The sequence below is a fragment of the Periplaneta americana genome, chromosome 15 (genome assembly GCF_040183065.1).
Source record: "Periplaneta americana isolate PAMFEO1 chromosome 15, P.americana_PAMFEO1_priV1, whole genome shotgun sequence".
Lineage (NCBI taxonomy): Eukaryota > Metazoa > Arthropoda > Insecta > Blattodea > Blattidae > Periplaneta > Periplaneta americana.
In genome coordinates, this window is record NC_091131.1 from 170388844 (window position 1) to 170506314 (window position 117471).

Genomic DNA, 117471 nt, shown 5'->3' on the forward strand with positions numbered 1-117471 from the left:
GTCATAATAATAGTAGTATTAATAATAACAATAGTAGTAGCAGTTGTGTAGTAGTATTAGTAGTAGCAGTAATAGTAGTTGTTATAATAGTACTAGTACTAATAGTAACAGTAGCAGTAGCAGTGGTGTAGTAGTATTTGTAGTAGTAGTGATAGTAGTAGTACTGATAGTAAGAGTAGCAGTAGCAGTTTTGTACTAGTATTAGTAGTAGCAGTAATAGTAGTATTAATAATAGTAGTAGTACTAATAGTAAGAGTAGCAGCAGTGGTGTAATAGTATTATTAGTAGCAGTACTAGGTGCAGTAACAGCAGCAGTAGCAGTGATTTAGTATTAGTAGTAGCAGTAATAATATTAGTAATAATAGTAGTAGTACTAATAGTAACAGTAGCAGTGGTGTTGTAGTATTAGCAGTAGCAGTACCAGTATTAGTAATAATATTAGTAGTAATATTAGTAACAGTAGTTGTAGCGGTTGTGTAGTAGCATTAGTAGTAGCAGTAAAAGTAGTATTAATAATAGTAGTACTACTAATAGTAACATTAGCAGTAGCAGTGGTGTAGTAGTATTACTAGTCGCAGTACTAGTAGAAGCAGTGATCCTAGTAGTACTAATAGTAACAATAGCAGTAGCAATGGGAGTAGTAGTAATAGTAGTAGCAGTAATAGTAGTAGTAATAATAGTACTGGTACTAATAGTAACATTAGTAGTAGCAGTGCTGTAGTAGAATTAGTAGTAACTGTACTAGTATTAGGTATAATAGTAGTATTACTAATAGTAACAGCAGCAGTAGCAGTGGTGTTGTAGTATTAGTAGTAGTAGAACTAGTAGTAGTAATAATATTAATAGTACTATTATTAACAGCAGTAGTAGCAATGGTGTAGTAGCATTAGTAGTAGCAGTAATATTAGTAGTAATAATAGTAGGAATATTAATAGTTACAGTAGCAGTGTTGTAGTAGTATTATTAGTAGCAGTACTAGTAGTAGTAATAATATTATTAGTAATTAACAGTAACAGTAGCATTAGCAGTGATATATTACTATTAGTATTAGCAGCACTAGTAGTAGTAGTAATAGTAGTAGGACTAATAGTAACATTAGTAGTAGCAGTGGTGCAGTAGTATGAATAGTATCAGTAATAGGAGTAGTACTAATAGTAACAGTAGCAGTAGCAGTAGTGTTGTAGTATTAGTAGTAGTGATAATAGTAGTAGTACTAATAATAACAGTAGTAGTAGCAGTGGAGTATTAGTATTACTAGTGGCAGTACTAGTAATAGTAATAATAATAGTAGTACTAATGGTAACATTAGCAGTAGCAGTCGTGTAGTAGTATTAGTAGTAGCAGTACTAGTATTAGTAATAATGTAGAAGTATTAATAGTAACAGTAGCAGTAGCAGAAGTGTAGCAGTACTAGTATTAGTGTTAATAGTAGTAGTACTATTAGTAACAGTAGCAGTAGCTGTGGTGTAGTAATGTTAGTAGTTGGAGTACTAGTAGTAGTAATAATTGTAGTAGTGCTAATAGTTACAATGGTAGTAGCAGTGGTGTAGTAGCTTTAATTGTAGCATTACTATTAATAATGATAATAGTAGTAGTACTAATAGTAACAGTAGCAGTAGCAGTGGTGTAGTAGTATTAGTAGTAGCGGTACTACTAGTAGTGATAATAGGAGTAGTACTGATAGTAACAGTAGCAGTAGCAGTGGTGTAGTAGTAGTGATCGTAGTAGTAGTACTAATAGTAACATCATCAGTAGCAGTGCTAGTAGTAATGATAATAGTAGTAGTATTAATCGTAACAGTAGCAGTAGCGGTGGTTTTGTTGTATAATTAGTAGCAGTACTAGTAGTAGTAATAATATTAATAGTAGTAATAGTAACAGTAGTAGTAGCAGTGTTGTAGTAGTATTAGTAGTAGCAGTACTGGTAGTATTAATATTAGTTGTAGTACTATTAGGAACAGTACCAGTAGTTGTGTTGTAGTAGTATTAGTAGTAGCAGTACTGGTAGTAGTAATAATAGAAGAAGTATTAATAGTAATAATAGCAGTATCAGATGTGTAGCAGTACTAGTGATAGTGATAATAGCAGTTGTACTAAAATTAACAGTAGCATTAGCAGTGGTGCAGTATTATTAGAAGTAGCAGTACTAGTAGTAGTAATAATTGCAAGTAGTATTAATAGTAACAGTAGTAATAGGAGTAGTAGCAGTAGCAGTAGCAGTGGTGTAGCAGTAGTAGTAGTAGTAGCAGTACTAGTAGTCGTTATAATAGTAGTAGTACTTCTAGTGACATTAGCAGTAGCGGTTTTGTAGTAGTATTAGTACTGGCATTGCTAGTAGTAGTAATAAGAGTAGTATTACTAATAGTAACAGTAGTAGTAGCAGTAGTAGTAGTAGTAGTAGCTGTAGCACTTTTGTAGCAGTAGTAGTAGTAGCAGTACTAATAGTTGTAATAATTGCAGTGGTACTAATAGGAACAGTAGCAGTAGCAGTGGTTAGTAGTATTAGGAGTAGCAGTACTAGTATTAGTCATAATAGTAGTTGTACTAGTAGTAACAGTAACAGAAGCACTGATGAAGTAGTATTAGTAGTAGCAGTGTTATTAGTAATAACATGGTAACAGTAACAATAGCAGTGGTGTAGTAATATTGGTAGTAGCAGTACTAGTAGTAGTAAAAATAGTAGTAGTACTAATAGTAACAGTAACAGTTGCAGTGTTGTAGTATTATTAGTGGTAGCAGTACTGTGTATGTATGTATGTATGTATGTATGTATGTATGTATGTATGTGTGTATGTATGTATGTATGTATGTATGTATGTATATATGTATGGATGTATGTATTTATTTACACTGCAAGTGGGCATGCACCCGTTGACAGTGTTAAACGCAATATAAATAATACACAATAAAGAAATATTAAGCAACACAGAATAAATTTACAATACAGAATATAAATATACTGTACACAATAGGCCTACAATTTTATACACAATACAATAAGAATACACAATATAATTTCACAAAATAATAATAAAACATAAATAATATTCCGAATTTTACATTACAAGCTTCATCATTATGAATAGGCCCTACATAAGTTTCAATAATCTTTCACTTTATTCTCAACTCACTCACTGTGATGGCACTATGACGCATTTCACTGACACTTGAGCGCACATTTCACTGACACTCTGTGACACATTTCATTGACACTATAGAACACATTTCATTGACGCTATAAATTATCACTGATCGGAACTATTCACTGCACTGTAAAACTATAACTTCACTGACTCACCTCGCTTCACTGATACAACAGTTCAAGTAAGTCAATTAATAACACCCTTATGCATACTGTACTTATAAACAGAACTACATTTAAACTAAACTTTTCTAGTCTAAGACCCTCTTACACGCCATTTTTAAATAATTTAGAATTCAAACCAAGGAAGTAACTCGTCAGGCTAAATAAATACATGTCACCTTAAAAATTTAAATGTTAAATGTCGCCTTAATTTTAATTTGCACTTTATACACAACTTTTTAAATTATTCTTGAATCTCCTTAAGGAAGGACAGCCCTGAAAGACCGCTGCAGGTAGGTCATTCCAATCATTTATAGTTCTATTTATAAATGAGAATTTACCTACATCCGTTTTCTGCTTCCTACATTTGATTTTAAAATCATGATCGTTCCTACCATAGTACGTTGGCTTTTCTAACCGAGCGGTTATGTCTACCCATGCTTTTGACCTAGATGTGCTCTATACAATGATGTTATTCTAATTTTCCTACGTCTGTTTTCCAAAGTTTCCCATTTAGGTTCTTTTATCGTATCGTTTCCATCTTCTCTTTTACCTTTAACAAATTTAGCTGCCCTTTACTGGATTCTTTCTAAGGAATTTATCTGATATATTCTATAGGGATCCCAACATGTAGTTCCGTATTCCATTAACGGTCGCACTAACGTTAGATATGCTATTTCCCTTGATTTGGGGCTAGCCTTTCTCAAGATTCTCATAATAAAGTGAAGTGCCCTCCATGCTTTACCCGTAACATTATCAACATGCTCTCCCCAAGAAAGTTTGAAGTTTAAATACACTCCTAGGTATTTATAACATTGTACTTGCGGAATTACAACACCACTGAATTCGTAATTAAGACTAGTTTCCTCTCGGGTTTTACAATATGTTATAGATTTACTTTTAGAACCATTTATTTTCATCCTATGCATTAACGCCCAGTTATAAATTTTATTCAAGTCTGTTTGAATAGCATCTACATCTGAATTATTTCTAATCTTTCTATAGATAATGCAGTCATCTGCAAATAGCCTCACATTTGATGTAATATTCTGGCATAGGTCATTTACGTATATTATAAAGAGTAATGGACCCAGAATGCTGCCCTGTGGCACCCCTGAACTTATATTTCCAATTTCCGATATTTCATGACCTACTCTAACTCTCTGGGTTGTACCTTTTAAGAATTCTTGGATCCATAGCACCACTCTTTTATCTATTCCTAGCCTACTTAAGTTATCTATTAATATGTCATGTGGCACCAAATCAAATGCTTTCGAAAAATCAATCACAACTGCATCGATTCTTCCGCCTCTATTTACCTCTTCAGCTAGATCTTGAACCAGCGACGTAATTTGACTATCACATGAGAAGCCTTCCCTAAAATCATGCTGGCGGTTGCAAAACCTGTGTTTCGCATTAAGAACATGACGAATATAATCCGATATCAAATGCTCCATGACTTTACATACGACAGATGTAAGGCTAATCGGTCTGTAGTTTCTGACATCTAATTTATTTTCGCCTTTATGTATGGGTACCACTATAGCTGATTTCCAGTCACATGGAATAGCTGCATTGTTTATGGAAACATGAAATATACGCATTAAGTATGGAATTATGGCCTCGGAACCTAATTTAAGAATCTCTGCAGCAATACTATCTGGTCCTCTAGACTTCCGACTTTTTAATTTCGTTAGTCTCTGTCTAACCCCTTTGGAAGTTATTTTGAATGTCGAATTTGGTTCACATTTACGGTCTGTGACACAACCACTCCTATCAGCGGGATTATTATTATTATTATTATTATTATTATTATTATTATTATTAAAAACCGAAATGAAATAGGAATTTAATAAGTCGGCCTTTTCATTGTCATCAGTTATACTTTCTCCGTTTTGATTTCGTAAAAGCACTACTCCTTCATTTTTTCCTTTTCTCCTGCGTACATAATTATAAAACTGTCTCCAATTGTTACTGTCATCTTCTTTTAAAATGGTTTTTAGAAAATTTTCCTGAGCTATCCTTTTTTCACACTCAAGTTTCTTAATTAATTCGACATATTTTTCCCAATGCTCATGGCTTCGTTTACGTTTGCTAAATGCGCGCCTTGTCTTTTTCTTTAAGTAGCGAATGTAATTAGTGTAATATTCAGGGTCCGGATTTTTCTTAATTATATTAGAAGATACATATTTTACTAATGCCTCGAAAATTATACTCTTAAATTTATGCCATACATTTTCCATATTTCCTTCAGTCCTTAGAAAGTCATCATGCTTTTGTCGTAGAAACGTTTGTAATTCATCGACATCGGTTTTGTTGAAGGTCCAGACAGACACTGGACTTGACCTCGGATTTACAGTGTTTTCCCAGAAGATTTCTAATAAGACGCTATTGTGGTCACTTATTTTATGAAGACTTTCAGAGTTGACAAAGAGAGAGACAGGTCTTAATAGGTAAACATCTAAGAGGGCATTGTCACGCGTCGGACCATTTACTACCTGCGTGAAATCTTTACGTCAGATCAATTCATTAACAAGGGTCTGTGCATCTGAATTCGTACCTGAAATCACGTTCCAGTTAATTTTCGGGAGGTTTAGATCCCCAGCAATTACTACGTTTCGGTCTTCTGATACTGTATTAAGATATTCATTTAGTTTGTGCAAAGTTAAATTGTTTAATTCACTGGGTGGTCTGTAACATGCTATTACATCTAAGCTTTCCCGCCCATTTCTTATCTGAACATTCAATATTTCAACTTCCTCATGTATCCACAGAAGGTTGCTACTTATTTCTATCTTAGTACAAACGAAAACTCCCCTCCCTTTTCACTCCTACCTTTTCTGAAGACTCTATAATCCGACCTAAAAATTTCCGAGTCATTTTTGTATTCCCTAAGCCATGATTCCGTCCCAATTATTACATCTGGATTATAAACACCGACCAAGTTCAAAAACGGAATAAGTTTATTTCTAATACTTCGGCAATTATCCTGCAGAAGTCTTAGTAGGCCTGTCCTTACTTGAAAATTCTGAATCTCCGTTGCACCTCGTCTCCGCCGACCGCTGATGGATCTTCGATCGCACCGCCCACTGGCAGTCCCTCGACCCCTCCGACCACTGGTAGACTTTCACCCACGCTGACCACCGGTAATCCCACGCCCCCGCCGTCAGCTGATGGTCCATCGGTCCCGCTGCCCGCTGTTGGGTCCACGATCCCGCCGCCCCAAGTTGTAGTAAATACCAGCGTGAAGAGGAAGCCCAGGACTGCAGCCACCCTCCGATTTAGGTGGATTCCGTAGTAATAATAATAGTAGTAGTAGTAATAGTAACAGTAGCGTGGTGTACTAGTATTAGCAGTAGCTGTACTCGCAATAATATTAATAGTAATACTATTAATAGTAACAGAAGTAGTATCAGTGATGTGGTAGTATTAGAATTAGCAGTACCAGTAGTAGTAATAATAGTAATAGTAGCAGTAGCAGTGGTGTAGTAGTATTAGTAGTAGTAGTGATAATAGTAGTAGTACTAATAGTAAGAGTAGCAGTAGCAGTGGTGTAGTAGTATTAGTAGTAGCAGTACTAGTAGTAGTAATAATAGTAGTAGTACTAATAGTAACAATAGCAGTAACAGTGGTGTAGTAGTATTAGTAGTAGCAGTACTAGTAGTAGTAATAATAGTAGTAGTACTAATAGTAACAATAGCAGTAACAGTGGTGTAGTAGTATTAGTAGTAGCAGTACTAGTAGTAGTGATAATAGTAGTAGTACTAATAGTAACAACAGCAGTAACCGTATTGTAGTAGTATTATTAGTAGCAGTACTAGTAGCAGTGATAATAGTAGTAGTACTAATAGTAAGAGTAGTAATAGCAGTGGTGTTGTAGAATAAGTACTAGCATTACTAGTAGTAGTGATAATAGTAGTAGAACTAATAGTAAAAGTAGCAGTAGTTGTGGTGTTGTAGTATTAGTAGTAGCAGTACTAGTAGTAGTGATAATAGTAGTAGTACTTGAAGCAAGTAAAGCGGTCGGTTTGGAAGTAAATCCCGAAAAGACAAAGTATATGATTATGTCTCGTGACCAGAATATTGTAAGAAATGGAAATATAAAAATTGGAGATTTATCCTTCGAAGAGGTGGAAAAATTCAAATATCTTGGAGCAAGAGTAACAAATATAAATGGCACTCGGGAGGAAATTAAACGCAGAATAAAAATGGGAATTGCGTGTTATTATTCGGTTGAGAAGTTTTATCATCTAGTCTCCTGTCAAAAAATCTGAAAGTCAGAATTTATAAAACAGTTATATTACCGGTTGTTTTGTATGGTTGTGAAACTTGGACTCTCACTCTGAGAGGGGAACATAGGTTACGGGTGTTTGAGAATAAGGTGCTTAGGAAAATATTTGGGGCTAGACGGGATGAAGTTACAGGAGAATGGAGAAAGTTACACAACACAGAACTACACTCATTGTATTCTTCACCTAACATAATTAGGAACTTAAAATCCAGACGTTTGAGATGTGCAGGGAATGTAGCACGTATGGGCGAATCCAGAAGTGCATATAGAATATTACTTGGGAGACCGGAGGGAAAAAGACCATTAGGGAGGCCGAGACGTAGATGGGAGGATAATATTAAAATTGATTTGCGGTGGTGGGGTGTGATGATAGAGACTGGATTAATCTTGCACAGAATAGGGACCGATGGCTGGCTTATGTGAGGGCGGCAATTAACCATCGGGTTCCTTAAAAGCCATTTGTAAGTAAGTTGTAAGTAAGTAATATTAGTAACTGTAGTAGTAGCAGTGGTATAGTAGCATTAGTAGTAGCAGTATTAGTAGTAGTAATAATAGTAGGAGTACTAATAGTAACACTAGCAGTAGCAGTGGTGCAGTAGTATTAGTAGTAGCAGTACTAGTAGCAGTTATAATAGGAGTATTACTTAATAGTAACAGTAGCAGTAGCAGTGATTTAGTAGTATTAGTAGTAGCAGTATTAGTAGTAGTAATAATAGTAGTAGTAATAATAGCAACAGTAGTAGTGGCAGTTGTCTAGTAGCAGTAATAGTTGCAGTACTAGTAGTAGTGATAATAGTAGTAGTACTAATAGTAACAAAATAGCAGTAGCAGTGGTGTAGTAGTATTAGTAGTAGTAGTGATAATAGTAGTACTACTAATAGTAACAGTAGCAGTAGCAGTAATGTAGTAGTATTAGTAGTAATAGTACTAGTAATAATAATAGTAGTAGTACTAATAATAACAGTAGTAGTAGCAGTGGTGTATTAGTACTAGTAGTAGCAGTACTAGTAGTAGTAATAATAGTAGAAGTACTAATAGTAACAGTAGCAGTAGCTGTGGTGTAGCAATCTTAGTAGTATCAGTACTAGGAGTAGCAATAATAGTAGTAGTACTAATAGTAACAGTAGCAGTAGCAGTGGTGTAGTAGTATTAGTAGTAAAAGTGCTATTAGTGGTAATAATAGTACCAGTATTAAGAGCAAAAGTAGCAGTAGCAGTGCTGTAGTAGTATTAGCAGTAGCAGTGCTAGTAGTAGTGATAATATTAGTAGTATTAATATTAACATTAGTAGTAGCAGTGGTGTAGTAATATTCGTAGTAGCATTATTAGTAGTAGTAGTAATAGTAGTAGTACTAATAGTAACCGTAATAGTAGCAGAGGTATAGTAGTATTAATTGTAGCAGAACTAGTAATAGTGGTAATACTAGTAGTACTAATAGTAACATTAGCAGTAGCAGTGGTGTAGTAGTATTAACAGTAGTACTGATAATAGTAGTAATGCAAATAGTAACAGTAGCAGTAGCAGTCTTGTAATTGTATTAGTAGTAGCAGTATGAGTAGTAGTAATTATAGTAGCATTAATAGCAGTAACAGTAGCAGTAGCAGTGGTGTAGTAGTATTAGTAGTAGTAGTGCTAGTAGTAGTGATATTATTAGTAGTATTAATAGTAAAAGTAGTAGTAGCAGCGGTGTAGTTAGTATTAGTAGAAGCAGTACTAGTATTAGTAATAATAGTAGTAGTACTAATAGAAACAGTAGCAGTAGCAGTGGCGTAGTAGTATTAGTAGTAGTAGTAATAATAGGACCAGTATTAGTAGCAGTAATAATAATAGTAGTAGCAGCAGTAGAAGAGGTGTGTAAGTAGTAGTAGCAGCAGTAATAGTAGTAGTAATAATATTAACAGTACCAGTAGCAGTGTGGTAGTATTATTAGTAGTAGCAGTACTGTTAGTAGTAATAATAGTAGTACTACTAATAGTAACAGTAGTAATAGCAGTAATAATAGTAGCAGTGGCACTGGTGTAGCAGCAGTACTAGTAGTAGTAATAATAGTAATAGTACTAATAGTGTCAGTAGGTGTAGCAGTGGTGTAGTGGTATTAGTAGTGGCAGTATTTTAATAGCAATAATGGTAGTAGTACTAACAGTTACAGTATCAGTGGTGTAATAGTATTTGTAGTAGCAGTACTAGTAGTAGCACTAATAGTAACAGTAGCAGTGGCAGTGGTGTAATAGTAATAGTATTAGCAGTACTAGTAGTGGTAATAACAGTAGTAGTAATAACAGTAGCAGTAGTGGTAGTAGCAGTAGGAGTAGTAATAGCATTAGCAGTGGTGTAGCAGTATTAGTAGCAGTAGTAGTAGTATTAGTAATTGCATTAGCGTTGGTGTAGCAGTAGTAGTAGTAGTAATAATAGCAATGGTACTAATATGAACAGTAGCAGTGGCGGTGATATAGTAGGATTAGTAGTAGCAATACTAGTAGTAGTAATAATAGTATAATTACTAATAGTAACAGTAACAGTAGCAGTGGTGTGGTAGTATTAGTAGTGGCAGTACTAGTAGCAGTAATAATTGTAGTAGTACTAATAGTAATAGTAGCAGTAGCAGTGGTGTAGTAGTATTAGTAGTAGCAGTACTAGTAGTAGTAATAATAATAGTAGTACAATTAGTAACAGTAGAAGTAGCAGTGGTGTGATAGTATTAGTAGTATCAGTACTAGTAGTAGTAATAATAGTACTAGCACTAATATTAACAATAGTAATAGCTGTAGTAGTAATACTATTAGTAGTAGCAGTAATAGTATTAGTAATATTAATATTAGTACTAATAGTAGCAGTAACAGTAGCAGTGGTGTAGTATTATTAGTAGTAGCAACAATAGTAATAGTAATATTAGTAGTATTATTAATAACAGTAGCAGCAGCAGGGGCGTAGTAGTATTAGTAGTAGCAGTACTAGTAGTAGTAATAATAGTAGTAGTACTAATAGTAACAATAGCAGTAGCAGTGGTGTTTTAGTATTAGTAGTAGCAGTAATAGTAGAAGTAATATTAGTTTTAGTATTAATAGTAACAGTAGTAGTAACAGTAGTAATATTAGCACTAGCAGTGATGTAGTAGTATTAATAGTAGCACTACTAGTAGTACTAATATTAACAATAACAGTAGCATTAGTGTAGTATTATTGTTAGTAGCGGTAATAATAGTAGTAGTAGAAATAGTTACAGTAGCAGTAGCAGTGGTGTAGTAGTATTAGTTGTAGCAGTACTAGTAGTAGCAATAATGGCAGTAGTACTTATAGAATAGTAGCAGTGGCAGTGGTATAGTAGTATTAGTAGTAGCAGTACTAGTATTAGTGATAATAGTAGTAGTTGTAATAGTAAAAGTAGCAGGAGCAGTTTTGTAGTAGTATTAGTAGTAGCATGACTAGTAGTAGTGGTAATATTATTAGTACTAATAGTAACAGTAACAGTAACAGTGGTGTAGTAGTATTAGTAGTAGCAGTACTCTTAGTAGTAATAATAGTGGTAGTATTAATAGTAACAGTAGCAGGAGCAGTTGTTTAGTAGTATTAGTATTAGCAGTACTAGTAGTAGTAGGAATAATAGGAGTAGTACTAATAGTTACAGTAGCAATAGCAGTGGTGTTGTAGTATTAGTAGTAGCAGTACTAGTAGTAGTACTAATAGTAACATTAACAGTATCATTGGTGTAGTAGTATTAGTTGTAGCAGTACTAGTAGTATTAATAATAGTAGTAGTACTAATAGTAACAGTAGCAGTAACAGTTTTGTTGTAATATTAGTAGTAGCAGTACTGTTAGTAGTAATATTATTGTCATTAATAATGGAAACAGTAGTAATTGCAGTAGTAGTAGTATTAGTATTAGTAGGAATGGTATAGCGGTAGTAGTAGTAGCAGTACTGGTATTATTAATAGTAGTAGTAGTACTTATAGTGACAGTAGCATTAGCAGTGGTGTAGTAGTATTTGTAGTAGGATTACTAGTAATAGTAATAATAGTAGTACTAATAGTAGCAGTAGCAGTAGCATTGGTAGTAGTATTAGTAGTAGCAGTACTAGTAGTAGTGATAATAGTATTTGTACTAATAGTAACAGTAGCAGTTGCAGTGGTGTAGTAGTATTAGTTGAAGCGGTATTATTAGTAATACTATTTGTTAGAATAGCAGTAGCAGTGGTGTAGTAGTATTAGTAGTAGTTATAATAGTAGTAGTGCTAATAGTAACAGTAGCAGTGGTGTAGTAGTTTTAGTAGTAGCGTTACTAGTAGTAGTGATAATAGTAATAGTACTAATAGTAACAGTAGCAGTAGCAGTGGTGTAGTATTAGTTGTAGCGGTAATATTAGTAGTACTAATAGTTACAATAACAGTAGCAGTGGTGTAGTAGTATTAGTTGTAGTGATAATAGTAGTAGTACTAACAGTAGCATTAGCAGTGGTGTAGTAGTGTTATTAGTAGCAGTACTAGTAGTAGAGAGAATAGTAATAGAACTAATAGTAACAGTAGTGTTAGTAGCAGTAGCAGTGTTGTAGCAGTAGTAGTTGCATTACCAGTAGTAGTAATAATAGTGATTGTAGCAGTTATAGTAGTAGTAGTAGCAGTAGCAGTGGCGGCTTTTTCCAGTTAAATTAGGTGAAAACCAATAGAATTGTAGGTAATGTCCTGGAATCGATGGATGGCTGTGACGTCATTGATGATGTTGCGAACGTCTTTGTAAGCTATACATTGGCCATATTGGAATAATGAAAGATATTCGTAATTTTCTTAAATTTATTGAAATTAACAACATAGGCTATTATATATACAAATTTGCAACATTTTCGGAGGTTACTCCCCCTTAACACTGCTACACAATGCATGCCACAAGTCTACATGATATAAAAATGTAATTCAGCATTTTATATAGCACATCAAATTAAACGTGCATACAAGAAATGGAGAAATATTACTTTCCCATAACAAAATTCTAAATCAGAATCAATTTCATGAACTGTATTTGTATTTTAAATCAACGTCAGAACATCTGCTTGCAATATATAGTGAAATCCTGCAGCTATACATAAGTCAAAGCAATATTATGTTGTATAGGAAACTTAAGGCAATACATCAGTCAACTTTTGGCCGAAAATGAAAAATTATGTTTTTTAGTTTTTTAGTATTTTATTATGAAAAAATTTTCTATTTTAATATTGTGTCATCCACTGGAAAATTTTAGGACAATAGGATGATGGTGGTTGTTGTTTAGTCAACTGTCCAGATAGGACTGAACAACAAATCAGTTTGTTTATATTGGTCTTGTGAGACATATATTAAATTTATTTTATTAAATCTAATATTAAGAGAAATTTGAAACCATTCATCGCGTCGTGCATATTGACGAAGTATAAATTTAGCGATTAAAAATTTATTCAAAACTAATATCTAAGGAATGGTACATTATACAGCAATGAGGATAATAATTAAATATTATTATTATTATTATTATTATTATTATTATTATTATTATTATTAAGTCTTCTGCATCTTCCTATCAAACCAACCTCAGCTCCACAGTTTTAAAGTACTCCCGCTGAGAGACAGAGACGGAGAGATTAGTTGTGACAACGTCGCGCTCGCATGTTACTGGCTTTCGCGAAACGTCAGGAGGTTTGAGAGTGCGACTTGTAGATCGTAGATATATTTTATTAACTGGAAGTTGAGCCTGGTTACGATGTATTTCATTCTGTAATACATTAGCCTATATATTATAAGTACTAGTATAAAAAGTGAATGTTATTAAATAATTTATTGTGAAATATACTTACGTTTACATACAAGCTATAAAAGTTGTCCGCGCAATATGGGTTAAACAGGCCTTGTGTTCAAAAGTGGACTCGTGTATATATCCAGTAATCAATTTTAGATTTTTTGTAATATGTCTTTTTGTAATGAAGCATGTTGCATATTATATATAAGTGGGAACAGTATTTTAGTAACCTATGAAGGATATGTAGCTATACTTATGGGAATGCTGCTGGTGATGCATTGACTTCTAAGTACCCTGACAACTGTTTCAGTGGGAGTGACCAGGAGTCTGTATGTTACGCGCATGAATATTATGTGGTTTGTAAAGCTGGACTATTTCCTTAGAGGCTGTATGGGGGGTTTCGGACATGGATCAGATTTTCATTAAGTATGCAATTATCCTTTTAAAATTGTTTTGTGATATAATATTCTTCAGCTAAATTTATCAATCCATTATCTAAACATCGTTTCAAAATTGTGAATGTTTCAAACATGTGACTTAATTCGTGTCCTGTGTCTATTAAATGTGCAGGACATGTAGATTTTCTTCTATTGTGTTTCAAATCAGCTAAGTGTTCACCATATCTGATTTCAAAATTTCTTTTAGTTTGGCCAATAATATTTCTGTTTGCAAGTGTGACATTCTAAGCTGTAAATACATTATTATGTAATTTATTAGGTGTACGAAGCCCATTATTTGAAATATTGTTCAGTTTCTTTTCGGGTTTGTGTGCTATTGATATATATTCTTTCTTGAAAAATTAGCTAATTTATTTTATATATATTCTTTGTAGATAATGCAAAATGTTTTCTTTTAGCATTGTTATTAATATCATTAACATTTTTAATGTACTTACGTTTTTTTGTTTTACACTTCTCTCTCTTTTATGTATTAATTCCTTAATTAGGCTTCTATTGTAACCATTTTCGTTAGGTATTTGAATTATTTTATTGTATTCTTTGTTGTAGTTGTTCTTGCTTAAGGGCGTTTGTATTAATCTATTAATAAAAAATTTGAAATTATTTACTTTTTGTGTGAATTTTTGTGTTCTGAAGTTATTGGAATGCTGTGGTTAGTGCTTCCGGATTTTCTATAAATATTAAAGCCAGATTGTTTTTCTGTTTTATTGTAGTAATGTCTAAAAAGTGAATAGTGTTGTTGACTTCTATTTCTTGCAAGAATTTTAAGCTATTATGTAGCTTATTGAATGACTGTAGTATTTGTTCATTTGTTTTTTCATTCTCATAAATTATGAATGTATAGTCTACATATCTGCTATAGCATTTGATGTTATGTGATTGCAAAATATTGCTTATGTGGTTGTCTTGTATGTATTGAATAAATATCTCATCTAATAGGCCTGACAATGGATTCCCATCGCGAGTCGCCTGTGTTGCTTATATATTCTGTTATTGAACTGAAAATAATTTTGTTTAGTTACAGTGTGTTATTATCTGTTCAATTTTGGATCTGTGTAGCTTGGGGGCGGTATGGTTATTGATGTGGGTCCTCCATCAACCAATCGATGCGATGGATGATGCCCCCGCTCGCATCAGCCTGCTGGTCCGCGGCTGTCAGCACTCGTCCTTCGAGTATCGCGAATAGGGTAGGCAGATTTATTATGGTTTTAAGTAGTGGGCGCCAGCCCACCCTATCTCGACGGTCGGTGTTGCGTGAGACCCACTCAGGGTAGCCGAGGTACAATTGTGGTGTAGTATGATGTCGGGAATAATACCAAGCCAGCTACTTATATAAAAGGCAGTGTAAACTCCAAAACTATAAGTTTATTGTCGTATTCACTTGATAAACCCTAGAGTATGTATTCCCGGCTGACTTGTAATTCAATCGTTGGTCGCACTTCTGTATCGACTCTATGGCAGCTATGAATAAGCTCTATCCGATACTATAAATTCAATACTCTGTCCAGTACACTATGATCGAAGCTCCTACACGTTGACGAGTAGTCTCGCCGATGACAAAGTTCTATCAATCGAGTCTTCGCCGGAAGAAAGGCTATTCAGTTGGGCCGCCGACACCAAAAAGCTCAGTGTGTGGGGCCGTCGACACGAAAAAAGATGTCGTGCCGTCGACACGAAAAGAAGTCTCCGTATGTAGGGCCGTCGACACGAAACGAAGTAGTGCTCTCCGCGCCCCGTCACCCTTATTTATAAAAACCTATCCTACGCTAAAACTAACTATCCTATTGGCTAACGACTACGTCACTTAACCGGCCTAAAATCTATTCTCTATTGGTCCAAAGTGACCTCATAAGCTGAACCAAGATCTCTTCTCATTGGGCGCGAAATGCGTCATCTCTAAATTTAGACTTCGGACTTCCCACAACATCAAATTAGTTAGTAGATCTTTCGAGAAACCCCGTTCTTTTGGAAAATCTCGAGCTTTGCACTAGCTTTCCCACGGGTCCAGTCCAAGTCTCGGATTCTACGCTTGAAAGAGTATCTATGCAAAACCCCGCACAAGGTAGCCATAAATCTGTCCGATTCTGACAAGTGACGAAAGGAAGCGAAACACCTGCGTGGGAAGCTAATTCTAACCAAGTCGCCAGAACATCCCCGCGAATACATGTAACAAAAACATGGAGATATCACTTCGCTATTAAATCGGTCTCTCCCTCTCCTAATTACTGCTTCAAGCTCTAATTAATTTGTGGACCTAAGTAATATATTTTCAATTATATTAATGGTTACATTTATTAAAATATTAGTACATAAATTTTCAATGTCAAGTGATAACATTTTAGTGTTCTTAGTCACTTTTAAATTGTTGAGTTTATTAACTAATTGATTAGTATTTGTTGTTGTGTATAGGTGTTGTAATTTCAATGTGAATCTTACGTACTGTTGTAAAAATTTACATATTTTGTAACTTAGAGAGTTGATTCTATTTACTATTGGTCTCATTGTAGTAGATTTTTATGAGTTCTCGGCAGTGTTTTCAAGGAAGAATTTTGGGAGTTTGATTTATATATTTAAAAATAGAATTAGGTGCGATAATTTCAGGAATGGATTTTAAAGTGTTATTGATTTCTTTCGGTTTGGTAATAATAACAGCAATAGTAATAATAATTCAATATGAAAACCTAACTTAGAAAAATAATATTGTAGGTGGAGGGAGCATCTTAAATAAAATAATATTTATATTTAAAAACCGAATAAAAAAGTGAAGTAAATATATCTTGCCAACCTAATTAAGTATATGTAAACTTAATTATTTACATGTGTATTATTATTATTATTATTATTATTATTATTATTATTATTATTATTATTATTATTATTATTAATTGCAATAATTGTATTGTAAGAGTAATGTGTTACCATTTCCACCGGGCGTTTACCCATCTGCAGTGTGAATAAATACCATCTACCTACATGCAAATCAGCGTGATATGTGTGATAACGATGCTAAGTAACCTGTTTCAAAACGGAGTATTCAATCCTCATGGCGATTAACCAGCGTGTTGACCAGGGTAACGATGTTGAGAATCCAGCTTTAAGACAGGGCAACGAACTCTCGTGGCATATATGAGATCTGAGAGCGGCTTTGAGTTCTTTTAAAGTCCGAAGCTCCAGGATGTATTCAAATATGGACAGAACATGGCAATATCACCAAAGCAAGTTTCCACTGGAGTCCCCAGGGAACAAAAGTACAAGAAGAGGAAGACCTAGAGTGCCAATACACTCAGAAATGAAGCCGAAGAGTAAGGAAGGAGATGGAGGCACAGGCAAGAAACAGAATTCACTGCCGATCTTTCAGCAAGGCAAGCTGCTTCCAGAGGAGTGACAGCACTGATGCTGCTAGTTTCGCTGGTCATTATCGGAACTTACAAGCAACTTTGACTGCTTCTGAAGTCCGAAGCTTCAGGGTCTATTACTTACTTTACAAATTAATTAATCTATTTTTCAATTATTTTTTCTACTGTTTTATTTATTTTGTTCCAGAAGTTTTAAATAGTCATTTGGGCTGTATTAACCGGCCACAAAGAATCAGCAGCAGCTGATGACACCCGTTCCATGACAGCTCACTTCATACGTAAGCTGCTATGGACTTAATGCAGCTTCTCGCTATACCCTCTCCTTGTTAGGAATAGGCGTTTGGTTTTCATTGAGGCTTTTGTTTTCTTATAATAACCCGAAGCCAATATAATATGCCACTTTTAATAAGAGAATTGAATTAACGATATTTAACATTCTAACAGGGGAAATTAAAATATTACCACAGGTTATAAAATACAGTATCCATAAGCCGATTAAAATATGTATATAATTATGTAATCAAATATATTAAATGCATAATGTGTCATGCATCTAAGTGATATTATATTGTACAGGAAATCAGCATTATAATGCTCGCCCAAGTGCTGCATGTATTGCATGTACTTGGAGTAACGTGTTTTATGTTGTGACTGTGGAGGTGGTTGGTAATCAAGAAAAGTAGCAATGCTTCGTTTTCTGTAGTTCGTAATGGCCATACATCGGATTGGCCCTAAATTTTTAAGTTTTAGTGCTTATATAGCTTGCAAACGTATGTAAAATAAGTTCTTATTGTTTTAAAATAGATACAATAACATTTATGAAAATACATAGTAAGGGATATAAGTAAAACAATTTCACCTGTTTAAAAATAGAGAGATGGCAGTATTGGTGATGCTTGAGAAATATTGGCTTTAAGCATAGCCTGACCCACACTACGTGGCAACGTCGCACAGCACGTTAGTTGCCGTCCAATCATGCTACATAGCTGTTAAATGCCAAAAATATAGGCTTTGAGCATAACCTGGCCCACACTACGTGGCAACGTCGCACAGCACGGTAGTTGCCGTCCTATCCTGCTACATAGCTGTTCAATGCGACAAATAGAGGCTTTAGGCATAACCTGACACAAACTACGTGGCAACGTCGCACAGCACGTTAGTTGCCGTCCTATCCTACTGCATAGCTGTAAAATTCGATAAATATAGGCTTTAAGCATAACCTTGCCCACACTACGTGGCAACGACGCACAGCACGTTAGTTCCGACCTACCCTGCTGCAAAGCTGTTAAATGCGAGAAATATAGGCTTTAAACATAGCCTGGCCCACATTACGTGGCAACGTCGCACAGCACGTTAGTTGACGTCCGATCCTGCTACTTAGCTGTTAAATGGGAGAAATATTGGAATTAAGCATAACCTGACCAACACTACGTGGCAACGTCGTACATCACGATAGTTGCCGTTCTGTTCTGCTGCATAGGTGTTAAATGCGAGAAATATAGGCTTTAAGCATAACCTGGCCCACACTACGTGGCAACGTCGCACTGCGCGTTACTTGCCGACCTTTCCTGCTGCATATCTATTAAATGCGAGAAATATAGGCTTTAAACATAACCTGGCCCACACTATGTGGCAACGTCGCACAGCACCTTAGTTGCCGTTCTGTTCTGCTGCATAGCTGTTAATTGCGAGAAATATAGGCTTTAAGCATAACCTGGCCCACACTACGTGGCAAAGTCGCACAGCACGTTAGTTTCCGTTCTATCCTACAAAATAGCTGTTAAATGCGAGAAATATAGGCTTTAAGCATAACCTGGCCCAAACTACGTGGCAACGTCGCACAGCACGTCAGTTGCCGTCCTATCCTGCTGCATGGCTGTTAAATGCGAGAAATATAGGCTTTAATCATAACCTGGCCCACAATACTTGGCAACGTCGCACAGCACGTTAGTTGCCGTCCTATCCTGCTACTTAGCTGTTAAATGCGAGACATATAGGCTTTAGGCATAACCTTGCGCACACTATGTGGCAACGTCGCACAGCACGTTAGTTGCCGTCCTATCCTGCTACTTAGCTGTTAAATGCGAGAAATATAGGCTTTAGGCATAAGCTTGCGCACACTATGTGGCAACGTCGCACAGCACGTTAGTTGCCGTCCTATCCTGCTACTTAGCTGTTAAATGCGAGAAATATAGGCTTTAATCATAACCTGGCCCACACTACGTGGCAACGTCGCACAGCACGTTAGTTGCCGTCCTATCCTGCTGCATAGCTGTTAATTGCGAGAAATATATGGCGCTGGCCTTTCTGTCCGAGATCGATGCCAGCCCATGTCGATGGTATTTAATTGTGCTTAAATGCGACAGGCTGAAGTCACTAGACTTACTGACATGTTAAAGAACTCGTGTGGAACATAATTCTGTCACATCGGCGACGCTGATATAACCTCAGCAGTTGCGAGCGTCGTTAAATAAAACATACAGTAATTTACACAAATCATAATTGATTTTTAGAGTGTAATAATTGAAGTAAATCCGATTTGAAATATCAGTGTTTTTCTATTCCACATCTGAACTTCACCCAGGCCTTTCATATATGAACAATTGTTGGGTCTGCATTAACGTGTCAGTACGAGTTCCAACTTTAATGTTATAGATGGAAGCTGAAGAATAATTTGCATGCATATTCAATTACTTAATTTTCTCCAGATTACATATCATACTTAAAAGCACGAAATATCACGGAAATAATATACAAAGTATTCCAGGGAAGAGGAAAGTACCCCACTGAAATGTCAACACACAGCACTAGATCAGTAGTTAATATTTGGTCACATTGACGTTTGAACCGAGCCTCTAGAGTGGAAATTCAAATAAAAATAATTTCCTAACTAAATCTGAATGCTGCTCGTATATATCAATACTATCCTTGTATTTATATTAGGTTTACTATAAATTCACGATAATATTGAACGTGGCTGAGATAGGGCGTGCAGGATGACATGCTAGGCGAAGTAGAAATACTCGGCAAAGTTGATCCAGAATACGCTGATCACCTCAAACATCATTCTTGTAACGTTAAAATAATAATTGATTTATTTTAAAATAAGCATTAATTATGAGACACTCTGTGGGTATTGTTACAACTATTATTTTATTATAAATAACACACAACAATTATGCGGCACACGAAGAGAGGTATAGCTTGACGCTGGGGGACCGGGTGCTGTATAACCCAAGTGACATTTTTATATTTTGTCATTCTGAAGATGATCGGAGAGAGTAACGAAAATCAGTAAATATATTTAAAGGATAATTACATAATTATTTTTTTGGTACAATGTCTATGCTCCTCCCTGACTGCATTATGAACGGCAGCAGTTGTAGTACTGCTACTGACGATATACAGGGATATCACTTTATTTTTAACATTAACCTGGCTATACTCGGAAACACTGTTGCCCCCTTCCATTACAGGAGTTTGATGTTACTAGTGCAATATGTAAACAAACCATTTTACTAGGTATAGGAGGAGAGAAAAGTAGTGTATCCATTTATGTTGTAGGGAAATACGATATTACGATTTTCAGTTTGATCATCACTTTTACGGAATTTATCAAAATACAGTAGAGTAGTAACATTTTTTTTTTTCAAAAACTCAACTTTTTAGGCGGCTATGTTCGTTATGTAATGTCTACTTTATTTAGCATATTAATTATTGATGTTAACATACAATATAGAGAATGCATTTAAATTGAGGGGCTCATAAGTAAAGGGCTGTAAGTGCACTTGTTACTTCTGAGAAAATGGGGTTTACATATTTAAGCTTTCGTAAAACCGGTGAAATTTTTATTTAAATTTTAATGTGTGATGCGATTAAAATATCCCTTTGACACTAAAATTTTAGATACTTTAGCTTACACTGGATGCACTTAACTCATGTTATTACAAATGTCACTAGCATTCCTTTGCTTCTAGCCACCTCAATTCAAAATAAGCTAATCTGAATTTTTAAACAAGTTGCTGAAAATGGTTGCCGTTCATTACAATGCAGGCTTCAATTCTTTACGCATATTATTAAAAACATTTTGAAGCATATTCTCTGAAGTTTAATTTATCGTTTCTTCAATATAATTTTTTAGTACGATATTATTAATATAGGTTCTTTTTTTCTATAGAAAACGCAACCATATTTCTGAAACACACTATACACTGCAGTGTTTACTTCACTGCTTGAAGACTTCGAATGCAACAGCGGCCGTAAGTTTGTGTGTCTGACGGGAGCAAGGACATTAGTGAAGAGGTGAGAGTGAAGTACATTCAGAAATGCAGGTACAATAAACATGCAAGTAAAAATAAAATGATGTCCCTGTAGCAGTAATATTAGTGAAGCAGTGGGGCGCGCGGTACCATTGCAATTAATAACTAACACTGCAAGCCATAAGGTCACGGACTCGATTCCCGACGGGATCATAGACTTTTTCCATTGGTCTAACCCTTCCAGCTGCACTATGGCCCTGGGGTCTACTCACGTCTCACAGGAATGAGTGCCAAGGCTGTTTCTAACTTCTCTCATTGCAATGTTGTTAACTCTCTGCTTTTCTGATTTCTTGGCTGATCCATGGGTTATATCTTGGAGGAAAGTGGATCGACAGTATAGAAAAAGCCTCCATGAAGAACTGCAGACAACATTGTTGCTCCGCCCTATGAGCTACATACTCGCAGATGAGGAGTGTGTACGTATGAATGGTAGTCTCTTAAGGGACGTCCTTTTCAGAAATAAATGGCAGACTATGAATTTTATGATCTCATGTATGTCACTCTGAACAATAAATTCCTAGTTAATGAACAGCTACTTATAGCCGTCCGTTCCTCAGCAGGGCTAGTCCAGTACAAGAGGGGAAACTGCGAGCATCCGGAAATAGAACTTACACGTGCAAATATAAACTTCATCAAGAGATGTCGGGAATGCATGAACGCAGATGGGAGCCACTTTGAACAGCTCCTGTGACGCAGTTTAGTACTCATATTATTAAATAAAAAATAATTATGATCATGATATTATTAACCAAAGTTATATGAGTAAAAATGCGCGGAAGTTACGGATAGATAATGACGCCATCAACGCCAACCATGCGCATGATGACTGTGGGCACAGCAGAACGTTTTTTTATTATTTTAAGGATATGCTGTAGGAACCAAAATGAAATCACTTCTTCTTTCTTGTAAGGAGGAGGGACTCGAAGGCTTACACTGCAGCCTGAGGTTTATTGTGCTCATCTCTGAACGACTGGGCAGCGCTCTTCTACAGAAATGTTGAGCGGCTCGAGTATTTTTCCAAGTCAAAGAATGCCACACTGTGCATGCTCTGGTTCATACCATGAACAGATATTCGTCTCTCCTTTCTGCTTATGTATTACATATCTATGGTGAGGAGAAATTAAAACATGGGGGGGGGGTTACTAAATTTTTAATACGTATACAAATATATTGACGTAAAATTCTGTAGATTTTAGAAAAAAAAAACAAACCTGAAATATGCAGAAGAGCCGGAAGCATTTCACCACGTTATGAAAACAACTAATGCTACCAGGCGAGTGAAGTGGTCTAAAGCGTAGCGTCTGCAGTGCTGATAAACGGTTCCAATCCCAACAAGATCCATTATGTGTTATATTTATAAAAATATAGGGCTTCATATTAACCCATTATATAAGAGAGATTTTTTTCGATTTTTTTTTTTTTGTGAAAACTCTCAGAGATTATCACTATATACCAAATAACAATATAAAATATAAAAGAATTCGAAATAGTGTTATTTAGGTCCTTTTATTCTATGTTTGATATATCAAACGCTGGGCATTGGTGTATAGCAATGTTATTTGGAAAGTTCTGTACAGAATTATGCGGGATGTGACAGGGTAAATAACTGTTTTGGGTTATGGGGATGTTTGGAAAGGTTTCAAGCATATGTAAAGTGCTCTGGGATAAGTGGAACCCATAGTTTTCTATGGTGAAAGTGGAACCTAACGTATGACAGTGCCAGAGAATCAAATATGAAAATGAAATTTAGTGCATATAAATTCCAATTTCCTTTTTGAGTTCATTATTACCTAATAGTTTCACCAGCCTTTAATAGTTTTAACGTAACAGTTGGATGACGTGAATATGTTAGGAGAAAATACACAAACGATTAGGGAAAACACGGAAATTTTACTTGAAGCAAGTAGAGCGATCGGTTTGGAAGTAAATCCCGAAAAGACAAAGTATATGATTATGTCTCGTGACCAGAATATTGTACGAAATGGAAATATAAAAATTGGAGATTTATCCTTCGAAGAGGTGAAAAAATTCAAATATCTTGGAGCAACAGTAACAAATATAAATGACACTCGGGAGGAAATCAAACGCAGAATAAATATGGGAAATGCGTGTTATTATTCGGTTGAGAAGCTCTTATCATCCAGTCTGCTGTCCAAAAATCTGAAAGTTAGAATTTATAAAACAGTTATATTACCGGTTCTTCTGTATGGTTGTGAAACTTGGACTCTCACTCTGAGAGAGGAACATAGGTTCAGGGTGTTTGAGAATAAGGTGCTTAGGAAAATATTTGGGGCTGGGCGGGATGAAGTTGCAGGAGAGTGGAGAGAGTTGCACAACACAGAACTGCACGCATTGTATTCTTCACCTGACATAATTAGGAACATTAAATCCAGACGTTTGAGATGGGCAGGGCATGTAGCACGTATGGGCGAATCCAGAAATGCATATAGAGTGTTAGTTGGGAGACCGGAGGGAAAAAGACCTTTAGGGAGGCCGAGACGTAGATGGGAGGATAATATTAAAATGGATTTGAGGGAGGTGGGATATGATGATAGAGACTGGATTAATCTTGCACAGGATAGGGACCGCTGGCGGGCTTATGTGAGGGCGGCAATGAACCTTCGGGTTCCTTAAAAGCCATTTGTAAGTAAGTAAGTAAGTAAGTTATAGGTTCCACTTTTCCCAAGTTTCCACTTACCCCATTGTACCTTATGTAAAATAATTTACACTGAATTTTGCAAGAAACTAAATTATTATTATCATAAATCATAATGGAATAAATTGTAATATAAATAGTCAGAAATTGTGAACACTTATTTCAAATTATCCATAAATACAAAAGTAATCCACATGATACACTGTTAGCCTACTTGGTGTGGAATTTTAGAAAGCAGTCTTTTGGGTGCTAGGCAACTTTAAAATTGATGCAGTTGTATTTTGCATTTTTCTTGCATACTCCACAGCGCCTTTGAGTGTCCTGACATTGCACCAAATGATTTTTTCCATCATACCGCAATTCAGTTGGTATCAGTTATGGTTTCTTTGGCAAAACAGACGTCCTTGGGGAGCTCAAATTTGGAGTTGGAAGTGTTACCAATGTTATCCTCCTTATGAATTCCAACAAAGGATACCCTGGAACATTTTTCCTGTACTGTATAGTAACCACATGTTTACTACCGCCCCATTCAAACAGAACCTGAAAAATGGCCACCACCATTTTTTGACCTGATTCGAATTCGATACAATCCTCGGTATTGATCGACCAAATCAACACCTCCCCCATATACTTGTTGTAGTTGTTGTTGATTGTCGGTTGAGTAACAGCAACACGTTTCATTTCACTTGCATTCCATCGTTGACAAGTTCCGTAAGCAAGTGTCACATTTTCATCTTGAGCATTAGTGCCCATAGTCACTTCATTGTTATCTTGCCATTTGATGAGCATTACTTTCTTGTCTTTTGATTGAAGGGTGTGAGTTGCACCTCTTGACTGTTTCCCTAGGTCTTTCAACGGTGCATTTCCAGTCCTATCAGCTCGAATTGTTCCTATTACATTTAAGTTATTTTGTAACATTGTGTTGAGGAGTTCTAAAGAATTGAAATAATTGTCAATGAAGACAAAACTGTTAACAGGAATAAATCCAATACAAATACTTTGAACAACTGACGACCCCAATGATTTACCTTGAATCCTACCTTTTTTCCCTGTATAAGGACAAAATTTAAGAAGATACCCTTCAGGTGTGGCTAAACACCAGAACTTGAAGCCGAACCGTATTGGTTGGTTTGCCGCGAATGAATTGCTTCATTGAGTGACGGCCATAATACAGCTTCATCCAGTGAATACTTCGAGCCAAGAGGTTGAGCAGATTCTTGAAATTTGTTGTTGACATAGTCAATGAGGGGCCTTACTTTGAATACCCTTCTGTTTGATCTATTTCAGAATTGTCACTGCAGTGAAGAAATCTATGAATTATGTCAAATCGATTTCTTGTCATTGCATTTGAAATCAATAAGTTGTGTGTATCATCTCATGTTTCCCAGAATACCCGCCGGTGTGGCACCTTCACATAACCGGAAACTAAAAGAATTGCAAAATATGTGTATAGTTCTTCAATGGACAGATGTATAATGCATCCTTTCTGGGCTGCATATAATACAGTCTGCCGACATATCATTTCCATCATTTCTAAGTCGAATACCATTTTGAACAACTCATCGGGAGACTTATCAAAATTCAAATCAAAAATATGATCATTAGGGGAGGGTGGTAGAGAAATTAAATTAGTTTTATGAAGATTTCTTTCAATCCATTCAGTTGTATATTTAGCTTTCTTGGGTACAGATTTGTTTACTTTCTTCGGTATAGACTTGTTTACATTTTCAGAATTTGAAGAAGGATAAACATTCAGATGAGTTGAAGCAGTAGAGTTCGATGGTAATTCTCTATGAGACGCGACTGTTGTTACATTTTCTGATCGTTTCTCAACCCTAGGTTCATTCACGTTTGATTCAAAATTTATATCCTCTCTCTGTTTGAAATGGTCCCTCTGTCTAACTATCCTCATCTCACCTTCTTGACGTAAAATTCCTCTGCCTAGTTTTTCCATCGTCGTCGCTGCCACCATCATCCCGATCACTGTCGACGCCATCAGCAGGAGGGTTAAGTACCACCTCTATTTCGTCAGCAGCATGTATACTTGCACATGTTTCAGGTTCATCTGCATCTAACACCTCATTTAGCTATTTTATCAATTGTTCTGTATCTTTCCTGTAGGATGGATAAAAGTTCACATAAACGGCCAGCGTTTGATATATCAAACATCAAAGTTTACGTAGTCCTCCAGTCCATATCATTCAAATTATTATGAAAAACTATAATAGAACTGAAAGGATACACATCTGCCAACATGTTAAAATAATTAATTAAAATCGAGCTTTCAAAACCAACTATTCATAAAATAAAAATCCAACTTATGTGTTATCCATCTTCCAAGGAGACTGGTACTGGAATTTCAACACTCGCAACAACTACCAAATTAAAACATTTAAGTTTTCCATTGTTTCCAATATAGAGGTTGATGATTTATAAGGCAACTGGTGTACCAACAATCACTATAAAAACAGAACTTCAAATATACTACAATCAAACCGACGGTACCATCGAATAACATTGTAACTGACATTTTGAAGAATTTGGGTTTTAAGCGTAGACTTGAACTTCTTATAACAGACTATCTGTGGTAAAATTATGATTAAAATCGGTTGGATTGTTGGGCAGTAATCGCGCAATATTAAAATACTGTAACCAACAATTATATATTTTATACGTAGAATAATATTGTATGTCACTTACGAATTTTCCAAGTGTGTATTTTCGCAATAATGTTCCGTTAAAGCTATTGTAAGTCTCATACCATAGTCTTCATTGTAGGAAATGAATGAACAGTTAAAGCAGTATATACAGTTTTAAAGCATTGTATCTGCATTCTACAACAACATGTAGTTGTGTTATTTTATTCTAAGTTGTCAGCCTTGTTTAAACGAGAAATAACGAGGGAAGAAACTGCAATGGAGCGAAGTAAGCGGATGTTACTTCTTGCGAAGGAGATGTATAAAGATGCAGATGAAAATTTTCCTGGTGAGTTTCATTTCGCTATATTTTATTGTAACTTATTATATAATGTGTTCTTGAAAACTTTAGCTTAAGAATGGAATATCCATAATAACTATCATGTGGCCAGTGTAAGTTAGTGAGGTTATGTACTTGTGCGTTCTGAACGTTGCTTACGGTTCTCAAGTGGGGTGCCGCTATTTTCCCGTCAAGCATTATTACAGGCTTACCAACATACAAACCTTTAAATCTTCATAATCATATTCATGGCTATACCACAGTCTAAGACATACAGTCACGCAACTCATACGTATAAAATATGCCAACATTTGACAGCTGGCGCGACAGTAGCCCTCTAGCGGCAGGCAAGTTAAAAGTGTGCACACGACATATGATAACATATCAGAAAACGGGTTTTGCGTAATTTGTTTTATATTTTTATGCTATACAGTAAGTGTATATGATTCTTATTAATTTTAATTTAGAATCCTAGAAGAATTTCACACGCAGTTAATCTACAAGTTTCAGAAGCTGAGAATAAACGTAATTCTTTCTGCTCCTTACAACTGAATCATGGAACTGTTTACGTATCATGGTTTGAAATACTATAATTGTTCGTACGTGGATGGTTAATTAAATTCATTCCTGAATATATTTATGAATCATTAGAACTCTATATTTCCTGTGAGAAGAGTCAAAATTAGTAGGTTCAAAATTGTAGGTTACATTGCGTGGTGAACGCCTCTCCCTATTTCCTGAGATATTAACTATTTTCCATACCGCAAATTGGGGTAAACTCGGCCGCTGAGGTAAACTTGAAAATAAAAAAGGGGAAGATTTAAACCTTAATATGACAGACATTGATTTATGAAGTTTATTATTTTTCATTTCTTAAGAACCGGTATTTTCTTTATTATTTTGAGTCACAAATAGTGCTGATATTATGGTTTAAATGTTTATGGCAAGTTTACCGCATTTTACATTACATTTCCAGTTTTCACACATAATGCCTAATTTTAACTTATCCTACCTATATAATACGTAATTTACATGCCCTTACTGTTAATATGACGTAGGTGAAAACAAATAAATGAACATACAATTTTGTTGAGAAAATTGTGACTTCAATTAACTCAGAAAATGTAGGCCTAATTTTATTTTCAGAGCAGAAGTGGTGTAAGTCAAAATGGGTAATGAGGGTTAAAGTAAACATTCTTTAAAATACAGCGCAAAGTAGCAGTTAATATTGAATTTATTTAAACTATTAGTAGTCAGTGAATAGCACGAATAGCACGAAGGATATATTAATTCCTACTTTGCGCTGTATTTTACAGAATATTTACTTTAAATCTCATTACCTAATTTTGACTTACACCACTTCTGCTCTGAACAGCTCAAATAATCACTGGGAATGTAAAATCAACATCAATAACAGTCATGCAAATTATTACAGAAAAGATTGCTTTTTATATTAAATTTAAAAAGGCTCTTGAGAACTTAATACGTCTGCCACATGAATCTACACCAACACATCAGAAATCTATCGACACAGTCTGGATTTATTCAAGAAGTGAATATTTTGCAAAAGGTTTACAATACTCCATGAATTCTTGAAAAATTAACGCCATGATCCCTACTTGAATGCAATATAACGTTCAACTTTTGAAAAATATATAGAAAAAAACACGAATACAAAAAGTATGGAATTACTTGCATTAAAAACTGTAGATACATTATCCAAAATCGGAATGGTTACACATTTACACATATGATTTCTACAAAAAAATAATATACTGTAACAGGTATTTACTTTGTTTTTATTTAAACTCTCCTTCCTGACATACAAATAGGTAACTGATAAGTAATAATAATGTTTTATAGAACACAATACGTAGGCTACCTACAACGTGGATTATTGGTTATTCCTGAGTTATGATTTTCTCATGGTCTTTAGGGAATCTGAAGAACGACAAATTCGGAGATTTAAACTTGTTGTTACTGCAATTTTCGTCATTGCACACATTGCCTTTAGTCCGATGTATGATTAAAACGTTATTATAACATCTCGCATCCCTTCAAAGCACGTGCTGGCTGAACGAGACTATGGCCAGTGCCTTGCCTGCCGCTTGGGCGCTAGTGTCGCGAATGTTGGCAGAAAAAGTGTTGAAGTTTCGTGACTGTATGTCTTAGACTGTGGCTATACTCAAGACACTGTATCATGTCTTAGGGTACGGCCACACGAGCTACATTTGTAGCAAGTTTTCTGCTACAAATGAAGCTGCCGTAATTGTCGCAAAATGGGTGGCCACACGGGCGCTACAATTACTGCCAGTTTCTGCGTTAAATGTCGCTACGTGTGGCCACATGACATGCCACACGTAGCGACATTTGTAGCAAGTTCTTTTGCGTTTTGCAGCACTCAACCGTAGTGTAGTGGAAGCTTTCTTCCGAGATGGATTATGAAGCCAAACTCGCTTTTTGTGTGTTGTTAGTGTACATTATTACAGTCACACACAATTACAATGCGCATGAGAAGAAAATTTATAGCAGTCCCATAAAGTTAACTTTTATTCCTGTGTAGATTTTACAACAGGCAATATTGTTCGTCAGTAACAATCGGAAGTACAGTGTGGGTGAAGGGTTTGTTGAAAGGCTGTATGAAGACCTAATTTCTCGTGGTTCTGTAGAAGGGTCATTGGGATTGTACGACAGATTAGACATGCTCTTCTCTTTTCAATACATGAATTTCTGAAACATTTCCAAGTAAAAAGGAGTTTTAAACATGACCCAAAACACAACTCAAAGAGGCAATCTGTTTGTAACATATTTGAGATATCTGTCTTGTAAAAGAATTGTGTTTTTTCTTTTTTACCAAATGAAGTCGCTGTGAAGGGTTTACTGGAACGCTCTTGTATAGATTTTATTATTGAAGGAAACCTTTGGTCGAAAATGAAAGAAAAAAATGTGTATTCTCGAAGAACGGTATTTTGAAAAGAGTATAAGTAAACACAGCTATCATAAAAGTTCTCTTTTTCTTGGTTTCGCAGAATGCTTATTGGACGTTGCGGCAATTTAAACTTGACCCTTATATCCCAAAATACAACTCAAAGAGGAAATGTCTTTATAAACAATACTGATTTGTGAGGTCAGTCCTGCAAAAGAATTGTACGTTTTTTTACCAAACAAAATTGCTGTGAAGGGTTTGCTAGAACGCTTTTGTATACATTTTATTATTGAAGAATTCTTAGGTCGAAATTGAAAGAAGAAAAAGTATGTACTTTTTAAAGAAAGATATTTTGAAGAGAGTTAAAAAATAGGGCAACTCAACTGGACTATACATAAGCGAAGAAATATTTATTGGCACTGTAGTCTATTGTTAGTAACAAAATATGTTATATATATTGGCATCGTATTGTTATAAATCTGTCATGATAATAATTTCCCATCTAAAAGTCAATCTCCCTCTCTACTTCACTCCCTCATAAACACAAGTTAATTCTGTTATGATTTCATATACATACTGAGAATTTCAACCATTAAAAAAACGGGTTTTCCTTCAAATTTGAGAATGCCTTTCTCCCATTGTAGGCCTACATCTAATCCAATAGAAAACAGAGTTTACGTTCTCTTAAACATGATAGATCACGTTTCTCAGATTATTATTAAATTTCGGGGGAGGGGGAAACTGAAAGGTGAATCTTAGGATATGTTACAATTTCATGTCTCATAAATTTTTTTACCAACAAAAGAAAATTTAACGCTAAAAGATAAGCGGGGTGGTACAAATTGCGATATCTTATAGCTAACTCGAGAGACAAATTTCACTGCACTCATCAATGTCACTTGTTTTATTTTTAAATACATTAGGCGTGAATAAAATGCCAAGGTGTTGTATGCCCGGCTGCAAATTCAATTACTAGAAAGGAACTTAGTGGCGATATTTACTTTTCCTTCTGGTGAAGTAACAAAAAACAGGAGTAAGATTAAGAAAATAGTATTTAAAATTAGCTTACGCGTGTATCCATATGCTTTTGTAAATTTACATTGCGCTAAATTATTGTAATTCTCTACTGTAAAATGAATAACTTTGATTTGTTATTTCACTCTTTTTAAAGTCTTAATATGTGTCCTTTACATGACATTTGATTTTCGCTTTCTATCTCATTCCTAAAAAAATTAAAGCATAAACATTCATTTTACACGGTTGTTTGTACTTTTATTACAATTTTTTTCTTTTCTTTTGCATGATATTTATTCTTTATTTATTGTCAGTTAGTAGATAAAAGTCTTTTGACTCACTGAGTCTCCTCTGGGAATTAGTAAAGCGGAAATAAATATTAATATAAATTTAAAGTTTAAGAAATATGGATATCATAATAAGAAATTCCCAGTAACTAACAACAATATTAATTCGTTTAAGCTGGAAAATTATTGGTCACGAATAGACCTAACATGTCAGAATGCGCCAAACTTGCTACACTTACTGCTCCGTGTGGCCGCTTCCATTTAACTCAATGCGGTCTATAATTCCAGCTACATTTGTCGCAGAAAGTTGCTACAAATGTAGCTGCACGTGTAGCCACCCATGTCGCTACGTGTGGCCACCCAACAGCAGTAAATGTCGCAGAAAAAATGGACCCGGACCCATTCGAGTTGCGACACGACCTTGGGATGCGCCAAAATTGCTACATTTACTGCTCCGTGTGGCCGCTTCCATTTAACTCAATGCTGCCTATAATTCCAGCTACATTTGTCGCAGAAAACTTGCTACAAATGTAGCTCGTGTGGCCGTACCCTTAGCTTTCAAGTTGCATTGTAAAATATGATTTAACTTAAGCCAGCATAGTAATGGGCAGGGAACGGATTTATATGGACTAAAAATATATGAAATATGTAAATATATATGTAGTTATTTTTACCAAAATATGGAATTAAATATGGATTTTTACCAAAATATGGAATTAAATATGGACTTAAAATTATAAAAAAATGACTATGTACGTTAAATATTGGTACATTTTAATCAAACTAAACAAAAAATATAATGGACGTACCTTATCTTCCAATGTAGTTTCAACAAAACACAATTTTTATTGTCTGTTACCATAACAATAGGTTACAAACATTTCTTTCAAGTGCTGAAAAGTGAATCTTCTTCTATTGTCTCTGAGGATAGATTTATACTGACTAAAAGAGCGTTCGACGTCACAAGAAGTAACTGGTACATAATTCAATTTCACAATGTCTGCTGGGGATAAGTCCAAGTTAATCTTCACTGTTGATTCACCACTCATCACAGCAACAACCTTTTGTAGTTCTTCATATCCAGGGTTTTTTGAAAGTACAGTGTCCACCTTAGCTCTTACTGCATCTGCAACTTTACCTCTACCACGATTCAGTTGTTCCACAGTACTATTTATAATTTCAAAACTTTCAGATAGTGAAAGGTGCCTATTTTGGAGACTTTTGAGCGTTTTTATGATGCATGAAAATGTATGCTGAATGTGAGCTAAGTCATTCATCACACTTATGTCACAGGTAACTGTTTTCGCAGTATCAATTGAGACTGCATCTTCAGAGTCCAATGCAAGGAGAACATTGTTAATAGAGTCTATATGTTCGGCATAATATTCAACTGCTTCTAGCCATGTACCCCATCTAGTTAAAATTGGCTTTGGTGGCAATGGAATTTCAGGGTACATTTCTTTCAACACGTTAACTCTACTGGGAGCTTTGAGAAATACTTTTTTCACTGATGAAATCAACAAATCTACTTTAGGGAAATTGTCTCTGACCACTTCTGCCACACGATGAAATGCATGCGCCACACAAGTAAAATGAGTCAATTTAGGATATACAACAGATAATGCTTGTCCAGCTTTGACCATATAAGGGGCAGCATCGCTAATAAAGAATAACACATTATCGTACATAATACCCTTTGGCCACAGGATACCCATAGCTTCGTTGAACAGTTTAACTATAGTTTTGTTATTGCACTTTTCTAGAACATCACAATGTAAAAGAATTCGTTCAGAATATTGTTCACTTAACAAACCGATAACTACATTACCAACAAGTCTACCTTCTTTGTCGGGAGTCTCATCAATGGAAACCCAAATTGAACTATCTTTAATTTCATCTCTTATCTTCTGTATTGTCTCATCGTAGATGGATGGAGCATACGTCTTCCTAAGTGTTGACTCATCCGGGATTGTATGTTGAGTATATTTTTCAAGGAATTCCCTGAAGACCTTATTCTTTAGTTTGTAGAGAGGAATATCAGCAGAGATGAGAGAACGGCACAGGTCGATGTTAAACTCAGATCTTACATTCGATGTTGTTGGTTGTGTTAAAAACAATTGTCTCTGCTTGGAATTTAGTTGTTTGTTGGCCTGATGTTTACTAGTTGTAATGTGTTGTTGCACCAGGAACTTTTGTGTAGATGATACTGCACACTGACACAAATTACAAAATAATATTTTATTGTCAGTTGCTAAACCATCTTCTTTAAATTCTGAAATGTAACTTGTTAGTTTTGATTTTAAATTGACTGAATGACGTACTTTTGGCATATTTACCGTCTTTATAGTATGATTTACAAAACTGAACCTATGTGTACTCTGACTGGCATTTAACTGTTGAGCTGCACAACTGAAGTCTGTTAAAAATTTTAAATTAAATTAATACAGTTTTGTAACTTACTTTCCCATTGTTGATAGGACTGCTAATTTTCAAATAACTCTGATGTTAAAGGGATTACTGAACATGTGTTTAAATCTCTATTGTTGAAATGTATTTTTAAAAGTTAATGGAATTTTGTTTTGTTTTATTGTTAAACCTAATATAATATGGACTGTTTTATATGAAATATGGAAAATATATGGAAATTAACGAAAATATGTACTAAACTCTAAAATATGGAAAAATATGGAAAATAAAAGTAGGATTTTTCAACCCTACACATTGTGAAACATAAAGATAATGCAAAATATAAATTATATTAGCTTTATAAGTAAATATGTATTTACATATAAATCCTTTCCCTGGTAATGGGTAAAGAATTGAAGGTCGCAAATAGTTGGGACTCATATTATGATATGACTAGGAACACCCGTTTTCGCGAGTGATTCTTTTCACGAATTTCTTCTAATTGATTCAAGAGAGTTAAAATTGTTATAGGTATGAAATGTCTTTGAATGAGCAGAAATTCGTGGAAAAAAATCATTCACAAAACTGAGGTTTCCATTAAATTTCATAAATAGCTCCATTCATAAATAAAAATTGAGACATTTCTCTTGCACCAATAATACAGGGGGATTAATTTATGTGAAAATATTCTATATTTCAGTATATGGTTCGTGTGGCCCCGGTATTTTTGTAATATTACGGCACAGTTAATATACACCTACCTACCTGTATTCTATAGTAGTTGTTTCTAATTCCAAGCTTGCACCTCAGTCTTGACATTTACGTTGAAGCTCAGTTAGTTCAGTAATAGTTTTAAATTTTAATTAAATAAACTTTTAGAAATGTGTTATATATTTTAAATTTTTTTAGATGAAAAAAATGAGTCTTTAACATCCTCTCCAGCGGCTGAAATTTCCAGAGAATTACTAAACATTTGGCGAGACTTGGATCTAAGTGAGGGCGAAGATTTTGATTCAGATGATTCATTGTGAGATCCAACGTTTACTCTCTCAAAATAAACCGACAAAAGCTCATCTGATACAAATAGCGACACTATGGTAATTTAATTTAACTATCCCTATAACCTACATACTTCAGTTATAAAATTTAACATATTATGTTGACTTATAATTCAGAAAAAACAACTTGATTTTATATTATATTTCATATTTAGAAACCATGTAGCTTATGAGGAAGAGATAATGTTGTAACTCATATCCTTTCTATTACAGGTTGGACCTAAAAAATTAAAAAAAAGAGAAAAAATATACCGTACACAAATCACGTACAATCAGATGTTGTTGATGTAGAAGATCGTCGTACTACCACATATGAAAGTCCAATTAAGGAAATTATTTTGCCAAAAATCACTAACCAAAGCATCCCAAGAGACAATATTGCGGTATGTTATAATTATAATGCAAAGAATCCTACTAATAGACAAGCCTTAACTATATATGTCTATCTATTTCAATATTACTTCTACTGACATATTCATGATTCGCTTTTTCGATGTTACTAATTTCTTAAGAAAAGAATTATATACAATAATGGAATACAATATTTTATTTTGGATCCCAGGTTGATCTCCAACAAATGGAAATGGTACAAGAGCAAGATGCTTCTGATGATGACAGTAAACTACGTGTACAACACATTGTATTTCACAATTCTACTTATAATATGCCCGTACAGGATGTGAGTGAAGTTGACACAAGCGCAGAACAGACATCGTTTGAAGACTCTGTGAATGCTGAAATTTCTAAGCAAAATAAAAATAAACATGCAGGAAAGAAAACTAGTCCTGGTAGAAAGTGGAAAAAAAAAAAATGAAAGTAATTGGACGATCAATATTAAAAAAAGGAAAAGGAATGAAGGATCAGAATACAGTTCATCTACAGGAAAAATAATACAAGCAAGACAAATGGGACCAGGTTGCGCCTTAACATGTAGATATGGTTGCAAAAACAAGGTCACTCATGAAGGCAGAGGAAAAGTTTTCAGTAGATTTTGGAGTCTTTCAGAACACATTAGAAAATGGGATTACATTACAAACAACGTAAGAAGAATTGAAAGGAAAAGAACAACAACTGCTTCGCCTAAAGTCTCTAGAAGACAGTTCACTTTTATTTACACTACTTTACCTGTTGGCAATGAAGAAAATAGTGTGCAGGTCTGCAAAACGATGTTCCTGCATTCCCTCGGCATAAATGACATGTGGGTGATGACAGCTATGCAGGAACTTGATAAAGGAACAGGAATAGTTTCCCCAGATAAACGAGGAAAACACAGAAACCGTGGAAATGCTGTGTCGGAGAGTGTGAAGGATTCCATACGACAACATATTTGTTCTTTTCCAGCTGTAGACTCCCACTATATCAGAAAAGATTCTACACGAAAATTTTTGGATGGTGATTTATCCATAGCAAAAATGTAAGGAATTCAACATAGCCTTCTTTTTACCAAAGAAAGACCAATGTGAAGAGTGTAATACTTACAGTATTGCAAGTACAGATGTGAAGCTCAGTTTAGAAGATTCTCATGTTGGACATATAAAAAAAGAAAGATGTTATACGTGAAATGAAAGAACGTGATAAATTGAAAGCTCAGAATGACAAAAGCGTATGTGCGGCAGTTTTTGATTTGCAAAAAGTTCTTCAAACCCCTTATTCCGATTACTTCTATTACTTAAGAAAATACTCTACCTACAATTTTACAATCTATGATTTGGGAGAAAATAAAGGGTACTGTTTCATGTGGCATGAGTCCGTTGCAAAAAGGGGCTGCAATGAAATTGGTAGTTGCCTACTGAAGTGGATAGAAAGAAAGAAGAAAGAAAATGAAAATATAAAGGAATTCATATTTTTCTCAGATAACTGTTCAGGACAGAACAGAAACAGATATATTTTTGCTCTTTATTTATTTATAAGCGAGAAGTTCAATGTTAAAATTACACATAAATTTCTGGAAAAAGGACACACACAAAATGAAGCAGATTCAATACATGCTTTTATTGAACGAAAGAAAAAGGGACGAACAATATTTACACCTGAACAATGGATAATGCTAGTGAAAATGGCTAAAACAAGTGGAAACCCATATGACGTAACGGAAATGGCACAAAGTGATTTTAAAAACTTGAAGTCTTTAATCACTGACGAAAAGGGCAACTGGAATTTGACAGAAGAAAAAGAAAAAGTAGTCTGGTTGAAAGTTAAGCAAGTTAGAATTGTTGCAGAATTAGGAAAGAAGATTTTCATAAAATACAATCATTTTGATGAGCATGAACATAGTATTGACATACAGCACAAAATCAGAGGAAGACGCAAATCTTGGAAGGATATCAATCTCAAATGTGCTTACACTCAGTGGCGGCTGATTGACTGAGGCAAGTGAGGCCGTGCCTCAGTCACTTGGCTTAACTGAAATCAAATTTTGTGTTTTTATATAATGTATTAGTTATTTGAATGAAGCATATATCGCTGTAGAAGCATTTGAAAACGTTGATGTATATAGAACTGTTTTGCAGTAAAATTTGTTCCTGAGGCCGGGATCGCTCGTGCCGGGTCTGGCTTGTGATGTATATAGACCTGTTTTGCAGTAAAATATGTTCCTGAGGCCAGAATCATTTGTGCCGGGTCTGGCATAATGCATTTCATGTCCTTTCGCGGGCTTTGAGTTTATGCTTAAAACGTTGTAGCTGAGGCACAATTCGTCTGGCCTGGTCAGGTTTCACTCGTCCCATCCATGGGCCAGCCTCAAGGGTAGAGTGGGGTGGGAATAGCCATTTACAGTTATTACAAACGATAACGAACTTTTCACAAAAATGCGAAGTACGGCACAGTCAATGCTTTTTCGATCTAGACCAGGCCGTAATGTTTGTTCGGGTTTTCTATTTCAGTGCATGGAGCTCAGTGAAATATTATATTATAACTTTATTGCTTATCATTGCTAAGCTTTATTTAGTGTGTGGGAGACCGGCCTTGGTTGTCACACATTTTACAAAAATATTATTTAAAAATATTCTAATAGGATATATATTAATCATTTTTACAGAACAGTTAATTCTATCCTTTGGCACCTTAAAATAAAATTATCAAAACACGAGATGAAACAGAAAGTATTAATATTTTATTTTATTTGTTAAGTGCGAAATGAGACAACCAACCCCAGCTCAGGGTTGGTTGTCACATTCACTGGGGTTGGTTGTCACATTGAAAATAAAACCTGAAATAAGATGTTGGAAGTTTTATACTCAACTATTTAAGAATTATATGGAAGAATTGCATGACTTAGTGTCAATAAATTTTAATACAGAGAACAATAATGTTATAATAATGAAACATTTAACTTATAAATATATGAATATTGATCAAATAAACTACATTTAACGAAATTTCACTGAAATTTGAAAAATTTGAATTATAAATTAACAAAAACGTAATTGCAGCACAAAAATGACATCTTCTTCATAATTATACAGGATTATTACTAAGTGAAAATGAAAAAAATGGTATTAATTTTCAGTCTGTTATTTCAAACTGCACAACACGCACAGAATTATTATATTATCCGAAACATACTAATCTGAGTCACAATTGTGGCACACATATATACCACGAAGTCCGGGGTACAGGCTTCATGACCCAACCTTTGCAGTCCTGACATTGTATCCACACCTCCTTAGAACGACTCTTTGAATATGGTTCAAGACAAACAAGACAAAAGCATTCATCTTCTTCACTTTCTGAATGTAGTTCCACTCTGACTTTCTTGACTTGGCTCTTCTTTGTGAACAAAGTTCTCTTGTTGTTAGCTAATTTATTTTTCTTCCTTTGACTAACCTTTTTCCTTTCCTCCAATTTTTTTTTCATGGGAGTGTCAGTTAATATCGCTGTTTCACCTTCCGTATGACACGCCGTTTGTCAGGTTTAGGGCCTGCTTTAGGGAATGGTCTTAAATCTTTTGACGAAACCACTTTTGTATCACTTTTCCCAGTGGTATTATTTAACGTCTTTGTGACATCAACTGGAAAAGAATCAGTAAGAACTTCAGAAAGTCTTGCAAGAGCATCAATATCGACTTGAGGTGAGATTGCTTTACCTGGAGCTGTAGGTTCATTTTCTTTTTCTGAGTTTCCTGTCATTGGCTCATCAATTGGATATTCGCGATCTGTTACCAAACTTGGTGCAAAGTCAGTGTCACTGAAAATATCCCTATTGAATGGCCATATGCCTGTTGTTCGACACCCTGATTGTATATTTTGGATCGTCATAGCCTGAGGATATGCAGTGGTCAGTATTCCTGGAATATCGTATATTGTCATGCTTTTTCCAGGATTACTGACCATCCAAGAATCACACGCTCTGTTAACCGCTTTCTTGAGAGGACCGAAAACTGTCCTGTCTAAGGGCTGCAATTTATGTGAATAATGGGTTGGAAATGATAACATAACCACTCCATTTTCTTTGGCAAAATCAAGACCAGCTATGCTCAAATATAAGCTGTGGTTATCTAGCAACAGCAAAGAAGGCTTTTGCTTAGAACATTTACATTAGTCGTAAAATGCTTCAAGAATTGCAGGAAGTCATCCTCATGCATCCAGCCTGATGAATTCGCGGTGCCTTTGCTCCCAATTGGTCCTCCATTCAAGAAGAAATCGCGAAAGTTTACTCTAGGAAAAATAAAAAATGGGGGTATTGAATTTCCTGTTGCAGAGATGACTCCTGCTAAGGTGACCAGGGTTCCTCTGTCATGGGACACAATAGCCCCAACTTGCTTCCAACCTTCTTGCAACAATCCTGTCTGGAATTTGGGATGTTGTAATTCCCGTCTCATCCATATTCCAGATGTCGTGAGCTTCAAAATGATGGCGTTTCATGACTATGTCTAGGTTGTCAAAGAATTTGTTCACCTGCACTTTATTGAAACCAGTAGCCCTAGCTACACTTGTCGGCTCCGGGGTTCTCAGTGAAAGTTCCCTGTGCCGTTTCATAAAGGCAGTGAACCAATTTGGGCCAGCAGTTTTATTTTCCTCCAGTTTTTAGGGACAGATAAATTATTGGCTACTGCAATCTGATATGCCAACGAACCAACTTCCGATGCATTTAAACCGAAATAAATATCAGCAGTCTCTAAAAGATATTTACACAGATCATTCTCCAGATCATCCGATAGCACCTGTCTGTTTCGGATATATCCGACTAGTTGAAAGAGCACAACAACGTCGTCCTGCAATTCAGCATCTGAAATTTTTTTGCAATACCTTCCCAGTGTTTTGTAATTTATATTGAAGTCTAGTACAGTCTGTCTGATTGACCTATTCAACAATTTAACTTGCTTCACCGCTCACAACATTACGTCTGGTGGAGTTTCCCCACAGTTCGTCTTCTTCTTAAAGTCTCTACCCATGACTTTATGTCTGAAAATACAGACAGACACTTTATTAAAAATAGGTATGCTGTGAGCTAGTGTGTGATTACAAAATAATTAATTATGTATCTCTTAAAATAAATTCAACATCTTATTTACAAGTAACTATTCTAGTGTGTTATGCATTACTGACTGAATTAGTAGTACGTTATTTGCTTAGTGATTAAATACATTATATTCTAAGTAACTAGTATTCTATTAAATAAGCATGTGACATGTTACCATAGATTAAGATGACTGTAATATTATTGTATCATTGTTAGATTAATGTACACTGACGATGCCATGAATAATTGTATTCCAATGGTTAATAAAATATCTATCTGTCTATCTATCTATGTGATAAAGTAGCTAAAATACAAGTTAGACCATTTTAATAGGGAAGCATGGAAAGTAAACAAATGTGATGTTGTGAAGGAATAAAGTATTAAATATTCTTAAGTCCTTTATTCTGTGTGTGCTCGATTCAAAAAGTACTTAAGACATTTGTTAACACTCTATAAATCCAGTCAGAAGTCTTAATTGACTTTAACTGTTTTACCAAATTGTAGAGAATTGTTTCCGCTTCCAGAATATATAAAAACCTCATTTTCACAAAAAATTGACTTAAGACCTTTTTCTCCCGGCCACAGAAATATAAAAAAAGTCGGCACAGCATATCTTGAGGTACTAAGATGCACCTTCAACATTTTTCCCCTGTTACGTGATCACCAGCTGAAATCTAGTGCTTTTCCAGCCCCCAGGTTCACTTCACTACTGGCAACACTTTCTTCAACACCCACATGTTCTAGATATTATGATAGTCATTTTATAGTTCTTACGTTGGTACTTACTTACTTACTTACAAATGGCTTTTAAGGAACCTGAAGGTTCATTGCCGCCCTCACATGAGCTTGCCATCGGTCCCTATCCTGTGCAAGATTAATCCAGTCTCTATCATTATATCCCACCTCCCTCAAATCCATTTTAATATTATCCTCCCATCTACGTCTCGGCCTCCCTAAAGGTCTTTTTCCCTCAGGCCTCCCAACTAACACTCTATATGCATTTCTGGATTCGCCCATACGTGCTACATGCCCTGCCCATCTCAAACGTCTGGATTTAATGTTTCTAATTATGTCAGGTGAAGAATACAATGCGTGCAGTTCTGCGTTGTGTATCAGTCCTATTCCGAGGCTTATTGTAGGGATTCATAACAAGCTGTTTTTTATGGTGATGGGTTGTTAGCCCTTTGCCCAACCCCCAAGCTGGAGGACCACCCCTTATCGGCTGTCCACGACTGCTTATTCAATATATTCGCAGCTACCCTCCATATCTGGAGGCCGTCTCCTCTATCCGCAACCTGAGGACTCGCCATGCCATGGTGATAGGGACTCTTACGTTGGTACACTTGGAATTATTAATCAATCTAGCCCGCTGCTCGATTAAAAATTTCGTTCAAACATAATACTGTATTGTATGTATTTTATATCGCGATTATAATATATTCCGCGAATTGCGAGTTGTACGCGAAGTTACTATTTCCATCACATCACATACCGTAATGCAACTCTGTGGTGTAATTATTATCAGAACTACCGGTATTGTATGTTTCTAGGTAAGTAGAAATTTTGGAGCTTTACATTGCAGTATTACAATGAAATTAACTTTTATTAGAATGTTGACGCTCCAGCTCCATCTCACTTGCCGAATACCTCCAGATGCGCAGCATCTGCTGTTGAATTAGCCGTGAAAAACAAAGTCAATAAATATGCTCATCTTTTAGACAATTATATCTTTGTCCCCTTTGCTGTAGAGACCTTCGGTCCTTGGAGTCATGACACTAAAGTTTCGGTATCTCAAATCGGCCAAATTTTGATCTCCATTACTGGTGATCTTTGTTGCACTACTTATTTGCGTCAACACTTCAGTACTGAAATTCAACGCGGAAATGCAATGAGCGTTTTGGGTACTCTTCCCGAGTTTAGCCCTTTGGACGAATTTTTCTCCTGTAAAATTTATTAAGTATTCCGTATGTAAATATTTGTATTTAGGGTAAAGTTTTATATACCGTATTGTTAAAATTGTTTCAAATTTTCAGGAAATCTGTAGCCATCGAAACTGTAGAGAATTTCGAATGTTGTGCTGTATTATGACTCACTATAATTTAATATGTATTAAGATATTATATTACATAGGCATACTTATATTCTAGAATAGTGAAATTTATAATTAGGGCCTAGACCTACAGATGATTCTGGTGAGGTAAGAGCATTATTTGAATTTTTAAGCATTAGGCCCTATACATACAGTATTAAAAAATAAATTATATGATATAATAATCACATTTTTTTTATCATAATATAAGATATTCTCCAGAGAATCTACATCAAAGAAGGCATGTTTCACTGGCTTATGAGAGATGTATACAGTGATAAACATGTGGTTTTAGTTTGCTTTAATAAATACTTCCAACAATCCATAATAATATACAGGTATTAAATGACTTTTATGTTGAAAGTATTTATAGCTGGAAACTAAAACCATGTGTTTATCACTAAGTTATCATCTCACAGAAGTCAATGGAACAAAAGAAAATTGTGTCTCCTATGGTGCAGTTATTTTGGAGAATTACGTAATATAATTTTACATAACCCTACAAATATTAAGTCTAATGAAGGTGAATTAAATCAAGGTTGAAGTTAGGTTAATGTGTAATTCATATTTTAAGATGCAATAACCATTTTATCTTAAGGTTATAACATGTCCAGAAAGAAAGAGTCTGAAGAACTTATAGGCCTACATCAAGAAAGAAAATAACTTACTTTCGTTACAGAGCAGCTTACAATAAGCAGTGGTTATTCATTCATTCATTCATTCCCATAGATCTTACATGAGCAATGAAGCTTTAATATGTGAAACAAGTCAAAATTTTACAATATTACAATTACAATTTTTATAAATTTTTATGGTCTTACAATTTAGTAATTTTTTACAAATTTTTATAATTTTGTGCAATTTTTTACAATATTTTGGCGAGATGTAGTGAGATGAGGTGAGGTCCGAGGATTCGCCAAAATATTACCTGGCATATGTACAGACAATTGAAGGCTGAAGCAGAATAGGAAGATATCTGTCAAACCAAAGCGGTTCTAATGGCAAGAATTGCAAATCTCTTGTAAGTAGGCCTACCTGTTTTTATAGATAATAGTTGACAGGATCAGTACAGATCTTATTCCATAAGGGTGCATCCATGATAGTGTGTTAAAAAATATTTACACATAATTTAACATATGAAGACTTTTCTGCAACCTAATCTAATGCAACTTCATTATAAACATGCAACTGAATTTTGAAAAATTTTAAGTTTACTTAGAAATACAAGTCCCAAATAAAATAAAATCTCATCACCGACAAACTTTGGTTTGTATAAAAATATTCTTGTTAGAAATTACTTACTTACAAATGGCTTTTAAGGAACCCGAAGGTTCATTGCCACCCTCACATAAGCCTGCCATCGGTCCCTATCCTGTGCAAGATTAATCCAGTCTCTATCATCATACCCCACCTCCCTCAAATCCATTTTAATATTATCCTCCCATCTACGTCTCGGCCTCCCTAAAGATCTTTTTCCCTCCTGTCTCCCAACTAACACTCTATATGCATTTCTGGATTCGCCCATACGTGCTACATGCCCTGCCCATCTCAAACGTCTGGATTTTAAGTTCCTAATTATGTCAGGTGAAGAATACAATGCGTGCAGTTCTGTGTTGTGTAACTTTCTCCATTCTCCTGTAACTTCATCCCGCTTAGCCCCAAATATTTTCCTAAGCACCTTATTCTCAAACACCCTTAACCTATGTTCCTCTCTCAGAGTGAGAGTCCAAGTTTCACAACCATACAGAAGAACCGGTAATATAACTGTTTTATAAATTCTAACTTTCAGATTTTTTGACAGCAGACTGGATGATAAGAGCTTCTCAACCGAATAATAACGCGCATTTCCTATATTTATTCTGCGTTTAATTTCCTCCCGAGTGTTATTTATATTTGTTACTGTTGCTCCAAGATAGTTGAATTTTTCCACCTCTTCGAAGGATAAATCTCCAATTTTTATATTCTTGTTTGAAATTAAGTAAAAAAAATACGTATTCAGTAATGCAGAAGAATATATTTATTACTGTCCCAAGTACTTCACTGTAAGCTTATTACCATAATCTTTAAGGCTATAGGAATAATTAAAAAGGAGCATATTATATGTTTACTTGTTCCAGATATAGTTACACCACAGGCATGTATGTATAAGAAGCATTAAATTGGACTCTCACTTTGAGAGGGGAACAGAGGTTAAGGGTGTTAGAGTGTAAGGTTCTCAGGAAAATATTTGGGACTAAGAGGGATGAAGTTACAAGAAAATGGAGAAAGTTACACAACGCACAACTGCAAGCATTATATTCTTCACCTGACATAATTAAATCCGGACGTTTGATGTGGACAGAGTATGTAGCACGAATGAGTGAGTCCATAATTGCATATGGAGTTAGTCGGAAGACCTTTGGAGAGGCCGAGATTTAGATGGGAGGATAATATTTTGAGGAGATGGAATATGATGCTAGGGACTGGATTAATATTGCTCAGGATAGGGAAGAATGGCGGGCTTATGTGAGGACAGCAATGAACCTCTGGGTTCCTTAAAAGCCATTTGTAAGTAATAAATATAATCTCCATACTTTTATTACAGCATTCATAGAATGCAGTAGAAATAATTATTACCAAATCTGAAAAGAGGCATGCACTGTCTACACCAGGGAGAAACAAGAAATATCCACAACCTGTAACCAGCATCAGATGATTTTTCCAAGGAAGTCATTGCAAGATTTGTATATGATAGACTGAATTGAGATGAAGAAAATTATGGCAGTGACATTTTTTTTATTAATTTTTATAAGTCAAAAGACTGTGGACTTTACATTTATAATTACTTCTTATTTATTGCTACTGGTACTATTTTCATTTCTGTTCAGGAAAAAGAGTAACAGCCATGCTGGTGCTGGGCCGTGTAACAGGAAACTACGATAGATACTCATTTGGAGGATCACGTTCGTTATTAAGGACAATTTTGAAGGAAATGTGGTTTAAATTAAAAACGAGGGCAATCTCAGAGAAAGTAAGAATATTAATTTTAAGAGAATATGTCCAAAGTCTATTGTTTTTCTGGGTGAAGTCTGGATTTTTATGAATGGCAGGCTTTGTTACAATATTTTAAGATAATTTTTTTTTTATTGGGTTATTTTACGACGCTGTATCAACATCTAGGTTATTTAGCATCTGAATGAAATGAAGGTGATAATGCCGGTGAAATGAGTCCGGGGTCCAGCACCGAAAGTTACCCAGCATTTGCTCGTATTGGGTTGAGGGAAAACCCCGGAAAAAACCTCAACCAGGTAACTTGTCCCGACCGGGATTCGAACCCGGACCACCTGGTTTCGCGGCAGACGCGCTGACCGTTACTCCACAGGTGTGGACTTTCAAGATAATAAAGGGAACGAATGTTATAACATTATTAATTCTATGTATATTTCATAGACTCTGCAACACATTCATGGAGCAAACCAGTATCGTTGGTGGTAAGATTCAAGGAGTCATGCATGCATCGACCTGCTGTGGGTGGAAGACTGGTCATTGTGCAAGCTGGAACCTGGTATGTAACTACAATACTATACCTATATAGTGTAGTAACTTTTATTATGTGTTCTCTCTAGAAACTAAATATCTTGCCTCTCTTATAGACGCAGATTTAACTTTTTGCATCCAATCTGAAGACTGGCCAAGATTACTATGGTGCCATGAAGACATTCCAGAAGTGGGTAGAAAGGAGACGAGATCATTTAATGGTAAATATAATTTCTATAGAATCCGAGTATGAACTGTGATGTTAAGTTGCATTATTTATGTTAAAATGTGAACTTTGTAGACATGGCTGAGACAGAATGGAGTACCACTGCCAGACAATGCAAACAGGAATAAACGACACTTGAAAAGATAATTCTCTAAATGTAAGTAATCCATAAGTAATTTTTCTTTGTCTAATGGTGGTTAATTGACTGTTTGTCATTCAGCCATATGAAGCGAGTTGTGTAGACCAATTTATCAACATAATCATTGCCCAAGGTGTGTCATAGGAGGGTGGTCTTCGAATACACCAACCTCCCCACATCCAAGCCATGAGGGTTACCATTGTGCACGACAGAGCCCACCGCTAATTTAGGAAAAGTGAAAATATCTCTAATGATCAGACACCTCATATCAAAACCCACTATTTTTTTAACAAAATATGATATGCCTACAGATAGATTGCTACACATTCAAATACAAGGATGCTAGACGATCTCATCATTGATAATTTCCAAGTTATGTTTTTTTCTGTTGCATAGGACTTAATGGCAGAGTTTCACTTCCAGGGATTAGCTATCATGGTGTTCCAAGAAGCCAGTGAGGCTTATTTCGTTGGTCTCTCAGATACACCAACCTCTGTGACATCCAAGCCATGAGGGTTAACATTTTGCACAATGACTTGCAGCTGGACGGCACATCAGAGGCCACCATTAATTCAGAGGAAAGTGAAAGTCTCTGATAATGAGATTTCTTGTATCAGTACCATTATTTATTTATTTATTTATTTATTTATTTATTTATTTATTTATTTATTTATTTATTTATTTATTCATTCATTAATTCACAAAATATGATATAGTTAGATTTCTGTACCTTCAATAGCAAAGAATTCTGTGAGTGTAGTATTTTTCTTCAAAACTTGCCAGATCCTTGAGACAGATTGCACTGAGAGTTTGGCTTATTTTCCACATTTCTGTTTCAAAGCCTGATGTCATATTTTTAGGTACCGGTACAATGTTATTTATGCAGTATTAATTTTCACTCTGTGTACAATGTAATATATTTTTGATTCTAATTTTAATTCCCCCCCCCCCTTTTCTACTGATATTTACAAGATTAATTGTCCAGTCCAGTGTTGTCACCATAATGTTCACTATAATTCCATAAAAAGTAATTCAGTTATTGTTAAATGGGGCTATGTGTAATTACTTTCTTATATAAAACATGCACAGATCCCCTTTTAACATTGATAATTTCTGTGTTAAACCAAATTCTGTCTTTCTTTTAGTCTCGAAGGATCCTATGATGCCACGAACATTATCAAGAGGTTGGTTAAGGAAGAGGACGTCTGGAAATTTGGTAATGAAATTACTAATTTCAGAATTATTGGCTGATGCAAATGCTGGAGCAAACATGATATGTCTGTCCAAAACAATAGTTATTTTCTTTTTATATCACTTTGTGTTTTTCAGAAAAATAAAATAAATGTGCTGTTACACAGAAAATAATACAGTTGATTGTTCATTGTGTATTTTTGTCGTTGCCTAACTGTGATTTATGTTAAACTAGCTAAAAGCACCCGGCATTTCCCGGGTTTTCCTTTCTGCTTCTATTTTTAATTAAACTGGTTTTTAAATTTTCAGAAATCTCGGAAACCTAACTATAGAAACCAAAACGAATTGTCTTCACTAAGCCATAAAGATGAATCTTTACTTAATATCACTTACATGAATTAATAAACTTCTTAGCCAAATGCCTGCCAGGGTTAACTCAATTTAAAACAGTTGTAAATCAGGCACCGAAAAGAAAACATTTCATCATGTGCCTGACGTTAAATTGTTGTTTTAAATTTATATATTTATTTTGTTTTTTTTTTATTTATTCATTCATCCATTTATTTATTTATTTATTCTGGTGTAGTTAAGGCCATTAGGCCTTCTCTTCCGCACCTCCAGAAATACAAATAAAGTAATAGAAAAATCAAACTATAAACAAAGTAAAACCCAACGAAAATAGAATTCCTTCTCCTCTTCCTGATCAGTTTCAGCATAAAATCAATATATATATATATATATATATATATATATATATATATATCTCATTGAATTTATATTGGAAGATTTTTTACCTCTTGACTGCTGTACAGTTGTCTTAAAAAAAAAGTGGCCGCACTCGTGAACAGCGAATATTTTCAAAGTCCACTTCGGGTCGCGGCGATGTTACACGATGCATGTGCTTGTACAAGCAGTTCCGGAACTGTGAAAGTGTTCCATATCTGCGCCTCGTACACCAGCGGTAGAGTGCTTGTTTAATGATTCAAAGGTTGTGGGTTCGGGCCTTCTTCAAGTTTTCATTTTATTTTTTAATCGTTCTTTAGCGATGTAAATGATATTCAAATTATCATTTATATCCAGTTATCGTTCTTTATGGATATCACGTTATTTATATTTTGTTATCGTTCTTTAGAGATATGAATAAAATTCAAGTCATCATTTGTATTCTGTTATCGTTTTATAACGATATGAATAATAATTATTATTATTGTATCTCCAATGGGGGTTAGCCCTATTTTACATATGTATGTTAGGGCTATAGTTTTATACACAAAAAACATAAGCATAAAGAGAAATGGAAAAGAACATTAAATTAGCTTACGCGATGTAAACAAAACATAAACAATCCGTAAATTAGGCATTGCGATTGCAAAACAAATATCAATTATCAATTTGAAACATACAAAAACATTAACAACACACATACGTAACACTTCTTTAACACAAATATGCAGCTTTCCATACCATACATCATAAATTAATACACAATAGTCACACAAACACAAACTATAATTACGACATTGCGACGACATCAAGCATCCCTTAACTGACTCACATACATAACAAATCAAGCATCCGTTGCAACACATACACTTCAACATAGTAACCACACTTTTAAAAGTTACAAATTTGGCTCCAAGAAGAATAAATAGGACACAGTTACTAATTACTATTCTTCTACAATTTCTTAAATACATCTGTAATAAATCTGTGAAATTCCGATATGAATAATATTCACGTTTTTATATTGTTACCGTTCTTTAGCGATATAAATAATATTCAAGTTATCATTTATATTCTGTTTTCCTTCATTAGCATTATAAAACAATATTCAAGTTATTTATATTGTTATTGTTCTTTCGCAATATAAATAATCTGTATTTTATGTAAGTAATTATTATAACACAAATAAGCATCTTTCTTTGTAAAATAGGTTATTTTATTTAGATAATTAAATACGTATTATATAATATCTTATATTAATTAAATAAAACGATATTTATTATTTATATTCTGTTATCGTTCTTTAGTGATACTGTATAAATAATATTCAAGTTATATATATTGTAATCGTTCTTCAGCGATATAAATAACATAAATTTAATATTAGGTTTGGAAAAATCCAGTTGCATAATAATGGTATTAGTTTTTCTTTTTGTATTATTACATTATACTGTACTATCTTGAACCACAATAAAATGAAAAGGAGTAACGAGGAATTGAACCTGAGATGTTGACATCTAAATTCCGACGTTCGTCCGCTGAGCTATGAGGGCAAAAGTGTGGAAACATTTTCGGAAAAATTGGCCCAATCACACTCTAAGATTTTCTGATGATTCGTAGAAGCTAGTCCAGGATGCGGGAGGCAAAGGCTAATTGGGATTTCCTGGTCTCTGATCGGGTCAAACATCCTGATAGAACTAATATTTAACCCTTGCCGTGACTTTCGGTGAAGTCCGGAGGGCCCAATTAGTCAAATCCACTCTCCTCATCTCCACGCTTGGGCCCCCTGGAATCTAATAAGATGCGAAAGAGATAGTGGTGTGCGGAAAGCAACGGGATGTTACCGCATTTAGGCCTATCCTACCCAAGAAAAACTGCAAACATGAACAAAGGAAGCTTTTAATAGAAGAAGAAGGATCTTCTGCGGACCTCTGGAAAAAGAACTAAGGAAGAGACTAGTGAAGTGCGTTGTGTGGAGTGTGGCATTGTATGGGGAAGGAACATGGACATTACGACGAAATGAAGAGAAACGAATTGAAGCATTTGAAATGTGGATGTGGAGAAGAATGGTGCGTGTGAAGTGGACAGACAGAATAAGAAATAAAATTGTGTTTGAAAAAGTGAGTGAAGAAAGAATGATGATGAAACTGATTAGAAAGAGAAAAAGAAATTGGTTGGGTCTCTGGTTGAAAAGAATAATAGACGACATTAGGATATGTGGATCATATGCGGAGACTAAGAGGAAGGCACAAAATAGGAAAGATGGGAGATTGCTGGGTTTGCAATGAAAGACCTGCCCATGGACAGAACACTTATGTATGTATGTTCAGAATGCCTGGAATATCGTGTCTAAGAACAGTTGCCATTTGCAAAGACTAGTCGATTCCATGCCCACTCGACTGCAAGATGATCGAAATAAGAGGAAGATAGACTAAATATTGAATTGTTTTTTTTTTTTTTTTTTTTGAACGCTTAATTGTTTGAATGTTTTAAGGCCGACGCCAGTAAATTTGTTTTGTCTATGCCACGAAAAATATTTTATTGAGAATAAAATCTTTTTTCTTTCCATTTGCAGCCACAATATCATAATGATAAAGTCATGGCATAATATATTAATGAACCTGATGTTAATTACTAAAATAATCGTAAAAGAGAAAGGAGCCATCATGTATAGTTTGTCTCTCTCAAAAACAGAACAAAAAAAGAACATAAAAAGCACGAGGTTGTAGTCGAACGCAGGACCTCATGAATAAGAGGCCTGAACGCTACCATTACGCTATCGAATAACACACAGAATACTTTAATTATAACTGTAGATATCAGGCAACGTGGTCCAACAACATGTAACTTCGCGTGTCTCCGAATTGTAGCGAAGATACCCGAAGGGAACTTTGTTTCAGGAGAGCGGCCACTTTTTCTTTTGACAGCTGTACACCCACTTATATCATATCCAGATTTTTTAAATATAATTTGAAATTATATCTCATAAATTCAGAAAATATTATATTAATTGTAATTTTATATACAGAATACAGATACAATATAAACTCGTAATAAGTCATTTTTCCACATAAAGACTAATATTCTGAGAAACGTATAGGCCTACCGGTATTTTAGAAATTAAGAGATTTTTATTTCCACAACACTTAACATACTAAATTTGTAATGTGATTATACAGATATAATTTCGCAGCAACACATTTTCGGACATGAACAACAATATTTTGAGAATTAATACAGTGTCATTTTCAGTGGGCTTATGTACATTCACATACTGCATTAGCAACATGACAAAAGTATCATTGAATTGCTTGTTGTATAAAATATAGTTGAGGATGTGAAAAACACGCAGTTTTTAAGTTAATGTGTGCAACTTTGAGCGACTGTCCTTGAGCTTCATTTTAATATGGCCATTACAAATGCTAGTGGCATTGAAATTGCAGTTACTTAAAACTGAATGAGTATCCTAGCAATACATGGAATAAAAACATCTCCTTTTATTTTTGCAGTTAATATTGCCAATTCTATTACGTTTCGTATGAGTTTTTCACACCAATTCTTATTCGTTCATAATTTTGGTGGGTCAATATTTCGCAATAGTACTATTGGTTATTCAATATTAAGTAAATTATGTGGTAGCAATCCTTGTAGTTTCAAAGAATTCTAGGATTCAGTTGTATAAAACAGTCTGCTCACTATCTATAAAACTGCATCGAGGAATTCATAATACGGTCCTGGACTGCGTAAAGATACTTACTGCATGAATTATCTAGTTTTAGCCTTCATGATGTGTAACAACATGTAATTTAATTTCGTGTTAAAATTTCCATGACCTCGTGAAAGTCGATGTTGAATACAACAGACAATTATAAAAAACAATTGACTGTAGAAGATTTTGCATTTTAACCCTCAACTGGTATCGCTTTTTAAGTGTACATTATGATATCAAGCAATACGAGTCTATTTTGACCCATAGATACCAGTTGAGGGTTAATTAAACATGAATATTTGATCTATTTATTTTTATTTTTATAATTTTAATTAATTTAACATCCATTTGCACAATTTTAATGTAACCTATGCTTTTCTCCTGGTTAAATGTGCAAACTTTGGCACATATTGTTCAAAGCGTGTAGATTTGTATAGAGAACATACACATACATATATACATACATACCCACATTCACTTTTATATACTAAGATTTGTATCATAAAAAAATAAAATAAAGTTATATGCAACCTGTCCTTTGTTGAAGTATTCCCTTAGTCCTGAGGCAAAAGTCGGAATATTAAAATTGTGTAATTCTGATTCAATACATCACCTTGTCAGCATTCCATAATGTTATACAACAACGTAATAAATAAATAAATAAATAAATAAATATATATATATATATATATATATAATTACATACTTCAGTTTTCTTTTATTTGGTCGAAATGAATCCTTATGATACAAAATTATAGTTTAATTCTTTTTGTATAGAGATTGGTCGTGAAAAGTATGATTTTTAAATTTTCATTACCTGGTTACTTAAAACTAAAATTTCACAATTCTCATTGCACTATTTAATTATATTTATTCATACATATCTGTATCTATCAAAGAGGAATATGTGCAGCAAAAGAAATGGAAAATAATAATAGCGATGAATGTAATGCAGTTTTAAGAAGAATAAATTTCTTTTAAGACATGATTGTTATATTGCTCCTCAAAATTGATTTAAGGCACATAATACCATCTTTCGTGGCATAAATTGTTTTCATTTTTCTCAGAGTTTGTTTTATTCTGGTCATCGACAATTTTTAAATGCTCTCCACTGACAATTTATTCAATTTATTGAAAAGAATTAATATTAGTGTTTTATGTTCAAAGTTGGTAACACTGAAGTACAGCCATCTTGAATTATTTAGTACTTCACCATATGTTGTGCCAACTACCACTGTATCGAACATGTAAATTAAATAATACCTCAATTACTTATAGCAAAACAGTGACAAATTTAGGAGTGTATTTAGACACAAATTTAACTTTTCAAAGTTAAATGACCTACTATGTAAGAAAACATTTTCTATAATTCATTCCCTCAAACACTTTTCCAATGTTCTCCTCTCGGCCTCAAAAAGAATCTCGTTCAAAAGTTAGTAGTGTTCCATTTTGACTATTGTGATTCTCTATTCACGAACCTGAATACTAATCTTTTCTACAGACTACAGCGTGTTCACAATATCTGCGTTAGTTTCGTTTGTAACATTAGGAAATTCGATTATGTAATGCTGTCATTAAAATTGTTGTCTTGGGATCCTCTTAAAGAAAAAGATTTTTCAGTTCACTCTTATTGCTATTTAAAATATCCACACTCACTTATCAAGCATCTCATTTTGTTCACATTTCGTTACCTCGAACTCAGAACCTTCTCTCTATTTCTTTGCATAGAACATTCTTCTGCTTGTCATCTTTCAGTATATCACTTCCAGGACCCTGGAATCCTGTCACTGACTTTGTATAATATCACAATTAAACTGTAAACACTGATTAACTTTACATTTTCTTCACTGTGTTAATACGAGGAAACTACCTGGCTGGTAGTTTCCAAGTGATATTCTTCATTGTGTGCAGCTAGTGAAGGTCCGCACACACCCCACCACAACAGGAAACCAGAAGGCAGCACCGGACCTTACTGGGCTTAGACAATGAAGAATATGTGCATAAGCGTTCTGCTTATGGGCAGGTCTTCCACTGCAAACCCAGCATTCTCCAATCTTTTCTATTTTCTGCCTTCCTCTTTGTCTTCGCATATGATCCACATATCTTAATGTTGCCTATCATCTGATACTTTCTTCTCCTGTTCACCATTCCTTCCAGTGCATCCTTCAGTAGTCAGTTCCTTCTTAGCCAGTGACCCAACCAGTTCCTTTTCCTCTTCCTGATCAGTTTCAGTATCATCCTTTCTTCACCCACTCTTTCCAACACAGTTTCATTTCTTATTCTGTCAGTCCACTTCACAAGCTCCATTCTTCTCCATATCCACATTTCAAATGCTTCTCCTCATTTCGTCGTAATGTTCATGTTTCTGCCCCATGCAATGCCACACTCCACACAAAGCGCTTCACTAGTTCCTTCCCTAGTTCTTTTTCCAGAGGTCCGCAGAAGATGATCCTTTTCCTATTAAAAGCTTCCCTTGCCATTGCTGTTGCTGTTGAATACCACTTCGAAACCAGGCAGCCAAGTAATTTCCTATGTTAACACAGTAAAGAAGATACAAAGTCAATCAGTGATTATATGTGTTAAAAGTGTATATAGAACAATGGAGAATGAAATGTAAATTAAAGAACCATATCCTTCTCCATGGAATTGCTTGCTAAGCACTTGCTGCGATGCTTAACTTAGGATTAAGCAATAATAGTAAATATAATAACGGACTGTCACATTATAAATTTTACTCTTAACGTGTAATGTATTATTATCATCACTGTTATTTTTAGTCCCCTGCTGTGCAGTAATGGTTAGCCTGCCTGACTGTCAAATGAGCAGGCCAGGTTTCAAATCCTTATTGGGACAAGTTACCTAGTTGGAATTTATTCGGAGGTTTTCCCTCAACCACTTGAAGCAAAATTGCTGGGTAACTTTCGACGTTGGGCCTCGGACTCATTTCGCCTTCATTAGTAGCATTTCATTTACAGGTTGACCAAGAGGACATGACGGACGTGGTTCCAGGTGGCATCTGTCTGCAAGAAATGCATATCCCAGAGAAGCCACAGGGGCTTCAATAAGCGAACTGCGGGTGAGTGGGGGAATGTTGCTACCTAAGATGGCCCCTTGGTGAGTCGTGGAATGGTCGGTGGTATGGCCTTCTGGTTAAGGATGCAACAGATTCAAACACCAGCTGCCATCGATCTGAGGAGGCCGCAGAGAGGGGGGTATGGTCTGCATGCTGTGGCTGAATCGCGCCTTATAGTGCTAGAGGAGTGATCAGAAGTCATCCCACAATAAGCCTACTGGCCCTCCTCCAGAAAAGGAAAAGCACTATTATTTCCTCCTTATTCTTATTTGTATTTGAGCTGTGCTCTTTAGTCTTCCCTTGTGATCCTCTTGGAATTGAATTATTTACTATCACTGCTTGTGTGTGATGTTTGCTGTGATCTTAACCATGCCAGATCAAATAAATAAATAATAAATACATAACAAATGAAGAAATAAATAGCTAATAAGTAAAAAAATAAAGAAGTAAATAAGTACCGGTAAATAAATAACACATCTTATTTTTTCATTATTCCTCATTTCATTTCTGACCAGTCACGTGAGTTCATGATATATTAAAAAAGAATAAAGTATGGAAAAGAAGTGAATGTAATAATGTATTGGGTGAAGAGATTGTAGTGAAACTGCAATGCGGCAATCCAGGTCTAAGACGAAATGTTAAGCAGGGAGTGTGCTACTGGTGAAATGCAGTGCTATACCTACCACAAATTATTAATCTAAAATATTATTAAATATAAACAGTTAAAACATCATTTACTGACTGAAGTTAAGAAAGGAAATCCTGAAACTGCCTGCAATCTTGTTCCAAATATTTGTCGAACCTGTTTAAAAAGTGACGGATGTCTGATTGTAGTTATTGTTGAGAACTGGAAGCAGTATTATCCCAAATCAGTGTTGAGTTCAGACCTTGCCCTTCTACTATAATGGGGGGAGATGAGTCTGACACCAAAAGAAACAATAATTCAGATCTTACGTAACAGCAGAGGTACCTTCAACTGGGGTGACTTTGTCTCATTTTCAGCACCTTTTTCCCTTTAAAACATTTTTATTGTGTGAAAAGTATTTTTGTAAATTTCTCGAATATTATTCTCAAACTGTTTAGTGACTAATGAGTAATATAAACCCAATTTGCAAAGATATTGAAATTTCCAAGTCCACATATTTTTTCCAAAGAAATGGGACAATCTCACCTCGGCCTGGGGTGACTGTCTAGAATCTCGAAAACCATTCAATAAGCCTTTACAGGAAATAGACAATGTCATCCCTACATTATCATACAACAATGAATCTCAATAAACAATAATAACTTCAGTAGGTGAAGGATATAAATCAATTCCAGGAAAATTTCCATCTGTTTTCATATTTTTTAAGTAATTTGAGGAGTACAAAAGCAGACACAAAAAACTGGAAAATAAACAATAATACAGGAATTATTTGCAGTAGTAATCATTCAACTCTAGGACTGAAAAATAGCCTAGTTGTTCCTCTTCACCAATGCAGGTCTCAGAGGGTCAACTTTCCTCAAAATGCTCTCCCATTCATATTGCTGAGATGCCAGCTCTTACTTTGTTAATATTTTGCGCAAATCTCGCCATTAATTCAGGGTGATCACAGAGAAAACTTTTGATCCAATCAGAGGCTGGTGTATTATCCTTGAATTTAGGCACACTTACACCTTTGCCTGGCAGATATTATCGCACAGATATTTTAAAATCAGTTTCATCCACAAGAAACCCAAACTCTGATAACTTGATAAGATGGTCAACAAATGATTGTTCCTGCCTATTGTTGAAAATCTTTTGCCCCCCCCCCTGCCCCAGTGTTTTTGTGTGCCTGTTTTTTTTTTTTTTTTTTTTTTTTTTTCAGTATGTTCTCCAGAGTGGTAATAGGAATTCCATACTTTATGGCTGCTTTTCTTTGCCTTAATCACTTCATTAAGACACATCTACAGCTTTCTTCAGAGTTCCTTCATTGTAGGGCAGGCTACCTGCTGAGGACACAAACACGTGTGTGGTCTGATGGATCAATATGTACCTATATGAAAAAAAAGCAAGTACCAGTATTTGTTAGTATTCATGTATAGCTATAAATGCAAATCAAAAATACATAATTTCATTTTCAATGCAAAACATGAGCAAACTTTGATGAGACAAAGTCACTCCAAATCGCTGTTAGAAATGTCACATTTCCCTATACTCAACACAGTAACCTAAAGTGTTGGCTCAATAATTGTAATTTTCAAGTAGACAGTCCACACCTGTGGAGTAACGGTCAGCGTGTCTGGCCCCGAAACCAGGTGGCCCGGGTTCGAATCCCAGTTGGGGCAAGTTACCTGGCTGAGGTTTTTTCCGGAGTTTTCCCTCAATCCAATACAAGCAAATGCTAGGTAACTTTCGGTGCTGGACCCCGGACTCATTTCACCGGCATTACCACCATTTCATTCAGATGTTGCTACAGCGTCGTAAAATAACCCAATAAAATAAAAAATCAAGTAGATATAGTAAAGAATAAAAACAAATACTTACCAGCTTACTGAAGTAAGTTGAGACACCTGTTGCAATAGAAAGTTTGCTGCACAAGAAAAATGTAAACAACACAATAGCTCCAGTACAACCAACTGTGGAACTACAAAGTCCAGTCTGAAATTTCCATACTGAAACTGTTCTGTCATATATCAGAATCAGACATTAGTAACCTGTTTCATTGGAACAAATGTGAGATTGCGCCACTTATATTTTTCCGTGACATGAGACAAAGTCACCCCAACTGAAGGTAGGTAGTCTATGTGAAAGGGAACAGAGAAAAATGTGGTCAATTAAAGAAATAGAGCTTTCATTTGTTTTAAATACTACTAAATGTTGACATTGGTACCCATTAACTTAAAAATGTGAATATTGTTACGTATAACATGGTGAATATGAACTATCCTTCTGTGTAAAATTATCCCATAAAGCCGATGTTAAGTATCCTTTTACATAAACAGCCAAAATTTAGTAGTCCTACAATAGTAATAACTGGCCAATTAAATTAGACGAATGCATCTTACAGTAAAGTTTTGAAGAGCTTTGATACAAGAACTTCAAAGTCAGTTTTAAATGCATTTCACACAGTTTGCAAAATGTACCATCCCGAGCAGAATCGAAATACAACAAATGATATTTATTTTTCCCATCATTCTTTATACTTTGATTTCACTCCAACCGTTTTATTCATTGACTTGCCCAACAGCACTAGATGAATTTTACCAGTTCACAGATTTCGCTTTCACTTACAGTCAATTGAGAATTAACTTCATTAAATTCAACAGGTCCTCTTTCCATTGACTTCTCAATTTGGTACATCTTTTCATTTTAAGAAAAGTAAAGAATGTCTCTTATTTTGCCATCATACACTGAAATATTTATATTTACTTTATGTGCTACAACTATTTCAGTAAACAAAATTATTATATTTGCTAAACAAAACTAAGACTGGAAATCACGCTAATAAAAACACAGCACTGACTTCTTAACTGTAATAAACAAGACTGGAGATTGAGATGGTTTAAATGTGGCACACCAACCTTTAAGGAAACAACTATCTGACAATCTACATAACACAATAATTTGTTTCAGTTACTGTAAAGTCATATCAAATTGAAATATAATACTCTATAAATTATTTTTTTCTACTTTTAATATTTCTGAAATCTCGAGTGGGAACATCGTGGAATCCAGGGGAGGATGTCCTTCCCCAGCCACCTCTTGAAATCATCACTGATTCCGAATACAATTATTTTTTAGTTTTTGCAGGGTTTGTGGATTATTTTTTGGTCGATACTAAACTGAGCCCTTATGAATGTGATCTCTAGAGAAGTCTAAATGTGGAAAAATAATCTGAAAGAGCTGAAAAACTGCATCTTGAAAAACACTGTCTCCATGAGAAGTGCAGCAAATGATGCGTCACTTTTAAAGCAGATTCGACAAATATTTGGAACAGGAAAGCAGACAGTTTCAGCATATTCATTCTTAACTTGAGTGAGTGAACGGTGGGTTAAATGCTTATATTTAGTAATATTTTATATCACTGCTTTGTGGCATCGGATTACCAATACTGGGCTGCGACTGCAGGGTTGCCACATGCCACGGATTTCGCGGACAGTCCGTGATTTTATAGTGAAGAAGAAGGTCCGGGCCGAAAAGACTGAATTCCGCGATTTTGAATGCAGTCGGACAGAAATCTGGAAAATTACAAATTGCAGCAACAAATCTTAGGAAAGAAATAATGTATGCAGAAAAAAAAACAGTGTTTTGAAACATTTTTGTATAGCATTCATTACAGATAGTGGAAAAGTACACAATTTCATTGCTTCATTAAATAATAAAAAGAAAAACATAAAAAACAACCTATTATACACAAAGAGAAAACTTTAATAGATGATAAAGACATAGCAGACGCTTTTAATAAACTTTTTGCTTCCTCCTCCAAGTCAAGATCAAATAACAAGAAGTTCCTTAAGAGGAATGTTAGGGATGAATTCAAAAGTAAAACAAATTATACATTAGACACCATATTTAATATGAATGAGCTTCAAAAAGCCATTGCTCAATTACAGTCCGAGAAGAGTCCAGGTCCAGATAAAATATCTGTAGAAATGATTAAACATTTTCGCACAGTCACTCTTAGGAAATGCTTAGACATCTTCAACTTAATATAGAATACATCCCTAATACCAATAATGTGGAAAAAAGCTATTATTGTCCCTATTCTTAAAACAAATCACCAAAATCAAATTGAAAGCTTCCGACCTATATCACTTACCAGTACACTAGCTAAAGTAATGGAAAGAATGATTTGCAATCGTCTCATCTGATATTTGGAAACTGAAAACATAATAGCCAAAGAACAGGCAGTATTTAGGAAATATCAGTCAACTTCACAACAAATGAGTAGGATTAGCCAAGAAATTAAAGACTGTTTGGACAAGCAACAAACAATGTTGACTGTTTATGTCGATTTCAAAAGTGCTTATGATTCTGTACCTCGACTCAAACTATTGGAATACATAATAAAATGCTACACTGGCTCTACAATTTTTGTACCGGTAATCAAAGATTTTGTGCAACAAAATTCAATGAATACCTATCAAAATATAGACAAACTCACAAAGGCTTTCCACAAGGGGCAATATCTAGCCCTACACTTTTTAATATTTTCATCAATGATTTACCATCTGAGTTAAACAAAACAAAAAATGTTAAATGTGCACTGTATGCCGATGTTCTCATAATGTGGACATCGGCACCACAAAAGAAACATATGCATCTATCAACAGAAATGAACAAAGCCCTACTGAAATTACAAGACTGGTGCTTTGAGAATGAGATGGAAATCAACTTGTCTAAAACCAAATACTCTTTATCACACTAGACCCAGAGTCTTACTCACATTTAATAATAAATCCATAGAAGAAACAGAAGTTTACATTTACCTCGGTGTGACAGTGCACTCAAAACTTACATGGAAGAAGCATATTGAAAATGTTAAAGAAAGTGCAAAATACGCTGACAGTGATGAAAAGACTAGCTGGAAGTAAATGGGGTTGTTCAGTACATACACTGAATACAACATATTGTAAGACTTATGTGAAACCAGTTTTAATGTATGGCAGTGCAGTTCTTATACCAACACAACCTAATGAAATATAAATGGTCCAGAATCAAGCTATGAGGATAATTACAGGTGATGTTAAATCTGCCCCCACGCAAATAAGTACTAACAATATCCCTATTAAAAACGAAATTGAGAAACAAAGTCTTATTTTATTTGAGAAATTAAAACGAATTCCAAACAATGATTCTTGGAGGAACTATAAAAATTCTGAACGGAAACTCAAAACACAATCTGACTTCTTCCAGGATATTTATAAATTACAAAGTGAAAACAATGTACAAACAACTGATAATATAGATAAGCTTCTACTCTCAGTACACCCACTCTATCAGTCCGAAATTAAATGTGAAAATGATTTGATACAATACATCACTGCAAAACATGGCATTGATCAATCAATATTAAAATCATTAGCTATTGAAACCATATCCAAAATCTGAATGGCTTCATATTTGTACAGATGGATCTCTGCTTGATAAACACAGTAACGCTGGAGCAGGAATCTAAGTGACTTTTTTAGCTTTTACGTATCTCTTGGAACAATGTCCACTCATTATGATGGTGAATTAGAAGCAATCAATACAGCTTTCCATCACATACATAAATTTAACAAAGCAGTTATACTTAGTGATTGTAAATCTGGACTCCAAGCACGAACATCGAGTCCTCCAGAAAACAGACGAGAAAGAGAAATTCTTTCTGCTCTTAAAATACTACAAGGGCTTCGTAAAGAGGTAGTTTTTCAATGGATACCCTCACACTGTGGAATAGTAGGTAATGAGAAAGCTGACTTCCTGGCCAAAAAAGGAACAAACATCAGACAAACTCAAAATATTACAATCTCTTTTCATGCCTCAAAAGTCAGGATCAAACACATATTTCAGTCTTTTTGTAAACACGAATTCCTGAAGAAAAGCGAATTCAAACCTTGGAACATTCTGCTAGACAGTAATAACATCCCAGATTTACTGTCGCTATATTTCGCTTAAGAACCGAACATGATTGTCCTGCCTTTCATCTGCATCGAATTATATATACTACATCCACAGTGCACACTCTGCAGAAATCAGAACTCCATCACGGATAAAGAACATGCCCAGCAATAAAGGAAATAGATGCCGATTTACCATCGCAGCTCACCAGATACTATTGGGACGCCGCAGGAGAACGAAGATCCTTAGCAACAACAACAATGTTCGTGGGATAATGTGGAAATTATGCTCAATTACACATCTTGGAACTGAATGAGAACCTTCTGGTTATCAATTGAAAAATCTTTCCTATCGGGCAACAAAGAGGAAAGTTCTAAAGATGCTCTTTGCACAAATATGGGTACAGCTCTGTTTCCGTGGAGCAGTGCATAGTGCGACGTTGAAAGAGTATTTCCTTTGATTAATGCTCAGTGGACGAAAGGAACAGATAATCACTTAAATCAGTATAATATGAAAAATGTAAATTGCAGTGAATTTAACATAGTCATTCAGAAACAAAGTTACTTTCTTCTATTCATAGTTCTGATAAGTATGAGTGGTACTGTGGTGGTAATACACAAATTTGAATGGTTTGCACTCAAATAAATGGTAATAATGTAATTCCCATGCCAAATAAGAAGGTGAAAGATAAAATAAAGTGTATTATTGAAGTGTCCAACTCTGTCCATATTAAGTAAATAAGTGATACTTATGTGTGTAAAAAAAAAAGGTATCCCCGTATCATGCCATGAAGGCACTTGGGGGGCATGGAGGTAGAGCCCCATGCTTTCCATGACCTCGGCACTAGAATGAGGTGATGTGGTCGGCACCATGCTCTGGCCGCCTTTTACCCCCGGGAAAGACCCGGTACTCAATTTTATAGGAGGGTGAGTGAACCTCGAGGCCGTTCTGAAAGTTTGGCAACGAGAAAAAATCCTGTTACCATCTGGGATCGAACCCCGGACCTTCCAGTCCGTAGCCAGCTGCTCTACCAACTGAGCTACCTGGCCACCCACTTATGTGTGTATAGTAAATAAATTATTTTTAATGTCCATATTTAATGCAGTGTGCGTTTCTTAGAAATTCATATGTTTCCTGTTGTTGATTCAATTTACGTGTCATTCATGTCTTGGTTTTGTCTTTCTTTATTATGGCAACCCTACCTGCAAGCAGCTTGGTCAATAGCAGAATTGCTGCATTGTGGTTTCTCTATAATCTATTCACTCATTATAACAAAGTAAAACAGGATACAAGAGAACTGACTGGAACAGAATTAAATGTATACATCATTAATTAGAATGGAGAATAATTAAACAGATGTAATAGACTGGAGCAGAATAAAACAGATTTCAATGATAAGGAAGGAAAAAAAATTGAAATTATTTAAGTATGGTAGAATGCTAGTAAAATTCATCAATAATAATGAATTTGGAGGAGAAATATGTGTAATCATTATATTTTATTATACTCAGTTGTATAGCTTAGACAGTGGCAATTAACTCTAGAAACACGATTTGTCTTTTGTTCCAAGGACAAAATGAAATGTCAAAAATGACTTTAAAGATCTACATACCATTTTAGTCGTCATTTTCACTATAAAATTATAGACTTAATTTGTTCTGAAACATTCCCTAGTTCTGTCAGAAAATTTTCATCTAGAAATTAGAGTATTTTTCATATATTAATAGTTCCACCAACACAAAATTGTGGACAGGTTCCTTTATTAGCTTGCATATTTTATGTTTATAATTCTTTACGTAGATTATATGTATTATATGTAATGCAGAAACAAAACTGTACAAATAATCAAAATGTTTAATTTATGGAAAGTCAAAACAAAACTCATATTTGATAAATCTTCGCTCTTCCAGCAGCTGAACTCCAGCAACACACTTCCTCCTACTGCTGTGGCACGACTCCTCGACAAAATCCTGAAGGAGATGACCTTTATGGGTTGGGACAAACGTGACGGAGAATTTCACCATGTGTGACAGCTGAGAAGAATTCGACTTTTTATCAAATAGCTGCAGAACAAGATTCCCACTATGTGTGAATATCATTTGTTACCGCTAGTGAAACATAGATAGGTACCTACATTCTGATGCCTCCAGGTGTGGTCTGTATAGATCCTCCTGAACTCTGATATTCTCAAACACATTAAGTTTGATAATTATTCGCTTCATTTAAATACCGAAGTACCTAGAGGGGACCAGATTCACATTGATAAAAAAAAGAGGGCACAAAGGTTCGAAAAGGAGGACATTGTTTGAAAAAAGAGGACAGAAAATATGTATTTAGATTTAGTCTTATTGTACTTTAAATTATGTCAGTATCTATTATATTACAAAACATTTACAGTACAGATTTAGGCTTATATCATACTTATAAGTATATTAATATCTATTTCATTAAAAAATAATTATGAAAAAACTTGATAATATTGTTTTTACAGTTAGCTACATATGAAAATGAACGGAACTATAATTGAATACCTTACTTCAGAAATGTAATATGTGACATTTTCGCGTATCAGTATGTTACTTTTTTAACCAGAGTGCTCTAAGATACTTATGACAAAACTGATAATATAGAATGATTTTTACACTTGGCTACATATGAAAACAGCTAGCATAACAAATAGGAGCAAAGAGAGTTATGATCATTGGTGAAGAGTATATTCTGTCGTTGCTGATGCCACCTACAAGCAAGTTACTTGATGAGAAAGGCGTCAAATCAGATAATTTCAAAATATCAGGCATACGAGGACATTCTCGATTTTTTTAAATCCGTTCGAACCCTGGACAAAGGCCTAAAAAGCAGAACATATCCGGACAAAAGAGGGTGTCTGGTCACCCTAGAAGTACCTACTTATTAAAACTTTTTTAATTAAAAGAGTTGTATTCCAAGTAGAATGTTGAGATACAGCACAGTTGCAATTATTCAAGCCAGCCCAATTCTTTCATTCTTTCCTTTTCTTAGCTCATTTCCTGAATAAAAAAAAAAAACAATCACAGAGTGATGTACTAATTGAGTACCGGTAACGAAAATCAGCTCTGAAGATATGTATTAAAATGTTGAATGTTTTCAGTTGAATTTCAATTTTAATTTACTTTAGTGTTTGTCAGACTGTGAGTAAGCACATGCTAATGTGAATGTTGAAAAAAAGATCGTGGCTTTAATAGAAGATTAAGTTCCGAAATTGTGAAAATTAAATGGTGAGGTACCTACTTACTTACTTACTGGCTTTTAAGGAACCTGGAGGTTCATTGCCGCCCTCACATAAGCCCGCCATAGATCCCTATCCTGAGCAAGATTCATCCAGTCTCTATCATCATATTGCACCTCCCTCAAATCCATTCTAATATTATCTTCCCACCTACGTCTCGGCCTCCCCGAAGGTCTTTTTACCTCCGGCCTCCCAACTAACACTCTATAGATTCGCCCATACGTGCTACATGTCCTGCCCATCTCAAACGTCTGGATTTAATGTTCCTAATTATGTCAGGTGAAGAATACAATGCGTGCAGTTCTGTGTTGTGTAACTTTCTCCATTCTCCTGTAACTTCATCTCTCTTAGCCCCAAATATTTTCCGAAGCACCTTATTCTCAAACACCCTTAACCTATGTTCTTTTCTCAAAGTGAGAGTCCAAGTTTCACAACCATAAAGAACAACCAATAATATAACTGTTTTATAAATTCTAACTTTCAGATTTTTTGACAGCAGACTGGATGATAAAAGCTTCTCAACCAAATAATAACAGACATTTCCCATTTATTCTGTGTTTGATTTCCTCCTGAGTATCATTTATATTTGAACTTCTCCACCTCTTCAAAAGATAAATTTCCAATTTTTATATTTCCATTTCGTACAATATTCTGATCACGAGACATATTCATATACTTTGTCTTTTCAGGATTTACTTCCAAACCTATCTCTTTACTTGCTTCAAGTAAAATTCCCGTGTTTTCCCTAATCGTTTGTGGATTTTCTCCTAACATATTTACGTCATCCGCATAGACAAGAAGTTGATGTAACCCATTCAATTCCAAACCCTCTCTGTTACCTGGACTTTCCTAATGGCATACTCTAGAGCAAAGTTAAAAAGTAAAGGTGATAGTGCATCTCCTTGTTTTAGCCCACAGTGAATTGCAAACGCATCTGACAGAAAATGACCTATACCAGTGGTCCTCAACTCAGAGCACTGTGTTGTCATCAAGCCTTGCCCGCTCGCCCGCTGGGCAAGTGAAAGTCGTAAAGGCTGGTTCACAATAAACAGGAAATGGAAACAACAACGAAAACGAGAACGGAAATATTGTTAAAATAAATGTATTTAAATATGAGCATTCTAGATACATTTATTTTAACATTATTTCCGTTCTCGTTCTCGTTGCCGTTTCCGTTCCCGGTTTATTGTGAACCAGCCTTAACAGGGCAGACGTTCAGCGGCGGGACCACAATATGAATTTACTGCACAGGTGTATGATTGTTTTCTGATGTAAAAAGATACGGGCTAAATAGAAATAACTAAATAAACCATGTTACCCAATTTGAAAAGCATTGTAGTCTATTTTCAACAAAGTTAGAAGTTAATAAATTTATAATTACTTTTAGAAATGTAATACACATTTCGTGTTAATTATTCGGGTAATGCATGACAATTACTGTGAATGTGTAAACTGCTTCTGTTAGGGAAAGTGTTGAACAAAACACATAAAAACCCTAAGAGTAGTAATGCAGAAATTAACTCCATTCAGTTCATTCAACACTGGCATTAGCACTGATTTTTCGGGATTTGTTTAATTCTCTTTTCCCTCAGCAATTTCTCAACGTTTGGAACTATTGTTTGTATAGTGCATAATCTGAGAGCACATTTTAAGTTGTGATCCGATACTTGGTTTCATAACATGGCTTGTTCATCTTCATCATAGGAAAAAATTACTGTTCGCACAGATATATGGATCCTAACATGTATGTCTGTACAATCGGAAAGTTCATATAAAAGTCAGATAAAGTTCTTTTGTTTTGATATTTGCCCATCAATTCACTATTGTAAAGTAAATCAATAAGTTCCAATTAGAGATAATAATCGAAAATCATATTTAAAATTTCCCTAGTCTTTAAATCTCGAATCAAAATCCTGGCGCAGATCGCATGATGTGTGAATATATTCTTCGAAATCCAAAGTCTTAAGAAACTAGTAGGCCTATATCGTTGTTAATTTTGAAAAATGTGCTGTAACTTTTGCTTTTAGTTAAGCTAACGTTCCATAATTAGAGGTGGTTTCATATTAAACGCCTTCACTCTATCATATAAAAAAGTATCCCCGTCACATGCCATGAAGGCACTTGGAGGGCATGGAGGTAGAGTCCCATGCTTTCCATGACCTTGGCACTAGAATGAGGTGGTGTGGTTGGCACCACGTTCTGACCGCCTTTTACCCCCGGGAAAGATCCAGTACTCAATTTTATAGGAGGCTGAGTGAACCTGGGGCCGTTCTGTAAGTTTGGCAACGAGAAAAATCCCGTCACCACTTGGGATCGAACCCCGGACCTACTGTGCAATAATCTTGTTCTTACCTTGTAGAAAACAATTTAAAGCATTCAGATAATTACATTAAAAGGCAAATTCACAAATCCATTTTTTCATTTTTCACTTATGATTCAGGCTTTTCTTTTTTCTTCGTGAACGATGATGTTTCCCCCCTCAGTTCAAAGAACCTATCCAATAATTTGCCACGACTTAGTCACCTTACTTTATTATAATATATCAGATCGCTATACTCACTATTGCATTCGTCAAGAAAGACTTAAATTGACGATGAGTGAGATCTTTCGTTCTAATTGTTGGTGTATAATGCAGTTAATAGAAATAACTTCATGGGATAAATTAACGCTTTTCACTTCGTCCCTTAGATTCCTTATTACACCCGTTTTACTTCCAACCATGGAAGGAGCACCATTGGTTGCCAAGGATATAAGTTTATTTCAAGAAAGTCCAAAATAATTTCTACAGGCTCTACATGAAAATATCGGAACCAGCAGTAGTATCCTTTATGAGAACAATATGTAAGAGCTCTCCTTAATCTGAAGGTTTTCAATAACGTTTCTTACAAAAATCACCAGTGGGGATTATCACTAATGTAAGTATTTTCATCTACTGCCAAAGAATAACAAAAGAAAGGTGACAAATAATTACTAGTTGCACCTGAACGTCCTCGGCTAGACCTCGGATGGGACGCATCACGGTGGAAGGAGACAAGCTGATACATTCAAATTCCTACACTTGTTGTGACAAAAGTTCTTCACTTGCAATTAAACATTCTTCAAATTTTCAATCTTTAAAAGGTTTCTAATATCTTACTAATACAAGTGAAATTTTATAACTGAGTCACACAGCCGATTCACTAACATTGTGATCATAAACAACTTCTAGCTCATTTTCCTTCAATTGTTGAACTAATACTGCAAGCTCTTCATCTTCGTATCTGCCATATTCATTGCTGTGAGTTGTATAATGTATCTGTAAATTATATTACTTGAGTGTGCCTACGTTTTGAAATATTTTCTGCTCCTCACATCTCTTGTTTAAATGGATGGCAAGAACCACCTCTGTTCACTACAACGCAACATTACAAACCGGTCCTCTGCCCGGTACAGTAAGCACGCAACAGCCAAGCACTGCCCGTGCCCGTTCATACGCGAGTTGTTGATCACTGAACTATACGGACTCTGCTGTACATTTCACTGAGACACATTTTAATTAATTGGACTAGTTTCTTGAGAATACCAAATTCAATAAGAATATCATATGAAACTTCTCCCTTAACCGAGTCATATGCCTTTTTGAAATCTATGAATAACTGATGCATTGTACCCTTAGGCCAGGTGCACACAGAATCAGACGCGACGCGGCACGGCGCGGCGCGACGCTACATTTTGCTTTACAACACCTCGCGACAGCTTAAAACTGTCTGCTCGCGACAACTGATTTGCTGGCTGTGTGGGTTTGGAAAACTGGCCTAGGCTAGAAAATGGCGTCAATAATAGAGGACTGTCTATATGAAAAATTCTATTGCATTTGCTTATTATTTCCTAAGGACGCAAGCTCCTAAAAATCTATACGATTGAAAGAGTCTTAAAATTAAAATGTACTGCACAAACGTCATTTTTTATGTTATGACTACTTCACGACTCACGATAAAGAAAAATAATATATTAAATCAATAATGATGATAGTATAGAGCAGAGAATTAGGCTTACTACAAATTACACTGGTTAATAGTCATTTTGCGCCAGACATAAAACTAACAAATTCTTACTAATTTCGACCTCCTGAATTAAAAAAATAACAAGCAAAATGTACCATCACTTCGGGTTTTCGAGATGCACAATATAATTAATTTACTATGCATTTTATTTCAAAAAATCACCGTATTTCGTGTGTAACTATTTTGTTTTACAAATATGAAGACCCATTATGTGAAAACAGTATTAGTATAAGTAGGGCACCATGTTAGAAGCACTTGTAGAAAGGGAAATTATTTTATTGCCCGTCTACGAGTCTATTTCGAGGGAGTGAAACAGGTTCGCGGTATAAATTCACTTGAGTTTACCTGATTTTACTTGAGATGTGCATTTCTTTCACGGTGAGCTTTAATTACATTAGGGCCTACTGTAGTTTATATTTTGCAATATATCACCATGTCAAAACCACTTCTAGAAGCGGAAATTGTTTTATTGCCCTTTTCGTTTCCATTTGGAGGGGAAGAAACAGGTTCGCCGTATGAAAACGCTTCAGTTTACCAGGATATTTCTGTGGTGTTAGTATTCTGTGTAAGACGTGTATTTCTTTAAAGTGTGCTTTAATGATAACATTCAAAGTACGAATGGTTTATATGTGCGGATTTGAAGGTTGTAGCATTGCTTTTTGGAGTGCAATTAGGCTACACAAAATTTTGCTGCTTTCTGTACGAATTGGAGAGTCGCACTCGAGATATTTTATTTTTATTTTATTTTATTGGGTTATTTTACGACGCTGTGTCAACATCTAGGTTATTTAGCGTCTGAATGAAATGAAGGTGATAATGCCGGTGAAATGAGTCCGGGGTCCAGCACCGAAAGTTACCCAGCATTTGCTCATATTGGGTTGAGGGAAGATCCCGGAAAAACCTCAACCAGGTAACTTGCCCCGACCGGGATTCGAACCTGGGCCACCTGGTTTCGCGGCCAGACGCGCTGACCGTTACTCCATACACGCGCTCTAGATAAGCATTATAAAATAAAACGAAAATCACTAGAGCCAAGGAAGAAAAATATTATACATCAACCCCTTGTACCTGAAAGCGAAATAATTTACCCCTTTTACACAATAAGTTAGGGTTAATGAAGAATTTTGTTAAAGAGATAAATTATAAAACTGAAGCATTTAAAAATATCCAGGAAAAATTTCCTGCTATTAATAATCCGTGGCGCTACACCCCGTGAAGAGCCCAGACCGACCAGCCGGCTGCTGGCCTCACGTTCACATGCCAAAACAGAGGTGGACGATCATCCTACTAGAATGGAGGTATCGTATGGTTAGCACGATGATCCCCCCCCCAGTCGTTATATCTGGCTTTCGCAACCTGCTTTCGCTACCTATCGTAGCTCCCCAAGTGCATCACGATGCTAGGTTGGCACCGGACCCATACACTGGCCGAAATTTCATGAGAAAATTTCTTCCCCCATGAGGACTCGGACCAGCGCGCATTCCTTAACATTTCCTGCTATTAGTGATTCAAAAATAATAGAGGGAGTTCTCAATGGACCACAAATTAGAGAAATAATGGACAATCACTTCGAATCTTTGCTGGAAGGAAAAGACACAGCCGTCTGGATTGCATTCAAGGAAGTTGAATTAATTTTCTGGATAACTGTAGAAGTGAGAACTATGAAGAACTAGTGAAAAATTTACTGTTGGCGTATTAAACTAGGGGTTGTAAAATTTCCCTAAAAATTCACTTCCTTCACTCACATCTTGACTATTTTTTCCCGAGAATTGTGCGATTTCAGTGATGAGCATGATGAGCGCTTCCTTCAAGAAATTTCAACTATGGAAAAAAGATACCAAGAACAGTGGAGTACCAATATGCTAGCAGACTATTGTTGGACTTTAGCTCGTGATGTAGCTGATGCCCAGTGTAAAAGAAAATGCAGAAAAAGAAAGCTGTAATCTTCTGAACAGTGAATATTTAGCCTTATTGTCATTATATAAAACAATATTTTGAATAGATATAAATTCCAAAATTTCTCAAAAACCGTAACCAACAACTGTTTTTATTGTCATATTCGTATAAAGGGAGGCTCAAATTATATAGAAAACATATATCACATGTATAGCGCGAAAAAAAATGTTAACATTTGTTACACAGTGTTATTATTATAAAATATTATTCACCTGGTGCTTTCATATCATTTGCAATTTTTCACATATTTTCAGAAACCACATTATTCTCGTGATATTGTTTCAAAGATTGTACAAAATGTATCTTTCCTGTACTAAATCATCTAATTTATCCGCATCGAGCTCCATTATGAATAATGTGCACTACACAACAATAGTATTTTTTGTAGATAATGAAAGCGTGCAATCATAGCCACTACTAACGCATGCGCAGTACACTGCAGCTATCAGACAGTCTCCTCGCGACGAACTTCTAGCAGTAATTCGATGTTGTCTCTTCGTGTCTCCTTGTGTCTGCTCGCGACCGTCGCGCCGCGTCTGTTTCTGTGTGCACCACATCATAAGAAATCAATAGGAGACAAGTACCACGAGACAAAATGTCGCGTCGCGCCGCGCCGCGTCTGATTCTGTGTGCACCCGGCCTTATATTCCCATTTTTTCTCCATTATCTGTCGAATACAAAAAATCTGATCAATAGTTGATCTATTACGCCTAAAACCACATTGATGATCCCCAATAATTTCATCTACATATGGAGTTAATCTTCTCAAAAGAATATTGGACAAAATTATGTACGACGTCAACAAAAGTGATATTCCTCGAAAGTTACTACAGTTAGTCTTGGCCCCCTTCTTAAAGATGGGCACGATTATGGACTCCTTCCATTGTTCTGGTACAATTTCATTTTCCCAAATAACTAGTACAAGCTTATAAATTTCGTTAGATAATGCGCTTCCACCCTCTTGTAATTAATTCTGCTGGAATTTGATCTATACCTGGAGACTTATAATTTTTCAGGTTTTCTATCGCAATTTCGACTTCAGAAAGTGTGGGTTCGGGTATAAATGGCTCAGCAGTTTGTATTTCAATTTCGTCCCGATCATTTCCATTTGGCCTATGTATATTTAGTAGTTGCCCAAAATAGTTTTTCCATCTGTTCAGTATTGAATGAGCGTCTGCAAGCAAGTCACCATTCTCATCCTTGATTACGTTTACCCTTGCCTGATATCCATTCTTGAATTTCTTTATGCCCTTACATAAATCTCTAATGTTTTTATTTTTACTATTTGTTTCTACCTCATTCAGTTTTTCCTTCAAGTAATCTCTCTTTTTCTTCCAAAGTGTACGATTTGCTTCACGTCTTTTATTGAAATAATTATCTCTATTCGCCTCAACTGGATCCTGTAAGAATGTCAATTTTGCGTGTTTCCTTCTTTCTACTACCATGCAACAATCTTCATCAAACCACGGTTTCTTTTTCTTAGTTTCATAATAACCTATGCTCTGCTCAGCTGCAATTTTGATATTATCTCGGATATTTTCCCACATGCTATTAACATCTAACTCTTCCTCAACTTCGTCGGAACTTGATAATACAGCAAATCTATTTGAAATTTCGATCTTAGTTTCATCGTCCTTTAATTTCGGAATATTGAATCTTCTAATATTAACTTGTTGCTCTACTTGCTTGGCTACTGATAGTCTTTCTCTTAGTTCTCCAATTACCAAATAATGGTCAGAATTACAGTCTGCCCCCCTGAAGGTTCGAATGTCTACTATACTAGTATGTCTTCTTTTATCTACCAAGATGTGATCTATCTGGCTATGTGTCAATCCGTCTGGAGAGGTCCAAGTATATTTATGTGTTTCCTTATGGGGAAATGTTGTACTTTTGACAGTTAAATTTTTTGATGTGGCAAAGTTGGTGAGATACCTACTAAAGATAAAAATTGACATTGAGCTCGAAATGGAAAGTATCACTGTCAATTTTTATTGTGGACTTGTGGTTGTTGTATCTAAGCCTACATTCTTTCCTTGTCCAGTATTTGTAGTTTGTTACTGCTCCTAGGAGTGATGCTTCTGTCAATTCAGTCTTTCATAATTGAGACTTTTTCTAAATTCAGTTTTCGAAACCATAAAGCTCGAATGGCCAATAAGGAAAATATAGACTGATCAGCCCCTCACAGTCGCTGTGGACTGGCAAATGAAGGGGTTTAAATCTATTTACAATCATAAAGAAGTTATGGACAAACATTTTTGTGGAAAATATTTATCTTAAAAAAAATGATGTGCGAAATCATTCAATCATTAGAGTCTTAACTATGTGGGCGTGAGAGACATGATATTGCCGCACCATGTAGCCAAAACATTTTTACATGCTGCTCGAGTTTTGTCTTTGTTGCAGCAACACATGGGAGTCATGACATAAACATGTACATATTGTACTAGATTACATTACATTAGGTCTTTATTAGCAGAGTAACTGCTGGAGTTTTAACTGGCATTACAGGTCATTGCGGACTCTTTACTTTATTTAGCTAGCTAGTAGGCAACGTGAGTACGAATTAAAATTATAAAACAAAAATGTTCCTAGCCACTGTAGTAAGAACCAAGCTCGTGTACGGTGTGGTCTTAGCCAATAATACAATAATATAACATAAAATTTACAAGGACAGTTTATTAAAATACAGTAAGTAACTTAATTCTAACACACAAGAGCAAAAAAAAAAAAAAAAGAAGAAGAAGAAGAAGAAGAAGAAAGAGAAAAAGAGAGAAAAAAACACATATAATACAAATTGACTATCAGACAGAAGCCAGTGATATTCAATAAAAACTTGAATATAGTCTGCAGAAATAAAAGGGTAAAAAATACATACATTTGTTAATATTATATATCATGAATAATTTTATACATTTTTTTTTTAAAAGGTTCAATTTTAAAATATCTCAAATTTGTAAAATGGTTTGTAATTTTATTATAAAGTCTTGGACCGAAACTAGCACCATGTTTAAGTGCTGCACTTGTATGACATTTAGGCTTAGTTAATGGGAAAGTAGACTTTTGCCTTCAAGTATGATATTCATGTCGATTACATTTGTTTTGATTTCTGTGATAGCAAGTTTGTAAACTATAGTTATAAATTTCTTCAATAGTTCATTGTTCTTCAACTGTTAATGACTGATAAGCAAATGCGAGTTCAGAGCTTAAAATTTGTGTCAGTAATTAAAAGTCTTTTGTTGAAAGCTATGAAAATTGGGAAGAAACTGGGATGACAGGTACGCGAGAAAACCATATTAATAGTTCTCAGTGGAGCGACAGTCTGTGCGCAACCACCGGAAGGTTGAAGACCTTGAATAGAAAGTGAGGAAAGTAAAGTTAGTAATTCGGAAGCATAATTTCAACTTCGGTCTCTTTAGGTCGCATTGTTGGGGACCCTGCTGTACTTATGAATTGTATTTTATTTTAAGGGTTACAAGATGGATGACACACAATTATGTCATTCGGCTGGTTTGCCTGAACCGCTTGTTAAATTTGTCAAAGTTCGTAGAACCAGTTGTTAATTTTTTTAAAGTGAAAATGCAAGCTTCTTTACAGAAAGGAAGAATATTAATTCAAGAAGAAATTCCCCAGCTTTAATACTGCACTAAACATAATACAAAAGTAAACGACAATACAGCTCGAAGTGATCATATTATTATATTGTTATTTCTCGCAGCATGCCTGCACCCTTGAAGCCCATCTGCGATTACGTCGACAGTCCTCTACCCCTTCCGCTTCAATGCAACAGCGCATGTAGAACAGTGAACTGTAGAGTTCAAAAACATAATTTAGCGAAATTCGGAGGAAACAACAAAATCTTTGAAGAGCCTTGAATGCTTTGAGAGAATAGGCAAACAAAAATCATTTATGCATGAATGAAAGAAAGATGGTCTAGATGGTCTTTAGAAAAGGAGGCTGACTTACAAAAGTGTACTCAATAATGCGCTAGCATCAACCACTTGAGATTGTCAGCTCCTTCAAGTACTTAGAGATCAGCCTACAACCAACAACAACGTCATACTGCATTCAGGACAGAACTGCAGTCGCAGAACATCACTCTGCTCTCATTGGACACTGCCATGGTACTATACTGATAATCAGTTGCGGACTGGAAGTAATTGGTATAAACTAAGTCTCAGAGACCTAGTCACTATTGAGGAAATGAAAGGAACGTGCCCTTGGTATCTCGAAATGTTGACTACATTTTCCTGGCTAATTTACAAACTGGCCAAGGAAACTTTTCTACTTGAAGACCTCAGGATGCGACTCAACTCATCAGACCATCTACTAGAAGGACGCCTGAAAAGAGAAGAGATATGGCCAGACTTCTACTGCACGGATGATGTGATGGACACAACCAAATTAAGATCTACGACATATGCTTACAGGCTTGGCAGTTCATGGTTACCAAGACAACCTGCTGCATACACTAATGATGGCTGTGTGTGTTCGCATAACAAAACGCAGGAATTGGTCTGTTTCTATAGAAGAATATAGCAAAGTGTAAACACTCAACAATATACACATTAGTGCACTCTTCCTCTTATCAAAAATATAACTTAAAAAATATATAGACTTTCTACTACAAAATACACTATTAGGTACATAAACAAGGTACTTCATTTTCCTGTTTTTACATTTGTCCTACAATTTTTAATTCCATTCTTATAAAATAAATTATTTTTTCATTACGAGTATGGTATTGGCAATACTGAAACTTATGTTTGAATCTCTTTTCTCTTATTTGCAGGGAGCAATCAGTATAGTGCTGTAGTGCAATGAAACGTCAAAACATTTTATCAAGTTTTTTTTCAGTAGTGGCAGTAGCAATAACACTGAGAAAAGTAAACTAAATGATAGAGTGGTTGATGTTTGGGAAGTGGAAAGTTAGAGGGTGTAGTGCATTTCAAACAATTTGTCAGTGTGGTCAGATATTCAAATCTAGTTGATGTTGCAAATATTCTATATTTCTCTTCTCTCAACATCTGTGAGATTTAAATAACTCTACGCACAATTCTTCAATAATATGTTGCTATGCAGTTTCTCTTTATGTATAGCTGCTTATTGTTACCTTGCTTAGCATATTTCGCAAAGGGAAAGTAGCTTGCTGCAAGGTAGGTGTGGTGGGGTAGAGGGGAAGGGTTAAATCCGTGTTCTGAAATTTACCCCATATTGCATATTAAAATTGACATTTGCGTCATTAGCAAAAGAACTGATTGTTGGAAAGTTAGAATGCCACTACTGATTACACATAAAATAGTTTCCTGTATAATTTTTTTTGCAGTTTTGAGGCAACAGAGTGGCCCAGTGGACATTATGTACACACCATAGCAGCTACAAGGAGGAGCCATCTTGTTATCTTGTCTGAGGTCCTCACACTGCCTGGACCAGCATAATTTTGTCACACCGGTCGGTAAGTTGAATTACTGTTAGACTGATGCTCACATAGCACCGGTATATCGTGCACATATTTAGGAAGACCACATCGATTTCAGTTTTTAGGAGAGAAAGCAAACGTGTTTCATTCATTATACACGCTCTGGCATGAATAAACTCTGTTCTTATAATTCCATTCAAAGACGTACATCTCTTATTTTCTTTTTAAAATTACTTTTGGTACATTCATTCATTCATAGTGATCTGCCCAAGGGCAGGTCTTTCACTGCAAACCCAGATTTCTCCAGTCTTTCCAATTTTCTGCTTTCCTCTTTGTCTCCTCATATGATCCATATATCTTAATGTCGTGTATCATCTGATAATATTTTCTGCCCCTAACTCTTCTCCCGTTCACCTCTCCTTCCAGTGCATCCTTCAGTAGGCACTTTCTTCTCAGCCAGCGACCCGGCCAATTCCTTTTTCTTTTCCTTGTCAGTTTCAGCATCATTCTTTCTTCATCCACTCTTTCCAGCATAACGTCATTTCTTATTCTGTCTGTCCATTTCACACATTACATCCTTCTCCATATTCACATTTCAACTGCTTCTATTCGCTTCTCTTCACTTCGTCATATGTCCATGTTTCTGGCCCATACATTCCTACACTCCACACAAAGCACTTCACTAGTCTCTTCTTTAGTTCTTTGTCCAGAGATCTGCAGAAGATGCTCCTTTTTCTATTAAAAGCTTTCTTTGCCATTGCTATTCACCTTTTGACTTTTGGCACATTTTATATTCTAAATATTTCTTCGCAGTTAGGTCGTTACAACAGTTTTTCAACAGCAGTATTTTAAAAACAATATATTTTGTCTATTTTAATTCCATTAAGTCCTACGGAATAATATTTTGGGGTAATTCAGCAGATAGTATATTTTAATAGGTTATTTTACAATGCTTTATCAACATCTTACGTTATTTAGCGTCTGAATAAGATGAACATGATAATGCCGGTGAAATGAGTCTGGAGTCCAGCACCAAAAGTTACCCAGCATTTGCTCGTATTGGGTTGAGGGAAAACCCCGGAAAAAACCTCAACCAGGTAACTTGCCTCGACCGGGAATCGAACTGGGCCACCTGGTCTCGCAGCCCAGACACGCTAATCATTACTCCACAGGTGTGGACAGCAGATAGTAAAAATATAGTCTATTCTTATTAGAAAAAAGAGCAATTAGAATAGGTAATATGTGGAGCAAAGGCTAGAGAATCATGTAGACCATTTTTTTTTAATTAGAAATTCTGACCTTAATAAATCAATATAATTATATACTCTTTAATAAATTTCCTCTTATGTAATAAAGAAAATTTTCCAACTAATTCAACCGTATATAATATAAGTACCCGAAAAAAGAATGATTTTCATATGTCATCATCAAATTTATCATGCTATCAAAGGGGAGTACATTACATAGTAGTAAAAATTTTCAATAGTCTTCCTGAAGACATTAAGAATCATAACCAAAACCCTGCATTATTTAAGGTAAAACTAAAAAATTACTTAATATCTCACACTTTCTATTCTGTAGATGAATTCTTGACATTTCACAGTACTGTGTAAATATTGTAATATTATTAAATGATAAACATATTGCATTGTATATAATATGTTATTGTTATTAAGGTATCGGTATTAATTTTGAATATATTTCATATTAGCATTTTTTATGTCAAACGTAAGAATTGGACATGTTCTTTATTCTATGCTGTAAAGCACTGACAACCAGCTGGCTGCTCGCAGTGCAGATATTGAGCAGCAGTCGTGTCTCATAGCTCGACGCCTGTTTTTCATGGAAAGAATCCCGTTAAAGCGAAGACCTTTGATGCCAACGAACAATTTTGATCCCGAATGGGAGGCAACATACTTCTTCATGGAATGTAGCAAAGTTCTGTGTAGATTTTTCGAATTACTGGAAGAGATAAATTTGTCCCTGGAAATGAGTGGAGAACTTGTTGCAGATATTAGCTGGAAATATGATCTTGCATTCTTGGCTGATATAACTGAACATTTGAATGTTTTAAATGAGTCATTTCAAGGGAGGAACAAATTGATCACACAGATGTTTTGCAGTATTCAAGCTTTAAAAAAATATGTTGTCATTATGGGAACATCAGCTGTCCAATGGCAATCCCGGACATTTTCTTAGGTTGGCACATGTGGTCCAGAACTCTGATTTCTTAGAGGTAGGCTGCTATGTTGAAAATCTCCAGTGAATTTGAATACAGATTTCAAGATTTGAGTCACTTAAAAGTGCATTTCAATCTGTTTGCTACACCATTCACCATAAATATTGATGGCACTCTCAAAGACGTTCAACTGAAACTAAGCAACTTGAAATGTGGCATTGAGTTGCTGATAGTTATAGGAGCAGACGTAATTTGCTAGACTTTAACAGCCGATTTCGTAAGTCAAGATTCCCTCTCTGCATATGTGTGTGAGGCATCTTTGATTTCAATGTTTGGTTCGACCTATGTTTGTGAAGCTTTATTTTCAGCTGTGAAACGTAACAAAGGCTATGAAAGAGCCCATCTCAGTGACTGTAACTTGAAGTGTGCATTAAGGGTTCGGAGTTGTGTTTCAATATACTTCATATCGTACAAACCAAAAGATGTCAAAAAGCAAGAGCGTGATCTGAGTAAACCTTAAAGTATCGGAATCTTAATTTAGATATGTACTACCTATTGCACAATTTATATCACTTTAATTTGAAGGCATCTTTCCAGTATTATCGTTGTAAATATGTTTTGTTTGCATTTTTCAACATGCCTATTGGATAAAATATGTAGGAGTTTCATTTGTGAATTGCTAGCTTTCACTAACAATGTATTATTTCCTTCCAATATAACTATACTTAAAAAGATGTTGCAAGTATATGCTACAATTAAGTTGTATTTAGTTATATTGGTACAATGTATTATTTGTATTTCTGTAATGTAGGCTATTTGCATTTAGTCGTTTAGGCTATAATTTAATGTTGGCACAATGAACAGTGTTTATCAAAGCACATGATGTACTCTTTACTATCCGATCGTCTACAGTGTAATAGCAAACTGTACTGCAGTTACAGACACAAGCAGGCCGCCACTGCGTTACGTTCCCACCGTGCGCACAGAAGTAACACAGCATGCTTGGAGTTGGTTGACGGAGCAGTAAAGCAACAATGAATAAATGTATCTTCTACAATACTGTATGTCAATTGGCATGCTTGGACGCCTAGTAGTGTAAATCAGAAATTATCGAAATTGAGGTTAGTAGTGACATCGCATCCTCCATATGGAGAATTATTAATGCCAAGTACCAGTAAGTCCATATACATAAATCTACCAACAGAGCACATTAGTGATTTTAGCACAAAATTATTTTTTGCCTCTCATTTTGTGCCTAATGCAGTAAGTTAGGTACTACCACTGCTACATTTTTACAGTCAGCCATGCTTTTGCTCCATCATATTATTTCAGTGGCAATAATGGGGATTGTTAGGCGCCTACTAGAATTTTAAAATATGAGGAATAGTAAACCTTGTTTTTCTCAAAACAAGGTTTTTTTACTTACGCCACATGACGACCAAACAGGCAAATTGTGTCGATTACCTCATCAGCCAAATATTAAATAATTTTGTCAAAGTTGCCACCGTTCACACTAGTGCTTCTGTGAACGGTAATGGTAGGAGGAAAAGGGAGTGGAGAGTGACTCAGATGCAATTATTTTATTATTATTATTATTATTATTATTATTATTATCATCATCATTATTGTTGTTGTTATTATTATTTCAATTATTATTATTATTATTATTATTATTATTATTATTATTATTATTATTATTATTATTATTTCAATTTTCTTTTGAAATTTATTGTATGTATTTTGATTGTTTAATTGTAAACTTATATATATATATATATATATATATATATATATATGTATATATATATATATATATATATATATATATATATATTTGTTTTCTGGATCCTTATGGTCACCCTTATTGAAGGGCAAGTGGTTTTATTTTCTAAATCCGATATATATATATATATATATATATATATATAGACACACACAGTGGAGCCTCAATTGTAGGCAGTTTGATTTTACGCAATTCGATTCTAGGATCTATATATATATTAGGCAGATTTTGAACATCACGCACAAAACATTCATCGAGCCAATATTTCTCTACAATGCAGAGGTATTAATTACAGCAAATAATTTCAACCTGAATCGACTAGAAGTATGCCAAAATCAGGCCCTGCGACTAATAACTGGTGCAGCAAAATCAACCCCAATCACGGCAATGCAAGCCCTAACACAGAACCCTCCAATATGTCTCACTCTAGAGGAGCAGGCACTAACACACCATAAAAAAATGCTACGGTTAACAACAACAAAATGGGAAAAAAGACTGTTACAACCAACCAAGTTGAAAACACAAACAAGTTTCCTGTCCAAAGTCATGGAAATAAAAACAGAATTGAATCTCCCTAAATCTAAAGAAAACATTAATTTTAACCAGAGGAAACCCTCTAACCTTCGACCCAATTAATATTCAGCTAGATTTAGAAGAACCAGTTATAAAATCTAAAACTTCCAAACCTGCACTAAAGCGCTAGCATTAGAAGCTGTGAACAATGACACCAGAAGAATCACAGATGGGTCTGCTATCGATAACAACTCAGGATCAGGAATTACGTGTGCGTTATTCTCATTTTATCAACCAGCAGGACATCATACAACAAATTTTGATGCGGAAATAATGGCTATTCATATCTCACTCCAACACCTACTATACAGAATAGATAAATTTCAAAATGCTGTCATTCTCTCTGATTCTAAAGCAGCATTATACGCAATAAATTTATATAAAATGATGTCAATCCAAATTAAAGAATGTCACAGAATGATTCAACAACTTCAAAAACTACAGAAAAAAATTCAATTGCAATGGATACCTGCACATTGCGGAATTGCTGGAAATGAAACTGCTGATTTTCTTGCCAAAAAAGGATCCAATTTAATTCAGAATACAAATACAAGCCTACCTTTTACATGCATGAAAAGACTAATTAAAAACAAATATACAATCAAGCAAAACCGAGCACTATATAACAAAGCCAAAGATAAAAAATGGAGCATTTTAATAATAAAAAAAAAAAAAAAATAGAAATTATTCCAGAAATCCCACATAAAACTGCAGTAGCAAAATTCAGACTGCTTACGGAAGACGATTATGAATAAAATAGGAATTTACACGAATCCAAATTGACCTCTATACAACAAAGAAGAAGAAATAACTGAAGATCATCTACAAACCTGTGAAGTTCTACCTGATGGATCCACCACAGAGAAATATTGGAGAGCAAGAACGCTGATGGCCAGCATTGGGTAACAACAACATATTATGACATTCATAATAAAATGATTGTCTGTTTAGTCAGCAGACTGGCTGGACCCTCATAAATGACACCAATAAGCATCACCACAGCCTTGACAGCTGACGTAGCAATGTTGTCTACCGGCCAACAATGTTAAGCTGCTTTACACGTGGCTTTTCAGATATAATATTATGAACTGCTATTAAAATAGATTTCTCGGTATAATGTTGCTGTAAACACTTTATTAAGCTTCATAATTGTGCTTTAACTATAAAACAAGAAACTTAAACTAGTTATACCCACCAAGTAATACACAACCTTCATCCCAATGCCTTGTTTGGGAAGATAAAAATAGTCGGGAGTTAAGCACAGGAAGAAATAAACATAAATGTGTAGGCTACATTGCGTTACTTATCAATGTAACAAATCACAATAATGTTTGAAATTTTCTCGTTTTCGTATTGACATCCTGAGAATAGCGATCCTTTTTTAACTTTGTATAGTTATGTAGCAGTACCGAGTATGTTGACCATATCTTTCAAAACATTCCAGACCATTTTTTGTTTTTATTTTCTGTTTTGCAACAGGCCACGAACATACATCATGTAATATACTGGTACAAGGCATTTCAACAAACTCTTCCTTACTAATTATTGCATCGACAATAATATTGCTTTTGATTTCAAACACTCATAATCAAATTTTGCTATGAAGGAACTAAGACCATCATGTGAGGTGAATACGTTCCACCATGTTCTGACAGAAACACTATCAGATAGCCTACATAGCACAGCAAAATGAATACATGACAGACAACATCACAAGAAAGACTAAACGCAAACAAGAAAATGCAACAAAACACAAGAACAAAACAAATGCATCACACTAACATAAGAAAACACGTACAAGATTGTATCATCTTTCAAGAAACTAAAAATACTACATTGCATATAGAATACAGAATACACTACAAAAACATCTTAACACACAGACAAGAAACACAAATAAATACGACTTAACACGTGTATACTATTATGTAGGCTCAATGACTTTCACATTGAACAGCCTGGAAGATCATTTCAAATACTTTACAAGAAACAAACATATCACAGCCATAACTAAACTACACAACAATTCAACCTATGCAGAACACATCATATACTGCAATCATAACTACATCAACATAGACAGTTTAGACACTGACATGAAAATACTGCACATCCAGCCAGAAAAACCAGAAACTTGGCAATCTAGAACAATATTAAATTTACAAACACACAAAAACACACTCACAACATACCTTGAATACTCAACTGAATTTTAAAACATACACTCTTTTGCACACAATCATGAACACACCCCACCACAGCAAGAAACCACAAGATATCGCTGGAACTCACTAGACTTCGAACAGTGATGCAAACCACCCACAACATATCCTGAATACTCAGCTGAATTTTAAAACATACACCCTTTTCCACACATTGTATTGGCACAATTTTTACGTTGATACAATGAAGCATCTCCTTTTAATAATATTTTTAACAATAGTCTACATATCAACTCCCCAAATATTTCACCCTTCATTACATTTCAATCATTGATGATATGAAATTCATATTAGGCCATTTAATTATTTATTATTATGACATTCATTTACTAGAATACTGAAAAAATCCAGAACTTGATGTTACAAAATTTAAAATTTCATATGGAATGACCCAGGTATTTACCACCCTGGATGCAACTAATATAAAACTACAAGGTGTAAACCTTGATTTCCATGAAGCAAATTGTCTCATTCACAATTTGATAAAAACATTCCACACTTTTCGTGATAACTATTAAATATTATGGGACAAAACTACAAAAAGAGCAAATGAGCTGGATCTGTCAGAACCAAGGACCCCGAAGCAAAGGAAAGTGTCTCGCCGCCTGGACTATCGTCAACACACAGAGCATGAATTTAGTGATACGAAGGAATATTTTAGGAGTAAATACTTTAAACTTATAGATTGTGTGACAGCATCCCTTAAAGAGTGTTTTCAGGAAAGTGAAATTTTGAATACAATGGAAAACTTTGTTATCGGAAAAGAAGACGATGTCAGGATTGTCAGGTGTGTTTTCGATGACGATATAAATGACTATGAGATCTTACGGTTGCAGAGAAATATGGCGTGTGATAGTGCTGCAATGTTTTGTGTTGAATTAAGAAATTTTGGAGATGTAGTTAAATTTCTGAAGTCAAATGTTATTTGTGAAATAGTGCCTGAATTAATTAAAAGGCTAAAAACATTTCTCCGTTCAGCAATGTCCCAGAAGCGACTTAATCACATTCCTATTTTAAATACAGGCCTACACAAGGATAGCACTGAAAAGTTGGATTTGGAGGACGAGTTTCTAGGAAGAAGCGCAGTGAGGAGAAGCACATTTGCAACTCGTCGTGCTGCATAGTGGTGAGTCCATATATTGCTTTATATTATGTTACAAAGTCGAATCGTAAATTAGAAAGTTAATTTAAACTTAAATTTACAACTTAATCACAATCTTGATATTCACAGGGCTACACAACTCTTTATCACGGTTTAATTAAGTCACTATCTGTATTCGGTTATTTTTATTGACTTATCAAAAAGATTGTCAGATCTCTAATTTTTCTGTCATTCTGTATAGTATATCATTGTTGTGAATAGACATACATCACGATTCACGTACGGGAGAATTTGATATTTTATTATAATTCAAAATTTTTAGCCCACCCAAAATTTTTCAAAAGTTGGCGCCACTGGTAGAATGGCTTACATGAGGGACTAGCTAAGTGACAGGAGACTGAGGACTATGGCAAAGTTAGAGTGGGTTAGATGAGGGGGAACGAAGTGGAATGAGGCTAAGGAATGTGACAATGTTAGGGTGGGTTGGATGATGCTGAGATGGTGGGATAGCTAGGTGACAGGAGAGCGAGAACCCTGACAAGGTTAGAATTATTTATTATTGCTTTCCGCCCAATTTTAGTAGTTTGTACGTATTTGACCAAGTCAAATCAAAGTCTTCTAAATATTGTCTAGAAAACAGTCATTCCATGTGGACCGGTGTGACTTTTTTAACCAGTTTACTGACCCCCGATTTTTTGCAGTGCATGCTACACTTCTCACACTTGGATCACAGTGCAGTACATTAAACCTTGCACCTGCTGTATAACTATTGTCGCAGAATTCTAACAATACTTAAGATTGCAGCATCGTAAATGTCCGAGGACGAGTGTGACAAAAATATGCACTTGCAGTGAACACCTCTAATGAAAGCTCTGTGAACTTAATAAAACAAATATCTTGAGAATTTTTGTAATACAAGTTCCGGTTATTTAATGTTATAAATGTTTTCTGTAATGATTGCACATTTATACCCGGATTATAGCATTTTAAAAATAATTAAGCACAGAACAGGTGTGACACTTTCCAGGTGGACGGGTGTGACACTGTGAAGTTATATTTGGCCTATGTTTTGTATATAAAATTAATGAAAATTTAAAACTAAAAATGATCCATATGATTTTAGGAAGCACTAAATTAAATTCTAATAATTTTAATAAAATATGTTAACAATATTACGACAAACAAACATAGAAATCAACTGAAGTAGTACAGTACTTAGTTCTAAAACACAAATACTTCTAGAAAATACATGATAGGGGCTGTTTCCTGCAACCTTTATAGTTGGTTGTAGAAGAATGCTGATCAGTTGTTCATATGAAACATAAGACACATCATTTTCATCCATTCTAAAATCTGAGTGTTTTCTCGTCACACACTCTCAAACGCATAATTTTAACTTCACCATCCTCTTCAGCTGCTAAGTAGGACGTCGTTCCAAGATTTCTTATTTTTCTTGAACATTGTATTTGGAACATCTGGATTTGCTTCCAGAAGTTTAATAACAGCCTATTGTTTTTTACTCAGGCTTGTAGGAAACACCTTCTTCACTCTTTCAACTGCCTTACAATCCAAGTGACTGCACACACTTGTAAGAACCAAGCTCAGCCTGTGCTGCTGCTCTCTTCTGCCTTCAGTTTGTTCCTGTCTGCAGGTAAACATTTCCTATCTCTCTCCCTTTCCTTCAGCAAGTAAACTTTGTTGGCTTTACAATTTTCATTCAGTTCCTTTCTCCAATTTTGTTTTGATGTTCTCCACTTTACTCTCTTTTCTGTATTCATCTACGAATAATTAGAAGAAGAAGAAAAACATTTTAAATGTATTATGTTTTGAAGCAAGAACATATATAGGCTATATTTTTAAACTATTCTTATTTGTGAGAATGAGTCTATATGACATGAACACATACAACCACAGAAGTCTCTTATAAAATTCAACTTTATTTAATTTAATTCACTTTTCTATAAGTAATAGTGAATGTAGTTTGATAACCTCAGTCGTACTCTGTAGGACGGGTGTGACAGACATTAACCAGTGCTTTATTATGTCTTAATTCTGAATCAAGCGAAAGTAATATTCAGATTGTATTGATTAGTAACTCAACCTTACTTCTGTAAACGTTTATTTCTTTTATAGTTTGTTGTTAATAAATAAAATAAACTTCAGAGTAATTTTTGAGACAGGTGTGACACACACAACTGTTACAGTACCATTAACATAATTAAAACTCATTATCTACTTCACCTGCTTTTAGAATGAAGTCCTAAAATGAGGAAGAAAACTGCTGCTGTAGATAAGATGGCGCCAGATCAGCTGATTGATGAGGAGAGGGAACAATTCAAGGACTGTCAACATTGATCATTTGAAGTTCAGCATGCGCACACTTCACATTTGTTCATAAAATAAACACATACACAGTGAACTGAGTTGTTGAACTAATTTCTACTGTAAAATATAAGTAACCAGGGTTTATTATTATTAGTCTCCAGAAAGAAATACTGAACTTTAAAAAATAATGTACAGGCTCAGTCTAGCATGGAAACGTACCATACGTATGTAAATAATTATCTTCTAGTGCACTGTTGTAGCCTCCCTCTTGCCAGATTGTTAAGGACTACCAACATAACATGCGAGAGGTTCAGATGAATTAGAGAAATGGTTGGTTTACCTAGTACGGCAATCCTATACATATAGGATATGAGTCCTGTATCAGCAACAGCAGTCTCGCCATGTGATTCACATGCACTGGTTTGGAGGGGATTAACACGTTGTATGAACTTCACATGCACGAGATGTACTGTAGCAGTCCACTACGAGCTACAGGAGGGGAATAAGTTAATGTGGAAACAGCTGCATGGGAAAAAGATGTTGGACACATTCAATAATCTACTTAATCCTTTGGAACACAGGTCCGTACACCAGAGGGGATAAACCAGCACCAAATTCCTCTTCCTCGTATTCTGTTGATTTGTTTTCTTTGGTTCAGGGCAGTGTATCTCAGTGCAGTGAAGGCAAGTTATTTCTTTACTTGTCGACTGACCCTCAACAAATAACGAAAGCCCCTGAATCAAATAATCCCAAAGTTTATGAAAGTAGGGACTCAAACAATTACTGGTTGTTCTGTATGGTTGTGAAACTTGGACTCTCATTTTGAGAGAGGAACAGAGATTATGGGTGTTTGAGAATAAGGTTCTTAGGAAAATATTTGAGGCTAAGAGGAATGAAGTTACAGGAGAATGAAGAAAGTTACACAATACAGAACTGCACGCATTGTATTCTTCACCTGACATAATTAGGAACACTAAATCCAGACTTTTGAGATGGGCAAGGCATGTAGCACGTATGGGCGAATCCAGAAATGCATATAGAGTGTTAGTTGGGAGGCCGGAGGGAAAAAGACCTTTGGGGAGGCCGAGACGGAGATGGGAGGATAATATTAAATTGGATTTGAGGGAGGTGGGATATGATGATAGAGACTGGATTAATCTTGCTCAGGATAGGGACCAATGGCGGGCTTATGTGAGGGCGGCAATGAACCTCCGGGTTCCTTAAAAGCCATATGTAAATAAGTAAGTAAGGGACCCAAATTGCTGTTCTTTTTGGTAACCGCATCTGCATTTCCACATCCCTCCATACAGACTTGTTCCATGCAACAGTTACATCCCTCCTATAACTTGTAGTAGACATATTTGTAACAAGTGTGGGGGGGGAGATACAACAGTACTTTAGTTACATTGTTTATTATGTTCATGTTAACGCTTGTTTAAAACTTAAAATTTTCTTAGTTGAAATGTTAAAAGTGTTATGATTATGAATTTAAAGAGGTACCGGTAATGTACCTTATTCCTCTGATTGAGGTTCTGGCTGATATGTACATCTATTATCAGGAAATACATCTCACTTGACGAATGTGTCAGAGGAAGAACAATTGTCTGCATGCATCTGAAGTCTGACACCTACATCTACGAAAAACTCTTGAAAATTCTTCCACTCCCTCTAAGCTTACAGAACTCATCTTATCATTACAACAAGGAAATGAAACTGTATTCGAGATCAATCATCTGCGTTCAAAGTCTATAAGTTTTAAAAGAGGCGTGTTACAAGGTTCCCCTCTATCACCTGCTTTATACAACTTATCAATCAACTACGTACTCGAGGAATTTCAGAGGAAACGGTGGCAAATGAATATGGATTCCTCTTGTTCCAGCTTCCAAACCTTTAACTGTCTTAGGGTTTGAGGATGACACCGTCATCATAGGGAAAAACAAACCATCTGTATTGGAATTATCAAGAATGGCTATTCAAAATTTCAAAGAGATTGGCTTAGAAGTAAATATGTCTAAATGTATGTGCATTAATATTGTTAAAGGTGAACTCCAAGGTGGATACTTCAGTACAGACAAGGGTGACGCAAAAATGATATCCACCGGTTAGATAATCCAATATTTAGGTGTAAATTATGAAAATGAGATTGCATTTAATCCACTAACAGCTATGCAAACATTACGTCAAAATTTGGAATTACTCGCAGCTTCATCCCTTCTCCAAGCCTATCAGAAGTTCTCTATAGATCTTAAATGCTTCGATTTGCCCTACACTCATCTATCCTATTCAAACTATTCCCCTTCGTCAGATTCCCCAAAAATTTCTAGAAGACTCTGACAAAATGATAAAATGCACTTTAAAGGAAATTTTGCAACTCCCTGTTCCTGACAATGTGGTTTACAGTCCCAGAAAATTTAAAGGCTTGGGACTTTTTAGATCTGAATGGGAAACAATTCTGCAGCAAATTAATGCTTTGAAAACATTATACAAATCAAATAATCCCTATATTCTAAATACCAGAAGCCCAATAGATGAAAGCAAACAGTGCTTAACCAGACTAAATTTAACATACGATGACAGTCTCACTAACTCCCGAGACGGATTTCTTGATTCAAGGAATGTGATGGCTATGCTAAGAGATCTAGAATTTCAGAAATGGAGCACGCTTTCCGCTAATGTTGCGGCTGTACATGCTATTCTGGGAAGATCCATGGACAGTAACTGTTGTCGCCACTGCAGCGAGATAGAAACTCTCGCCCACGTTCTTGGATCTTGCTCCCATGGTGAGACATTACGCAATGCCAGGCATCACAAAATCAGGTCCGCAATTGCTCAAGCTCTTCGCAACAAGGGATATATACCACTTATGAAGAAATCCATGGTCTATCAGAAACAGGAAGCTGTCAGCGTGTTGATAAATTAGCCTTTAACAACACAACAGGCTATATAATAGATCCTACTACCTGCTTTGAATTAAATACAACTCAACTGGAAGATATCAACAATGAGAAGAATCAAATTTATGGTCCAGCTGTTTCTTGTTATTTACATATGTATAAGTTATAAACTATTGAAATTATTGGGTTGTTAGTGGTGCTAGAGGCACGATTACAAAACAATTTATTAATTTCTGCAAAGAATTTAATCTTGAATTCTCTTTGGCCAAGACTGTATCTTTGACAGCTCTAAAATATTCAGTCTATCTTCTGAGAAATCACATATATAAAGTAAATTAATAACACAATAATTCTTCTTCTTCTTTAGTTCTACAGCCGGGTTCCAGCCTTGACCGCCCCAATGATGCTTCTCCATGTCCTTCGATCTAACACCTTTGTTTTCCATCCTCTAACACCTGCTGCTATTACATCCTTTTCTACTTCATCCCGTGTTCCCAGTCATAAACATTTATCATTGCAGGATCGTCTTTAATTAATCTGTCCGACAATAACACAATAATAATAATTATATTTCTCACGAAAACATTTTCATAAAATTGTATGTATTTACTAATACTTGTATATTTGGTATACTTTGTCCTTCAGGGCAACCCCTATTTTAGGGAAACTTTATTTACATACATGTAGCTAGTCGGCGATGTATGCAATATAGGGGGGAAAGGAACTGGCCACTCTATCCCATTATCTCCTCTCCTGGTTGCCTCATAAGTGGTGCCTTCTTGGTATCACTTGTGAGGTTCAGATCTGCCTTCAGACAGTTGACTAAACAACAATGTACCTTATAATGAACGCACTCAAGACCAGCTGCAACAGCAGTAGTTCGAAAGTCACCACACTGGAGTTGAAACGGAGCCTGTCTGTCATAAGGTACATTACCTCTTTGAATTCATAACACTTTTAACGTTTCAACTAGGAAAGTTTTAAGTACTTTAGAATATACAGGTAAGCATCAAATAATTTTTATCTTGGAAGTATTTATGGCTGCAAACTAAAATCATATGTTTATCACTATATACATCTCACAGAAACCAGTGAAGCAAAAGAAAATTGTGCTTTCCTGTGTGTTGCATTTCTGGAGAATCACTGACTGCAGATGTGCGTAAATGCGTTCATATTCTCTATACAAGAAGAAAAAAAACTGTTTTTCGCTGTTAAAATTTACGATAAATTAATACGAGGTGTGCCTATGTTGTTGTTGTTGTTGTTGTTGTTGTTTTCTAATGCAGGCGTTTGACTTGCACTCCAATATTGTCATGGCCAGCCACTGAAGCACAGATTTTGAGGTGTTCCGAATCCATTTCTTGGTTTGAGTTGCACAATGGGCAGTTACGGGACTGATATATTCCAATTCTATGCAGGTGTTTGGCCAAACAATCATGGCCTGTTGCCAATCTAAATGCAGCTACAGACGATTTGCGTGGTAAATCGGGAATTAACTGTGGATTTTGATGCAGATAGTTCCATTTTTTCCCTTGAGATTGTGTTATCAAATTTTGTTTGTTGAAGTCTAAGTATGTAGATTTAATAAATCTCTTCACAGAGTAATACGTAGATTTAGTAACAGGTCTGTAAGTAGCAGTGCTGCCCTTCTTTGCTAAAGCATCCGCATTCTCGTTTCCCAGGATTCCACAATGGGATGGTATCCATTGGAAAACAATTCTTTTATTGAGTGATATTAATTGAGAGAGCATTTTAGTTATTTCTGCTGTTTGAGATGAAGGTGTGTGTCTAGAGACTATTGGTAGAATAGCTGCTTTGGAGTCTGACAATATAACTGCATTCTTAAATTTATTGATGTGGCAGAGAAGATTCCTGAGACTTTCACTTATTGCAATGATTTCTCCATCAGTTGGTTTCAGATCATCCATCCAAGGTGCATGCATTCTTTGTTGAGAATGCCTCAGTCGACAATTTTCAGCACAAATTAAAGAAATAGCGGCATCTTGTTTTCATTGCATTCAAGTATGTTTCCGTCAGTGAAAGAACAAAAATAGGTACCGTAATTAGCACGAGTGCTACCTATTTATAACCGAATTGTTGACGTCACGCATGATGTACTCCAACATGATGCAAGATGTAACATCGTAGAAGTTTCTCAGTTTGTTGGAATATTGCTAACAGTGTTGGGGGGAGGAGGGGGACTGGTTGTAAGTGTTGCCATTCTAACTGATATTATGGATGCGTAATTCTGATTGAGGTTCTGGCCGATATGTACATCTGTATTATCAGGCAGTATGTCTCACTTGACAGGATGTGTCAGAGGAAAAACAATTATAAATGATTGATTAAATGGCAAACTTACTAGTGTTAAATTATATAAGCACGTGTGGCTTACAGCTGTTTCGGTGTATCCTTCACACCATCATCAGAGCGTACTAGATCCTGGCGTCATCTCGACATCGCTGCCTGTTGTAGGGGTGCGTTTGCATGTTGAAAAGTGGAGTCAAATAGTGTGTGTGTTCTGAAATTGATCTGAGTGTTGAGAATTTGATTAAGGTGTGTTTTAGTGTGTCTGTATATTTCATATTGTTCTAGTGTGTTGAGTTTTTGGTTTTTGGGTTGTATGTGTAGGATTTCCATGTCTGTATTTATGTTATTGTATGTATGGTTAGTATTAGTTATGTGTTCAGCATATGTAGATGTATTATGTCCTCTTGTTATTGCATTAATGTGTTCTTTGTAGCGTGTTTGGAATGATCTACCTGTCTGTCCAATGTAGAACTTGTTGCAACTAGTACATGTGAGTTTGTGTATGCTGTGTGGTTGTATTTATTTGTTTGTGTTGTCTGTGTGTTGAGATGTCTTTGTAGCGTGTTTTCTGTTCTGTATGCTATGTTGTATTTCTGCTTTCTGAATGAAGGTGCGATCTTATGTGTGCTTTTGTTTTCGTATGTTAGTGTGATGTATTTCTTGTGTTCTTGTGTTTGTTAAGTTTTTGTTTTGTCTTCCTTATGATGTTGTCTATTATGTTTGGATTGTAACCATTTTCTTGTACTGTGTATTTGATTGTGTTCACTTCTTCATTGTAGTGTTGTTGGCTCATGGGTATGTTGAGTAGTCTGTGTACCATTGTCCTGAATGCAGCATGTTTGTGTTGTGTGAGGTGATTAGATGTGTTGTGTATGTGTGTGGTGGTGGTGGTTGGTTTTCTGTATATTTTGAAGGTGTGTTTGTTGTCATCTTTTGTTATAGTGATGTCTAGGAAATTTATGGAGTTATTGTTTTCAAGTTCCAGTGTGTATTGAAGTTTTGGGTGTATTTTGTTTATGTATTGGTGTAGTTTGTGTATTTATCGTTTGTTTCCTTTGTATAGTATGAGTATGTCGTCTACGTATCTGTGCCAGTATATTATGTTGTCTGCATATACATAATTATTTATTTCTTCCAGTACAAGGTTTCCTTTGAGATTGTGAATGTGAATGTAGCTCTCTGGAAATTATTCAATAAATATTTTAAAAAAATCGTATGCGTTTTTAATATGGTAATGATTTATTTATACATCACTTTTAAATTTAACACGTTGCATATTACGCAAAAGCATAAATAAAACAAGAAATCATCAAAACATCATAATGAACAAATTCTCGAGGAAGTGCCTAGTACGTAGGTCGTTATCGACCCATCCCATAAATTTTTACCGATGTAACAAATTCAGTATTTTCATAGTTCCTCATGCTTACAACGTCCTTCTGACTCACTTAATATGATATGTGAAACAAAAATTAAAAAGAAATAATCTGGCATAAATGGGTTAATGCAGGGTTGATACTGAAGGAGCTCTCGGACTAGTTAATGGTGTTCATAGGCAGTGACAGCAAATAAGAAATGACTCCATACTCACAAGCTTGTTAGAGGCTGACCCTCCCCCCCCCCCACTCCAAAAAATCTTAAAATGGAATTAACCATACCACAATCAAGGAAAAGGAGTCGTACAGTGCTCCAAAAGTATTTAATATTAAGTTATAGTCTACTGATTGAAGTTCTGGCTCGTATGTAAGTACAGCTATTATCAGGTAGTGCATCTCACTTGATGATATGTGTCAGAGGAAGAACAATTGTTTGTATGCATCTGAAGTCTGATTAGTGGAATATGTTACTGGTCGGTGAGGGGGAAAGGAACTGGTCACCCACTTATCCCCTGCCTTAGTTCCCTCATGAGTGATGCCTTATTGGTGTCACTTAAGAGGTTCCAATCTGTCTTCGGACAGTTGACGAAACAATTAAGTTATAGAGACATCAATAAGGAGATGGATTTGGATAAATTTGTTTTAAATTTTGCAAGAAAAAAAATTGAGAAAAGTTTTTCTAGTGTATCATTACTTTTTCCAATGTAACATTGCAAGATACATTTGTTTTAATAAACATTTTCCATACTTATCCTGTATATTATTTTTTTTTTACATTTTACGTTTTTATTAGTTTCTTTCCTTCAGTTTGATTTCTTACTATTGTTCAGAGGGCCATTATCTCTTTTCATTTAAAGTATATTTCATAATGAATGCATGTCCCCTAATGGAAAATAACTGATTCACAGGAAAATTATGCTGATAATGGATTACTACACAGTAAACTTACTGTATTCATGACGACATAGAATACATGACAAGAAAATTAAAAGAGGAATACGAACATTGGGGATTGACAATAAATATAAAGAAAACTAAATATTTATGTATTGGCGAGGAAATAGAACCATTGCAACTAGACAATGTGGAAATTATACATCCAAGTACGGAATGTATATATTTAGGGACGAAAATAGATCAGTTTGGGAAAAGTAATACAGAAATTGAACATAGAATTTCAGAAACAAAGAAAGTAATTAATGCTCTAAATTCTCTTTGGTGGAACAAACATATAACAAGAAACAGGGAACTGCAAATTTATAAAACAGTAATTCAAAGTATTCTTACCTATGGCGCAAAAGTATGGCAAATTTCTATAAGGGGACAAAATAAAATTTTGGCTACAGAAATGGATGTTTTTAAAAGATCAGCAGGGAAATCAAGAAAAGAAAGAGTAAAATATAGACAGATAAAAGGAATTATGAAAGTAGAGGAAGAACCAGACATTATTGACGTTATAGAGAAGAAAAGACTACAATGGTATGGACATGTGAAGAGAATGACTGAGGAACGACTACCACGACGAATTATGGAATGGATACCGATAGAAAGAAGGAAAAGAGGTCGTCCAGCAAAGACGTGGATAGAAGGGGTACAGACTGCCATTACTTCAAGGAATTTGACACCAGAGCAATGGATGGCTAGGGAGGATTGGTGTTTGGTTTCTGGAAGATTGCATCAGCAGTCATGAAACCGGAAGAAGAAGAAGAAGAAGAAGAAGAAGAAGAAGAAGAAGAAGAAGAAGAAGAAGAAGAAGAAGAAGAAGAAGAAGAATCTTCCTGCTAACAGTGCTTAAACACTATTAAAACAAACATTAAGCTAAGTAATTATCTGTTCTCTGTTCATAGATCTTCATTTTACACATTTATCATTTTTATATTATCATATTTTCTGTATGAATGTCTAACTAAGAAAACTGCATACTGAAGTAGTAAAGACAAATTATAAGCAAATGTTATATTCCATAAATTATGCAAGGTGGGGCAGAAATATTTCCCCATTTTGGAAGTTTCGTAACTTCAAGAAGTTTAGTGATATATATGTAAAAGTGTTGTAGTAATACTTGTTGTGTAATGTCATTGTGTCACTGTACTTATGTTTTGAATATCACACCATGGAGATGACGTCCTTGATTTTGTACACACTCTTCCAAGCGTCTCTGCAAGTTTCCACATGCATGTTCCACCATATTTAGAGGCACAGCTGCAGTTTCCCTTCAGATGACATCCTTCAGTTCCTGAATGTTGTGTGGCTTGTGAGAAAATACTTTGAGATAACCCAAATAAAGTGATCACATACAGACAGGTCTGGAGAGCGGGGAGTCCACAGAACATCACCACCTCTCGACATAACATGACCAGGAAACAAGCCACGCACCACCGTCATGGATGGTCTAGCTGTATGTGGTATTTCCCCATCCTGCTTATACCATATCATTGGCGCCTGAATTCCATGACGTTGAAGTTCTGGAGAAAGAAAATTCTGTATCATCTCAACATATCAAGCATTATTCATTGCCACCACTTCCATTTTTTACTTTCAAAGAAGTTTGGGCCAATAATCCCAAACTGTGCGACACCGCACCAGACAGTGATGCGTTCACTGTGAATCGGTCACATGTTGATCTCTTTCGGATTTTCCTATGCCCAGTACCGGAAGTTCTGTTTGTTTACACTTCCGGACAAACAAAAATGTACTTCATCTGACATTAATAGAACAATATTTTGGACAGGATTTCAAGAAACTGTTCAGCAAATCTCAGACGATTTTTCATATCACAATCTTTAAGTTGGTGGACCATTACCATTTTGTATGGATGAAAGTTAAGATTGTGTGGCAAGATTCTCCTAAGGCTGCGATTATTTAATTGCGGAACTGAACTAAAGGATAAAATGGCATAGCATAAGGAATAAATTGATATTACTATTTGATATTTGACTTCAATATTTTCCATTTTATATGCAGTTGAAAATGGGGAGCTATTTCTGCCCCACCTTGTATGTAGAGAGTTTCTGAAAATGTGTTCAACATTTACAAAAGCAGAAAGCAAGGCCTAAATAATTTTTGATAACTTGTAATTAAATTATTACACTGGTCAACACACACTTTGTTGCCAATCATCTGAAAGTTAATTTGTTGCACTGATTCCGAATATGACATCAGTTTTGCCAGATTGGCTCTAGTATTTGAGATATTTAATATGTCACTGAAATACATTAATAATGCAAGAAATATATACACTAAGGTATAGCCTGACCTATTCACAAATCACATGAAGAATTAATCATATTGCTTTAAACTAAGTATATGAAATGCCAAACATCAGTCAGTTCAGTACAATGAAAATAATCCCAATCAACACGTAACAAATCGCCTCTATTTGATTTGTTTCTGTGTGGCTCATCAGGGCAATCAGAGTGAAGACTCCAGCAGTAGTCAGCCATCATGTGCATCCCACCTTCCTTAGTATCTTTCTTCCATCACCTTTATGTCTTGTGGAACCTCTCCCCTTGTTACTCACTAAAAGCACAAAGATTATCTGGAAACCAGTCTAAGTGACTATGAAAAAAGTGAACTTTTATGCTCATAGTAGCACCCAAATTTTTTAAGTTTGAAAGTATGTTTTGTACCAGTTCTTCATATTGTCAGTTTTATGGTTACCAAGAAAGTTTTTAACAACCAAGACAAATTTGTTCCAGGCAGATGCTTCAGTATCAGTGATGGAATTTATGAAATTTTGATCCTTGATGAGTTGGAAAATTTGAAGGCCATTGAAGATCCCAGTTTTTAGTTTTTCCATACTCAATCTAGAAAAGAATTTGAAAAAGTATTTGAAACAAGCACCACCTTTGTCCACAGCTCTAACAAATTGCTTCATAACTTCCAGCTTTATATTGAATGGGGAAGAATGATTTTTTCCCTGTGAACCAGCGGTTCTTTAATGATGTTTGATGCACCTACAGTCATATTTTCCCTTGAAGTCCATACTACTTTTTTGCAGTGGTCTTCTTTTTCCATAGAGACCTAATGATTTACAAATGTTCCGCAACATTCCCAGACACATACAAACTTTCTTAGCAAGAGCCAGGACGGCTATATTATCACTCAGAAGTATCTTCACCGCTTTAATCTTGTTGACTCCAGTAATTGTTGCTGGTGCAAAGAAGATTTGGAACATATCCTCTTAAACTGCCCTGTCACAAACATCCATAGAACTAATCTAAAATCTGCAATCCCTGTAACCTTGGACAATTCTCTCCAATACATACTGAATACACCTCATCTTTGGAATGTGGCTGTTGAAATATACAACCAGCATCGTGCTTTTTACCCATCATTTGTAAGAAGAGGAAATCCATAGTGGAACACGTGTGTTGTCAGCAAATAGCTGGATACACTACGAAGATAGAATTCTTTTTCCTTGCTATCCCACAAGCAGATGAAACAAGGATACTTAGTGTATCCACTTTGCTGCGCAAGTAAGAAGTTCACCATCTTTAAATCGACACATGTAGACCACTGGTGCTCATGGTATCGAAGCTTCTGCAAGAACATTGTTATATTTTCATTTTCCTCTTTAAGTTTGGTTGAGTAACCTATTGGAATAGATACATAGTAATTTCCATTGTGCAGTAAATCACATTTTAACTATCCACAAAAAGTCGCCAATCTTCTGGTCGGTATTCCCATTTGGAGAAGGAGCCCAGGGATGCACGAGACTCGTAGTAGATGCATATACCACAGGCAGCTAGTAGCCTGCCTGGGCTGGCTGTGTGCGCGAAGTCGAGTGAGTGTAAAACGTACTCTTTCTCTCGTGTTTGTGTGCTTGTTTATAAGTGCAGTAAAGCGTTCTGATAATGATATTATAGCCGATTTGTTACAAATACCGGTACCGTTTTCCCGAAGAATATTCGAAGAAAAGAAAACTTCAATTTTTAAAGGAAGACCAAAGCCTGCATTGCCAAATTTAATTCAGCAACAAAAGAATATTACTCGCCATTTTCAGAATACCAATTACGAAAGATGCGATTGGCTTACTGGAAGTGTTAAGTGTAACAGACTATTTTGTTGGAATTGTTTGCTGTTTAGCTGTGACAGAAGCTCCACTTGGACAACTACAGGATACAGCAAGCTAAATAATTTAACTAAAGCGATACCGGTAAGGGATCATGATGTTGCTATTGCTCATATTCGTGCTTCTAACGCACTCGCGACTTTTGGAACTGTGTGTATTGAAACTGAGCTAAGTGACCAAACACAACGAAGTATTAATCTACATAATGAAAGGGTAACACGCAATAGAGAATTCTGAAAAGGCTTATAAACGCCATTTGTTTACTTGCAAAACTGGAACTATCATTTAGAGGAAACGATAAATCGAAAATGTCCAACAACCGCGGTAATTATTTAGAACTTTTGGACTACACCACCCAGTACGACCCCCTTCTAAAGAGTCACTTGGAGACATCTACAGTATTCAAAGGTGTATCAAATCGTATTCAAAATGATTTAATTGAATCTGTTGCCAGTGCACTTCATAAGGAAATTAAACAGCAATTACAGAAATCTGATTTTTTTTGCCATATTAGCTGATGAGACAACTGACCTCGAATAAATCACAATTTTCTCTCGTTTATCGATATACGATTGAAGGAAGTGTGGTAGAGCGGTTTGTGTGCTTCCATGATGTGAGGACAAAACAGCGGCAGCACTTTCGGTCTTATTTTTAAGAGATATTCAAGACTTTTCAAACTGCAGTAAGAAACTTGTCGCACAGAGGGAAGTGCAGTGATGGCCTCTTCATTACTTGGTGTCAAGCTAATATTAAGGCGTCTTTTTTACAAGGTCTCTTTGTTCACTGCTGTGCACACTGTTTAAATTTAGCAATGCCCAAAGTGCTTCAAGTATTCCTGAATGCCGTATATTTTTTGCTACTCTTTCTGTGCTTGCAGCATTTTTCTCAAAATAATCAAAGCGCACAAAATTTGTCGATGAATTTCTGGATCGACGATTACCACACGTTTCCTGAACAAGATGGAATGACTTGCCAATACTGTTTACGAAAAAAAGGATGAGCTTCGCCATCATGTTGGTACATCAGTCAGAAGTGGACGTGACACTCTTTCTGTTATTCAAGGACATTTATCAGATTTAGAAAACTTTGAATTTTGCTTTCTTCTTGCAACTTTTCAAAATATATTTTCTCTAACTGATGTTTTGTTCAGTGTCCTTCAGAATGCTTCACTAGATATTGCTTACTGCAGAAGAAGGATAACAGAAACGCAAAATAATGTGAAATTTCTTAGAAACCGTTTTCAAGAGGTATATGACGAAACAGTTTCTGATGTTGGTCTTCCAGGAAAACGAAACAGAAATCTTTCTCTAGACATTACAACCAAATACAGAAGATTACATTTTGAAATTTTCGATAACATCAAGCAACATATTAATACAAGATTTCAGGATTATGGAAAGCTTACATTTTTGTGCTTATTAGATTCTTCAAAGTATAGCTCTTACATTACCAATTGTTGGTGTTAAAATAAATGGTTGCTTCTTCGATGAAGTATGTCTAAAAAACGAGTTAATTGTAGCATACAGTTCAAAAGAATTTTCCGATAAGTCACCTTCTCGGCTAATGCAGATGTTAGGGACTTCAGCACAGTAGCGGCTCGCCGTCAAGAAAACAGGTGAAGTGCTGTTCACATAAACAAATGCATGAACAGTTTTACCAATATAATGAGTAGGCCTACTATTCGTAAACTACGTACAACTTTAATAGTTTTAGTACACATGCAAACAGGAAAACTAATTTATTCAGGACTCACCCACTTTCTTGCATACAAAGTCAATCCTCCTATCTTTTAAAGCAGCAAACCGTCAATGACGTCTTCATAAAATGTCTGAGTTTAACTGAGTGTGGACAGTATATCTCTATGCAAAGCTATGGGGCTAATGATGAAAGTCTCTCCTGTAATGTAGCATTCTGAGTGAAATTTTCAATATTTTCAAACAGAAAAGCTTCTTTCATCGGAAGAATTTTTAAAGTTAATTTATACAACTTCTCTATTTTCTTATCACTTTTTAAAATAAAGAACAATAATGGAACTGTAGATCGTCAAGAATTTAAAACATATTTTTATCCTCATATTTAAGTCAACAAAACGACATTTCTAATAAATTACAAACCGTGTCATTTTCGGGATGAATATTTCGCACTCATTTATCAACATTTTCTATGTGCTGGTACCTAAGTACTCGTATTTGTATAATAGCTACAGTGATTAAACATATAATATATACTTAGATGCAGGATTAATACACAGTATACACTTATCACTAGTATACTCTAAATACTTTAAATAAGTTAATATATACGTACACAGTATTAAATTGCATATGTACATTTACGTGCGCGTTAAACTTTCAAATAGAAGAGCTTGAACAAAACTGGCGAGCTCATGAGAAAACATCATACACACCGCGGAAAACAACTTTTAAACTTTGCGAATGTATGTGGGGTGTATTCCTGATAAAATAACATGGAGCCAGCTAGTTTACCACTGCAGGGGTGGCTGCTCAGACAGAATGAGGACACTATTCTCGAGTCAGGTAGTACATACTGTAAAATTTCACAGCCCTTGAACAATAGCCCCCGGCCTTGGAGACCATCTTCAACCCTTCTCTATTATTAGTACCGTTAGATCTGCAAACTGGTTACTCTTCCTTCAAGTCTGACAGTTCTCCGTAACTGAAAGACTCAGAAACGCACTTCACTCATACAATCTTTCTTTAGTGCGTGACATCACGTTACCATGGAAACCAAGTGCTGTATGAGAATGGGAGCCCAAATAATTTCACCTCTACAGTATTGTAAGTTCCATTAGACACCACTTGGCGCTCGTAACAGTTGACATTATTCTATTCAGCGGACGGTTACAGGTACTATTTATACAACTAAACATTGTTTATAATGACTGAAAAAAACTTATTTTAGAAATACAGTACCGGTAGTAACTGGAATTAATTATTAATACGAGATAAAATTGCGTTTTACACATAAATAGGTGAAGTATTACTTCAGATGAATAACCGCCCCTGCTTCAGCACTCGGAAAATCGATGCCACAGCTTTATCTATTAGCTCGCTTATTAGTGTGATACCAGTGTCCACTGCAACAGTTGAAAGATCGTTTTCTACATTAAGCGAATTAAGATATATGCACAAAACAGAAAAGGACAACAACGTCTTTCGGATCTTGGACTGATATCAATTGAAAGTGAGCTATTAAATACTCTGAAAGAGAGAGACACATTTTTCGATTCTGTAATTGAACATTTTGCTGCAAGTGATCGACGAATAGAATTCACTTACAAATAGGAAGGTACATTAAATGGATTTGATTTAGCTCTGAAATTACTAGACTCTTATGGTAGTAAGGCTATGTGAACAGTTAGAGTAGTCTTTTATAATAGTATTTTTAATTTTAGGCAGTAGTTGCAGTAGGTTTAATCTTACAGATTTTGTAAAAAAAATTGGTACCAAATATCAGTGTGTTTTTATAATTAGTACTATTATAAGTATTTGCATCAATATAAATAGTAAGAAGGAAAAGAAAACTTGCCTACGCGGCTGCTTGGTAATCTGCTGCAGCATACTACTTCTTCATCTGGAATAAAATAAGGAAAAAGTGCTACCGGTACCTCTCTTGTCCGAAAAAAGTATGTTCGATTCAGGCTTTAAATAGTTATTTTATTTTAGTCTGGATGCTAAAAGTTGAGAGCCTTGCCTTTGACAGAATTAGGTCTCAACTAAATCATTGACTTCTTCCTGGGAGAACTGTAGCTGTGCAGAAGTATTCACTGCCACTGCTTACACCCAAATCCTGCGTATCAGACACTGGAAGGTCAGGAGTGCAGTGAACATCTTCGCTGTGTGGCACAGGTCGCCTTGCTGATACTCCAATTTACGTGTCTTGAAACAATTGAGACTTTTCAAATTCGCAACACAAAAATAACATTCACTGTGGTGATTTCTTGGCTTCCTCCACACCACAGGCACACCAAATTTCAAACCTTTTTTTCCTCCCTTTTTGCATTGACCTAGACTTTCTACACATGTTTTACAAACTAAATGGGGAGCCCAAGACTTATCGTGGTCTCCTAGTTTCATTCCAAAATGTGCTAGATATGCTTGCTTCACAAAGTCTGTAATATTTTTTCTATGTTTCGCCATAAATGTAGCAGAATGAGTTAGGGTCATTTAAGCAACCTCTTCTTGAAGAACTCATACTGATCTCGAAATTGAAAAAAAAAAAAAAAAAAAAAAACTAAGGTACTTAAAAAGAAATAAAACAAAATAATATTACAAGTATTGGATAATAGACACTTACCGGTATAATACTGTAAAGACTTATTTAAATAAATATTTGGATAACATTAAAACTTGAACACCTTGTATCTCAAGAACTAGAGTCAATCTGGAAAAACTACCGTCATTTATGGAATGAGCACACTCGATATTCTATAAATTCGTTGAAAAATCCTTAGCAACAGAAAAAGGTTTTTTGTGGGGGGGGCTGTGTTATCAGAATTCTCTTGTGAAACGCAGCATGTTAGCCTAGGCACTTAAAAGAGTGGGGAAAATCCTATACACTACAATGGTTGTCCAGCAAGGAATTTATGTACTTCAATAGGTTTTAGTAGTTGGTCTGCACTGTTCCCGATCATTTGTCAGAAATCTTTATCCCTAACTTGTACTTTACCGATTTGTATCTGGGCCCTACTCCTCTCCGAATCCCGTTCTCTGAAACCAGCTTTCCAGAACAGTTGTTCCTAATGTTGGTACATTTTCTGAAAGGAAATTTTCCATTAACCATTATAACCGCATGAGAATTGCTAAGTAATACTTACATTACTTTATAGTTCGAGGTAAAAAGTATTGTGTTTTATTCACTAACAAAGAAAAAAATTCAGAGAAAGCGTAAAATAGTTAAGTAGTAGGTATTCCTTGAATGGGAGGGATGAAATCGATATTAGCCTACATCCACTTGCGTATTAAAAATAATATTTGTAAGGCAGAGAATGCAAGTGACGTCGAGCAAAGCAATACTCTGTAAAAAGCCATCACTTTAGCAATGGGTAACTTCGTGTGTTTAAGAGTGGCAAACTATCATGCTACTTTTTTTCTACGAATAGAGAAGAAAGAGTGGCGGTGCAAGTAATAATAAAACAAAATATGAAGCAGGCAGCCCAAGACCATTTGGAACGTCTCCCATCACAAATATTGCGTACCTGTAATGAATTACGAGTTTCTTCCGGTGTGAGAAGTATTTTGTTCCAATGGGAAAATTTAAAGAAATCAACTCGAATAGAGAGGAGACTGATCAACCCCCAAATCCGACATTAGAAGATGTTTCTCATTCCCAACAGATACTAAAAAAATTCTTCATGGTGAGAGATTCCTGTTATTTGACTCATATCTACAGGAAGATAGTAATAAAGGCCGGATAATTATTTTTGACATGAAATTAAACTTACAATTTTAGTAAAAATCACAAGTTGTTTGTAGATAGATATTATCAGGGCTAAAAGGCCGTGGTCTGTTGGTGCTGTTGCTACCATACATTTCATCCTGCTGTTCTGGCAGACATCGTCGTGGTGTGGCAAATATCTCCTTAGCATGCTGGGAATGACTGGAAATATGGCTAGTTGCCTCACGGTATTTAAAGTCAGGATGGATCATGGCTTGCCGTTGTCGCTGCTGTCCGCACCAGTGGTCGATATGTTGTGATGAATTACCACCATATGATGAGCTATCATCCTATGATAGCGACATTGTATCAACTGCTGGGTTATTTTGCACCGATGGGATTGATGATAGCGAAATAGTATTTGGCGAGATAAGGTCGGGGATTCGCCAAAGATTGCCTGACATTAGCCTTATGGTTGGGGAAAACCTCGGGGAAAAAATCCAACCAGGTAATCAGCCCAAGCGGGAATCGAACTCGTGCGCGAGCGCAACTCAGGATCGATAGGCAAGCGCCTTAGCCAACTGGGCTGCTCCAGTGGCTATTTTATACTTAGTGGATACTATAAAAATATATAAATGTTACGAAAATATGAATCAATAATAACATGAAACCACCGATAATAATAATAATAATAATAATAATAATAATAATAATAATAATAATAATAATAATAATAATAATAATAATAATAATAATAATATGTTTAATGAACATCTACAACGGAAAATACCCATAATACTTATCACTGTCATCACTGGACTCTCTGCGTATGTGTTCACTAAAACAAAATACCGAAAAGACAAAATGCAGAAGTACAGTAGAAATGAGACTACAACTTTCCGCCATAAAACCAGCTTGCAGGCTTAAAAAGCAAATACATTCGTCCCACTGAACAGAATTATAGAGATACTAGCTTTCACTTCTCTGTTAATTGAGTAGCCCAGATGCAAAACCAGCTAACTGTCAAAAAAATGAAAAATGAGATAATGGTAACCATGGTTTCAGTTCGTCATTAGCTACGTAATAAGCCATACATTCGGTTACAAATCCAACTCTAAACCCTTTAAATCTAGTAAATAAAATTGCATACGGTTGCAAAACCTGCTAAGTGTGGAGAGCGTAAGGATGCAATACCTGCTAACTGCACAATGCCATGTTTACTTTTGCAAAACCTGCTAAATGTCACTGAGACAACATGGTCATATTGAGAGTTACGGATGCAAAAGCTGCTATTTCGATCTCCATAAGGATTACATTGAGCATACTAAAATAACGAATAAGATATTATTAGACGCTGATAATAAAGCTACTTTTGCTCCTATAGTTAAATTGACTATACTGCTGCATTTAAGACATCAGCTGAGAGTTTCTGCCTGCGCTCTATCGGGGACTTCTAACCTTTTATGTTAAGTGTATTGAAGTCTTGAAGTGGTTACTGTGATTATCTTGCAGTTTTTTCGACTTTTGCTGAAATGAGTGTGGATGGATATGGTGTATCCTGTTTCAATAACTCTGTTAGTGTTGAGGGAGATGATACAGATGATGAAGAGAATGGTACCAGTGAAAAGGCGAATCCAAAAGTTTAAACAAAAAAGGTAAACATTTCCAAAAGGACTACATTCCAATGGGTGTCATCCTTAAAGAAGCAAACATCAGGGACATTGAAAGACTTCTGGAATTGCACTTCGGGTAGGACTGGCTTCGGAATGCAAACCTGACCTTCTATACCGAAATGTTCAACCAACAGCAAGACGTTGCTGTTGCAGACCTGAGTGAAGATGAGGGTGAACATACGGATGTAGTGGACTTCGAACTCATGGATGAGGAAGAACCGAACATTTTGTAAAGTGTTATATTATATTGATATTTGTAGAAATTGCAACACCAAGAAGGGTACATGTGACTGAAATGAAATTGATATCACAGTTTAGGTACATGACAATACACAAAGGATTAGAATTACATAACTGTACCTGATCTGTGACCGTGAGATTTCAGTATGGAGTGAAGCCTCCATGCGCTGCAATCAGAGCTTCTGAGCGTCTTGGATATGTTCCTGGGGAATCTCCCTCCTCGCAGTTTGTATGCGATTCCACAAAGCGTCAAGAGTGGGTGCTGGAGGACCATGACGAACAAGTTGCCGACCAACCATATCCCAGACATGTTCGATGGGCGAAATGTCTGGCGAACGTGCAAGTCAGGAAAGCAGTGATACCCGTCGTTCTTCGAAGAAGACTTGCACAATCCTCGCCACATGTGATCGGACATTGTCCTGCTGAAATATGGCATGTGGAGTTGCCTGAGGGAGGGGCAGTACCTCGGACTCTAAGACCTCTCTAATGTAGCAGTTGAAGTTCAGATTGTCCTGAATACGTAGGAAGCGAGATCGCATATTGTATCACACTAGGAATTTGTCCGCAATGCCGCTCAACAATACAGGCTCTCAGACTGCTTTCACCACGGTAGCGCTTAACATGCATGTGACCATCACTGTAGGACAAGTTGAAGCGGGACTCGTATGAACACACTACATTTGGTACTCTGTTTTACACATCTCCCGAGTTTGGGGTCGTTCGGGCCATTCTTTCTGGGTGTTGCACTTTTCACAAACAGTAATACATAAATAAACCTTCAAACTATAACATAAGTATTCTATTCTCCTTTTTTACTTTTTTATAGTACAATATTTGTGTGTTTAATCGTATTTATGTATGTAACGAAAATAAGAATGTTCTCTTCTACCTTCAGTTTGTTTCCAAGTTAGTCTTGTCGGATAAACTGTTAACATTGATCAAATACCAGGTTTTGCAAACTAATGTATCGTTAAAATGGCTACCTATAGAGTTGCAAATCCTGCTAACTGCTCTGTTTGGCTGCAAAACCTGCTATTTGTAAATTAATATACAATATAACTAATTACCTATTAATCATATATTTCTGAGCTGTAGGAAGACAGACTAAATATTTTTTCCCCATTATTTAAACTAGAAATCATGCCTCTAGCATCTACGGATAAGTTTTTACACAATTTTCCTCATTTGCCAAAATTCGTCTAACTTGCAAATAGCTGGTTTTGCAAATTGGCTACTCAATTATTAAATACTAATAAAATATTACAAGGATTCCGCAATTACACTTTAGATTAAAAGGGGTTTTGCGGTGGAAAGTTTGAGAAACACTGCCATTGAAGAAAGAGTTTACGGATGTGTACACATGACAACCATAATCGCGATTAGGTCGATAATCTCGAGTAGAGACTGTAGTGTACCACTGGTATTAGTGTTCAGTTACAGGAATTGATAAGGACATAATCTGTTTTATGAGGGGACACCCTATACATTCGTTTGTCCATGGCTGATCTTGCTCCATAGCTGACGAAAGGAATCCTGAAAAGGCCGATGTGTTGAACGTAGGGTAGTAGGCACATGCGGTACCCAGGACCTCCCACTCCCCCCCTCTGCGTCTCGCCCTGCAAAGAAACAGCTCAGGAAGTGAGGCATGGGCAGAACAGTGTGGGACAATGACAGTCAAAACCTTCTGTAAGCAAACGATCATTCCATAGAGTGTGGGAGGAAGCCTATTTTTGTTGCGAAAACGTAAAGTGTTTACTATGCTGTAAGGTTCTGTCAGGAATACTACTGAGCAACATAAAACGACATTATAGGCTCTGCCACCCGAAGTGACAGGAAAGCTATTTTCTGTAATATGCATTCACATACTAACGTTATTATTGTTATTATTATTATTATTATTATTATTATTATTATTATTATTATTATTATTATTATTGTGGTAGTGGTTTTATTCCAGCAGAAATTCATGTTCTGATAAAATAATTTTTCAGGGGTGCAACGTGCACTACAGCTTCAAGAATTGAAAGCACTTCACGAAAGGCCAAACATTGAAGAGAGTCGAACAATTCAGAGTCTATGTTTAGTAACAAGTTATGTAATATGTTGGGAATTAGCTAAGGCACTAAAATCCTTCATGGATGGTGAACTTGTAAAGAGATGAGTGTATGGTGCCTGAATAAAATACAGTTAATTATATCTCTGTAGGATACTGGAACAGCTCAAATGTGAATTCACAGAACATAGATTAATTAGTGATTTTAGACATAAGGAGAGTGATATTAATCTTTTTGGTAATAATTTCATAGTAAATTTAGTACATTCCGTGAGAGTGCAGTTCCAGGACGAGTTAATTGATTTACAAAGTAACGTAGAATTCAGAACTAAATGCAGGGAATATGACTTGAGAAGCATAGAATTATTTTAAAAAAATGAACAAAACGAAATATCCCAAGGTGAGCTTATTCGCTGTCACTATGTTAGCTACCTTCGCCCACCTCGACATACGTGTCGAACAATTATTTTCGAGAATGAAGGTTCCTAAATCCAAACATAGCCTATATCCCGATTAACAGATGAGCCAGCTGCGCATTGCAGTAAATTCGTTGGAAATAGATTCCGAATACTTGCAGAAAAGAATGCACATGTTGAATAGACCACAATGTACAGTATGATGGAATATGAAAATAGCATTATCTATGATATAATATTGTAACTATATTAAATAATGCAATAACTGAATATTACAGTGTACTGTATAAGTCTTACTCTTTCCTTTTTCAAATTCAGTTTATTATCCGTATTTGCAACAGTGTAAGAACTATTTTCATTTTTTTATTGGGTTATTTTACGACGCTGTATCAACATCTAGGTTATTTAACGTCTGAATGAAATGAAGGTGATAATGCCGGTGAAATGAGTCCGGGGTCCAGCACCGAAAGTTACCCAGCATTTGCTCGTATTGGATTGAGGGAAAACCCTGAAAAAACCTCAACCAGGTAACTTGCCCGGACCGGGATTCGAACCTGGGCCACCTGGTTTCGCGGCCAGACGCGCTAACCGTTACTCCACAGGTGTGGAACTATGCCACTGGCGCTGCTGCAATGTACCGTTGCCCACGCTATTATACTATATCGTAGGCACAATGCAATGTACAGCCCAGTCCGTACACTGCGTGTGTTATGCAGTGCAGCATCATCCGTGTAATCGGCGCTTTACAATTTCGAGCATACCTGGTAATGTAAGTGTAACTGCATTTCAATATTCTCTTTAACCAGCACAGAAAAACTGAAGACGTTATTCGTACAAACCTTTAATATTTTGTGTTATACTTTACCCTTTAGCCCTAAGTGTAGTAAATCTGTAAGACCCCTTTTGACTAGTTACGTCACCTCGGAACAGAACACATGGGAAACAGAACACTTCTGCATATCTCATCCACACAACCAGTTGTTTTTTATAACAAACATCCAAGTTGAATTTGCCAGATCTGTTAACTTTAGCACTTCGCTGCTTTGGTGAGTATTTAAACGTCGTGTTAGTCAATTATTTAACAATAATTTAGTTTTCATAATATGTTAATATTGAAAGCGGAGATTTTAATAAAGTGATAACTGAAGCAATTTCTTCACAACTTACATAACACTTCACAGGTTTACAGTTTCGCACTACAGTTACAAATATACTGAAATAAAAGCATTCTTAAACATAGTATTTAAAAAAAAGGACCGGCAAGGATTTTATTACCTTATTTTTAAGTAATTGATTAACTAACGGACTTACTCGTGTTAATTATGTAAGTCTGTGCGGCTTACAGCTGTTTCGGTGCTTCATCACACCATCCTCAGAGCCTACTAGATCTCGGCGTCATCTCGAACTTCTCTGCCTGTTATGTGGGTGATTTTGATTGTTGAAAGGTGTTGAAAAGTGGAGTCAAATAGTGTGTGTGTACTGAAATTGATCTGTGTGTTGAGAATTTGATCGGGGTGTGTTTTAGTGTGTTTGTATATTTCGTATTGTTCTAGTGTGTTGAGTTTTTGCATCCTTTCCTCTAAGAAACTTATTCCAACAAAGCTGGAGAACAGACAAGAGTGCGAGGTAAGGGAGTGATATAGTAAATGGGGTTGTATCACAGTCTAGTATATACTAAACTGTGTTGTATACACCAGACCATCCAACACAGCGTTTGAGGGCTAGGGGCCCGAACGCTGCCCTGGGCGGACCCCCACTTCTCTCTGTGGTGGTGTACGAATGCATACGATGATGAACTCCACTCGTCTGTTCAATGATATTCTGCAGGCATTGCTGGATTATGCGTTCCATCACTCATTCATTCGTCCATATGGTGTACTATCGTTTGCGCTTAACTGTTTTGAATAAGAATGAAGAGAAGTGCATCGATAATCGGTTCAGGATTTAATACCTCTTGAGAGGGCTTGTATCTTGTCTAATCTGACGACAACAATGTTCAATGTTTAATATGTCATACCAATGTACGGGGGGAAAACGTACAGCATTAACCCTTCGTTACTCGCGTTAAATTCCATAACGCCAGTACTCACCTGGATTACAATGGTAATCCACATTTGTTTTTGTTTACAGACAAGGTTTAAACATTGGAATTAGATTTAAATGTTAAGAAATATATTGTTTTCAGTTATTACAGTAATAAGAATAGATATGGTACGCATAACGGAACGTATTAAATATAAATATTAATAATGAAATGGATAGTACACAAATTGCATTCAAGTGACATGTTTGCATAATATTTCAACACTGGTCGTGTTTTTGAGTCATAATTTATTGTTGCATCATAGTTATGAGTTAGTTCACTATCATCATAATTATGTAGGTTATCTAGCATTGTTGCTCACTCGATGTTTGAAGGTCATCTGAACTCTTGATCTCTCTTAATCTCTCCCACGGGAAACGCAAGTTCACTACTGCTGACCTTACTTACGTCATATTTGATAACCGAATACCTCACTCAGGGGTGTAGCAATGAAAAAATTCAGGGATGTAACAATCATTCTCACTTCACTTGTAATATTTTACAGATGTTTTTGTGTATTGTAAGAAGGATATTGATGCACTTTCATGTTTATGTTTGCATTTCACACTTTACACACGTGAGTCTAATCTACATCTGATTCAATTATCTGAGTAGGCCTATGCATTTCTTCTACACAGTTCAAACAAATTACATCTGAATGAGTAGGACAAATTCTCTTCAAGCACTGGGAACAAGATTGTCTTGTGCTCTTGTTTCTTGTTCTACCACACATGTAGCACCTACCAATACCTTCTGGCCGTGTTCCTTCTTCTTGACCTGTTTGTGGAATGCCTAACAGTTGCTCTCCTCTTCTCTTTATTTCTCTTGGAATTGTCTGTTGGGTGATACGCTCGGAAATTAGTGGCTTCATTAGGTCCAGAGCAAGGGTTTTTAGGAAGTTTTTCCGTAGAATTTTTTGTTTGTTTGCAGAATAAACAACAAGAGCATTGACACCTGCTATGTTTAGTAAGTCAAAGAAAATAGTCAGAGGCCAGCGGCGTGAATTTCTGCTTACATCATAGGCTGAGCATAACTGTTCCAGGACATCCACAGCACATTTAGTTCTATTATAAAAAAATATTATTTCAGGCTTCTGGCTTCCTCCTGTTTCCTCATCCATTGCCTTATCATAATGCATGGTTGATAATGCTAACACTGTTTTGTTTTTCTTTGGTACATACGAAATAATTGTGCAGTTTTCATTGAATCCAAACAATGTACTGTTAACTTCCCTGTCTTGAGTAGTTGTGAAATGAGGAGGGATTTCTCTTTTGTTTTTTTTTCAAGGTTCCTACAAGTGTAATTTTGTCATTTTCTAGAAGATCTAAACACAGAGGTATGCTCGTGAACCAGTTATCGGTGGTCACATTTCTTCCTGTTCCTTTGATGGGATGAACCAGCCTCTTCACCACTGCATGTGCACTGTTACTTTGGTGAAATGGACCATCTGGTTGAATACCAGCATAAATTTCCAAGTTATGAGTGTAATATGTTTTCACATCCACCATAGCAAAAATTTTGATCCCATATTTTGCTGGTTTAGTAGGTATATACACTTTCATGGGACATCGTCCTCTGAATGCAACCAACTGCTCGTCTATAGTTACATATTCGCTTGGAATGTAGCACCTTTGTGAATTCTGAACAAATAACTCGAACACTTCACGTACAGCAGCCAGTTTATCAATTTCTTTCCTTTCCTGCCTGTCATGAATGTTATCAAAGCGTAGACATCGTAACAAAAATTGGAATCTATTGTAGGTCATAGTCAGGTAAATTGACTCTATACCTGTTCCATTTTTATCCCATAGTTCTCTTACGTTCAGTCTTCCCGATTTCAAAGCACCGGCAAGATACAAAATACCTAAGAGTGCTCGAATTTCAACGTCATTTGTTAATTTGCAATCTCTGTCACGTCCGTAATTACGCTTCACTTTTTCAATATAAATATTAGTACACCTTACTATTACATTGATTATTGTCTGATCAATAAAGCAGTCAAAACACTCTGTGTGTGTCCGCGCATTTTTTGCAGCTCTTTTAGGGCCCGGTAAATGAATCACTATATTTTGTGCTCTTCTTCTCCCTCGTAGAGATACTGGTTCTTCCTGCCAAATTGTAGTGTTGTCTCTTCCCGTATAGCAGTTTCCATCATTTATAGACATTAGTCTTTCATCACCATCACCATAATCATCATCCTCCTCCTCATTGTCTTGTTCTGAATTAGAATCGTGAACTTCATTCAAAAGATCTTCTTTGTTGCTTTCATCATCACTTTCATTTTCAATGCCAACATCCAGATCTTCATCTAGCCACTTGCAAATATTGCTTGTATTTTCCGTACCCATTGGAGCCAACTACAAAGAGGATGGAACGATATCACACACTTTTTTCATAAAGTTCCTGCATTGCATCACTCATAACCATATAAAAACTATTTCACTTACCTGAGCAAGAAACTGACGTCAGTACTCGCGTGGATTACAATGGTAATCCACTCGGAAAAACTGCGTATAACTTGATAAAACTCCGTATAACTTTCCAAAGTGTTGCGACAAATACGTCTAAACACCAGTAATGCCTCACTTAGACTGTGACGAGAAATTGCATTGACGCTCAGCTACGCAGTGCTGCAGGCGGTGACGTAATACAGGATTAAATATCAGTGGATTACTATTGTAATCCACGCGAGTACTGAAGGGTTAAGCGTCACTTTGAAGTTAAACATTCTGATACCCTCGCTCATATTATCGGCGAAGAGAGGAAGGCATTAATAACGAAACTGAGGGTCGAAATGCAGTCTTCTTGCGACGAGATAAATATCATTTCAACTAATTTAGTACTCTAAGGGCAATATGATTAAATTAATGGTTAGGTTTATTTTGAAGTTTATTTTGAACAGTTGTCAACAATGCATGGGAATTGTTATAAAAACGTTTCTTAAACTGTTAAGCGATTTTCTGTCCGTTTAACTACTCGTATGTATGTATTTTTGGTATAGTGACGAAGCCATTAAAATTATTTTTCCCTTTCTTTCGCAGCACATTGAGCCAAGTTCCGAAAGAGCCTTCGATGCAAGCTATATTGTTGTCCTAAATATCTCCAAAAGCAGCTGGCCTTTTACGGAAGGAATGTTTGTAAAGGAGTGCATGATTTCAACTTCAGAGATATTGTGTCCTTTCCTGATGACGTTAATTGAGTCAATTAGTCTCTCTCCACAAACAATCTGTCGCCGTATGTAGGAACTTTGTGAACATTTTTATGACGCCCTTTTCTGTAAATGTTGAGAAGGGTCGAGTCAAATTTCAAAGAGAAGTGACAAGGCTTCAGTGTCACACAATTTTGAAAGATAGATATTACAATATTCCAGGCGGCCTCGTTGCGTTTTATAAGAACTTGGAACAAAAAGAGTTTCTGTATATCCACACATTGACATAAGAGTTAATTGTTATGTTTACCTTTAATAATCCGTGGCGCTACAGCCCGTGAAGAGCCTAGACCCATCAGCCGGCTGCTGGCCTCACGCCCACATGCTGAAGCAGAGGTAGACGATCATCCAACCAGAATGGAGGTATCGTGTGGTTAGCACGATGGTCCATTATAGCTGGTATTGGCAACCAGATTTCGCTACCTATCATAGCTCCCCAAGTGCATCACGATGCTGGGTGGGCACCGGTCCCATACACTGGCCGAAATTTTATGAGAAAATGTCTTCCCCCATGAGGACTCGAACCAGCGCTCATTCCGTAACGCCAGTCCTAGGTGGGATGCCTTAGACTACGACGCCATGGCGTGGGACGTATATACCTTTGCGAACACATATTCTGAGTCATGAACCTGAATAAGAGTAGAACTAAGTCATGTTTGTCCGTTGTTGCGTTGGAAGCAGAGTTACGCTGATATACCTGAAAGGAAAAGAAATCAGAGAAATGTTATTATTCCCTTCCTAACTACAGAAAAAAAGGACAATTTTATTTTGTAATGACCAATTGTTGTAATTCTTGAATTCTTCCTATGTGTCATAAAATGTGTCATATATATATGACACATTTCAAAAATACGGGGCATAATTTCAGGTATGTATTTCCCACGTGTAGACAATCAAAATAGTTCATTACAACATGTGTCCGGAAATGCTTCATTTCCGAGTTATGGCCTTCACAACATTGAAATTCACCGGAACGTTTTTCTTTCCTCAGGTCGTTGCCGTCAAAGGAGACATTAAGAGGGCACTCTGACAGTTCATTCCGAGGCGAAGGTTACATTCAGTGTTGTGTAGGCGTTAGACTGTGCGACATGTATTCAAATCAAGAGCTGGCAGAGATACACTTCATGTACGGTAAGGCGGACGGCAATGCTGCGCTGGCCCGTCGTTTGTACCAGGAGAGGTACCCACAGCGACATTGTCCAGATCGGAAGACATTTGTACGTCTCCATAACCGTCTGTGCGAGTATGGAAAATTTAACTCTCCTGGTTTGGGAAGGGGACGACCAAGATCTACAACTCCAGAAGTACAGGAGGAGATTCTGGAGGCTGTGAACATGACTCCTTCTATCAGCACACGAAGGGTAGCGTTGCAAGTCAATGTTCCTCATACGACTGTCTGGAGACTGTTGAAAGAGTATCAATTGTATCCTTATAATTTGCAACGTGTACAGGCCCTGTTACCAGCAGATTACCCTGCACGAGTTAGGTTCTGTCAGTGGTTCTTGCAGCAGTGTGGTGTAAATCCGAACTTTCCTCCCTTAGTATTATTTACAGATGTGAGCACAGTTCACACGAGATGGCATAACAAATTTCCACAATCAGCATGTATTCCATCTCATCACCAGGTGCGGTTCTCCCTCAACATGTGGGCCGATATCATTGGTGATCGATTAGTTGGAGCCCATGTACTTGTAAACAGACTTACGGGGCAGGCATACACAAACTTCCTGGAAAACACCATACCTCATGTTTTAGAAGACACTCCACTGATCAATCGTCAACACATTCACTTCTTGCATGATGGTGCTCCTGCACACTTCAGTCGTACGGCTCGCCGGTACTTGGATCGAAGGTTTCCTGATCGATGGATACAGTAGGTAGAGTTGGCCCCATTTGCTTGGCCGCCTCCACGCTCACCTGATCTGAACCCTCTCGATTTCTACTTGTGGGGCCATTTAAAATCATTGGTTTATTCGTCTCCGGTGCCTGATTTGGAATCCCTTCGGAATCGAATTGTGGCATGTTCTGAGGACATACGCAATACTCCTGGAGTTTGGGATCGTGTTCGCAGGTCAATGAGACATCGATGTGAGGTCTGTATTCAAGCAGGAGATGGACATTTTGAACATCTTCTGTAATGACAACGACCTGCGGAAAGAATAACGTTCCAGTGAATTTCAATGTTGTGAACGCCATAAATCGGAAATGAAGCATTTTCGGACACATGTTGTAATGAACTATTTTGATTGTCTACATGTGGGAAATACATACCTGAAATTATGCCCCGTATTTTTTAAACATCCTGTATATATACACTCTACCCCTTGCAGCGTGCAACCCTCTCAGCAATCGGTGTTCCGTCTCTTTCCCACTCACTCGCTGTTTCTCTCCAGGCCTTGGCATGGCGCCAACAAACCCAGGGCAGCCACGGGGCATCACAGGGGGGGGGGGCACTTGGAATCGTCTGGTATACACTATATAGCTACCCAAGCATTTAAAAACGAAAGCAATAAACTGTGTCTGCACCTTTTAGAAGCTGAAATGGACGGAGGAGCTGAAAATTGCGCGCGCATCCCATTACATTTCTTATGAGATGTAGTGCCTGTCTCAGATCCATGCTGCAAACACTGGTTGTAACGTGGTTGGCGGTAGAGTGCCATGGCACTACCAGAACATGCCCTATGAACAGTTCCACAGTTACTGGTTACAAGATAGAAGTTTGTCCCTTCAGGCTCTTGTGCACAAAGTGGGCTCCACCAATAAGTAGGGTACAGATGTAATACTGATCCAGCAGCTAGTGAGAAAACTGACTAAGGTGAGCCATAGCTTTTATCTTTACTTAATTTTGTTCATGCCAATTTCTAAAAAGTCCTCCTTTTTCAGCAATGTCCTCTGATTTTAGATTCAATGTCCTCCTATAGAATTTCTTCTCATGGTAACCAAGCATAGGATGACATCTTCTACTATATATCTACATATTCTACAGTTCAGCAGAACAGAATATTACCTTATTTATAAAAGTAACATCTGCTGAACCTGACTACACTTTTGAAATATTCACAACACAAAACAATTCGTCTTTCTGTCCTCAAAGCTCTTAAGGAACTTGGAGGTTCATTGCCGCCCTCATATAAGCCCGTCATCGATTCCTATCCTAAGCAAGATTAATCCAGTCTATATCATTATATCCCACCTCCCTCAAATCCATCTTTATATTATCCTCCCAACTACGTCTCGACCTCCCTAAAGGTCTTTTTCCCTCCGGCCTCCCAACTAACACTCTACGTGCATTTCTGGATTCACCCATACGTGCTACATCATCTGTCCATCTCAAACGTCTGGATTTAATATTCCTATGTCACGTGAATAGTACAATGTGTGCAGTTCTGCATTGTGTAACTTTCTCCATTCTCCTGTAACTTCATCCTTCTTAGCCCCAAATATTTTCCTAAGCGCCATTATGCTGCTAAAATTGTGTATGTATACATGGCATTAGCAGGGTGCGAATTAAGATTGCTGGGTGAGGGGGGATAGAATCCTAGATAGAGAATACCACACATAAAATTATTATTACCCTCATTCGATACAGTTCAATGCTTGGTCGCACTGAGTTGCTTCTCTTGCATCTTGATCATAATAATAATTATATCCATGAGCAGGCTTAAGATAAGATGTGTAATTTCTAAGTCATTGATTATTGTCAGCTTGGAGGTGATGATAATACATCAATATTATTTTCTTTTCTTACTTTATACTGTACCGGTACTTTATAAAGTATACTCATATTAAAATAATTATATTTTGTGAGGAGGGAGGGGAGATAGAAGTATCTCTGGCAGGGGTGTTAATATGAATTTATGAGAGGGGGATAACAGCGAATAGGGATTATAAAGAATGGACACTGAGCGAATTTTCCTGTGTTTTGTTTCTCTGTGCGCCAGTGGCTAGTTCCACTTTCAAGCGCTAGAGGTAGTGTAATCGAGCATACGCTAAGATAATAATTGAGAATAGAATTAAGGCACAGGATCCAAACATCGCCTACCTTATTGCATAATCCAGTAACGCTTTGCTTCAAATAAATTCAAGTTAACAGCTTTTCCTTATTTCTCAGTGACAAACTAGTTGTAATAATAATATTTTATATTTCAGATATCATAAATTATATTATAAAATAATACAATGCATTATTATCGAATTCGTTTAATATTTGTATATAATATAATATAGGTATATGGTTTTACTTCTCGTAAGAGTTTTGTTTTTCCATTTTCAGCGCTATCAAATCATTACAAATTTTTATTGTTGTTGGGGTCAACGTCTGAACTCTCATTAACTTTAGAGTCTAGACATTACAGTTAATGAAGGATTTATTATTTTATGGAT

The 117471-nt window shown here is 35.8% G+C and overlaps 1 long non-coding RNA gene across 6 annotated transcripts; it reads left to right on the forward strand.

Moving 5' to 3' along the window:
- The first annotated feature begins 27040 nt into the window (after positions 1-27040).
- On the forward strand, positions 27041-90518 carry LOC138715530 (uncharacterized). Of its 6 annotated transcripts, XR_011336384.1 has the most exons (13): positions 27041-27127; positions 34661-34848; positions 35023-35192; positions 45788-45902; positions 45991-46095; positions 46176-46257; positions 47385-47455; positions 54838-54938; positions 63411-63588; positions 76088-76216; positions 83961-84063; positions 85572-85690; positions 86291-90518. It is a non-coding gene; the product is annotated as an uncharacterized lncRNA (long non-coding RNA). The 6 variants fall into 6 exon arrangements; XR_011336382.1 differs by lacking the exon at positions 85572-85690; XR_011336387.1 differs by lacking the exon at positions 85572-85690 and having other exon boundaries at positions 63414-63588.
- Positions 90519-117471: the final 26953 nt, after the last annotated feature.